Below are 144179 nucleotides of genomic sequence, written 5' to 3' on the forward strand. Positions count from 1 at the left end.
ATGTTACCCTTATGCAGAGAGAGGGGGGGGAGGGAGGAAGAGGAGGAGACTTGCTAAAGCCATGTGGTTCCTATTAGAATCCTAATAGTATTTTGCAAGGTCCTGCTCACTGCAGCAGACAAATTCATTTTAGATAATTTAATGGATGGCACTGGAAACCAAATTATCTCTCAAATCACATAGCTAGACATTACCTTTATCCATGACACAGCTTATCAGTCTAAGAAAAAAGCCAAAAGGAAAGTAAGACAGCAGAAGGGTAGGTTCAGCTCATAATTTAGATATAAAACAGAATCAAATTAAGAGGCAATGCAAATGTATGTACAAAGAAAATGAATTGTACATATAAAATATCTGCAATCATAAAAATTAAGAGCAGCCCCCTAAAAAGTTCAATGCTGATTTTTTAAAAAATAAATAAATAAAAGACTAAATGACACGGCATTAATAGATAACCTTTGAGATTATTATGCTAAACTTTTTAGCACCATCACTGAAATCATTTTAGCTTCCTTTGCTGATACTGCAGCTCAAGCTACTTGCTAAATGACATCCCTCTCATTCTTCACATTATTTACTGATGACTGAATCAGGCTGAGATGGAGCTACTCTTACTCCCTTGTATTATAAATGTATGATAAAATACATTTCAGGTGAACTAAATAACATGTGCTCCTTTGCATTTTCCCAGTGTAGAACTGACTTTGGGTGCTTCTTCCATTTTCATACAAAATCACAATTCTGAAATACTCAAACTGCAGCACTATTCTGCTCTATACAGTGGAACTGCATTCTGTATCACTCAGTAACACACCATAGAATGTATCTCTGTATTATCACACAGAGCTTATGACAATTAAATGCTATATTTTCCTTCCTTCCTTCCTTCCTTCCTTCCTTCCTTCCTTCCTTCCTTCCTTCCTTCCCAGGGTTATTTATTGAAACTGTACCCTCTGGCAAAACTGTGTCACCTTCAAAATAAGGCTTTTATACCTCAATAATATTTAAATATTATGTAACATCACATTTGACATACATGCTATCAATATTTTGTTGCTGGGAAAAATGTACTAGAATGTTGTCTCTTTGCTTACTAGGGGAAAGCAGTAGTAATATCAATTATTTGTGTTTTCTGATGAGATAAATGGAACTTTTCATATGTCATCACTGAATGTGATATGGTCTAGGACTAGGTAGTATGACAATATATATATATGGATCCTCTTCTGTATTTTGCATAATCTCTGAGCTAGGCAGCAAATGTGCATGAATGTTATATAGATAAATGATGTCATTTAGACAGAAGATGCAGCAATTGCTGTGTGGTATGCTGTATGAAATTCTGTACCTACATATAGTAAGTACATCAGTCTCTGCAGAAAAATAAGTAATACTAAATAACCAGGCAACATGTTGTCTAGAGATCTTGCATACTGTTTAAATGATGACGTGTTCTGTATTGTAATAATGCAGATATGCTTGTATGATAGGGTGTTCCTGTGCACATGACATGTATAGGTTTTACTAGGGTAAAACTTCTCTATACTATCCATCGGTAGCAAACAACACGGAATTTTGTCTCTCCTTAGTATAGGGTAGAATGAAGGCTAGAAAGCTCATTTGATGTGACTGAAAGGCAGGGCATTAATCATTATGACATTTGGTACAAGATGATGCTGAGAGGAATCTTAAGGAATTTTACATAAGCAGGGAGCTGAAACAGAAGATGATCGTTTGACAGTTGGTCTGTTGCAGAGTGCAACAGCACAAGGGAATAAGTGGCGTCAACAAGCTTATCTGATGACAACCTTGCGCGGTGGAGCATTCAGTTCCTTTGCACTTGCGCGCACAAACCTGAATTGGTCATTCCCATTCCCCAGTGCAGCTGAAGAAAATGGACCTTTTTTTAAATTAGCATTGGAGTTGCCACCCGACATGGCCTCGTCCCAACCGCGCCTCCTGGCAACCCATTCCCCACCGATCGCAAGATAAGCTTCTTCCAAGATGTAAATAAAAGCGGAACCCCGGAATGGGAAAGCGCGCGTTATTTACGCGGGTTTGTGTATGCGTGTGAGCAAAGGGTGGGGTGGGTGTAGTACCGGCCACCCCTCTACCTCCGCGGGTTCTACAGAGCGCACCCACCTGCCGAAGGCGTGTCTGGCTGGAATGGGGCGATGTCCCGCCTCCAGGAGGGCCAGGGGAGGAGGGGGAAGCCATCTTCCGTCCCTCGGCTGAGTCTCCGGTCCGTCAGTCCGCTTGTCTCTCCAGTCCGACGGAAGGGTCGCCTGGTGGCAAGTGCCGCCAACCGCCGTCTAGTCCCTAAAGCAGCGCTGAGCTCCTTTTGCCGGGCTTCTCAGTCTCTCTCACCTTCCTCAGTGACCCGTCGCCCTTCTTCCTTCCAGCCTCGGGCAAAAAAGACTTGGCACAGCCGGTCAGAAAGAACGCCCGAATTTCCCCACAGCCGCTCGCCTCCGCCTGCGAGGAAGTGGGCGGGGGTGCAAGCGGGGGCCGGGAAGCGCGGGAAGGGCACGCGACTGGTCAGGGAATGACCTTCCCCGGGAAAGTCTGAGGCGCAGCTGCCGCCGCCGCCGCCGCAGCAGCTGCTGCTGCTGCTTCCTCGCGCTCTGGCGGCGGACGCCGTGGCGCTCCTTCAGCGCCTGTGCTCAATCTGTTCCTCCGGGTCTTGGTGCAGCAGCAGCAGCGGCGGCGGCGGCAGCAGCAACAGCTTCATCTGCGCGCGTGCGCGTCGCTGACTGGGGAGGGGGGAGAAGGAGAGGAGAAGGTACCAGCGCTGGGAGTACCGTAGCGCTCTTTCCTCCTTTTCTCTCCCTCCCTCACGACACGCGCGCGCGCGCTCACACATACGCGGAGCGCGAGGGAAAAGTTGGATCGGGAAAAAAAAGGGGAGGCTGCATTCGCGATGAGGTCATGGACAGCGCCTTGAAATACGGCCGGTGGCTGCCGCTGCTGCCGTGCCTTACCGGCTGGTGAAAAGCGAGGAGAGGGTGAGGGCGTGGAAAAACGGATATTAAGAATCCACCTACCTCACCCCCTAAACATAGCACCAGACGGCCGTATGGTCCGTCCCGGCGTTTCTGCTGAACGAATTGCAGGATTGTAGCCAGTCGGCACTCGCCACAAAGGCGGCAGAGGTGTGGTCGCGCAGGCTTAAGGTTTTGCTTCTGTTCTCGGCAGGACGGTCGCAGGAAAGCAAAAGAAAGGGGGATTGGCAGAGCAAGCCTATTCAGGCCACCTTAGTAATTCCCAATTCCTAGATTCTAGGCTAAAGCAGCCGGATTCCCCCCAGTTGTCACTGTGGCCGAAGCTGAATGCGAAGCATGGTTCAAACTCTGCTAGGGAGCCTCCTTTGGCTCTGGGATTGCAGCCTAAAGCTAAGCAGGTTTTACATCACCCCAGTTTATTTGGGGCTAAGCCCCATTAACTCCATAACCATCAGCAGGCAGGACAGGGTTGGGTGTTGTAATTTTTAAGCGTACTAGCAAAGTGGAACTTTCCTGATCCAGGGTAATATATCTGTCTTTAAACAGGGTTTTAAGTGCCATGAAAAATGATAAGATGCTTGTTTTTATTTTGACAGCCTTTTACCTTTATTTTGATGCAATGTTTTGTTGCCATGTTTATTTTATAATCTGTCTTGTATTCTAGATCAAAATAAAATAATGGATCACTGAAGTCTCCCGTTAGCACAGTGGTCATCAATGGAAGCATTAAATAAATGCAGTATTTGTTCTTTTGAAGCAACAGGCAGGAATCTGTAATCTTAGAGTAGTATATCTGATGGTTGGATGTTTTTCTATATTGGAAAAGCGCAGGATCTTTTACATAGCCTCTGGAAACCACCAGAATATGGGGTTTTAAAAAATGGAAACTAGCATCCTGAAAGAATAGCAAGATTCTTCTGGCTGGCTACCAACTTTTTCCTATGAGCTTTGATTTTCAGATTCTTAGAAAAGTTTTTTCTCCATCCTGTCCTCTGTGGCAAAGCTGATGAAAACACAAAAAACAAACCTTTTAATGGCTGTTCCTGCCAAAAGATAGAAATCTGGCTCCATATTTCAGGGCTTTCTGCCAGCAAGCAAGGACGTCCAGACAAATAGATGTAAAAAAAAAAAAGATCATCCATTAATTGATACAAGGTTGTTGACTGCTCTTTCCTCAAAATGTATTGATACTGAACATTAAAATCAAAATTTTAATATATTTGTTTTAATATAGGAAAATTGTTTTATAAATAGACAACTACTGCCTCAAATGTCTCTCATTTTTCTGATTTAAATAAAAAGTACCTCCAGTTAAATCTGTTTAAAATTGAAACCTTAAAAATGTAAAAAGAAGGCAGGCAACAGGAAAGTGTTGGCTCTGCTTGGTTCAGCAAAAAAAGAGTTCCCAGAATCACTTGGATCAAGATATTTTTAAAGATCACATCTTGTTTCTAAAAAATCAATAGTCATTACAGTACTTTTGGTTATGTTGGGATGTAAATGGCTTCAGTTCCACAGACAGCTCTCTTGATTCTTTTCTCTCTCTTATATTTCTCATTCAGAGCATATGTATATATTAATAATATACCTATCACCCATCTATTAATCTGTATATCTGTCAGTTTTCCTTATATTTCGACAAACAATTTGACCACTAATATACATATACTTTTTGAAATAGTTTAAAATACACCTCGGTTTGAACAACAGATCTTCTCAGGATCACATGATTCAAAGTCCAAATGTTTGTCATCTAGTTATTTGTGTTTCCATAGGAATTAAATGCTATTATCCATTTATAATTTCCTGTCTGCATTGCCGCTTAGTACTCCATGTCATTTTTCTGGCTCCATCAATCCAGGTAGAGGTTTGCATGAAAAATTAACTTCCCTGACTTTAAAAATAGCAAGGTGCCAGTTCAGAATCAAGTTTAGCAGAAAAAAACTGATCTGTTTTTATCATAACCCAGGGATCTGGAATCTAGAGTTCTCTTGATTCTTCCAAGTAAAACCTCCTGATTGTGCATGCAGTCACCTTCAAGACTTTCATATTATAGGTAGTCCTTGCTTGGGTAATTAGGACTGGAATTTCCATCACTAAGCAATGCAATCATAAAGAGCAATGTCACATGACCATACTATTTAATAAAAACAGTTCTTGCAGCACCCAGTTACTGTCATTAAGAAAATCACCATGGGTCATTAAGAAAGACAACTTTCTGCTGGCTTCCTCATTTACTTTGCTTGTGGGCAACTGGCAGGAGAAGTTGCAAATTGCAATCATGTGACCATAGGATACTGCAACAGATGAAAATGTAGGCTGGCTGCCCGAATCACATCTGTGTGATCCTGTGGGTGCTGCAGATGCTGGAATTTTGACATCCAGTTGTAAATACATTTCAGTTACAAGTTCATGTGGTCACTGAACTAGTGGTCATTAAATGAGGAACATCTGTACATCCAAAAATGGTTACAGAAAAATATAGCAGGAGAAACAATCTATGTGTGGTATACTGTGTGTTTTTTAATGGCCTGAAATGGCTGCTGTTGTGCTGCTGTAAGTTAGCAAAAGGAGAAAAAGAAGAAAGGAAGCTCAATTTTGTGACCACTGGCTGAAGGACAGGAGGTCCTTTGGGGGGGAGGGGCTAAAAGATATTCTATTTTAGAGTCCATTTCGGGAAAGAAATGTTTAAGGTCAAACTCTTCAATCTATATCTACCCAAGGAAAGACAAATAGTCTAATGAGATCCTTGTAAACTGGTGATCAACAATGAAGAAACGTGGTTGACCCATTCTTGAAGCTGTTCTGGTTGCTTGCACCTGACAATTCTAACCTTGAAGTACAGTTGTATTTGAAATACTTGAAATACAGGTGCAGTCTGATAAGTGGAACTGACTGCTATCCAGGACTATTGTGGGGCAGATGTAGACCATGCTACCAGTCTAACCCAAAATTAGAAACAGAGAGGAGAGAAAAATAAGGCCTATAAAAACTATTCTAGAAGGGAGTGGCAAAAGTTGTAGAGTAAAGTTGACATGCATGTGTGGAGCATTTGTTGGTTCCCAGATTATAGAGGGAGAAGAAAAGTCAGCACATGGCTTCCCTAAAGGAAGAGATGCAAAATCCCAGAGATGGAATTTTCATCCAAGACCCAAGACGGAAACCCTAGTTTCTGGGAAAGGATGGAGCAGAAGACTCCTGAGAGAAATTTGTCTCCCAACAGAAAAATAGCAGATAATGATCAGCTGAGAGGATTGATGGATAGGAGATGAGTAGTACTGAGCACATGTAGGCTTAAATCCAGCATATTCCTTGCTTTTTACTCTGTTGGTAATTCCAGAAACTGGGAGAGAAAAATGAAGGAGGAAGGAGGAAGTTAAGCATTTGGAGAGTAAAAGGGGAATAATCTTCAAATACCCTATCAACTGGAGATGGAAAATTTCATAGGCACTGAATAAAATTTTGCTGGATACATTGGCACCATAAGTACTGGGTGAATTAACCCTCTGTTAGGCATGTGCAGTAATTTTGCCATTAACAGTCTAACCATTTAGTCCTTCATTGCCAAATCAAATAGTCTATTTTCCAAAGCATTTTAAATTTGTCTTATTTTTCCCAATAAGTTATAATTTTGTTGCTTTTTAATCTTGTTTCCAGTAAAGGTTAATTGTTATAATGGTTTATTTTATTGTGCTTTTATTGCACATTGCACCGTATCCATCAAGATGAAAAACAGGCTAGTAAATTGTAAACAAATGAATAATACCCAGGTGTGCATTGCTTTGTCAAATTTCTGATTATTAGGAATGTTTACCAATACTTTGATGTAAATGTTATTCCAGATGTAGTATGTTTTAGCCTACTTTGGATTACTCGTCTTTTTTTTCTATAAGAGCTATAATTTCACACTCCAGTTCTTTCTGCAGAAATGGCCTTTAGGTTTTATGTAACATATTTACTGTGAAATGTTACAACTATCAGTCCATAGAAACACTTGCATCATTACCATCTACTGCCAAGTTATTTCATGCATAAAAAGTATTTACATAACACAGTTAATGTTTTCCTGATATTAACCATTTTTATTCCTTCATTTGCCTTTTCATCTCATAAAAAAGGCTTGTTCAATACCAATATACAGTACAATTCCCTTTGTGCCCTTTGCTTTAACTGTATGTGGCAAAAATTTCTTGGGTGACTCTAGGTAATTGCTATAGCTCTGCTCAATTTACTTCACAAAGATGAACTTATTGGAGGAATGGTGAGATATAAATATAATAAATGCAAATATCCTGTATAATAACATTTAGGATAAAATTCTATCTGAATGAAGAGGGACTTAAGTCTGAATCTCTATGCATAGAATTATGCTGATAATATTGATATTTTGTTTTAAAAAAAAGTCTTTTAGCAAGGCTTCCCCATTACATCTAACAAGAGAACTTAGCTATAGATCTGGGGCAATGGTTTAAAAAATCAAAACACTAAAAGGAGAGAGATTCCTGTTATTTTGAAAAATAAAGATCTATATAAAGATTAATAGCATGATCCTGAGAAGCCCTAATTAGGAAGGAGTCCAACTGAGTTAGCCTCTGTAGAAAGTGAGCCAAGAAATACAGGTTTAGTAATGGATACTTTCTGGGCTTCTATTCTTTAAAGCAATGTTTCTCAATCTTGGCAACTTTAAGATGTGTGGACTTCAGCTCCCAAATTTCCCAGCCAGAATTCTGGGGAATTCTGAGAGTTGAACTGCCTGGGTGTTTTGGGGTCAGTTATTCTCTCTGAGCCCAATACACCTCATGGGGAAAACAGATGGAGGAAGAAGTATTAGATATGTTTGCCACCCTATTTCTACTTATAAAAATAATTTTGTGTGTGTTGCCAGGTTGGTGAAGGGTGGTATATAGGAATGCAATTTCAGCCATGTCAAGAACAAAAGCCAACCATAAGCAGAACATCACAGTAACTACAATTTATAGATACCTATTTCCATCTACATATATTAATTTAATTCTGAACTTATATTGAGGATTTAACAAGGCAGAAAATAAATCAAATTTTGAAGGTAGCATAAACACTATTGGGAATAAGTTGCCTCTGCTTCTATTTTTGTGTGAATAATGAAGTAATTTACTTTTTTTGATAAAATTTGTACCTTGCTGTTTTGAAATGTTTCTGAGTCTAGGAATCTGCTCTTTTAACTAAATCACTGCATTATATGCAGTCATTGATTAGAAAGTCAGGACAACTGATATATTATCATTCCTGATTAAAAACAGCAAGTATCAAACATAATCTCTGTTTGTGAATGTATAATTCCATCTTCAGACATGATGAAAATAACTAATGGGTGGAATCCTTTGTGTTTTGAATGTCAGCTACTTAAGACTCTTCTCTAGTTTCTGATTCTGTGCTTATCCATCATACAAGGAACACAATGAATTTGACATTAAATGCTCTATTAAAAAGTGGATACTAATTCTAAATGGGTATCTAGAATTAGTATAGTACAAAAATGTAAGGAAACTCTTATTATTTTCTATTTATTTCTTTTTGTATGCTATCTGTCATGAATATAAATGTCAAATGGGCTATCCATATCTTTAAAAGCATATAATATTGCCTTATATCAAAATTATCTTTTGTAATTATCTTTCTCAAATATACCTTCTCAAATATACTTTTTTGACTACTGGAGTAAAAAGCTATCCAACCATTTTATTTCTTACACCTGAAATTATGTTAAATTTACATTAAAGCAAAATAGCCATTCCCAAATAAATTAGTGAGAGAGAGTTCCCCTGTCATCTCCTTTATTGGAAGCTTAAGAAAAACTGATTTCAAAAACAAAGATAATGAGATGATAGATATAAAATAAGCTCAGGAAAAAATACGTTCATGGGCAAGTCAAAGATTATGAAAAAAAAAGATATGTATCAAACCCCTAGTAAGAGAAAACAAGATTTTTACAAAGATTTTTGAAATCAGATTTATTGAAAGAGAAGAGATAAGATTACAAAAATGCCAATGACTAGGTATTTTTCATTTTTAGAACCCAGTTAATTCTTGTTGCTAGGCCAAAGCTTTAATTCTCTTGTTCTTGCTCTTGCTAACTATTCTTAAAATGTATAGAAGAGTTGTCTATTTTCCTGATAAAGGAAGAATTTACAGATGTCTAGTTTTTTTTTCAACCCACAATCCTTTTTTTAAGTTCTGAGAAATCCATATCATGCTTGCATCTCTTCATGTTCCCATAAAACACCTTCAATCTCACTCAAACAGGTTAGCTGATTGATTTTAAAGTTAATGGATAACATAACCTAACAGATTTTATAATTTAAATTGGATGGCGTTGGAATAAAGTGGGAAAATATTCTAATACATGTGCAACTATTGACAATTTAAGATTGAATCGTAGATTGGAGATAACATGAGAACAAGAAAGGATGTCTATGTCAAAGCATGTTGAAGCATGATTTGTCTGTGGAGAAATGGAAGTACACACTTTCTAAAATTACTTTTTAGAAGCAATTCAGATGAGTCTGGCACAATTAAATATCATATTCTAAAAAAAAAGCTCAGCATTCCAGTCATATATACATCCCACTTTGTGACTCTAAAAAGTTGACATGATAGATTGAAAGGTCAACAAAGCCCAAATCTTACTCTGTGGAAGTAGATTTTAAGCTAAGACTGGATTGATATCTATTAGGATAACATAAAAGTTCCTTGGAAGGGAACTAATAATAGTTAAAGACTGTGGTAAATGTCACAAGATACAGGAGATTTACTTCTGAGTACCTCTTAGGCTGCTTGGTTGAAATCCTGGTCCCCTAAGGTTCTGAAACGTAGATCTGAATTAACACCTAAGTAAATTATTAATGTCAAAGCAATTTGCCGCACCTAACTGGTCTTGGCGGACACTGAAAAATTTAAGTGAAGTACTGGGATAGGGGATCACTAGGGAATTCTGCTGCTGTAAGCCAGACAGGGAATTTGAAAGAAGACAATGACAAACCATTTCCATATTATTGTTACACAATATGACATAATCAGATGTTGAGCTCAATTTAAAAAAACTACATTTTAATTAAGTAGAATAATGGAATTGGACACAACAGGAAGAAAACACATTATTTTCCACATACCATAACCAGTTGCCATTATATTAAAAATTGGCCATAAGAAATGTTTTACTGAATTAGATAAAAACCAATTAATCTTTCATTCTCTCTTCAGGTATGCCAGCTCTAGACCCAAGAAAGGTAGTATATGTTAACAGAAGATGGAGAAGCAGGGCCTTTTTGGTCATAGAACGCCCAGAACGGAGTTCCGGCACCTTTTTTGGATGGAACCTTGTAGGGTAGGCAAGGCGGGTTGTATGTCATGCGTGAGTTCCGGCACCTTTTTTTTTTTTTTTTTTACAAAAAAAGCACTGTGGAGAAGTATGTTGAAATAAACACTTAATGCAGTTTAGTAATAGAAAGTCATTGCTACCATTCCTTATGTGCAATAATCTAACCCCTCTATTAGATTCTGGCTATACTGCTGAGAATTAGAAGAACTGAAGCTGTATATCGGGAAAGTTCAGGAAAGCTGGTAAAATCTATTGACTATTTCATCTAGTGCTAAATAATTCTATATCGTAGCATTCTTTGAAATGCTGTTGCTCTGGAACTATTTTTAACTATTGTTATTTCATTAATGAATGTAAATCAGGAAAAGGTTATGATTGCTTAACATAATAACAAAGTACTATAACTATATAATTATGGCTGGAAGTAGAGGGCTTTTTAAATTATTTTCATCATTGTTAGGATTAGGATAACTGGGAGGATAAGGTCCCAAAATTAGAAAGTTTTGTTGCTTTTATTGTGTTGTTAAATAGAAAGGGCTATTCAGAACCATATTTCAACACAAAGATCATCAAGTGACACAAGAAGTGTTGCTAGGACTAATTATTGTGAGACTAAGAGCTAGAAAGAGTTTTAGTATCCACTGCAAGCATTAAAAAGCCAATTAATTTTTGCATATACAGAAAGCTGCTGATAATCCAAATCAACGAAATTATAAAATTATTTCACTCATGTGGTTTTAATGATAAAAATATTATAAAGTACTTGTAAGTTTTGGTAACAGACAATTCTGTATCAAGGAGTAGCCTGTCAATAGTGGTTTCTGGGCAGTATAGATCAGAGGATGGCAGACCGGAGGGAAAGGGAGGGGGAAGCATTTTACGTATGCACACATAAAATGTACACACGAGGCCATGAGCACGCACATGACGCAAACGGGACAGGGCTAGCGTTTGCATGATAATCACTAGCCATGCCCCATTCTTGCGCGGCACAGCGTTGTCTGTTTTTGCACCCGCAACACAGCACTGTCGTCCTGTTTTCCCCGAGGCGCGGTGGCAGCGTTTTCACGTGCCACAGCTGCAGCACGTGAGGTGTATGTGCGTGCACACATGCACGCACTGGCCAGCCTGTCCCGCGGCTCATTACCAGGCCACGGCCCATAGGTTGGGGACCCGATATAGATGACATTCTCCACTGCAATTAGTTTTTAGGTGTCAAGCCCCATGGGCTCGACATTCACGGGAGGGGGGAGAAGGCACCAACGCCAGCCGCAGCACACCCCATAGCGCGACTCCAGTGACGCCGCCAGATAGGGAGGTCTGTGGGAACCAGGGACTGGTAAGGACGCTGATAGAAAGCGATCCTTGCCAGCGTTCCTAGGGCCAAGCTGATAGGGCCCCAAAAGCCTTTTCGGGTGGGTCACCTGGTGTAGCTCTCAACGAAGTACCTACGCCTGAGGGTGCCCTGTAAGAAGCTGGGTCCAAAATACCTAGGGGCATTTTGGGTTACACAGATTATCAATCCAGTAGCCGTACAGTTACAGCTATCCCGGTTCCTGGGGAAGTTACACCTGGTCTTTCACTGTAGCCTACTGAAACCAGTAGAGGGTTCCTCCTGCAGGTCCATGAAAGGGGTACCAGAGCCTGTCACCAGAGACCAGTACGAAATACAGGAGGTCCTGGACTCCCAGATCTGACAGGGACAGCTACAGTACCTGGTGCGGTGGACGGGGTACCCTATTAGAGGCGTCCTGGGTGGGGGAAGCGAATGTCCATGCCCCTCGCTTGTTGCAAAAGTTCCATTGACAGTGTCCCAGTAAGCCGGGAGGGGGATCGGCTGAACCGTCCGCCACAGCAGGTGAACGCTTACATGTTTCTCCTTGCCTTCCAGGTGGACTCCTGGTAAAGGGAGCTGCCTGTCAAGCCCCGTGGGCTCGACATTCATGGGAGTGGGAGGGAGAAGGCACCAATGCCAGCCGCAGTGCACCCCGCAGCGCGACTCCAGCAACGCCGCCAGACGGAGGCCTCGCAGCCCAGGACCAGCGCCCAGGACCGGTACCATCGAACAGCTGGGCAGCCGCACAGCTTGGCCCTAGGAATGCCGGCAAGGACCGCTTCCCGACGGCTGGGCGACCTCATGGCCTGGGTCCGGCAACGCTGACAAAGAATGCCGCCAAACTGCTGGGCGGCCTCACAGCTCGCAACCGGCACCGCTAATAAGCTGAGCGGCCTTGTGCGGCATCAGCATGGCAGCTGGTCAGTGCTCAGGAGGGGAATGGGGATCCTACTTCTGCTGCGGAGAGGCTCTGGCAACCAGCTGCGCGGCACGGAAACTGGCGCCAACCAGCAGGGATTAGACGGCGGCCCAGAAGGGAGAGAGGGCCTTGCGGTGCTGTCTTTAGGAACAGGCACCGGATGCTGGCCTGCTGACGGGGGGTGGAGTTGTGGGAAGGGAATGTATGTAAAGCGCTGGGAGATCAATCCCAGCGCTGACTTTGCTTGTCGGAATAAACTGCTTGTCAGACCGTTCCTGTTTGCCAGTCACCTTGTCATCCTCTTTTTGCGTCTGTGGGAACCAGGGACTAGTAAGGACGCGGATATTAGGGCCTGTTTCTTTTAATCTGCAGAAAGAATTATTTTTTCCTGCCATTAGTTTAGCACCAAAATTAGTATTTGCATTGTCTGCACCAAATCCAAAACTTGTTTCTTAACTTATTCCTGACAAAGGACTTAAACGTTTTTCCACATATTGTGTAGCAGCTTTATGTCCAGATATAAAGTAAAAATGGTTACCTTCACATTCTTACAATATTTTACTGTAAGAAATACCTTCATACATAAAATACTGTGTGAAGTAACAAAATGAATAGAAAATAAATATCATACATTTTCTTTGCTATAACAATTTCCACAGTCTCAGTGCATATATAATTTTTGTTCAAAAATTAGGAATCTCTTTTTAATCAAGAGTATGTCAATTGCGCCTTCCTTGGAAAGAATGGATATACAATATATTCTAGTATCAGACCAGTCAATAAAAGTAAATGGAGGAAGAAGCTGTCTATTGATAGCTTTGGAATGTGCACAATTTAACAGCTAAATTTTCCATAATGAGCTAGTCCTGTTAGTGAGCTACTTTTAACTTTTAAAACACATGGAGCTACTTGTTGCTTATGTTGCTGATAAATATCAGAATGTCAATAGTTGAGAAACTAAATTAGTTTCTAAATTGTTTTGCATACATTTTCCTTGGATCAATAGTGGATTATTAGAACATGTCTTCTTTTCTTATTGTTCTGATAGAAAATACATACAAAATTTAAAGCAAGAAAAAGCATTTGGGGGGGTTTGGTTGAAGCATCACAAGAACTTACAGAAAAAAGACTTATGAAGTTAAAATGAAAACACCGTACAGGTAGTCCTCGACTTACAGTTTGATCGTTTGAAGTTACAACGGCACTGAAAAAAGTGACATGATTGTTTTTCACACTTATGACCACTGCAGCATCCCCATAGTCATGTGATCAAAACTCAGATGCATGACAAATGACTCATATTTATGACAGTTGCAATGTCCTGGGGGTCATGGGATTACCTTTTGCGAACTTGTGACAAGCAAAGTCAATGGGGAACCAAATTCACTTAACAGTGTTACTAACTTAACTGCAGTGATTCACTTAACAACTGTAGCAAGAAAGGTCATAAAATGGGGCAAAGCTCACTTAACAATTGTCTTGCTTAGCAACAGAAATTTTCGGCTCACTTGGGGTCATAGGTTGAGGACTATCTGTATCTGGTGTGCAAAAATAGAGAATTCTCAGCTACTAAGGGAAGCAATGAAATATCGTAAATCCTTTAATGGGAGCATGACATAATGGAACATCTGTATATTCCTTTCTGAGAGCTTAAATGAAACTGGACTGTATGTACATCATTCTGATAGATTCTTAAGAAGTTAATGTCATACCAGATAAAAAATAACAGATAAGAAAGGTAAGATCCAAGCCATCTGGACTGAGTCCAGCAAGATGGGGCTATGCAATATGGCAAAATACCAGTCTTAGTGTGTTTGAAAATATTTCTCAAAGGTCATGAGAAATAATGGTGATTATATCATTCATATCTACAAACTATCCTGTCATAGTTAGTATATGAGTAGATGGGTATGCCACTGGAAAAGTAAAAGTATATATCTTTGGATTGGAGCCAGAAAAAAAGATTTTCTTCCTTGTTCACAAGAAAGAGGATAGAATGCTCTTTTATGCAAATTCTCTTTTGTGTATTTCTTGTGATTGAACGAAACTGCTCCAGAGGACTGGTGGAAAATTTGTGAGAGATGACTAACAGGGGCCATAATAATTACTAAATATTCTTTGCTTATTATGAAATAGAGCTTCACAGGCTCCTTTATTATATACCAATACTGAAGAATTATTTTGGGTTACAAACAGAAAATATGGTGCTAAACCCATACTTCTTAATCTAGTGCAGGGGTAGGCAACCTTGGCTCTTTTATGACTCGTGGACTTCAACTCCCAGAATTCCTGAGCCAGCCATGCTGGCTCAGGAATTCTGGGAGTTGAAGTCCACGAGTCATAAAAGACCCAAGGTTGCCTACCCCTGATCTAGTGCAAGTAATTTTGATACTGCAAGTGTAATAAGACTGATGATATAAAACTTAATTTTGATTCTATAATTTAGGTTTTCTTTAATAGAGTACACGGCAATACCTGCGTCACTAATTTCTCCTCTTCCCCCTCATCAGAAAGCAAGAAAAATTTCTACTTTTAGCAGTCGTTTAGAATGAATTTTAGGATCTCTCATTCCCATTTATTTTAAGAAACAATGTTTCAGTTTTTTATTTCATTCTTACAACAGCTTATACAAATTCAGAGTACTAAATATTTGTGCAAAAATACATACAAGAGCTTGTTCAATGTATTTCTTCCATAACAGGCTCAAGTAGTATTCCATTTTATCAAATTCAGCACAATTTTATTTGTCTGATTGCATTATGAAACAATGAGATACTTTGTCATAAGTTTATTTCCTCTCTTCATAAGCATTTCATGTAAGTCATAATTTACTCATCCTCAGAGAAACGGATATGCTTGCTTATCTCTTGAGTCTTTGCCAGTCTCATTTTTTCCGCTTTTGCTATCAGCTATTAAAGAAAAAAATACATACTGTATTACCATTTTCAGAAAATATGAAAGTTATCAATAAAACTATCATTTGTGACAAAAAATCTTTAAAAATTATATTTTATTTTGGACAAGAACAGCCCTATTACCTGCAGAAAATTTTAATTTCCTTGATATTAATGAGTTATAAACTAACTTTTGGCAATTTTATGCATTTGACTGTATTGCTCTTCAGATGTACCTCCAACTTAACAAAATCCTTTAAAAGGTTGAGCTACTTAATCATTAATTTTATCCTCAAATATTTTTTAAAAGATTTGCAGAAACTTAGTGGGCCATATGGATTTACTAAATGAGAAAACCTTATGAGCAATATGATGGAATGGGGATTCAAACCTCATTTATTTAGTCCCAATTAGTTCACTACAGTTTAGAATACCCTATTTGGCCAAGTGTGATCAGACACACAAGGAATTTGTCTCCAGTGCAGAGGCTCTTAGCAATTTCCATAAGGACTGAGGAGTTCTGGATGGTGCAGTCTCAAATATTTTTTTCTTAACAGAACAGTCTATACTTTGAAATTTAATCAATGATGGGATTGTGATTTAGATACTATACTATGAAAATAAAGACTTTTTTTTTTTAAGATAAAGTTTTAATTTCTCTTTTTACATATCCCCCAAATCTACATTTGGTAATTGGGCAAGCATTAAAAAAACTGAAACTGAAGAGTGCTAATAATCTCCAATAAAATGCTAGTTTATTGATAAGTCTTGGTTTCCACAAGCACTTAAGTCTATTCCCAATAGAGTGAAAAGGAAAAGGCAATTCAGCTACCAGCAGCAATATAACAATTTTATTTAATATAAGGGTATTAAGAACCTTAATGGGTTTTGTTACTTTAATAATGATAGGTTAGAAGGCAGGAAATTGAGGTCATGCATGTTAAAAATTGAATAAAACTTCTGATATTCAATAGAAACTTTATAAAGCAAAGAAAATTATACAGATAGTTATATAATTATACATATATATTTATAGAGGTATTTATCTGTATTTATATAAAATTATACAGATAATTTTTCTGTATAAAAATATACAAAAAATATACAGATAAATATACAGATGAATTATAAACCTTTCCAAATTACTCCTCTGAAATCAAACAAAGAGTCAAATAATATTATTAATATTAAATAGTTTATTTCAAATGAATATTTTGAGATTATTTTTTATCACTGAAAGAGGGCACTGGCAATTAATCATTCACATTAATTTATTAGAATTGCTTAATTTTAGGCAAAATTGTTTACACCATTTCCCATAAATTCAGAAGTATTGCCTTTAAATTAGTTATGTAATTTCATGGAAAACAATGCTGAATATATTTGAATAATGGCAACTTATTTCCAATGGACATAAATGAATTTCACTGAATAGCAACAGAAGATAAAAACATTTCTTTCATTTCATATCGAGGTAGAAAATAGAAACAAAAGTCTAATTTTCCTGAGTAGATTCCATACTGAAGTCATTGTAAATCCACCTACCTACTGCATTTAAGAATTCAATTTTAGCCAATTAAAGTGGTCCATGTTTATGCAAAATTTACAAGAATTAACAGCACAAAACACAGTATCAAAAAGACCCCGATATCTAAATGATAGTAGTTGCATATATTCAAAATGTAATTTGAATAGCAAGTAGGGTGCAGGCTTCTTCGTATCTTTGAGTTTCATGATTATACATAGCTTTGAAAATATATTTTAAAATGTACTAATTCTAACGTAGTACTTATAGCATTTTTAACAGAAAATTAACAGTTAGGCTTTACTTTTAGATCCAAATCATCCATAAGTTTCTGGCTAACATTAGAATTCTCTATAATTCTATTGCTAAGCGATGCGGCCGCAAAACATGATACCAGGTGCCCACAACATTTCATGATGGCAATCCCTGCAGTCCCCAATGCTATCGTTGGGGTCACGTTGGGGTCATTAATAAGGGCCTATTTGTAACTTTCTAAGGACCGGTTTGTAACTTTCTGCCAGCTTCCAACAACTAAAGACAGTGGGGAAGGCAGCTTGCAAGCAGGCTATCCAGCAAGTAAGTAGCTGCTATCACATAGGAGATGGTATGTGGTTGGCCAACAAAATATAACACGAGTGCAGTGACAGTTGGGAAGGAGGAAAGTCAGGTAGGCACAATGTGAACATGAGGTTCAGAGAGCGTGTACAAGAAAGGCTAGATATGTGTGGCTACCACACAGTGAAGGTACAGGGAGGGTATGCAAATGGTTGTTGAGATGCAGGGATGCACAGTGTGTGTGGTGTGTGTGGCTTTTGTATGGAGGATACCAGGGCAATTTGTGATCTTCTCTGCCATTTTATACATTGACTTTGCTTCTGGAAACCAGCAGGGGAGGTTGCAAATGATGACCATGTGACTGTGGAACATTGTAACTGTTGTAATTGCAAGCTGGTTACCGGGTACCCAGATTGCTATCATATGATTGTAAGGGTGCTAGGATGCCACAACCTGGAGGACTGGTTTTACAAAGTAATTGTTAACCAAGGAATACCTATATTAATATTAGACTAGTTAATACTGCTTTTTAGCCAAAATTCTTTTACCTTGATATAATCAATTTAGTTTGGATATTTGAATACCAATTCCCTTGTCCTGTTTAATGACCTCAATAAAGTTTTTTTGTTTCAGTTATTGGACTGGTGTTAGTATAGTTTGTCCTATATTCCTCAACAAAAAGAAGTCGAGATATATTAAAGACTAACAAATGTATTACTACAATACTACATTTTACAGCAGAATGTGATGATGGAAAATCTGTGCTGTAGCAAATTTGTTTGCCTTTGAGATGGCACATAATTTTACTATAGAACCATTGAAGTATCTTAAAAAATTTAAGCTGCTTTATATTGATCAGTAGTTCTAATAGTGATAGATGGATCATTTATGTCTAGCTCACAAGGGTTTATTCTGACTGGCATTAGGTCTCAAAAGTCTCAGTGCAACTGAATTTGTGCATCTCCCATTGAAAGAATGAAACCTGGGATTTTATTAACATCTGTGTATGAATTAGAAGTTCCAGATTATTTATCTTACTTTTTCTGTGCCCCGCTTCTTTTCTCTAGGTTGATTCAGTTTAGCTTGTCGGTCCACCAAGATCTTCTGCCAGTATCTTTGTTCATGATCACCTTAATACAAAAGTATTGATCCAAAGTACACAATTTTACTTAACGTGCCATGTCAATACATTATTATTCTTAAATTAGAAAGATGTTCTTATCACATCTAGAACAATACAGAAATCCGCACACATGAATAACAGGACTAAACTATGGTGGGAGACATGAGCAGAAAACATGTTAATCCAAAAGCACATAAAGTCCTATGCATAAGCGGTACTCCTGATAAACCCATTTTTAAATCTCTACCTTACGCACATATAATAAAAATCATTAGACATGAGACTTCGGAAGTAAAACTGTGATGTACAGCCATTTTCCCTATTTATTCCTACTTGGGTGAAAATGACTGACATCTATAGTTTAATTCTTAAAAAGAAAACATTTTATGCAAAAAAAGACTGCAATTCTTTTCAAATTATACAACATGCATCTTCTTTCTTTTTATTTGTTTTGTGCTGACTCTGTACTGCATGAATAAATAAAAATATTTTATTTTTAGTAAGAACTCTTAGTATAAATACTGTCTTAAAATCCTACCAAAAAGAGTGGAGGAAGAAGCGAAGATCAAATATAAGAACTCAAAACCTGTTCCTGATTTTACACTTGTGGAAATATGACTAAGAGGGAGATAAAATACAATACATACTGTATATAAATTTGAAAAGTCACAATTATAAAAGATAAATGAAATCTCTAATTATTTTAGTCCCTTCCATCAGAAATCATTTATTGAACAACTCCACTTTTGCACATGTGTTACTAACATATGCATGGATATTAGCATTTTGAAACCAAGAGCTAAAAATTAAAGGAAAGCAGGGGAAAGAATTTTTACTTGTTATGTAATACTTTGAAGGGTCAGAGAAAAAACTATAATGAGGGAATAAGGAACACAGCATTCTTAATCAGCTCATTTTTTTATATACTACTGGACTGCTCTCCATCATCCTAATTTAAAAGTGTGCACAGTTAGTCTTCGACTTATGACCACAATTGAGCCCAAAATTTCTATTGCTGAGACATTTGTTAAGTGAATTTTGCCCCATTTTATGATCTTTTTTGACTCAGTTGTTAAGTGAATCACTGTGATTAAGTTAGTAACCCACTTGTTAAGTGAATCTGGCTTCCCCATTAACTTTGCTTGTCAGAAGGTCACAAAAGGTGATTACATGACCTTGAGGCAAGCAATGGTCATAAATATGACTCAGTTGCCAAGCAACTGAATTTTGATCATGTGAACCGTGGGGATGCTGGAAAGGTCGTAACTATGAAAAATGGTCATAAGTCACTTTTTTCAATGGTGTTGTAATTTTGAACGGTCACTAAACGAACTGTTATAAGTCGAGGACTACCTGTATTTAGCAACTAGCATTCTAGACAAATTGTAATCCCTATTAACAGTGATTCTCTTTTTAACAAATAGAAATACATGGTTTAAGTTCCAGACCCAAACATAGAAGTGATATCAGTTAGATTTGGGGAAAAAATTATGGGGAAAAAATACCAGAATACAGTCATAATACTGAACGAGTGTTAAAATATTCCCAAAATTGATATAACATGTGCACACCACATAAATGTAAAATGTATAAACCTCACCTGTAAGAATCTCAAGTTTCCAGTTGTTCTTTGCTTGTAGATCTTTATGTGAGTTTATTAAAATTTGTGCCTCTCCAGGTGTTTTAAGCCGTACATGACATTCTGTATCTCCTTCCAGCAGATCAACATAAGCAACATCAGCTAGTGTTATCAGCATGTCCTATGATGAAATGGATGCACCATAGAAAATACATTATATTACAATCTCTTCTTAACCTATGTACTTTTTAAGAAGAGAGAGGCAGGAAAATAAAAATATTTTTAATCACACAGTGGAGACAAAAAACGTAGAAAGAGAAAAATAAGCAAATGCTGCAAATTTAGAAAAATATAATTAAATGCAATATGATAATGCTCAAGAAATGAGTAAGAATTCTGTTTATGTCTTTATCTTTGTGAAATATATCTTTACCTCCTTTACTCCCCATCTCTACCTCTGTCTTACAGTGTTGTAGCTCTCTAAAATCCAATTGATTAGGACACAGATTTTCAAGTTACGCAGTTCTAATCAATGTCCAGCATGAAAGACCAGGGCTACATGTTAACTTCCAGTTAAACTGATTTGTTGGTCACGCCTATGGACAGGAATCTAGTCAACTAATGGTTAGCACTATTTTGGTGCTGGATAAGGGCTAATAGAATTCAAGAAGGGTTGGACTTAGTCCACTTGTGGAAATATGGAGATTCTAGGCTGATTCCTCTTTTGACTCCACCCCCCCCCAGACTCTGCCACTACTTCTCCTACAGCCAGTAAACTTTTCATTTTTATGCTTTTTGCCAATTCAACTTGCCACTGTAACATCACAATAAAACAATTCAATAAATAATTTGATTACAAAATGTGAAGCAAGTCTAAGTGCTATTGATATTGCTATTTAAATCATGTGCATCACTACAGTAGCTTACAATCAGACTTTATTCAAAGTCATAATCACAGTCCTCTCTCCAGGAGAAAGGCAGGTCAGAAATATGAAAAATAAATAAATAAATAAATAAAATAAATAGATAGATAGATATTCCAAGAAAATGATAATTGCTTCTCTAAGAGCACCAAAGCATCACCTTGATGTGCTTCCTGCCTGGCAGTGGATCAGTGCTAAGGATTTTCACAATCACTCCACTTTCAAACTGAGGTCCCATTGGATGAATCTTCTCAACAGGAGCTAAATCATTATTGCCGATACCTGTTAATTTGAAAAAGAACATCAATGGAAATTCTTAATTTGATCTCGCAATAAATAAACGTATGATTTCATATATGAAATGGAATAGTATTGCTAGACTTAATTATGTTTCTTGTTACGGTTTGGCATACACAGATCACCTAATACTTAATACTTAAAAGAATTCTAAATTCTATTATACTAAATACATACTTTAATCAAATATTTTGAATTCGATAACATGTATGTAATCATAATCTTATTTTTAAGAGACTCCACATGCATTATTACCAAAAAATATCTTGACAAAAAAGTTTACTAACATTATTAATTTAGCAAATTTTAACTTTTAAAATTTAATTGATTCTGGAAAGATATCTGTGAGAGACCTTCAGCCTTTTCTGAATGATAAATAACTACAGATAAATTTGATTCTTCTCAATTAAATTGCCAGAGAATCAAGTTAAAAAAGTATCTGTGTAATCAATATATAAAGAGACCACTAAGAATACAACACAAATTTCAGATTTTAATTACTTGAAAGTGGACTGGAAAGTGGAAAGTCTCATAAAGTGTCATTTTCCCCTTCTAGAACTGCAAACTCTATCAACTGCATCCAAATGAAAAAATAGTTATACCAGGGGCAGGCAACCTTGGCTCTTTTATGACTTGTGGACTTCAACTCCCAGAATTCCTGAGCCAGCATGGCTGGCTCAAGAATTCTGGGAATTGAAGTCCACGAGTTATAAAAGAGCCAAGGTTGCCTACCCCTGAGTTATACATTGTGAAATATATATAGAAAGAGAGAGAGAAATGGAGGATTTATGAGTATATGCTCAATCTAAGAATTTGTTTTCATTATCATAACAGAGCTCCAAGTTCTTTCATCTACAACACATTGTAATAAAAGGAGACAATCAAACCAACTTAACCAATAGGGGAATCTTTTAATTTAAATGATTACTAGGGTTCAACAAGCAAAAGACAAGTTGTAAATAATAAACTATCCACGCTACTTAAAGGAAAATACAGACAAAACTGTATACTTTCTAGATGTCTTCTATAGTGCTTAAAATAGTCACTTTCTAATGATTTCTAATTTCTAATGATTTCTACTGAGGCATAGGTAACACCTTGCTAATTGATTTCAAAACATATATAAGATTGCAGACAAATATTGCCAACTGTAGTTTAGCAATATTTGTGTGAATAGAAAGAAACTCATGTAAAACATCAGTATCTCCCTCTACTGTCTTCCCGAACATTTACAAATGCATTAGATTAGAATGTTGGTTTATGTTATCTTTCTAGCCTGTTCACCAGGAATTTTGGTTTAAAAAAATACAAAAACCATGTGATAACTAAAGCAAGATTTATAGTTGGTGAAGCAAATCAGAGAAATGTATTTATAAAGACAATTAGTATTTCCTGAAAATCCTGGAAGTACAGAAAGCGAAACTCACCAAATAATTTATCCTTTGGGGAAGGGGAGAATGGACAATTCCAAGCCATAAAGTAGTCAACAGTGATTGACACCCAGCAGTTGTGGTAGATTACAATGGATTCCACTCCTCACTAGTAGAACCACTGGAAACCCCCCTTTTGCAATTACATGAAATCTTTCCTGTTCTATCAGGAAATACATATTTTTCTGTTTTATTTATTTAATTCATACGCTTATGTGGCTTATATCACAAAAACCCAAATATAAAAAGATTAAAATATTACAAACATCAAAACCTTAAAATTAACAAAAAATGAGTAAACTAGGAACCAGTATTTGAGCAGAATGGAAGTGGGATTCCTCTCCCCTTCCTTCAGCATGAAATTCCTCCACAGGGACCTCAGAGCCAGGTTCTGAGTCCCTTTTGGACGGCCAAGAGGGTGGGAGCGATTCTCACCTCCAGCGAAGGTAGAGATTGCACTGGTTGATTTTCTATGCAATGTGAACATCATTTGTCAGAAGGTCCTAAGATGAATAAGTACTCCATATCCAAAAATCTATCTTCACTCGATGGAAGTCGGTGTTATTTTATTAAAATAAAACAATTTTGTAATATAATTTTAAGATTAAATTCACATGTTTCTCATCCTCTTAAACCATAAGCTCTTGACCTTAAAAAGAAACACAAGAAATTCACAATTATATTTACATTTGCCATTTCTTGTTGCAGAATCATCTGCCATACAGACATCTCTTTTCATTGTTCCAACAGTCACTGTGTTTGCTTTGGTCATTGCTTTTTTCAGAGATGACATGCTGGCTTTCTGCAGGGACAAATACTCTTGCTTCAGCTGCATCCATTCATTCCTACAGAATGGAGATTGAAAAATGGTAACACAAAGGTTGGAAATGATGGGAAACAAAACGATAAATGTAAAAAGAATGGAATTTCCTTTGTATACAGGGATGAAAGGTTCCTATTTTTTAATATGATAGAACATTTCGTTTATTTGAAGAAACCTGAATTTACTGAAAGCTTATATAGTTGAGAAAACTGGTCTATTTATCAGAATTCTGTGTCACCTATTACATAATTCTTTTCAATTTGTTTCTAAAATACTAAAAAATACATTGTTCAGTTTCTAGAGAGTCGCCTAATATCCATTAGTTGCTAGGAGTCTTTCTAGGAATGCCAGGCTAGATAGATTTTGGATTGACCTTGAAAACACAAGCAACTGTACATATTTTAATGCCTCTACACAAAGATTAGTTATGCATTAACTGTTTAAGAAAACTTAAATACTGTATAAAAGTTCTAGAGATCAGGAGATCAAAGCTTGAATACAGGTAGTCCTCATTCAGTGACTGTTAAAAATTGCTATAGTGCTAAACAAGTAGTACAGGTCCTTGAAGCTCTGGCCATCTCAGCATCCCCATAGTCACCTGATCACGATCTGGGCACTTGGCAACTGGCTCATACTTATGAGGGCTGCCGTGTCCCACAGTCACATAATTGCAATTTGTAACCTTCTCTGCTGGCTTCCCATGACCAAAATAAATGGGGAAGCCAGCAAGGAAGGTTGCAAATCACTCTGGTAAGTCACTTGCACCTTCCCCCACTTGCACCATCTTTCATCTTGTTTACTCATTCCCACCTGGCAGCAGTCTCCAGCCCTCTGTGCTTTACCTGCCTACCAGCCTGTTTGTGAGACACTTGGGACATGCTTAGCAACCCACAATCCTCCTTAACAATGGCAAGGGGAAGTGTTAGGATTGCCGTCACTAAGTGATCCCAATTACCATCCCTAATCAGTAGTCCATTTTTTATTTACTATTATTGATTAAAGAACAAATAAGTGATTTCTGAATTGCAGGTATTTTCTAGATTGAAAAAAATACCATTCAAGGAGGGGTTCCTGAACTATATTTTATTTATTATAATCAATTTTCTTTTCTTGTAACACAATGAACTATATTGCACATGACACAATTTGCAGTAGAGGAAAGAGAAATTTATATTTACGTTATCAAGTTCTCCTTAGCTACCAAAATACTTTCTTAATATACATTTAAAAATCAAATGAGCATTTACAGTAGTTAAAAAGAAAAATGTTCAATAAAAATAGATTACTGACAAGTATATGAGAAATTTTATGGGAGAAGAACTACAGGAAGTTAAACAGATTAAATGTTTACGGTTGCTTGGCTATCTATGACACTAACATTTTACAAATCATTAATTCAATCAGGAAAAAAATAACATTATTAATTAATTAACAAGTCTTTAACACTTGTTATCCCACCTTCCTGTCAACAATGTAGGCAAACATACCATCATTTCATCAGAAGCAGTAAAAATACAAGCTACTGTTCTGTAATATGGCAAACAAATTGAATATATTTTAACATACTTTGAGAGAACTCTCAGTGGAATAACTTCTTCTCCCATCTTATGCCTCTCTTTATGTTTCTTCTTGTGTTTTCTTTTAGACTTTGAAAGAGAGGTTTCTTTCTTATCACCAATCTCTCTCTCTTCTTCAGTAGAAATTTCTAAATAAAAATGGATTAAAGTTACTATAAATAGCTTGCAAGGAGTTCAGGTCAGTTTGTTTCTCTCATATGCAATATAATTCTATATTGTAGTGTATTCATGATTAGGAAATCAATAGGAAAAATTAGTAATATAAAACTACCTTTGGAATCCTCCAGCCCTGCTGATAGCTCCTTTGCAGAGTGAACATTATCTTTCTGAGAAATTTTCTTCACTTTTACAATTGACATCTCTCCATCATCAGAGCGATTCCGTTTCCTCTTTCCTGATCTAGTTTCTCCTAGGCCTGAGCTTTGTGTTTTATCAAGCTTCTTCTTTTCTTTCTTTGAAGAGTGTCGTTGGATTTCTGACAATTCTGTTTCAGAACTCTCTGATATCGTCCTATGACTTTTGGTGCATTCTGTAAAACTGGCCATGTATACATCTTTTGCTCCAGTATTTGACTGCTGGCTGTTTTCCTTCTTTGTTTTAGATTTTTTCTTTTTCTTCTTCTTTTTTTCTTCTACGCAAAATAAGAACATTTATCTCAATAGTCTGAATAAATTACCTTTTTGCCCTCTTTGCTTCCATAAACATCTCTTCCACAGAGATGTTTATGGCTATTTATTTATTAAATTTATTTGCCACCCATCAGAAGTTCAACAGTATAATAAACATTAAAATCATCAAATATAAAATAACAGAACAGACAAAATAAAATCATTAATACAAGATGGAAAAAGAGGGAGCTGGTTATATGGGAGGGGGGATTAGCTTTTAATTAGTCAACCACCTCCAGTGTGAAACTCCCCCATTGAGACCCCGAACCATCTGGCAGAACCAGATTTTAAGGCTCTTACAAAAAGATAGGAGGGTGGGAGCCAATATCACCTCAGGAGGCTAAGATATTCCAAATGTCATCTTTTCCTCCCATGATTTTTCACAGCTCCCTTACTTGATGAAGATTAAGGAGTATAACAAAATCTACAGACAAAACTAAACGTATCAAGTTAATACTCACCAATTATGGCAGAATCACTTGTAGGTAATGTGAGAACAACTTTGTTTTTTACTGTTTTGGGAAACATACCAGGTTTTCTTGGAGCGTCTTCTGGTGGATTATTCAAGAACTAAAAATGCAAAAGTCAGTTATTATCTATTTAAACACATAATCTATGATGCAATATACATAGTCCTCGCTTAACGATCATTTGTTCAGTAACCATTTCAGATTATGATGGCACTGAAGGGAGCTACAACCTATGCCTGAAATTATGAAAGTTGCAGTGCCACCATGGTCACAATCAAAATTCAGGCATTCGGCAATGTGCCATCCCTTGCAACCACAGGGGTGCTGGAACTCCCCCCTGCACCTAAGCTATTTGGCACAGCAGCACTCAACCACAGTACCAGACCTGGCCCTGAAATAGAAGCTCAGGAGTGTCAGCAGAGTCAGCCAGCTGCGACCACTCCAGGCCATGACATCAGTCCTAGCAACCCCACTATCCCTCAAAAATACCAGTTGCACCTTTTCATAAGGCTCACCAGCCTTGGAGAATGGCAAGACTGCCCCCCACCCCCGTCACTTCCAAGGATCTGCCACATGTCACTTACCTTCAGACATTTTTTTCCTACTGTTGAGAGGTCTGCAGAGCTTATCTTACACAGCTCCCAGTTGTACCAGGCCTTTTTTTCCTGAAGCCACCTTGAAACCAGTCCTGGTGGGGCTTCAGAAGCTTTCTGAAGCATCAGATAAGATATGCAGGCCTCTTAACAGCAAGGATTGCTGAAGGATTGACAGTTCTATAGTGCCAGTGCCAGGAACAGGAAACTGTTTAACATTCATAAGGTATTTTTTAGAGTTCTAAATGTTTAATTGATACTATTAAGACATTTTCAGTAGAGAACGGTATCTTCCCTCAGATAACAAATTCTGTATTTTCAAGGTCAACTGCAGTGTGAGTCAGTGACTGAAAAAATCACACTGAAAGACTGAAAAGATTGACATTGCAGCTACAAAAATTTTAACCAGTGAAAGACGAGAAGCAACAGATGGAAACTGATCAAGGAGAGAAGCAACTTAGAACTAAGGAGAAACTTCCTGACAGAACAATTAACCAATGGAACAACCTGCCTCCAGAAGCGGTGAATGCTCCAACACTGGAAGTTTTTAAGAAGAGACTGGACAGCCATTTGTCTGAAATCGTGTAGGGTTCCTGCCTGAGCAGGGGGTTGGACTCGATGACCTCCAAGGTCCCTTCCAACTTTATTACTACTACTACTACTACTACTATTATTATTATTACACTACAAAAGGTTTTATAAAAACAGTAGTTTTATAAAAGCTAGAATTGTATAAACAAATTAAGAACAAAACAATGTTTTCAATTGTTTATAAGTCACCTCTATAGCTTTTTCAGCTTGTTCTTTTGTTTCAAATTCCACAAATGCAAATCCTTTAGGGTCTTTGGAGGTCTTATAGCGAGGAATGCTGACATAAACTACGTTGCCACATTTTCCAAATACTCGTTCAATCCAACTGTGATTGACATTTTTAGGAAGCAATTCCTACATCAAAAGAGTTACAACAGAAATAAAACTACATTTTTATATACATATGCACACAAAAAACACCAACTTTGTTTGCACATTTATGCACGAATCATTATACTAATATTTTATAATTAAAACTAGCAATTAAGTGATGTGGAAACCCAGAAGTATCACAAATAAATATGATATCTATTGTTTATAACCAATTTTGGCAGAAAAATACCTTCACACACGTATAGGAATGCTCAGTAGTAGGGTGGCAGCAATGCCTTATGATTCTGTATTTGACAATATAAGTAATCTTTTGCCCTATGTACAAAAAATCCCAAGTAAAACGTTGGGAATTACCTTTATTAATATAACCATATGCCATAAAATATGCATGCTAAATGTTTCTACCAAAACTATAATATTTCTTGATGCAGAAGAAATTGTCCTACTTCCGACACTGTCCCATAATAGTGTACCCATAAACTATTAGAGTGCCTGAATATATATAAATCTATAATTGGCTTTAGATGGTTGCAACTGAAAGTCTTCTAGAATGAGTTGCAGTTTCTCATTCAGGTATAAAACTGTAAATAGAAAAGTTAGACTTTGCGATCTTTCACGAGAAGTTGGAATTGATTGATTGACCTTTTTCCCCCTCCAAAAAAATCTTTGTTTCCTTGCACACGGCAGCAGTGGATTGTGAAGAAGAAATGGCACAGGGCTGGAAGTCAGGTAAGGAAAGAAAGGCAATTTCTGGGGGGAGCGAGGATTTCTTTCCTTACCTGCCCCACTTGTTCCAAGACCACTTTCCGTTCAGACGCGTTGCTCTTACCAATGGCCCAACTGCCCACTTCAGCGCCTTCCTTCCCTGAGCCTCCGGCGCTCCACCTGCTGCTTTGGTCAGCCTGCTGGCCCCCACCTCAAAACCCTGCCCACCGCCGCCCAGCACGGCCGCCCGGAGGCTGACCTGGCATGGGAAGGGCATGCGTCCCACTCTCCCACCACCATGCAGGACAAGGTTGTGCACTTGCCCCCGCCCAAATGCCCTCGCCTCCCCTAAGCGTTTTTTTTTTACTCTTTCAGCTGCATTCCATTTCTCCGTTCGCTTCTCAGCCTTCGCCGCATGTTTGTGGGACTATCGGTAAAAAAAAAAGTTCCATCAGACTTTCTAACTTCTTGAGATCTCGTGAGAAGTTAGAAAGTCTGATAGAACTTTTTTTTTTACCGATAGTCCCACAAACACGTGGTGAAGGCTGAGAAGCAAACGGAGAAACGGAATGCAGCTGAAAGGCAGGTTAGTAAAAAACGCTTGGGGAGGCGGGGGTGGGCGTGGCAACCTTACCCTACGCGGGTATTGATGCAGGTTGCTCATGGACGGGACTGAAGGCCTAGGACTGGGGCGGGCTCTGCATGCTGCCTGTGGCACGCGTGCCATAGGTTCGCCACCACGGCTCTAACCCAACTGATGAGTTGTAAGTGGAAAAAGTGATAGTACTAAAAAAAAAGTGGTAACAGAAGATAATAGGATAAAAGTGATAAAAATACACACATAGTATAAAGCTGATATTTCCACAGTTAATACTAACTATAGCTTAAGTTTACGTAACCTAATTAAAATGAAATTATTGCACAGTTGTGCTAGTGGAAGAAGTACCAGTTTTGGCTTCATTCAATGGATTGACTGCTCCCTACCCCATTCTCACAGGATTAAGAGAAGGGATTAAGGAAAGAGAAATCTTTCTCCATGAATCCTGTTTGTTCTCTCAGACAAACTCTTATCCAATTGCCACTTATCTACAGAAAAATATAGTTTCCACAGCACTCAGAAACTGAGGATTTTGCTTAAAAGGAAACAGAAGGAGCTGGCAAACCAAGGCTCTCCTGACTTATACTGGACAATGTTTATTGTTGTGTTAAAGAGATCCAAAAATATTGTGCCAACTGGCTGAAGTTCTAAACAAGGGCACTTGGCTAGCTAAAGGTGTTTTAAAATTCTACTTATACAAAAACTATTGGAATATTTAATGTTTAATGTTTAATGTTTCTAAGGAAATATTAAAAGTAAAAAGTGAAAGGAAATAGGCGCTATCTTACCACATATACAGTACGATTATCCACATCTTTTGGCTGATCACCCAAAGGTTGCTGCCTTCTGATCCTGGTTCCTTCTAAATCCAACTATAAGGTATAAAATTAAATTAAAAATCTATTCCAAATATTTCCTCCTTTTGGCCTTACAGAATAAAAACCAGTTTTCATACTCACTTCTACAACAGATGAACTTTTAACTGCTCGTGCTATCAATTTTCTGTCAGTGGTTAATTTTTTCATTTTGTTAAAAGAAATCAGAAGTGATATGTCAACATCTAAAATTAAAAGAATTAAATTTAGTGCAAGAGATTGTAACAAGAATTGGGGAAAACTTGGTATACTGATCTTGGGAACTGTTTGATAAAATAAATGCTCCATTTTTCTGGTTGAGAGAAAAGGGAAAAGAATAGTTTGTTTTAATGAAAGATGAACTGTCGAAATGAGATGTTTATGGGCAACTCATCACTCATAAACATGAGGTCACTATTGGCACTTTAAATAGCTTACTGAAACAAAGAAGATATATAGTACAAAAGTACAAAAATGTATACAATATACTTCTTTTTGGGCCCTGTATATTTAAGTTCTACAATAAAGCCTGGGCTTGAATTAATTCATAAATTACTCCATAATTGATTTTAAAGCTTCATTATAATATTCATTACCTTTCAAATAACTATACATAGTCATAAAGCAATGTAACTATTAGATGAGTTTCCAGGAAGGAATCAGATAAAAAGAATTCTACGACCATAAATACTTTGTTTTTGTATTGCAAAACTGACAAAGCCTAACATATGGTGTTCTATTATGTGGATGAACTATTATTTTCAAGTACAAACATTTAAATTAGTCAGAAAAGCAGCAGAGGGCCAGTTGTTTTTAAATAAATTAAATCTGTAGTTGATACAGATATCTATAATAATGTATATGTATGTATGTGTATATAACCAATAGAAACTATTTTTCAAGAACGCTCTAAGCCACCAGGGAGTTAACCATGTTTGAATTGGGTGGCTATATAAATTTAATATATAAATGAATTTCAGTAATATTGTATTGTTATTGCTAGTTTAAAACAAGCAGACTTACATCCATCTCTAGATTTTTCTATTTGTTCTCTCAGAAATTTGTCTTTGTGAAGATTAACATCACCAAACCAGAAGTCAACTTGTTTTGCTATATCTGAAAGCACTTGCTTTACTCTAGATCTTTTCTTTTTTTCTCGTTCCTTTCTTTGTTCAGTAGTTTCTTTCTCCATAATTTTGCTTCTTATATTTTCTGTCTCCATTCTAGCCCACCGTCATCTGAAAATAAAGCATAATTGTAATATTCAACATAAATCCATCTACTTTACACTTACATTACATAACATGTTAATTAGCAAAGTAATTTTAAGAATTGATATTTTTCTTAGAAAATATATGTAGAAGGGAGCAAAATTGGAGATGGCTGCTCAGTGGGAAACAACAAAGGACTAAATTTGCAAATATGAAGCTATTAAAAGAATAACAGCCTGGAAATTTTCAGTAGTAGTTTGCTATTCCATATTCCTGCATTTTATTTTTTTTTTCTAAAATATAGCATTCTGACAAAACAATAGGGCAATACTCAGCAGATAATGCATTTATTATAAAACACAAAGAAAGCAGTTCTTGTTATATTTGCAAGACAGACAAGTATATGAGCAAATATATTATTAACTCCAAAGGAAAACCACAGTTTCCCAAGTGGGCAAACACATACAACGCTGATGCAACATTTCTTATTAAGATCTTTTACTTTTCAATATATGAATGTGCAGCTCGCTCCATAAATTAATGTATAAAATTCACCATCAAAAAGCTAAGTCTCTGCTTCCACAAATGCTAAAGTTAACTATACGAATTCTGGAAAAGGGAGAAGAGGAGAAGCGGCTGTTGCCTCCTCCTGAGCAAAGACAGGGCCGAGCATTGAAGATCCCAAAGAAGTTGCAGAGCCCTTGCCTCCCCTTGGGGCTCCCCAGAACTAACCGGACTCTGCAGCCGGCAAAGGCTTCTAGTCTGCGAGTGACGGGAGCGACAGCACAACGTTTCCGGAGGACACTAAGCGAGGAGTGCCAAGTCTAAACCTAAGAATCTCACCAACTCTTCGGGTTGCGGGTAAAGCCCTCTACGGCACCCCGAGCTACTCCGCCGGAAAGCAGATCACAGCAGCAGCAGCAGCAGCGGCAGCAACCCTCACACACTGGAGCCACCGTTCCCCACAGCCCGTTGCAAGCGCGCCTCCAGATAACGTCAGCAGCGTAACCATCTAGACCAGGGGTAGGCAACCGCGGCTCTTTTATGACTCATGGACTTCAACTCCCAGAATTCCTGAGTCAGCTATGCTGACTCAGGAACTCTGGGAGTTGAAGTCCATGAGTCATAAAAGAGCCGAGGTTGCCTACCCCTGATCTAGACGGTTAAAAGGGCTCATTCACGGGCCCGCCCCGCCCCCGCCCCCCCGCTCAGCACGCGCCTTGCCGATCTGGCTCCTGGATTCAGGTTCTCGTGCGCGAGGGAAGCGAAGGCGTTAAGTAACCCCCCCCTCCACGCACACCCCCTTCGTACCCACGTGCTCTCGAAAGGACCTGTACCAGGATGAGGGGTTCAGAGTAACGTCATAGTCTTAAACCGCTGGAAGACCCGATCCTCCGCCCCGTCACCAACGCAAGATTAAACGCTTGCTCTTCCAGGATTTCATTGGCTGACGAAGATTTGTACCCAATTCCCGTTACGGATCCACAGAGATACAAAAAGTTTAAACGTGCCGCTCATACGCGTCTCTGTTTTAGAAGAGCGATTTTTTCAAACTTGGCTGAGGAATTCTGGGAATTGAAGTCACACCTTTTAAAGTGGGCAAGTTTGAAAACCGCTACTAAAAATCAGTCGGTAACAAGAAGATGGCTTTTAGCGTCAATAATGCAAGCGCGTTGACTGTATATCACTGGAAATTGGGATAGAATTCCAGTCAGAAAGATCAGAGAATTGGGTGACTTTGGGCTAGTCCAGGGCTAGTCGCTCCCTCAAGCAGACTCACTTTACAGGGAGTGAGGGTAAAATAGAGAAATATTAAGACATGTTTGCTTTGAAAAACTTATAATACACGCATGATAAAATAAACAGTATTTTCATCTATCTACCACGTGGTTTAAAAAAGGCATGAACTGATTGATCCTGGAAACTAAACAAAGCTGACCCAAGTAAGATTTGGATGGGGATTTCATGCTTTCACTAGACTGAGAATAAAAATCAGGAAAAGGCTGTGGCAAAGACATGCACAGTGGCTACTGCCACCAGGACTCGACCTTGATTTCAGGTTAAATTCATCAGAGCTCCTTCCTAATATATAAGAATAAAACGGCAGTCCTCGCCTCCTTCCGTCTCTAAGCTCACACTACCACCGCTCTACCCTTATCAACTTTATGGTTTAAAGCTCCCCAATGCTGTACTTTAAGGTCCATATGGGAGTCGGAGATCATGACAGTGCAGCATTTTTGTCTCTATGGTATTTGTCGCATCGTAGAGACGTCATCGAGCTTGTGGAGCGGGAACTTTCGTAAGGAACTTTCTGCTGAGAGGTTGGGGGGGGCGGTTGCCTGTGCCATCCCCGGGGCTTGTGAACAAGCTGAGGGTTTTCAAGCTTCTAGGCGCCCTTTTGTCAACCTGGCTGAGGAGTGTGGTATATAGATCCGTCAGTAGGTATGATTCGTTTTATACTCTTCTAAAATGGTGTAACTTCAGATCTGGGTGCCGTTTCTTTCTGTTAGCCTCTAATGCAGTGTTTCTCAACCTTGACAATTTGAAGGCATGTGGACTTCAACTCCCAGAATTCCACAGCCAGCATTGCTGGCTGTGGAATTCTGGGAGTTGAAGTCCACATGCCTTAAAATTGTCAAGGTTGAGAAACACTGCTCTAATGAAAAAGAGACAAGGGATTCACCCAGTTCTCATATCTTCTTACCTCTGCAGGGTTCAAAGCTATGTTAACTTGGGATGGCAATTTTTTAAGGCAGGGGTGAGCAATAAATGGTCCCCAGAGCCCCTCTCAGCATGGCTGAATTTAACTCCAGTAATTACTGAAAATCAACGGCGCAGTTTCTTGTTATGGTGTGATAGGAAGCCCCTAAACCAGGGGTAGGCAACCTTGGCTCTTTTATGACTCGTGGACTTCAACTCCCAGAATTCCTGAGCCAGGAATTCTGGGAGTTGAAGTCCACGAGTCATAAAAGAGCCAAGGTTGCCTACCCCTGCCCTAAACACTGTAGCATAGGTCATAAATAGGTTTAAGACGACTTTGTTTGAAAAGCCTTCCATTACCTCAAAAAAAAGATGAAATTCTGCTGCAGTATGTAATAGCTATGCCCACAGTTCAGTGGTGGGATTCAGCCAGTTTGCATCAGTTCAGCAAAACTGATAACTAATTTTTTGTTGCCCAGGCCCAGAATGGACTTCCGGAAGTTGCATCCACACAGAGAACTGGTTGTTCACATATTTGAATCCCACCACTGCCCATGTTGCATTTGAGTCTCATTCCCACTCAACCTAAAGAAATTCAGTGCACGAAGGGTTGCTGCCAGAAACTTGCCTGTTTCTCAGGGATTTAATCCATATAACCATTGTTCCATAGAAGCATTTTGCAGTAGAGGAGACTTTTATTTATTTATATCTAGCCTTTATTATTTTCACAAATAACTCAAGATGGTGAACATATCCAGTATGTTCTCCTCCTATTTTCCCCACAACAACAACCCTGTGAGATGAGTTGGGCTGAGAAAGAAGGACTGGCTCAAGGTTACCCAACTGGTTTTCGTGGCTGAGGCGTGACTTGAATTCACAGTCTTTTGCTTTCTAGCCTGGTGCCTTAACCATGACTAGACCAAACTGCCTCTCATGACATAAACGGATGACATAAAAAAGAATGACATAAAAGTCATCCATAACTCCATGGGAAAAAAGCATGATAGAAATGTAATGAATAAGTGTCAGAACTGTAGTTTAATGTCATAATTTGTTGATAAGGGCAGGATGAAAATGAGATTAGCAAATTAAAACAGGGAGCAACAATGTCAGGCATGTTTAGAGTTCAGGGTAAAATAAAAAATAGGTTGCAATAATGACTAGAAGTATAGATATATACTGTTTATATTAGATTTAGCAAGTCTAATCTCTAGTAATTATATGCTACTGGTATCAAGTTAGTAATGACCCTTAGTGATCACATAGGCAGGCCTTCTCCAGGATAATGTCTTCCCAAACTGGACCTTCAGGCCTTCAGTGGTCACCCATTGCTGCTGTATCAGGCCTATTCTCTTTTCTTTCACCTTTTCCAGCATCAAAGGAATGTGTCTGATATATAATTTAAGCCTGGTCATGAAAACTCTGGATGTATTTGTTCTGTGATTTTTTAAATAATCAATTAGCTTGATTATTAATCTCATTACATAATTACAAAGTTTTTCTGAGAAACATTTAAGTGAGACATCTTGTGGTCATTACATGGAATTGAACATATTGAGGGAATGTATTAGATTACACTTGTTAAAAACAACAAAATTTAAAAAAATCTTTTCTAAAAAACTCAGAATAAATTGCAGTTTAAGAGACATCATGTAGCTGAAGCTATATTCCTATATAAATTTAAATATCTTCATTTAAAACAAGATTTATTTCTGAAGAAGTGCTTATGGTAATGCACTGCTTGGTTGCAATTTTAAAAATATTTGCTCCATAATAATTTTCATTGAAACTGGGATTTCTAGATGAACACATGCAAATCACCTTCTGAACCAGAGAATTCATATTCCTCCTATATTGTTAAGCAAACAGTATAAAAGGAAATGTATAAACTGTAATAAATGTTTAGAGATGTTATTTTAACAGGATGTTTCCTTTTGCAGATGATGTGATGTTTGGAAGTGAAAGCAGGTGGTATGATCTTAGAATGCCAGAATAATGGCTTATCAGGAATTTATTGTGAGTTTATAATCTTTATTTATTTCAATAATATTTCATACATTAAATATATCATGAAATAAAAATATAAATACTGAAATAGTAATCAAGAACATATTTTCACATATCAATATAGGTTTTATACACACATCAGAAAACTAAAAAATCTAAAGTGTGGCAAGATGGAATTTTGAAGGTCGCATTTGGAGGAAATAAGGTAAATATGTAGGTTCAGTTTGGTGGTATAGTGTCAGCAGTTTTATATCTGTTAATCCATTTATATCTGTACCTAATGAAATATCCACCATCTGTTTACAGGCAAACTTATTTGATGATAAAGGACAGCTTTTGGATAGTATTTTCATAAAATTTCAGGTATTTGTGCTTTATTTTTATTTGTTTAGTGCAGATTGTTCTGAACTTATGACCAAAATGGAGTCCAGAATTTTGCTTACAAGTTGTTGTGATGGTAAGCCACCACATTATCAGATTTGATTTTATGACCCTTTTTATGTTGGTTGTAAAGTGAGTCAGGATTTTTGTAAAACAAATATTTTGAATGGGTGTGGGGATTTTTGCTGGAAACCCAGCAAAAAACATTGCAAATTGACTGCAAGTGATAATAAGCCAGTTGTCAAAATCATGTGACCATTGCTGACCTGACACCAATCTGTTTCACCCTGTTCCATCCAAACTGACTTTCTGTAAAAGTTTTCCATTAGCCCAGTGAGATATTTTGGTATTTTAATTTTCTTATGGTGATTGCACACTTTGATCAAGTCTACACCTTAATTTTTAACTTACTTCAGTCAAAATGCATGATTAGCGTTGCCTGTCACATCCTTGTTTCTTTGGATCCTGTCAGCTCATCCATGACATTTTTGACTATCATCTTGGCTGATGTCATAGCTATAATGCAAAGCCTTTGATTCCTTTCTCCTTTGATTCAGAAATTCCTATCTTCTATGTACTTCCCAGTAAGAAGATTGGGTTAAATTGATGTCACTTGAGGCGTTCAACTTTGAGGAACTGATCTAAGTTCAGTGGAGACAAGTATTAAATCTTGCCAACTCTTGGGAATATTGGAGTCGTGACTCTCATACCTCTGCAGACACAATGCAGATGGCATTCACTCAATAGGACACTCAAAAAAGTAATCTTATTTTTCCTAAAAGACAGTTGAAACAGTGGCAGTTAGGCTTTTTCTAAACCAATGCATAGTAAACTGTCTTTTTCCCATTCATACATTTTGCAGTGACCTAACTGAACAGCAAAAGTCTGTCTTTCAAACAAGTATATTTTCAGTAGTTATATATTTTCAGTAATTATCACTAAAATTCAGGGAAAACGATAATGCATTAAATAATCTAAAAGATATAAATGCTTAAAATATTCAGCGAATATTATGTGGAATCAAGTTTACCTAGATATGCTTAAAGAATGCAATAGAGAAGCAGCATTAACATACTGCAAAGTTATATAAATGTGCTGAAATTAAAAATATTTTGTATCCATTTCTTTAGATAAAACCTGGTGATGACTTTGAATCTGAACGATATTTAATCACTATAGAAAGTGAAAATGTTTCTAAAACTGATTATAATCAGTCAAAGAACACAGGACAGCGAAAATTAACAAGCAATCCCTTGAAATCCCTTGCTACTTCATCCCTATGCCATCCAAAGCGAAAATATTCTGTATGTTGTCTTTTCTCTTTCTTTGATACTTTTAACACTTGATAAGATCGTACAGTGATCTGGGTTTGAAAGAAAAAAGGTGATATGGGTTATTCAGGAATTCTCAAATAGTACTTATCAGATCTTTAAGGAATCATTACAGGTGGTCCTCAACAACAATTTGAAGTTGTAACAATGCTGTAAAAAGTGATGTATGATCTGTCTTCACACTTATGACTGTCGCAGCACTCTTGTATCACATGATTAAAATTTGGGCTCTTGGCAACCAGTATGTATTTCCAATAGTTGCAGTGTCCTGAAGTCATGTGATGAACATTTAGGACCTTCACAGGGACATACCAATAAGCCAAGTCAATGGGACACCTTAGATTTACTGAACAACTGTGATTCACTTAATGAACATGACAAAAAAAAGTAATAAAATCAGGTGCAACTCAATGACCAGATTGCTTAGCGATGGAAGTTCTAGTTCCAATTGTGGACATAAGGTGAGGACTGTCTATATCTTTTCCTCTGTTTGTGCATTGCCTCCCACAAGATACATTTGCTATAAGCAGGTGCTAATAGGTGCCACATAGGTACCCATGCTCACTTTAAATCACCTTTTTCCCCTTTGGAACTTGATCACTTAAGTAAATTCTAATTCAGTAGCAAATTTTGTGTTTGTCATTATTGGTATTGGCAGTTGAGCTGGAATTTCCATTACTAAGTGATGCATTTGTAAAGTGTAACTGCATCACTTAGCAACAGTAATCCTTGCATTCCCAGTTGCCATTCTTAATGAATTGCATAGTTATTAGGAGAGGCAAGTTCTGCCAGCATTCCCCAATCAAGTCAATGGAGAAGCTAGCAGGAAGTGCAAGTCTCAGGTGGTTTGCAAGCAGACTGGCAAGCTGGTGTAATTGGCTGTGGGAGAGATGAGCTTTGGGAAGGCCGGGATGCAGGAGTGGTGGGGAGAGTGTGCAGAGCTGCACATGGCCAGTGTGGCAGAAGCACAAAGGAGCCAATCGGGGTCTCTGGATGGCGGTCACTTACCCCAGCAACTTGTCACCTTCCCTGCTGTCTTCCCCATTGACTTTCTGAGAAAGCGGGCAGGGAAAGTTGCCAATGGTGGTCATATGATCGCAGGGTGCTGTGACAGCCAAAACTCTGAAGACAAGTTGTAACCACTGTTTGTTCAGCGCCATCATAATGATTGCTGAATGAATGATCATAAGTTGAAGACTACCTATAATCAGCCATGTCTGCACACCCTACACTTAGTGACTGTTTAAGGTTACAGCAGACCCTGAAAAAGGGACTCATGACCCAGTCTCACAGTTCCAAAGTCGTTGAGGGGTGGATTGCAGTCATGTGACTGCATTTTGGATGCTGGGTAACTAGCCTGCATTTACTGCCACTTCTGATGCCTTGTGGTCACATGGCCAAAAGTACAATGTTTTTGCGAGAAACCAGCATTTATTTTTGGTTTACAGCAAAAAAAATGCCCCATTGCAAACAGTGGGTTTGCTTAACAACCAGTACCAAAAGGTCATAAAGTGGGTCTGCTTTACAAACCTCACACGTTATGGCTGTAATTGCAGGGCTCAAGTATGGTTTTAACTTGAGAACTATCTGTACTGCCAGTGATTTTTGTTCCCTACCATCTGCAGTATTATTTATATTAGATGTGAAATAATTCAAATAATCCACTGCATTTCATACTGGCAATAACCCTGATTATGAGTGTTCATAGCAGGAGGTATAATACATGCTGTTAGATCAGCAAAAGAAAATGAATAAAAGCGAACTGTAGTATGGTGTACGAGCTGTATGGATGCTACCATATGTGAATATTAATCAGTTGTCTGAACTACTTTGCCGACAGTTAAATATGAAAAATTTATATTAGATTGATTGATTGATGCAATATCATTGCTGCTATTGTATTAGTAATATTATTTCCAGTCACCTTAATTTGGCTTCACAGCTGAAACATACTTCTAACTTTCATGAATTGCACTTTATAGAAATATAAGAGTGAATTGCACTTGGTTTTTAAAAGAAAATAAACCCCCATTTAAGTTCTGTTATTCAGTTATAAATACTGAAAAGAATTGAAGTTCTTTTGTAAAATACATTGGCATGACCAAAGTAGTGCCTGTTAAAGCACTGAGAAAAGATTTCCTCTGTAAAATTCATTGCTGCCACTATAAAGGTTTTTCTAATCTAGATGGTCTTTGAATATTCAGACAAAATCTTTCCAGTAGCTATGTTGGACCTTCTAGCGGACTCTGTTGCCTCAGTGCTTTGTGGAAGGTTCTTTTTTTGAAAAATGCTTTTTTAAATACTTTGTACAGTTTTATTGTATAGTAAGCATGTTATAAGTGATATGTTCATGATTGATATTTATTAAACTTGCCATGCATACAAAATATTCTTCCAGGGTTTCCAAGTACCACGTCAGGTGGAAAAGAAAAAGTTAGTGGAAGAACCTGCATTGCCATCTACATCTGACAGTCCTCTTTCATCCTTCCCCCACCAATTTTATGCCTCTTCTCCTTTATTTTCTGTTCCTTGCCAAAATAGGGAAGATGTGGAGCCTGTTAGTTTTCTGGCTTCTACTTCTTTAGATGATGAACATGAGCTAGTACAGAATAAAAAATGTAATAGCAATAGTTTAGCTATTGAATATTTGAAGCCAAAATTTCAGTTAGAAAATGCACTGGTCAATTCAGGATATCATGCATTTTCACAGAACATTCGAAGCAGAGATAAAATTATAGCACTTTTGAGTCATGACCAACGTGTTTCCACGAGACTAGAAAGTGAGACTACTGCCTCACTGAAAAACCTACAGTTTACAATGTTACAATCAGAATCCAACCCAGAAGTTTTATTGCAAAGAAAAAGCCGATGGGATGCTTACATGCCATCATGTTTATCTGATGCACACAATGCAGAAAACAACGAAGAAAATACTAGCAATTTGCAATCAATTGAAAAGGGCTTAAATGAGAGTGACTGTGTAAACAGAAGCCAATACAACGACCATAAAGGAATTCCACAAATGCCTTCTTCTTGGAAACTTGATATTTTTCCTGTTAGTAAAGGTTCTATTGGAAGTCGGCCATCTGACTTTTTCCCAAGTGAAACCTTCATGAATGAAAGCAATAACTCTGAATTAAGTTCACTTCATAATGTCAATTTGAGCTGTGGAAATGCACCTAAAACATTTGAAGACTCATCAGAATCAAGCAGACATGGAATCATTGGTAATTTGGAAAGGAGTTGCCCAGGTGCTGACTTTGCAAATCCAGGAAAACAGTTAACAGAGGTTAACTTTAATCTTTTAAATATGCTGGATTTTAGTGACACAGAAGATAATAACCCTAATGAGAACAACATTGTTTCACAAGGTTCTGTATGCCTAAGGCAAGAAATTAAAAATCAAGTTGAGGTCAGTGCTGAAAAAAACTGTGATGTAACACCATGCTGTAGTGAAAGGAAAGACAATGTACAATTAGAATTTCTACAAGATCAAGAGTTCGGGAGCTCAGGATTGCAGCCAGTACTCCTTTGTGATGAAATTTCTGCAAAGCCTGTCAACATTAAAGAAAAGAGTACAACTCTTTGGGACAAAAAATGGCAAAATTCAGAGGTTTTGATTAATGAGAAGATAGACACAAATACATTATACGCTCAGAATATGGATGTTCACCAGCAATTGCCTTGTGCTAGCAGAAACTTTGTAATGGAAAATGATGTGGACTGTGAAATACATGATAGTGAGTATTACACTTAATTAACTTAGAATAGAAAAAGTAACATTCCATATATTTTTGCTGCTTCATATATTTGCAAATAAAAATAATGTTTATAAAATACAGGTATTGAAACATAGTTATGGTAACAAAATAATTCTTTTCAATAAAATGTAACAAAAGTTCTGATGTTTTTCCCCAGTGCACTTCAAACAAACATTAAAAAATGTTTTTTAAGTTAGTTACTCCTTAAAAATAGCATATGAGTAAACTTTATAATTAGAAGATGCACAATGTATTTTCATTTTTTTAAAAAAACAAATCCAATGAAGAAAAAGATTTCAGTTTATATTACCCCTCAGCTATTGATTCTTATCCTTCCTCAGTTGGTAAGTGGTTTCAGATTTATTAGTCTGTTTTTGAACATATTATGACCTTAGGAAGCCAATGCACCCAGAGTGAGATTAATAGAAAAAGGCTGTTGCTTTTAATTCTGTAATATGATATAGTTTGAAGTATTTTTTCACTAATGTACCTACCTTTTTCCCTACCTGAATTTTAGAAATGTTGCAAAATATCTTTACTGTGAAAGTATTTTGTAGAGAGAGGCTATAGTTACTTTAATTTTCAGAAAACTAGATATGATTTGTGTAATATTTTTGCAATTTTGCACTGTTGATTAATAACATTTAAAATTAAAATCTTTCACTAATCAGTTAACAATTTTACTTTTACTAATTCATTTTGGGAAAAGAAAATTATTTCTTGTTTTATTATATTTTTCATGAAATTACTCTTAAAGCGGCGTACATCTGCTTAAAACGTCAAAATATCTAATACTGGAATAAATTAAAAGTGTAAACTTTTGCCTACAACTGAATTTTTTTATAGGTGCTGTTATTGGACAAGCTTCTGTGTTTCTTCTCCATCCTTTTATTTGTGACATGGTCATAATAATGACTGCAAAAGTATTGTAAAAACTATTAAATTTCAAAACAGAAATGTTGCATTATTTATCAAAACATTTGCTGTAAGAAGCAAATGAAACATTCTCAGACTAAGTTCTATTTTTAGTTTCTGTCATTTATTTATTAAATTACTATGCCACCCATCTCCCCAAAGAGGTGATATAAAACCATTTTTCCCTGTCTCATCTGAAAAGCAGAGCACACGAAACAAATTTCTCATTTTTTTCTCAGGTTTCTCTGAAAGTGGTGATCACTAAAAAGATGATATAACTCTGATTCTTAACATGAATTCAGTATATGAAAAGCATTCTTATAATTTGTCATAAGATCTAAATCTCAATTTATGGGGGTTATTTTAGATCAGGGGTCCCCAACCTGTGGGCCACGGCCCATTACTGGTCTGTAGCCTGCTGGCCACCAAGCCACGGAACAGGCTGGCCAGTGCACGCACATGTGTGTGTGCACTCACCTCCACTCACACTAGCGCCACCGCTGCTACGCAAACGAGGCATTATGCAGTGAAAATGGAGCGCCGTGCAGCAAAAATGGGGCGGTGTTAGCGCTACGCAGCAAAAATGAAGCAGTGCTAGCGAGTCCCCATTTGCATCGTGTGTGCTTGCGGTCCCATTTGTGCACATGCATACGTAGAATGGTTCCCTTTCCCTCTGGTCCGCCAACCGAGAAAGGTTGGAGACCTCTGTTTTAGATATTCTCAAAGGCTCGTCTCATATCAAAAATACCAATAGATGTTGACAATAAGCTTTACTTTGTTATGTGGCAGAACTGAGCTGACCTAAATTTAGATGTTTATCATTGGACTGGTGGACATGAACTTCCTGGCTTCTGCTTCTTTATAGCAGGCCTTCCAATCTCTACTCACGGAAGATGAATATTTTTAAAGGAGGAGAGGAATTGTCCTATATCATAATCTTAATCTGAGGATCCCCAGAACATGAGACTCCAAGCTGGGAAAGCAAAAGGGGAGTCCTTAGTTTTTTCAGACCTACAAAGCCAAATTTATATCCAAGCTAGAGCTTTTTTTAAAAAAAAATACATACTTAAAAAGAGTTGCTCTTGGCATAATGTGATTGGTAATACCATTTGTAAGTGATTTTTACATTTTTGTTTTTCTTAATTAAGTTAATAACTGATGTTAGATTTTTTTCAAATATATTATTGTTGAAAAGTTTTTTTATTTCTTCTGTTTCTAATAATTTTTAGCTCTAGCAATTCTTCTATAACTGTGAATTTAACAATTTAACCTGTTGTTATTCTGACTAATTCTACCAAAATGAATACATGTCTGACATATTCATATATGCAAAAACATTAATCCACAACAGACATACACATATTGATTTAGCCTGATGACTGAAGTTCATTGTTTCTTCCCCCCTCCTCTTTGGTAGTTAAACAAAGTTTTGCTGAAGCATTTTGTTCTGAAGATGAGCAGATACCTTGCCTGCATTCTGACTCAACAAATTTGGTAATCTTCTTTTGATGTTGTATCATAATAAAAATTCAAAACCCAGTTTAAATATCTGGCTGACTGTGCAACCATCATCACCAATTATAATGGCTTTAATCTGTGTGCTACATAGCGCACTTTAAGGAGACTTTTCTATCTGCATTTTCCTTACTAACTAGTTATGGTCCTGCCTGCAGGCCTTTAGAGTCCTAAAATTCACTTCATTGTCTGGGGATTCTCCCCAGAGCAAGGTTTTGTTGATGAAAAAAATCTTCAATCTCCTATATGAGAAGAAGTGTTGGCTTGAGCGGTAGGTAGGTAGGTAGGTAGGTAGGTAGGTAGGTAGGTAGGTAGGTAGATAGATAGATAGATAGATAGATAGATAGATAGATAGATAGATAGATAGATAGATAGATAGATAGATAGATAGATAGATATTATGTCATTAGTGTTGCTTACTAAATGTGACACTGCCAGATACTCTGGGTGAATCATAAAGTTAAAAGCATGAAAAAAAAAAACCAATAAAGGCAAAGAGCAAAAAGGTAGCAAAACTGAGCAACATTACTCAAAAGGAGCTTCAAACTCCCTAGCCAAAAGCCTGGACCCTCTGAAACACCAGTAGGATAGGAGCCATCGGGAGTGGGAAGGTGGTGGGGGGGACTTCACTGTGATAGAGAAGCTTCACTTCCTGGGTATGATAGATATTAGATGAAATTGAGTAAGGTTATTGTTGCTCAGGGCTCACCAATGAATGTAAGAATTAACAAACATCAAATGACAATTTTTGCAATTGAACAAATTAATAATTCATTGTCTCATTCTTTAAAAGTTATAAGAATTAGTAACGATAAGCAAAATATACCCACATTCTGAAGTTTTAATTGTGCTTACAGCTATATATTTTTCAAAATTTAAAAGACACTGAAATATTGCTGTTGGTGCAGAGAAAAGAGATATAGGATTAAAGCAAGATAAAACTCCAATTTATATACAAAAGTGCTTGGATATACATTAGATTGCTCTGTAGTCTGATTCTAGCAATTACAAATAGTAAGTTCATTTTGGGATGACTAGGTAATTGTTTAACTTCTGGAAAGCCTAAAAACTAAATTTGTTTCACTTTTTTGTCTATAAATTTACACATGAGTTTCCATTAAATAATTATTGCCTGAGCATTAACTTTATATTGCTGTGATTTTTCTATTAACTAGATATCATATTATTACAAAGGAGATGGGGACAAGATCCCACATACCAAAAATGAATAAATGGAATGTACTAATTTTAACATTTTATTTTTTTAAATGCCATAATTGCCACCTAAAACAAAATAAAAGCCAGCCAGTTAAACTTGTTTTTTTAAATCCATATTGTGTATTATAAGATATTGTATTGGAAATAAAACATTCTCATGTTAAAAGTGATTTTGAGGTAATGATTTAAAAGTAGTAGTTTATTAATTAATTTGTCTTATAACCAGATCAAGGGATTTAAAAGGTATAGGATTCATTAATCATAGGTAAAATTATGCATTTTAAAAAATTTCCTATGACACCTTTTTAGGGTAGAAATTCTCTCAAAAACATATTTTATTAAAGTTTACTGTAACAACAACAACAACAACAACAACAACAACAACAATAATAATAATAATAATAATAATAATAATAAAGTTGGAAGGGACCTTGGAGGTCATCTAGTCCAATCCTCTGCTCAGGCAGGAAACCCTATATCATTTCAGACAAATGGCTGTCCAGTCTCTTCTTAAAAACTTCCAGTGTTGCAGCATTCACAGCTTCTAAAGGCAGGTTGTTCCACTGATTAATTGTTCTGTCAGGAAATTTCACCTTAGTTCTAGGTTGCTTCTTTCTTTGGTTAGTTTCCATCCATTGCTTCTTGTCTTGCCTTCAGGTACTTTGGAGAATTGCTTGACTCCCTCTTCTTTGTGGCAACCCCTGAGATATTGGAACACTGCTATCATGTCACCCCTCGTCCTTCTCTTCATTAAACTAGACATACCCAATTCCAGCAACCATTCCTTATATGTTTTAGCCTCCAGTCCCCTAATCATCTTTGATACTCTTCACTGTACTCTTTCTAGATCTCAACATCTTTTTTATATTGTGGTGACCAAAACTGGATGCAGCATTCCAAGTGTGGCCTTACTTACAGCATTGTAAAGTGGTATTAACACTTCACATGATCTTGATTCTATCCCTCTGTTAATGCAGCCTAGCACTGTGTTAGTTTCTTTGGCAGCTGCAGCATACTGCTGGCTCATATTTAAGTGATTGTCCACTAGGACTCCAAGATCCCTCTCACAGTTATTACTATTGAGCAAGCTACCACCTATACTATACCTGTGCATTTGGTTTTTCTTGCCTAAATGTAGAACCTTACTTTTTTCACCATTGAATTTCATTTTGTTAGTTAGCACCCAGTGTTTAAGTCTGTCAAGATCCTTCTGTATCTTAAGCCTATCTTCTGGAGTGTTGGCTATTCCTGCCAGCTTGGTGTCGTCTGCAAATTTGATGAGTTCCCCATCTATCCCCTCATCCAAATCATTGATGAAGATGTTGAAGAGCACTGGGCCCAGAACAGAGCCCTGGGGCATCCCACTACACACTTCCTTCCATGTAGATGCAATTCCATTGAAGACCACATGCTAGAGTACAGCCTGTCAGCCAGCTACGAATCCATCTGGTGGTGATACTGTCTAACTCACATTTTTCTTTCTACTCTATCAAATGCCTTACTGAAGTCCAGGTAAATTATATTCACAGCATTTCTCAGGTCCATTAATTTTGTCACTTGGTCAAAGAATGCAATAAGATTTGTCTGGCATGATTTGTTTTTGACAAACCCATGTTGGCTTTTGGTAATGACTTTGTTTGCCTTTAGGTGTTTGCTGATTCGTTGCTTGATTATCTTTTCCAGAATCTTCCCAGGTATTGAGGTCAGGCTGATAGGTCTGTAGTTTCCTGGATCCATTTTTTTTTCTTTTTTTGAAGATGGGAACTACATCAGCTCTTTTCCAATCTTCTGGTAGTTTCCCAGTGCTCCAGGGTCTTTGAAAGATATAGTGGTTCTGAGATCACATCTGCCAGTTGCTTCAGAACCTTGGGGTGTAATCCATCTGGTCCTGGTGATTTGAACTCATCTAGGGTGGACAGGTGCTCACTTACCATTTTCTTACCTATCTTAATTTGTGTTTCTAATCTATTTCTTATGGTACTATGTTTGATAGATTGGCCTGTTTTTTCCCTTTGTGTAAAGACGGATGCAAAAAAAGAATTAAAGAGTTCTGCTTTCTCCCTGTTGCTTGTCACCTTCTTGCCACTTTCTCCTGCTAATGGACCAATCATTTCCTTAACTTTTGTCTTATTTTTTACATGTTGAAAGAAGCTTTTTTTATTTTTGACTTTTGTCGCAAGCCTTAGTTCGTTTTGAGCCTTAGCTTTCCTCACTTCATCTTTGCAGGCTCGGGCTATTTGCTGATATTCTGCCTTAGTTATGTGCCCCTCTTTCCACTTTAATACTTGTCCTTTTTGTCTTTCAATTTATCAGAGAGTTCTTTATTCAGCCATGCTGATTTCTTTTGAGAGCTGTTATTTTTCTTCTTTGTTGATATTGTGCTAGACTGGGCTTTTATAATCTCACTTTTCAAAATTTCCCAAGCTTCTTGAGTTGTTTTCCCCTTGAGGATTCTCATCCGTGGAATCCTTCCCAAGCTCTCTAAGTTTATTGAAATTAGCTCTCTTACAGTCCAAGACTCTAGTTTGACTTTTTCTATTGCTTTTGCTTACATAATGTTGAATTCCAATATTGCATGATCACTCCCCCCCCAAGGTTCCTGTGGCTTCAACACCTATCATTTCATCTCTGTTAATGAGAATTAGGTCCAATATGGCTGATCCCTTAGTTCCCTTCTCTACTTTTTGGCAGACAAAGTTGTCTGCTAGGTTTATCAGGAATCTGTTTGATCCTCCACTTGGTACAGAGTTTGTTTCCCAGTTGATGTCAGGGTAATTAAAGTCCCCCATTACTATTGTGATGTGCTTCCTACATATCTTAGATAGCTGACTAGCAAAAAGTTCATCTATTTCCTCTGTTTGGTTGGGTGGCCTATAATATACACCTATGGCCATGTCATTTTTTACCCTTTTATATTGACCCAAATGCATTCGAGACAGTTTTCATCGTTGTGCTCTATTTCTGTAGATATGTAGTTATTTCTTATATAGAGAGCAATTCCACCTCCTCTTTTATTTGGTCTGTTTCTTTTAAATAATTTAAATCCCTCTAGCTGTGTGTTTCATTTGTGGGTTTCATCCTGCCAAGTTTCCGTAATGGCAACAATATCATATCTGCCCTCATTTACCTGAATTTCTAGTTCACCCTGTTTATTGCTCATACTCCGTGTGTTGGTGTATAGATATTTGAGCCCTTTATGATTGACCCCATGTTTACTTTCTACATAACCTGTGTGGTGCCTGAGTTCCCTTATTTTCTTATCACCTGTTTGATTAGTGCACTTGGTATGGCACTCATTATTAAAAGCTTGATTTTGCTTGACAGCTAGATTTATATACTTGTCCACACACACCCCTGTTACATGCACTGATAACCCTATAATTTGCCGGGGACAGGAATGTTCTGTATCAATTAACTCACTGTCCCCATTGTTCAGTTTAAATATTTCTCCAGAAAATCTGTGAATTTATTGCCGAGTAACTCAGTCCCTTTCTTTGATGGATGCAAGCCATCTGTTTTGTACACTTTTTCATTGGACCAGCTGCAGACGTCATGACTAATATAACCAAAGCCTTCCCCTTTACACCACGTATTGAATTTTGCTATATGCTGGCATTTTCCATCTTGTTCCTTATGCACTGGTAAAAAGATAAAATACAATTAGAAACAAAATTTAGGGAAGTTAAAGAAGGAAGAGGGATGCAGAAAAAAGGAAGAGGGGAAAAATGGTGACTTTTGACTTTTTGTAGTGCAATAGAAGACAAAAAAGTTACTTCAGCCTTTTGCTGTACATTTCTAAATATTTCAAGTTATTTCTGTAACATCAAAGTCACTCTAGTCATCAAATGAGGTTAGGAGTTCTCAATTGAAATCTAAAGACGCTTATGTTTTGATGAATTTCATCATACATCAAATTAAATAATGAACTAAAACACTTTGCAGATGTGATGTAACAACGTGTTTCGATAGAATTCTATTTCTGAATCAAGTTTCAGTATAAAGTAAAAACTGCAACTTTGGAAATTTAAAATTAAAAACACTCAAATGCTTAAACCATAAGGCCAGTTTGGTGTTATGCTTAACAAAATGAACAAATATGACATATCCTTGCAAATATTTTTTTTTTGGGTGCTTATTTTTTGGTCAATAAATAGCATTGCTTTACAATATCTGTTCCATTAAATGCATAAAGGTAGTTGAATTTCACGGACACCAGGTGAAAGGCTCAGCAGCTAGTGAGATGATGACAAGAGAACGCTGTTCATATCACAAAAAGGATCCACAAAGTGATATGACCATATCTGAAAGTGCTTCAAAGGATGCATTTTTTTTCTCAGCTCAAGAACTGAGCTGTCCTGGGGTGCCTGAGTTTGTTAAGGTAAGATTTTTAAATGTATACGTTTTTTAATCTATGAACACTTTGAAAAAGTCAAGAGTTATAAGGGCTTAAATACCGTTGTATATAAAAGGAATAATCAATATCACTATCAGCAAATTCATAAGATAGGATATTGCTTGTAAGGATCAGATAGTTTAATTCTCATGGGGGGGGGAGATCTTTATAAATATTTTATGCTACCAAATTTTTAAAAGGAATTACTGAGGCTCCTGTTTAGTGCCCTTGTTTTCTTTGTTAATTATTTGCCACGCTGGCATACAGCGATTAATGCCCAGAATTAATCCAAAAACCAATGTTATCCTGGAATGCATTAAATGTGTTTATGGGGGGGGGGGTGTTATTTATCCTTAGTCTCTAGGTTCAAGGAAACTTTCAGAAGATGATCTCAGTAACAGTGGAACCAAAACATTTAGAAAGGAATTCAATGTTTTTGAAGAAAAAGGCAATAATAAATATTGTAAGTATCTATCAATATGAACAATTAATGACCAAAATGTAACATTCGTCTTCAATATTTTGTATGTTTCTTCCTCTTAATAGTAACAAAGACTGCATCTTTTAAATCTCCAAGTCAGATTGTGACAAAATCTTCCTCAAATCTAGACTTTACTGAGTCTGCTTCGAAGGAATTTAATAAGGTAATGACTGGGTGGCTCATTTTGTTTTATTAACAAAAAAATTACTACCACAAAGCTGCCTTAATTCTAGATACTGCCAAGACATTATCTCATTAGGATCATATACTGTCCAAGAATTTTGAAATGTTTTTTCTCTCATTTTTTTGAAGAATATAATATTCTTCAAAAATATCTTTTTGTCCCTTTTCTTTCTTAAAATATATTTCTCTTTCTCTAGAAAGAAGGGATATGTATGTATGTATGTATGTATCTAAACACACACACACATATACATACATACATACATACATACACACACACACACATATATATACACAGAGTAGCAATCAAGAACACCGTTATGTATATCTGTTACTAATTTTGAGTTAGAATTTATTTAGGTACTAAGTGAATATTAAAATTCAGTTCATTGTTTTCTGTAAAATATAGAAATAAATGCTTAGAAATGTAGACATTCGTATCTATTTGTAACTATGCTTTTTACATTCCTTCTGTTCAGCTGTTATCAAAACAATGGGTTTCTTCACAGACTACTGGCTATCATTTTTTCCCAACTCCAAGTAGTAAAGAAACAATACAAGAGCAGGAATTGCTGATGTCCAAAACTCATCCAGACTTGTATATGGATAATAAAAAACCCTTTTTCAGTAAGAAAGGTTTGATTGTTAATGATATAAATAACAGTTGTGCCAGCTTTTTCTGAATGCTCCAGTTAGTGTTTGAGCATTCTTAATCTAGTTTGATCACTAACAAAATGTAAGTAATTCATATTTTAAAAAATGTTGCTGAAATTTCCTCCATCCCTGCCTATTTCCCTGGGGCAGGGGTAGGCAACCTTGGCTCTTTTATGACTCGTGAACTTCAACTCCCAGAATTCCTGAGCCAGCCATGCTAGGAGTTGAAGTCCACGAGTCATAAAATTCTGGGAGTTGAAGTCCACGAGTCATAAAAGAGCCAAGGTTGCCTACCCCTGCCCTGGGGTCATGATTTTTCTGCTCATGAAAAGGACCTTCTGTGTCTCCTGATCTGTGTGACTGCAGCTTTTCATTTATGAGTTATTTTGTATCCATGAACAAAATAAATGTATTCAGTCTCTACCTATCACATCCCAGTTATTTTCTATTTATGAAATAGGTATAAAAAATTCAGTATTAAGGAATGGAGACATTACAAAATGCTTTGATGTCTTCTCAATTTATAATCTAATTGATTTTGTTTAGAGGTATAGCCAATGGTGGGATTCAGCCGGTTCACACCACTTCGGCAGAACCGGTAGCTATTTTTTTGTTGCCCAGACCCAGAATGGACTTCCAGAAGCAGCATCCACACAAAGAACTGGTTGTTCACATATTTGAATCCCACCACTGTGTATAGCTATTTTAATAAAAGTAACTAGGAACTCAGTTTGACTCTCAAATAACAGAAAGACACACTTTTATTCTTTACTCTTATGAAACTTTCTCCTGCACTTTAAAACTTTAACTGTATTAGTTTTTGAAAAATATAGCAATTCCAAATTTTCAAGAGTGTGTAAACAAAGTTTTAAGATCCTTTTCTTTAACAAAATTATTAGTGTAGTTTTATTATAACCTTCCAGTAAGAAATATATTGTGCTGTATTAGTAATGATTGCAGTTGAAGTTTTTGCTACTGAAAATATTTAGAGAAAGGCAGTCCATTCCAAAAAATAATACTAATATTAATGTTTCACTATATTATCAATAGAATTTTGTTTTCAAGTGTCCGCATACTGTACCCTGTTTTATAGGAATGGGAGAGTCCACATATCCAGAAAAAGATATGTCTATCCTTTTACCTGCTCTTGGTACACAAACTCCAATTGTTCCTGGACTTGTAGATAATCTACTTCCTGATTCCCAACTTTATTCCAGTGCAAAAATCTGTAAACAGATTCACCATCATTGTGATTTCTCAGTAGTCAATACATATGACATGTCAGAAATGCTAGAGCCTAAGGACAGGATGTGTAAAATTTTTGTGGGTGAAAAGTACATAGGAGTACGAGACAAGATAGCCATACAGAGTGCATTGCCTAATGTGTCTGAACAAAAGGAACAAAGCAAATGGCAGAAATACCACAATACAACTGGTTGTGATTTGAGATCTCAAAATAGCAACGAAGTTGCCATGGCTTCTGATATCAAAGCTGAGAGTTTTTTAGGAATGTCATTAGCATACAGAAGAGAGAATCAGAGTAATGTCATCTATAAAAGCCCTCTGGACTCTGAGCATCTGGAGACAATAAAAAGCATGCTTTGTAAACAGCAGCAAAACTTTATCAGTCAAGATTCTGTTTCAGAAAGAAAGAAACTTTTCCTGCACTTAAATCAACACTTTTCCACTGAGGAAGTTCTAAGTGAGTTAGGTCACCTGAATTTCCCCAATATAACCAGAGATAGCAAGGTATGTAATTGTTCCCAATGTTAAGAAATGCAGTTAAATATTGTCCACCATGTGTAAATGCAGATTAGTTTTGTATGTGCCTAATGTTTTCTCTTACAGGTTTTTTTAACGTTTTCAAGAATACTGTGTTAACAGGTTTCAAAATATTTAAATTTGATAATCTCACAATCATAGCTTATAAAATGAAGATATGTACGGTTTTTACTCATTCGTGAAACCATGACTCCTTTTGCTGCAAACTGCTAAAATGAGGAATCTAATTAACCATAATCTCTTAATTAGACTAAACTGGGGCCCTGTAGTTGCAAACAGCACAACAAGCCGGCATCTTCAGTCATTGTTTTAAGTCCTTAAGGTGATTTTTATGAAACTCAACAAAGTCAGGTTCCAAAATTATACATTACAGTATACATTCTGGAGACAGGATATTTCCACATTATTTAAGATTACAATTTAGTACTCAAATATATCTATGATATATTTGTTCATAAGACCCAGGTAAGATATTTGTTCATAAAAACTGGAAGAATAGTCATAGTCTTAATAAATATATATTCAGTGGTCTTAAATATACAGTAGGTAACTTATATGTATATGAGATTAGAAAAAAGGAAATAGGAATTTGCTTATTTTGTTTTACAGGACACTTCTGAGCTGTATTTCCCTAGGGCAGATATGGTAAAGAACACTAATGTACCTAAAAGACAACAATGCATACCAGTTGAATTTCAGTCTCCAGCACATTATAAGAAAGTTTTTACTACTGCATTGATAGGTATGGTCCAACTTTTCATTTTAATACAGGTACTCAGAATTAATAAATGGTTCTAAAAATGCTTTGCAGTCAAGATTTTTGATTAGACTTCTCAAGAAGTCAAATTTTACAGGACCAGTAGGATTTCTAGCCATTTGACTTTCTGCCTTATACAAGATTATTATAGTTATTATCGTTTGCAAAAGAAAAATTACATACTAATTCTCTCCTTGGCTCTTACTTTCAAAGTCTATTAGTACCTTTCATTTCCTTTCATTGGCATCGTAGGTCAATGAAGGAAAACTAGCAGTTGTATATGGTAGCCCATATTTAGCACTAAAATACTTGACAGAGTTATTGATTATTTCCCCAAGATTTACCTCATCTTTTTTTTCTGAATGACAGTGAAATTAAGAAATCCTTAGTTTTAAAGTTTTTAATTTAATTTTTCCCTTACCTAGAGACATTATTAAACTGGAAAAGTTGGCTAAGTGACTCAAGCAATTTAATATTACTTGATATGAAATGAGCTATATTAAAATGCATGTTTTTTCCACTTTCTAATTGTAAAACATCTCATATTCCCTATTTGTGTTTAAAGAACATTTAAACATATTATTATTTGAACTATCAAAAAATCTACATAAAGCTCTTGGGAAGGTGGATATATCTTTCTATACATCAGTGAAAGAAGGGCAACAAGAGAATTCTGCGCCTCTCTGCAGCCACAAAATAGCAACAAAGCTTGTTATGGTTAGAAAAGAAGGTCGAAATAAGGTATGTTGTTAAAGGCTGGTTAAAACACATTATCGGATTTTTTTTAACCATGGTTTACTAGGATAGATATTAATGGCACAAGGATATGAATTGCATAGATGTACACATTTTTTTGAAATTGCAAATTTGGCTTGTATTTGGGGAATAAAATAATTATACACTTTTATCAGAATATTTATAGTAGCTGAAAAATATGGAAATTAGTAAATATTTTGAGTATTTTAACAGTAAGCTGCTGAAACAGCTCAGTTCTGTGCATACTGAGGGAAAGGGGAATGGCTTTCCTTTCATCAGAACGTATTTCTGAAATTGAGTAGCCAGGGATATGATTCCTATCTTTGTTTTCGTAAGTGTAATAATGACTGTTGAGAAGTTTTGTCCCTGTGCAATTTTTTCAGTGAATATCATTTTTTAACCTGCATTTGCTAGTACCAGTATGAAGGGAAGGGAGTCACTAAACAAATTTAGTAGCGGGGAAAATAAGTTTGTTTTAATAAATACCATATATTGGCTCAATAATCTGATATTATACAGGTAATCATCGACATACGACCACAATTGAGCCCAACATTTCTGTTGTTAAGTGAGACATTTTTAAGTGAGTTTTGCCCTATTTTATGACTTTTCTTGTCACAATTGTTAAATGAATCACTGCAGTTCTTAAGTTAGTAACATAGTTGTTAAGTGAATCTGGCTTTCCCATTGACTTTGCTTGTCGAAAAGCCATAAAAGTTGATCACATGACCCCGGGACACACAGTTGATCACAGCAACCCTCATAAATATGAACCAGTTGCCAAGCATCTGAATTTTGATCACATGACCATGAGGATGCTGCAAAAGTTGTAACTGTGAAAAATGGTCACAAGTCACTTTTTTCAGTGCTGTCGTAACTTTGAATAGTCACTAAATGAACTGTTGTAAGTCAAGGACTATCTTCACTTAGTTACAACTTTGTACTGCAGCCAAAAAGCCATATAACTCAAAACCAAGTTAATTGAATCAGTATCTTTTGAGAGATTTGTTATACTATCCCAAAAGTCACTTGACCAATAAAGTTAAGCTTTTTTTGTTCTCTATCCCTTTCTTTCTCTCTCTCTCTCCCTCCCTTTCTCTCTCTCTCTCTTGAAAACTAGTCAGGTTGTCTGTTCGATGGATTAATATGGCTTGCATTTTGTTTCAGGGACGTCTTTTCTATGCTTGTGATGCTGCTAAAGCAGATCGATGTGATTTTTTTAAGTGGGTTGAAGATGTAAAACCTATACAGATGGAGAGTAAACCTTGTATTAAACTTAATGATATAAAGAGTATTGGAACTTATCTTAGATGTCAAAGAATTTCTATCTATGAAGAATGCCAACTTTTAATAAGGTATGTTGAAATGTTAGATACACTTGAATAGTAGTTTATAACTGAAAAGAAGTGATGCTAATGAATAATGAAGATAGTGTCTACATTACTTAAGTTTCCTTTAGGAAGAGTTAATAAAAAGTATTTAAAGTAAAAAATAGTAGTAATGATCCCAATATTATAAATTAATTTCAAACAGACTAAGCAGTTCTTTGGTCATGTTATTCCCCCCCCCCCCGCCGCCAGATTTAGCACTTTCAATCAATATCTGTTACTGATATTAATATTGCTACTAATGAAGAGTTTATTCATTATTTTGATTAATATTAAACTTTGTGTCCCCAGTTTTATGTTTTTCATTTCATGAGAAATTATTTTAGTATTTGTTCCTAAAAGCAATATATAAATTACAGGGTTCTTATATTTCATTTTTGCAGGAAAATGTTTGATACTCAAAGAAAACAATTTAGTAAGATGAAGAAATGTAATATTGCAAAGGCTAGCTTTAACTGTGATTCTAAGAGCAAATTATTTCTTAAACTGAACCGGAAGGAGCATTCATCTACATACAGCAAAGGTTGGTAACTTTGAAAATCTCTGAGACAAAAGAAAATTTATGTTACATTTTGTTATATTACATTATGTTACAACATAATTTTATATTACATGCTGGCTCATAAAAGAGCCAAGGTTGCCTACCCCTGCCCTAACTGATCAAATGATATTGTTGAGGTTTTGTCCCAGTGCCTGATTCTGTTGGGGTCTGGATGGGGAGGAATAGGATTAAGCCAGACATTAGCAATGGGTCCATGAACTATCTGACTGAGGATTTTCTAATTTTAGTTCTGGATGGATTGCGCTTTCATAGACAGAACTGGTATATAGTTTGGAATTTTTCCTAGACTTGTAGCTCAAAAAGCAGATGGCAGCTGTGGCCAGGAAAGTTTTTGCATGGATTTATCATATGCATCATTTGCACCTTTCCCAGACTAGGAAATCTTTCTTACAGTCATTCTGCCTTAATCACCTCGTGTATGGACTATTGAATATGTTCTCTATGGGGCTACTTTTGAAGATCACTTGGAAGCTCTGGCTGGTTCAGTGTACAGCATGAATAGTGTTGCACACATCTTTCCAAATTGTTTAAAATCCTCAAAAAGGTGACCTTAGAAATTTAAATTATAGTTATGCAAATAAATATTCTTATATTTTATTTAATTTTTAGCTTATATAGTAAAACAGTTATGAATGACTTTTTTTCTGTTCATAAACAATTAAATGATGTAGATGATAAAATTTAAAATGCCTCTCAGAATAGTTTTTCAAATAGTGCCCTTAAGAATATGAAATTATTTAATGTGAAAATAGATATTTACTCAATGCATTCCTGATTAAGAGAAGGAAAAATCTCAGTGTTTTTGTTTTTTCAGCAAGAAGACATAGGAAATAAAAAAGGAAAAAAACTTTTTTTTTCAAAGTTTCAATTGTAGCTTTACTTAATTGCAAAATTGATTGCTTGGTGTAACTTATGCAAATGTATGTACTATATTGACAGATGATCTTTGGGTTGTTTCCAAGACTTTGACCTTTGAACCCTTGGACACTTTCATTGCATATAGTGTTTTCTTTGGACCATCCTCTAATAATGAAGTGGAGTTGGAACCTCTCAATGGTTATAGCCCATCAAATTGGTGCTCAAATAGTAAGTTTCTGCTAAAGGTTTTTTTCCCTGTAAGGTTTTAGAACAGATTATTCAAAATATGACTGTTTAATATGCCATAAAACGGAATTCCAACAGCTTTTACTGGAAAAATTATCATTGAATCAGATCAGCTTTTAAAGGACAGTGGGAAACCCAGTTCAGGGCATTTGATAAGTAGGAAAATCTAAATAGTCAAAATATTTTACTTATCCACAGGATATTTTCCTGCAACTGAAATATGTTTGCTTGAAATTTATCTTAATTCATGGTCAGTTTGAGAAAGTTAAATATTTGCACAACTTTGATTAAATCCAAGACATAATAGGTACACTTTGAAAGAATTAGTGGGAAAGCAGAGCTAGAGTACAGGGAATGCATTGAACTGAAACACAACTACCTGCTCTTCTTATAGAAAAATGTACGTGGTATGTGAAGAGATGGGGGGGAAAAATCCAAATATATCCTTGTTAAACAGAAAAAAATTAGATAATCATAATAATAATTTAAAAAAACCTCTTCAGTTGCAGGGAACACAGAAATGGGAATTTTTTAGAGACATGTCATTTCTGGAAAATGTTGCTTTGAGACCAAGGAAATACAATACTCCCTAACTCAGGGGTAGGCAACCTTGGCTCTTTTATGACTCGTGGACTCCAACTCTCAGAATTCCTGAGCCAGAATGGCTGGCTCAGGAATTCTGGGAGTTGAAGTCCACGAGTCATAAAAGAGCCAAGGTTGCCTACCCCTGCCCTAACTAATCCACAAGTCTTGATACAAATTAGAATGTATCTCCCCATGCCTATTATTTTACCTTAAAAATTATTGTTACAATTGATATTGGCATGTATAGTGTCTTGTATTTTTGGACAAGATTCAAATGGTTTTTTTTAGTCAAGTTCATCTCTAAATATCTATTTCTTATTATATTTTCTTTCTTAGTGATTGTTCATGCCTTGTTCGTGTGTAATGCTAGCACTGAACTTACAAATTTGAGAAATATACAGGAAAATGTCAATTTGATCACTTTGCCAATCATGCAGCATCTACTTACAAAGTAAGTAGTGATACTGTCTTTTAAAAACAGAAACAGATTTGTACATTCATTAATACAAATACATTTGAATTACTTGACTGGAAATATATTTTCATTCTAGTGCTAAGTTCTAAATAGGTTAAATCTTCTCTTTTCTTATATTTTAGGGGTTTCAAAGAATTCTTTCCAAAAACCAAAGAAAGGAAACAAAAGTTTAAACCACCAGCACTAAATACAAATGCAATAAAATCTGAAGTGTTCAGCCCAGAAATAGTTATAAATCTTGCTGATAAAATTATTCAAGCTTTTCAGCTAAATAAAGATCAGGCCACAGCAATGATGCAGATCGGTGCCATGATGACATCTCAAGAAATTAACACAGAAACAGGGAAGCATCCGACTTTTCCAATAACAATAATACATGGTAAATTATTTTACAAAGGCTTCATTTTTTGGCTTCTCCAGTCCTATATTCAGTCCATATTTTAATGAACTATCTTCAATTTTGTCTTCCTTCTCTAAACATTTTTTTCAGGATTTTAATTTAGATTTTTTTTTTTACTACTATCAACCATTTATATTCAAACTTTTGAACTATGTACAATACTAGATTTATATTCCACATTGCAGCTTCCCATGTACCCCACCAAATCTACTCTGGAAGGTTAGGATTTTGCCATGACCATATTTAGGATATGTAGAAGTGTGCAATGAGGAGGAAAGTAGGAATTACTTAGGTTTATTTAGGAGGTCTTATACTGAATAGGTTTTTTGTGCAAACTACTTTAATATCCACTGACATGCAGGTTAAATGGAAAGGTAAGTTCTACATATACCAAATTAGGAGAGAATATTATCTGATTCTTCTCACTATTCTAGCATAAATTCCAGGCTTAATTACAGCCATAAGTCAAGGACTACCTATATTGCAATCATAGCATTAGTGGGCTTTCCACTCTAATTCCAATATTACATTTCAGCTGATTTGATGCAATCACTGTATGCACAGCTAAGAATGTTTCTCATGATGAATGTCTGATTTCTTTAACCTCCTTACTGCTCAGCCCAATTTCGAAGAAAATACCTGTTCAAAAGAACAATACACAATATGTTTATTCTAATGTACTTAATTTATTAAACTCAACATGTAGGTGTATTTGGATCTGGAAAAAGCTTATTGCTGGCTATTGTTATTTTATTCCTGGTACAAATATTTGAAATCAATGAAGCAGTTAATGGCAAACAGTCAGTGCCATGGAAAGTATTGGTTTCTTCTTCCACCAATGTTGCTGTAGACAGAATACTGTTGAGGTAAGTAATTTAGAAATCATTTATGCTCAAATTGTTTCCATAAAAGATGTTTTTTACAATAATACTGTATGTGCATATAATTAATCTTGATGTATTCTTTATTTTTGAAAACTAATCAAATGCAGCTTTTTGTTATTCTTTTGGGTAGGAACCCTAAAATGCTATTTTGGTGAACTCTAAAAGCACTTTCTAATCAAACTTTCACACTCGTAAATACTAGTTTAATCTAAGATTAGAAAACATTTTAAAAGCTTATAGCTGATAAGAATCAATTTAGAAAACTGAAAAATGAAAAGAATGTTACTGGAGTTTCTTTGGAAACTTGCAATTCTATGAAGATCTATTGAAACTTGAACCAAACTCTGCCTCAAGACCGTTTTTTCTTAGTCTCCTCTCCTAACTATTTAACCCTGCCACAGAGTGTCAAAATGATTAATGTAGCAAGTTTCTACCCAAATTCCTCCAATTCATAGTCCTTTTGCAGACTAAAAGGAGCATTAATATCTCTTTGTCCCTGAAGCATTCAGTGGAAAGACTCACTACTCAAATGGAGAAAAACTGTTTAGATATGTCCCTTCGCTCTCTTGACACATTTGGTGTAGTGGTTAAGGCATCAGGCTAGAAACTGGGAGACCATGAGTCCTGCCTCAGGCACAAAGCCAGCTGGGAGACCTTGGCAGGTCATTCTCTCTCAGGAAGGAGGCAATGGTAAACTACTTCCAAAATCTTGCCAAGAAAACAGCAGGGACTAGTTCAGGTAATTGCCAGTAATTAACACTTCAGATTTGCACATGAATATTTCAATTTGTAAAGCGATGCAATTTAATGACCATGACAAAATATAAATGAAAGAATCAAAATTTCTTTTTTAAGAGATTTAAAATAATGAATTATTGTTTATTTCAGCCTACTAGACATTGGATTTGAAGACTTCATTAGAGTGGGAAGCATTAAAAAAATTGCAAAGCCAATACTTCCTTACAGGTAACTTGCTTAAAATCTTTAACCAGGTCCAAGAGTTGCATTTGGATCTACTAGAACAGGGATTCTCAACCTCCGGTCTGTGGACAAGCACTGGACCGCGGTATACCAAAAACAAGGCTGCGCAAACAAGCAAAGCCCCATCCGCAGGATGCAGGCAGTATATGAAACCACACCCCTCCGATCCGTGGAAAAATCTCCACGGAACCGGTCCCTGGTGCCCAAAAGGTTGGGAGCCACTGTACTAGAAGCCTTTGATCAAGCTGGAGTTTGTATAGAGGTACAAGCATAGAGAACCATATAAACAGCTGTCATAGTTGTTTTCAAACTACAGGAAGCTAGGTGGAAATTCAAAATAATTTTTAGCAACTTATACAATTAGAATAATTATTTTATTGATTTCATCATAAACATCTTTTTCTAGATTCATTTACCATTACTCCCTATCCTCCAAAGGCAGCACGGGATAAGTGAGCACTGGGCATTCTGACAGTAGCTTTTATTAAAGGATGTAAGCCATTTTAAGTATTAGAAAGTATGGGACATAAATTATAGAATAAGTACTTGAAATGGATTCTTAATGAGGTTGAGGTTTTGAGTACTTCTATATCAGTGGTGGCGAACCTATGGCACAGGTGCCAGAGGCGGCACTCAGAGCCTTCTCTGTGGGCATGCGCGTCGTCGCCCCGGTCCTAGGACTTCAGCTGGGTTTTATAAAACCTTTTCGCTTTAGGCCTCCGCTGCCATGTGCAAAAAAAAAAAAAAAGGTTCAATCAATTTCAACTTCTTGCGGGAAACAAAAATTCTTGCAAAGTTGGAATTGATTGATTGAACTTTTTAGTTCCATCCAGTCTGCCGTTACCACTGCAGTCATGCCCACCGAATGGGCCACGCCCACCCAATTGGCCACGCCCAGCCAATGGGCCACACTTACCCGGCACTCAACGATGAATAAGTGCGTTTTGGGTTGCAGTTTGGGCACTTAGTCTCTAAAAGGTTTGCCATCACTGTTCTATATCATTGTATTGCATTTTATTTTTTCAGATCTTTTAAAGTCATATGAATTTTTTTATGGTTTTATTGTTAACTGCATTCTGCTGTTCGATCATTTTAAAATTATTTTTTAAAATTGGTTTTGATTTCTATAAGTTACTCTGGAAGAAACTGGTGTAAAATGTTCATTTTAAAACAAATATATGAGTTGCTTAGAATCGTATTTGAGATAGCCCAATAAATCTAATAAGTAAAAAAATTCTTGCTGGCTACCATCTGTACAAAATGTTTGAATGCACTCATATATAAACAAGTAAGTTCTAATGTAGGTTACTGCTTATAATTTATTATTTGGATGTAAATATAATTTTTTACACAAGGCTCATTCAGACAGATAATCCCTTCTTTATTCCATAAACAATATGCTAATGCTACCTTTTGTGGCATGGTAACTGGGATCTTCTCTTAGATTTCAGCTTCTACCTAAAGTAGAAGCAGCAGTCTTTTGTGCAGAGGCATCTTTTCATAAACAAACTGTTCCATTCAGTATTATTCCCTACAATTATGCAATATGTTAAAGCTTGCATGCTGGCTCAGGATCTGAAAATGAACAGCTGAAAGAATTACTTGCCTTGATGAAGGAGGATTTAAACCCAGTGGAAAAAATGTATGTGAAGAAGACTATTGAACAACATAAACTGGGCACCAATAAAGCTTCCCTGAGAAAGGTAATGATGAAGTGTATTTGCATGTGCCAATAGGTAGCATAGATTTTTTAAAATTATCTTTAGAGGCTCTGGTTAAGTAATAGAATGTGGCATACAAAAATAATTTAAAAAATCAATAGCAAAGTCATCTAGCCTAAAGCCAATGGAACAGTAAGAATACAATTAAATCTTATTTAAAAAGACAGGTTGGAACTGTAAATTCCTGAGTGAAAAAGCATATATTCAGTTATTAAGAAAGTGAGGGAGCTGTTAGCATTTCCTTTTTGGACTCTTGCCCCAGTTGTGCATTGATAGTGAAATGGAATATAATTATGGAGAAATCCTTCATTAGTAAATTTGTGGCGTAAACATCATTAGCAAATACTTGTAGGAATGTTAATGTTGGAACTATAGACTCAGTAGATCCAACTCAATGGTACTACAAATAAATAATCTGGAGAGGTATTATGATGAACTTCTTTGGGAATTATGAAAATTACAGGCAAAAAATAGAATTATTTGAATATAATATGTTTTATTATATTTTATTATATACATTATAATGTTTTATTATTTTATTATGACAAGCCAATTTTCTTTCTGCCAGTATTAATAAGAAGCCGCTCTGGAAGTTAAATACATATAATGCTGTCTTATTTCAATTATATTATTAGGTAAAATAATGTTCATTTCAAGTAAACAGTTTTTCTTAACGCATATACTTCTTGATTTAAGGCCACAATTCACCTTGCTAAGCTATCTGGTTGTTAAGTGAGTCATGCCCAATTTTTACAACTTTTTTGTCACAGTCATTAAGCGAGTCACATAGTGAATAAACAAATCTGGCTGACCCCATTGATTTTGCTTGTTGACAGTTGACTAGGGGGGTTCCAAATGGGGATCACATAACACCGGGATACTGCAGCCATCATAAATACATGCTAGTTGTCAAACACACAAAGTATGCTCACGTGACCGCAGGGATACTGTGATGGTCATAAATGCAAATTCTAATAAACCACTTTTTTTCAACACTGTCATAACTTCAAATAGTCACTAAACGAATGGTTGGAAGTCGAGGACCATCTGTGCTGAATTTGGAAACTGCATTTAGTGTTCTTTTTTTTTTTAATGTGAAGCAAATTACTGTAAAAGTGAATGTTTAAGAAATACAGTAGCTGTTCAGGTTAACAGACTAATGAGGCAAAGGCAGGGGTAGACAACCTTGGCTCTTTTATGACTCGTGGACTTCAACTCCCAGAATTCCTGAGTCAACTGTGCTGAATCAGGAATTCTGGGAGTTGAAGTCCACGAGTCATAAAAGAGCCAAGGTTGCCTACCCCTGGGCAAGGATCTCCACTAAAACTGAATGTCTTTTAATTCAGGGTTCCCCAACCTTTCTGGTTTTCAGACTGACGGGGGGGAGAGGGGATGGTTCTGCGGGAGCAGTGGGCAAGCGTGCGCGTGCTCACCTGCTGCTCACACAAGTGGGGGTACACGCATGCTTGCCCACCACTTCCACGGCCTGGTTCCGAATGGCTCAAGGCCCGGCAGTGGGCAACAGTCTGGGAGTTGGGAATCCCTGTTTTAACCTATGAGTTGGATGTTGGGGAGGGGGCTCCTCAGATATTCTTTTTACAGTCAAAGATAGGTCAGTGTTATAGCCTCTGATGTACACATGAACATGTCAGTTTGTAAAGTCATACAGTATAACGACTATGATAATTTAAAAATAAAGGGATCAACATTTATTTAAATATATTTCAAATACATTTGCAATGAGTTTGTCAAATGACAAATTCTTTGTGTAGTTATTATTGCCTGAAATCTGAACAAACTCATATCCAGCAGAATGACTGAACTACTGCCCCTTAAGTTGAGCATTTATTATAACTATGAAAGAGACTGGGCTATAAAGTAATCAGTTGTCAAGAGACTCACCTGACACACTCACACCTGAAAAGCCCTTATAAATAGAAGAGCACTGACACCGATATCCCTAAACGCTGCTGAAGATGTTACCCAGTCTGGTAACAAAATGTTCGGAAACCAACCCACAAGCTCGGAGAACAAACCTTCACCCTTGTAATCAATTGTTTTTATTGAAATCAGTTAGCAAACATGGCGTCACATGAATAAACTGAAATGAACTGACTTGCATTTTTAATCTTTGCATGTTTTATTATTTTTTTAAAGTAAACTTCAGGCATAGGGGTAATAGAACCAGCATCATGGAGTCATATTTGTTCATTATAAATTTGATTTTTTTTATTGGTAGTACCATTTCTGAGTATAAATGCATTCAAATGCCAAATAAAGAAATTGAATTTTGATTGTACAATTTGTGGTTCCTTATTTATATGGGTATACAGATTGCTTTATTTTTCCTCTGTTGATACAGGTGAGGGTAGTGGGATCTACTTGTGCTGCCTGCTCATTTCCTTGCATGAAAAGTCTTAAGTTTCCTATAGTGATTCTAGATGAGTGTAGTCAAATGACAGAACCATCCTCTCTGTTCCCTATTGCAAGGTATGGCATCATTTTACTTTGTTATTAGACTCCTTGACTTTTAACCAGTCATTTAACGATCATTCAAACTTACAACAGACTTCCCCAGGACTACATATAATCCAGATTCAACATTTCAATGGACAGCCCCCCCCCCATAGTCACATGATCATATTTTGGGCACTCGGCAACCACTCTGAATTTAGGGCTGTTTGCAGTATCCCATGGTCACATGACCACAATGTACAATTGTTCTGCAGGAACCTAGCAAAATCCAGACAATGGATTTCACTTAAGAACCATCACATTCACTTAATGACCTCCATATTTGCTTAATGACCATGGTGATTCACTTAATGACTGTAGAAAAGGTCTCAAAATTGGGTGCGGTCCCATAATGATAACAATCACCATGATTTAGGGATGTAATTGCAGGCTTAGTTATGATCAGAAGTGGAGGACTACCAGTAATTAAATTCAGTGTACTGATTGTTTTAACTTATGATGTATGTAAGTTGCTTTAAAATGTAAGCAAGAAAACATTTTATAACCAACTAATATAATTCTGATTATTGCAACAACTCAATGACCACCTTCTAACTAAATTCTCAAAATGGAGTGTGAAATTGTGATGGCTTAGCTGACAGCAAGAATAGCTGTGTGAAGCTGATCTCCATTATTTACAAAGTTTTAAATGCAATATATTATTTAGAAAACTAAAGCTGAAATAGCAAAATAAATCTTCCAAGTATGGTGAAAACAGCCAATATAGGGGAAGGTGAGAAACTCTTATAATTCCAGAATTGGGTCTCAGCAAGATAGCATTTATCTTCAAGAAACTGGAAGCATTTTTTTCATAAGATTCTTGTTGAATCAGTTTGCTTTTAGCTGCTAGGTCAGGCAAATCCAGAAACATCTGATTAAGGTAGATTAGCCCTTTATGCATCCCAAAGTTCAGTATGTAGTTGTTAAAAGTGTAATATAACATAGACACTTTGCATTGGGTCAGTTTCAAGAAACATTTTTTTTTCTACAACTTAATTTTATCCAACGAATTAAGAGAGAATAAATGCTGGCCAGGCATTAGAGCTAAGCTCATAATGAAAGCCAATTTAAAGAGGGAAATGCTATAAATAATACAAAAGTTACAGTATGTATTTGCTTTGCCAGGCTTATTGAGAACAAGTAAACAATTAGTGACGATTATACATTCTGTTGAAAGACCAGTAATATTTTAATATATTTTTATTTGGGCTTCTGTATTAACAGTTTCATACCATGCTCCAAGTTTTCTTGAACTTGGTGTTGTGAAAGAAATTTAAAGATAATTGTTTTTAGCACAAAAGTCTGAAGCCTAATACAAGTTTAAACTGTATAGCAAATGAACAGACATAAAGCATAGTTTCAGCTCTGTATTATCAGTTACGGTTTACTAGGAAGCTGGTCAGGCAGCTGGAGCTATCTGTCTATTTTGTCTTTAGACTTTTTTTGTCCAACGCTATGGTTTATATCAGTGGTTCTCAACCTGTGGGTCAGGACCCCATTTGGGGTCGATCGACCATTTCATGGGGGTCGCCAAGCAAGGCTGTCCACCATTTTTTTGTCCGCCATTTTTTTTGTCCGCCATTTTTTCCCCTTTTCCAGCGGGTGCCTTACCTCCCTTGGGCTGGGCCAGCTGGTGGTCGGCCTGCTCTGTCTCTGCCGCTTGCCAGCTACGCCTCGGCCGGCACAGGGGGCGGAACCACGCATGTGCGGCGCTCCCGGGAAGGGAAAGTCCTCGACTTACGACCAGTTGGGTAGTCCTCGACTTACGACCTGTTTAGTCCTCGACTTACAACCTGTTTAGTCCTCGACTTGCGACCGGTTTAGTCCTCAACTTACGACCGGTTGGGGTCGCGGCATTAAAAAGGTTGAGAACCACTGGTTTATATGATATATGATTGGCTTTTACTGAAAGAAAGTTTTCCAATTTTTAAATATAATATGTGGTGTCCAAAAATATATTTCTATTTATAGTTTTGAATGTGAAAAGCTGATTCTGGTTGGAGATCCTAAGCAGCTGCCACCTACCATTCAAGGGTCTGAAAGTGCACATGACAGTGGATTGGAACAAACTCTGTTTGATCGGCTCTGTTTGATGGTGTGTACTTCTAATATCTAGAGAGATATACTTGATTTTTTTTAATTTTAAAAATATTTAGAGCCTAGAAAGTGAGTCAAAATCTTATCCAACAAAATGTTGCTTTCTTAATGTTATATGTTCTGTTTTATGAAAATATTTAGTACATACTCAGTAGATATTTCAGTATGGAATACATGTGAGTGACAGATCAGATGTCCATCATGAACAGGCATTCATAAGGAAGATTATCATAAGGACTGGATAACTATCTTCTCTAAAAGTTCTTCCACGAAGAATTAGTGACAACAGTTAAAATAAACGCTCCTATTAGAATGTTTCTAAAAATCACAGAATATATCATATTTTGAAGATTTCTGAATCTGGCAAGATCAACTTCAGTATCTGCGTTGAATAAAAAATGCCAGTGTACCATTTTCACAAATACTTGTGCTTCTTTAATTTTTGAAAATGTTTTTATCAAATAACATTCCTTTTTTAGATCTGTAATGTAAGATATTCTGTAGACTTGGCATATTTGGTCACATCTGTAGATAAGATGAAACTATTATGTTTCTTTTCTCAAAGAGTGGGTTTTGCAATTTATTAAAATAGAAAAAATACAAATACATTCTAAATGTTGCTAATTAATAATCTGATAAGATAGTTGCTTCAAGGAAAATATTCACAAATTATAAATAAAAAGATAGTATGTAAATATATTTAGAAAAACAACATAAAGATATGTGACCAAATTATCTTGCTTCTTTGTTGAAAAAAAGAACAGTTTAAACATCATAAAGAACAACAATCCACATTTCAAGTTTGCAGGTAGATTTAGCATTCTGAGTGCACAAAACAATTATCTCAGTTCTCCATAGCTATGGATAAAAGGTTTATAATTCTTTGTATACTGAAACATTTTATAAACCAGAAGATAAGTATATTTTTCACCAGTATCAGTTATATAGAGTTAGGCTAATAATCTTATTTATTTCATACAAAGTGTGATAATAGCATGGCAGCCCCAAAACTATGAATTAATATTCAGTTTGTGGCAGCAAGGATTTTATAACGAATTTACATATTTTCTGAAATAATCAGTGTAAAATAAAAGGACTGTTTCTTACAACCACTTCTGTGAATTCTTTTCTGTAATGACACAATTGTCTGAAATCTGTCTTTGCTAAATTCCTAAGCATTTTGAATGATTGGATTTACATTTTTTTTAAAAAATTACATTACTTGTCCCATAGCACAAAAAGGCTTAAATATTTTCCCAGTGTATATGTTAATAACTATCTTGTCCTATTATCCTTATATTGTTGCACATATTACTTACAACAAAAAGCCTGGCATAAAAAGAAATCTCAATATTGTATTATTATACAATAAGAGATTATATGTCAGGCACAAGGCATAATCTTTTATTGTATTCTTATACAATAAGAGATTATATGTCATTCTTCAAGTTGCAACATAGATTTATTCAAGCCTATACACAAAACTGGTCAACAGCACTAATTTGTACTAGATAAGGGTCAAAAGAATTCAAGGGAGGGAGCAATGCAAGGACTCTAAAGTGGTGATGTGTTTAACTCCACCCCCTCCCAGCTCTGCCTGTTATTTTCCTACATTATATAATTTATAACATTAGTTATTTAACAGTGCTTTCAGTTATTTTTGCTCTCTTTCTTTTTCTGCTTGCTATAATCACAGGGATATGCACCTATATTACTTAGAACACAGTATCGTTGTCACCCTGTTATTGCTGCTATAACCAATGAGCTATTTTATGAAGGAATTATGTTGAATGGAATTTCTGAAACAGATCGAAGTCCTCTCTTGGACTGGCTACCAACACTGTGTTTTTATAAAGTTAATGGATCAGAACAGGTAAGTATTGCATTAATTGACGATAATGGTTTAGATTTAAGAACTTGTAGTTTTCGTGTTCTTTTGTAAACCAAATTGTTTAGGACAGAAATGATAGAAGAGATATCCATGAAGTAATTGTATCCTAGGCATAACATACCCGCGGCTCTTCTCCATTTCATACATTCATGGCTAAAATAGTTAATTCGTGCAAATGAACTTCCTTGAGCGTGTACTTCTCTCAGTCTCATTTGACTGAGCACTCCAGCGGCAGCCATATGATAAATGTAACTTGATAAACAGTCTTAAATTAATAGTACTACATTTCATTATTCTACCAAACAAATTAATTATCATATCACTGACTTTTTTCATTATATAACTCAAAATCTGTTTTCTAGATCGAGGCAGACAACAGTTTCTACAATATGGCAGAATCATTTTTCATTGTCAAATTAATACAATCTCTGATTGCCAGCGGAGTAGATGGCTCTATGATTGGGGTAATAACTCTCTACAAATCCCAAATGAGCAAGGTATGTTTTAGTCACCAAAACAATTCCAATGCAGTATTATTTGGGGGGGGGGGGGAATATCATTAATTTGATCTTGTTCAAACCAAGACCCTCAGCTTCATTATGCTTTAAACTAATTAGGAATTTATCAGAGATGATTCTGTTTAAAATACACTATAAATTAAAAACCAAAAGTTTATGGGATGGCTTGCCTCAATTTTGAATATACTGTTTCTCGCATAACCATAAAAAATTTCCATTGATATTGTGTTTTATGAATCCTTTTTTTATTCAACCTGCTCCAATGGTAGATATTTTAAGAACATATATCATTACCCATTATTTTATTTTATTTTATTCAATCTTTTACAAAGAACGTCAGGGATTTCCTCTGTTTCTCTTTGCAGATCCGTAACTTGTTTGGTGCTATACACATGGACACTGCCCAAATAAAGACTGTCCAGGTGTCTACAGTAGATGCTTTTCAGGGAGCAGAGAAAGAAATAATTGTTTTATCTTGTGTAAGGACGAGACAAGTTGGCTTCATAGATTCAGAAAAGAGAGTGAATGTGGCTCTGACTAGAGGAAAGAGACATTTATTGATAGTAGGAAATCTAAACTGTTTGAGAAAGAACAAATTATGGGGAAGTGTTATTCAGCATTGCACAGGTAAAGTAAAATATTTTAAAATATAAATCACTCACCTATTCATTCATTGTACTTAGAGTCTGCCTGTTCTTTGAAATGCAAGAAAGGGGGGGAACACCCCAATATTACTTTTACAATAGTAATTTGTGGGCGTAGTCTGATGAGAGAATGGCTGGGCTAAAATCTCCTTCAAGTTTTTTTATCCACCAGAGATTTGACCAAAGCTCTCTCTGTTCAAGGTGACACCTTCACAACAGCGGTCTCCAACCTTTCTGGCTTGGTGGACTGGCGGGGGGGGATGGTTCTGTGCAAGCAGCAGGGGTGCATGCAACTCCATTTGTGCGATCAGTGGGCACACACACCCTTTACTTGCACGAATGGAGCTATGCATGTGCACACTCGCCCACCACTTGCACAGCCCGGGGGTTGGGGACCTCTGCTTTACAACTTTAAATTATCTCTCTTTAAAGTTGTACTATATCAAGCAGAATTATCATATGGCTCCTTGTACATAAGTCAATGTGATTAAAGTTTAATTATATATAATATATAAATATACTATTCTGCTATTTATAGGGAGAAAAAATGGATTACAACATGCTAACCAATGTGAGCAGCAACTGAATGATATTGTTAAATCTTATTTCAAGAGAAAGATGGAAGAAGAAGCCATCATGAAAAAGAAAAAATCTAAAAATGAATCACTTTCCCAAAAAACAAACGCATAAATATACTGGATTATATCAATGATTTCATCTTGAAAATCAAAATTAAATTACAGTTTTGGTATATTTAAGTGCCACCAGTAATACTGTTACATGAATTAAAGGGTTTTTTTAAAAAAAAAGTTTAAATATAATGAATAACTTTATAACAAGTAATTTCTAATGAAAGCTAACTTACTAGGAACTGTACATTTCATGACCACAAACTTTTTCCTCATACACAGTTGTTTTAATTCTTGAACTGCTCTATAAATACTATGGCATTAAATAAACTCGTATTTAAAATATTTCTCATGGATTTTTGAATAGGATACAAATGTATTCATAAATAATGGATTACAGTTTTTGCTATTGCAATAGATACCTACTTTCTGCAATCAGTTGTGTAAGATCATTGTGAAGAAAAGCCATACTTGGCTTTTTCTCTCTCTTACAATTATATCATTTAGTATCACTGTGCCAGAAGTGACTCTTTAATCTATCCATTCTAGCTCCCTGTTTCAAGCAGGAATTCAAACTAAGCTCTTACAAATAGCTATAGCTAAATTAGAATACATGCAAAGGATGGGTATTATATCTACCTAATTCTACAGGTAATTGGTTTCACTGTTAAACCTCATTTTCTTTTAGTAAATATTTTCAGTAATCTGTCTTCTTGTAACTTAAATTCGCTATTTCATGGCTTCACCTTTTATATAATACCCTGTCATATATTTCGGTGCCATCCTATCTCCTCTTTTCTTTTCTGAACACTTAATATAATATGTCCTTTACATTTCTGTACTTCTGGCTTAATTTATACATCTCTGTTCATGTTTATTCCATCTTTCAAGAGTCCTGCCAGAACAAGACATGGTATTCAAGGTGTGTGTCTGAGCAACACAGAAGAAGACCCCAATAAAGTGTCACTATTAAAATAAACTATAATTTATTAAGCTTCTATAATTGTTTTGAAACATTAAATATTTTTTAAAAAAATAATAAATGTATCACAGCATACGTTTTTGAATACCAATATTCACTTTGATCCTGCAATATCCACTTTATCAAACCTGCCATCTTTGGGATTTTTAAGAGGCAATAAAATTAAAGTGTTATTTTAATAAGCATTCTGAAACTAATATTAACCTATCTCACGCTCCTAAAAAATCATGATATTATACAACCCCCATGACTTTGTAATAACATTTTTTGATAATAATGGTACATAAAATACAGTTTTATTCATTTTACAAAAACTAGCAGCACAGAAGCTGTAGTTGCATGATCAGTTGAACATATATTCTCATTTTTTGTTTGTTTGAATTATATTTTAGAAACTGAATATCAAAATGTATTGAAGTTAAAAGTCCTATCACATTAAGTACACATTTCAAAGCATCTAATGTATATGTGATAAGATGTAGCAGCTTTGGATAGAAAAGTTATTTTAATTAATAGTTTTGAATAGAAAGAATTTAATCTTCTAAAAGAAATTAACCCTCCATTGTTTAGCCAGATATTACTGTTACCATATCACAATGCTATTCCAGTTATTGTATGGAAAATATTTAGGAATTTAAAATATTGCATTTTAGAAATATAAATTTTGTTTTTTGCAGAGTTAAGATTCTAGCTAAAATAAAAATTGTCCGTTAGGTGGTGCCAGTGTTCTCTCTGCTTTTCATTTCACAGCATGAAGATAGCAAGCAAAGGTCAGCTATTTTTTTCTTTGAAATAACGACAATTTGCATAATCTCACATGAATTAAGATAATTATTCAAATGTGATGCAAAACTCTTACCAATAGACTTTGAAGTTCTCTTCAGCCAAACGAAAATTGCACTCTAAACTTTGAAGGCTATCTACATTTCAAAAGTGAAAGCAAGTTTCACTATCATATTTTGGTTATTTCTTAAAAAGGTTTTCTTTTAGCTCAAGCTGTCACTAAACCCATTAATACACAAAGTGTGGAAGAAATAGTCAAGAGCTGAATAGCATCTTTTAAATTACTGGTGACACCCCTGTTCCAGCTCCCTAAAATCTCAATCAACAATCCATTAGAACGCAACAGGAGTAAAACTAAATCCTCGTTTAAGTGTATTTATCCGATCTCTTTTCTCTCTTTCAAATGCTAAATCCATTTCAGCATATGCCCCTTCTTTCTCTCGCCTTTCTCTAAAGGCTGGCAGCCTATACTTCTCTTGTAAATATGAAAGATGCTAATCATATGACATATCACGTCTCAGTCGGAGCTTGGAATAAAGCCTTGAGATTTGGGATCATTGCCTCCAGACAACAGCTTCATCAGCCGGAAAGTTGGGTTTTTTTTTTCTCCTTTCCTTCAACTCTCAATCCCTTCTTTGTCTAAGAAAAAACACAGCCAACTCAAGCTACCCTGGCCATATGGTTCACTCTGTATTTTCTTATTTGAATTCTGAATTGTTTCTGTGGCTTGCTAAGAGATTTTTTTTCTCCACTGAAAGTGCATATAAAGACATAGTCCTGCTATTTTATGTTAGGATGTCTTTCAATGCTACTGCCACATGAACTTCCTATGTTGATTAAAATCAATGCACTCTTCATCGGTTTTATTTAAACTACTTCCCACTCCTGAATGAATTCCCTCCTACTGAACTCTAAGTATTCTTGGAAATAGAATCCCTTGCCTTCCAACATTTGGAAATTGAATAAATAAATAACAAAATAAAAGTTAATAATTTTGTACCGTACTTTGAAGCACAGAGTTTATTTTAATAGAGATCTGTCAGATTTCTTTCCCCCCATCTTTTCTACAGATATGTGTTTGTCTATATCTTCTCTTCTCTTGCTCCCTCCTTCCTCAAGACCCTTTCAACGAATCATTAAATTCTACAGAGGTGGTCAAGCCAGGCCCGCTTTTCATGCATTTGGGAAAAGAAAGGAGTTCTTGAAGTTTAGAAGATACCCAAGAAAAACTCCTTGAATGACATCAAAAGAATGAGTTTCCATAGCTGTTGAAGCACGAGAGCCATGTAAGCTGCACAAAGGCAGGTTGGGGCAGTGGGACTGTCCCGCTGCTCTATCCCAGCACAATTGGGTCACTGAAATAGGGAATTAATTACCATTGGAGAGTGGGCAACCCATTCACCACTGCCTGAGTTTTATTAAACGCCAATATAAATAACAAAACAACTCTTGTGGCTGCACTATTCCGACACGCCAAAGGAAGGATTAGCTTGGGGATTAACATCTTAAAGTCTATGAGACTTTCTGACTCAAGGCTCAGAGCTGGTAATCGTATTTGTCTCCTGGTTCAGCGATTAGTGCTCCCTTACTCCAACCTTCGCCTGCTACCCAGTATCCCTTTTTGCAGGCTTCTCTTTTTGGGTATCCATTCCATCTCTGCTCACAATCGGCTGTTCTTTTAGCCAGGGACAGTGGGGGGAGAAAAAAAAGAACGAAAGAAAGAATTGCATCTCAACCATGCAATCTTCAAGCTTCTGGGAAAATGGAGGAGAAGAGCTTATAGGCTCCTGAGGCTGGGGTGGAGAGAGTCCACCGCCCTAAAAGAAGAAGGGAGGGAGAGAGAGAGGGAGGGAGGGAGGGGGGAGGAACAGCCTGAAGTTTAAAAATCACTGTTGAAGCCTGCACCTGCCATGCAAATGGGGCAGACAAAACAATCAGAGCACCATCACAAAGAGGGAGAGTTGGAGAGAAAGAATAATTGCAAGCAAGGGATGCCTCCAGGCTACATGGGTATAGGCATCTTCTGATGAGACCCCTAAAGGGCACCCATCTGTCAAACTAAAGGAAGTACAGGGAAATTGTTGTGCCCTTTGGAGCTTTATTTAAACAAGATCAATTTCTTCACCCAGTGTTCTTGCACTACTTTCTTCAGAGTTTCTGAGTGCCAAGTCTTAACAATAACAATAAATAATATACCATTACAAACTCAAGTTTATAATTAAAGTGATATCCAAGAAAAGTTATGGTGGTAGGTATCTTATAAATATCTTTATGGATACTTCTTTCTGGCCTATTTGACTAAGCCTGACAGGATGAAGAAGGGGGGGAGAGAGACTGATCATTCTGATCATTAAAAATCCTACACTAAGCTTTCATTGCATCAGGTACAATGCCATGCAAGACAGAATCACTTGATGCAATGAAAACAGCAAAAGCATATCTGTACACTTCTTAAGGGTCCCAAGTGCATAGTCTACAGTTTTTGTGACAGTAATTCACACTTTTGAATCATTTTTATTAGCACCAAGGAAATTAACCTTATATTGCATTTCATTTGAAGAAAGACATTTTTCCTCTATGTATTTTTTTTAGGAATTATCACTATGGAGTTCTTACAAGTTGTAGTAAGGGGGTGCTCAAGGGATAGTGTGAACATCTTATTTTTCATTGTATAGTACTCTCTCCAGTGTCTTGCAGTTATGCTAACTCCCCACATTTCAATCCCATTCAAAGGAAAAACTTAGAGGGAACTGCCATGGGCTCTTTTACGTGGCAGTTCAATTTTCTGCAGGGCAGTTCATGAATCAGAACTTTGTGAAATTGTTGCAACATTTTATCTTCCACTGGAGAAGTTTTAACTATTTTACATTAATTCCAGAACAGGTTGGAATTCACACCGTAAACCACAAATCTAAGAAACTACATCATGGTATAACATGACCTGTGAATAATCAACTATGCAGTAAAGTAAAATTTAATTTCTTTGCTTGGCAAATAGGAATTTGTCAGAGATTGCTAGTTGTGACAAACGCCTTGGAGAGTGGAGTAGACCGGAAAGCAGATGCTACACTGAAGACTACAAAGAATAAAGAGTTAATTGTTTATTTTTCTGAACTTGAGGGCTAAGCAAGATTGAGAAATTAAAAAAATCACCTGATGGGAATAAAATAAACTACTACAATATTGTTGCTCAGGAAACTGCAGTGACTAGTCCATGGATTTACCAAATCTCAAGTCTGACCTGAATGCATCTTTACCTTTGTGGAGATCAGTTAGCTAATTCTGGGTTTACAGTTCTAACGTGCTGGCGGGTTTAGGCGACCCTGAGTTCGTACATCGCATTATTGTAAACCAAAATATGATTAGATTGGATGCTTACTTAGCACGTGATGTAAGTACCGTCCCTATTGTTTGCGTCCACGCTTAGTGACCTAGCGCGAGTCGTGGACGGAGCCTCAGGTCGTTCAACAGACGACCGCCTCTTCCTCGCCCAGGCCAGTCCCGCTGTGTAAATGGCGGGAGGGAGAGAAGACGGGCGCCCTTGCGCCTTCCGACGAGATAAGCCCTCGCCCTGACCCCAGGACTTAACCTGAGCGTCCCACCGCGCAGCAAGCTTTCTCCTCGCCACGTCCCTTGCTGGAAACCTGGCGGCGTCCTGCCGGCTGGCGCGTCTTGGGCGGTCGGCTTGAGCCAGCTCAGTCGCCTTCCCTTGGGCCCGGTTCCCCTGCAACTTTTGGCCTCCGAGAGGTCGCCCCAGCGTTCAGGCGTCTTAAGCATCACAAAGGCTTCTCGCCAAGTCCCCCGGCCCATCCTGCCCGCTCCCTGCCCTTTCCCTTAAATTACGGACGTTTTCCTCGTTTCTTGATCCGTGCCTGCTTTGGCCTTTCATTGTTCTCCTAAAGCTGCGCGAAAAGAGCTGCGGTTGAACAGTTTGACCCCTTGCTGGACCGATCGGATCCCGGGCCGGACAAGGATCTCCGGCCTTCTGCCCCCACCCAAGCGGTGCCACCCCTTTGCATAACAGTTCAGCCTCATTTCATCGGCACGCACTTAGCGGACCACACAAGTGCTCCCAGTGCCCGCCGTCCCGGTTTGTCGTCACTCCCGCTGGGCTTCAAAATGAGAAGGGACGAAAACTAAGATATTTCCCCTCCCCTCCATTTTCCTGATCAGAATGGTGGACAAATTAGGTGAGGCACCTAAACAGTTCCTGGGAATAAGAAAAGTAAACTTAACTGTTGCTTGGTGCCTAAAATTTCAGGTCTATAAGGGTTCCCAAGGAAGGAGGATGTAACTTATAGAATCATTCATTCATTCATTCATAATACTTTTTGCCGCCCATCTCGTATCAAATGACTCTGGGAGGCTTACAACATAAAAAATACTGAAAAATATTAAAATCATCCTTTGTAAAAAAAAACAGCAGATAAAAACATTAAGAGATAAAATCACGGACACAAGGTGGCAAAAAAGGGAGCTGAACACATGGGAGTGGGTGTTGAATTTTAATTAGTCAAATACCTCCGGTATGAAGCTCCCACATTGGTTCCCCCAAGCCATCTGGCAGAGCCAGGTCTTAAAAGCTGTTACGGGAGGATGGGAGCCAATCTCACCTCAGGGAGTAAGATGTTCCAGAGGACAGGAGCCAAAGCAAAGAAGGCTCTTCTCCTGGATCCCACCAACTGGCTGACGGGATCCACAGTACGCCTCCTCTGCTGGCACGGGTGAGGCAGGCCAGTCCTCATCAGGGTGAGACAGTTCTTCAAGTAGACTGGACGCATGCCATGCAAGGCGTTAAAGGTGATGACCAACACCTTGAATTGCACCTGGAAGTAGACCCCCCACCAATGCAGCTCGTGAAGCAGTGGTGTAACATGGGCCTCTCTAAGAGCCCTAAGAACTGCTCCTGCTGCCACACTTTGTGCCAGCTATAGCTTCCAAATGGTTTTCAAGGGTAGCTCCATGTACAAGGCGTTACAATAGTCCAGATGTGAGATGATTCAGTCTTGAGTGACTGAGCACAGGGACTCCTGATCCAGGAAAGGCCGCAACTGGCACACAAAATGAAGTTGTGCAAAGGCTCTCCTTAAGTGCAACTGCCACCTACTTTTCGAGCAGGAGTTGTGAGTCCATGAGAATCTCCAAGTTGCGGACTGGCTTTGTCTGGGTTAGTGCCACTCCATCCAGGACTAAAGATGATAAAAGTCTCAGATCTTGAAGCTCCATGCATCCAAAGCCACTCAGTCTTGTCAGGTTCAGCCAAAGTCTGTTGTCCCCCCCCCCCCAGCCTCCAGGCACCATGAAAGGGCAGCCACAGCATCACTTGGGTCACCAGGGATGGAGATATGAGTAGCATCAGTGTACTGATGATACCTAAATCCATGGTGATGGATGATCTCACCTAGTGGCTTCATGTAGATGTAAAGAAGAGTGGAGAAAGTACCAAGCCCTGGTCAGAATCTCTAACTCTCTATTAACACTGAATGGAACCAGCCTTGGAGAAAGGAGCTGAACCAGCACAAGACTGTGCCATCTAGCACTAGCCCTTCCCCCCATAGCCGGCCCAAAAGGATACCCTAGCCAATGGTCTCGAAGGCCATTGAAAGGTCATGGAGAGCGAGGATGGTTGCACTATCTTTTCCCACTTTAGGGAGATTTCATGCAACATGCTAAAGCAACACGTGCTTTGTTTAGTTTGGATTAGTGTTGTGTGAAGCCAGTCACAGTTGCTTCACACAACTAGTCTCCAGAGCTAGTCTTATGTGAAATAGACCTTTTGTTTTCAAAAGATTCTGGGTCTAAACTGTAAAATTTTCTGCATTGTGCCAAAGCCAGAAAAATTACCTCCCTGGTACATAACCTTCTGTAATCACATACTTTTCCATTTTAAGCATTTTTAAGCATTGATAATGAAGTTAATGAAAAGGCAGTACCAGTTCTGGTCATTTTAGACAACCTGTAGAAAAAGTTGTGTACTTCTATGTGCCTGCAAGTAAATCTGTCTGAAGGAAGTTGAAATAATGCTATTTGATGCAACGAAGAATCAAAACAGTCAAGGAAGTCTACGTGTGCTTTGTCTTGAATGAATCATGTGCAAAGATAATTTCTGTGTGCTTTATCAAATTAATTTCATAGAATCAATTTCAATTGTAAACTGCAGGTAGAATTATTTAATTCAATCCTGGTCACACAAAAGATAAATGAATAAACGAATCTCTGGAATGGATGTGATGGAAAGAATAACTGGATATTATAGAGATAAACAAACAGGAGCAAACTGAGTGCAGTCTTACTGAAATAAATGTAGTGATACAATTTATTTGGAATATAACTTTCATTGTCTGGGTTGCACACATATACATTCATTTAATTAATGGAAGAGAGGCTGATTGCATCCTGCTAAATCATCTTTAAGTAGTTGAGTTCCTCACTGAAACTAAAATGTGATTTACAAATTTAAGTGGCTAAATTCATGGAGCTTTGGAGCCTGAAACCAAACAAATGGTGGGTGGGCATGAGGCTGATACCTTGCAGTCTTTCAGAGGAAGAAAAGTAAGTCCCTTCTTTTCTTCTTTCCTGTTGTTGCTATTACTCTCTAAAGTGATGTGCTTGGTTAAGTTGTGATTTTAAATAAATGTGCTCCAGAAGCCAGAACATTTCTCAGAACTTTTATTACAATTCAGGCTTTACAGAACAAGCACTCTCCACTGAAAGCCAAAACAACCTCTCAAACCAAGGCAAAGAAGAATCTCTCCGCACTCTGGCATTAATGTGTGGCTTATTCCCTTGCCAGGGATTCCATTCTTCTGTCATGCTAACTAACGAATCCAGCCCCCTTTGCTTTCAGCTGTCCAAGGCAGACCCTTTGGTGGGTCCCCCTAACCCTGGATCAGAGAGACCTTTAGGACTGGTCACCAGGGCCAGCTACTTGGAGCACTGTAGAGGAGAGGAAAATCTGATGGGGAAAGGTAAATAGGATGCTTGCCTGTTTGGCCCAAGATCATTGTTACGCCTCCAAATGGCTTTGACCTGGAGTCTGTGGGGTCTGTAATCCTCCATTGCCTGTTCTCTCCCTTTTCCTTTTGTCATTGCTTTAAAAATAACAATGTGAGCCAACAAAGAGTGATGACAAGGACAACTAATAGCCATTTCCTTGTATCTGCCTCAGAATGCCCTAGCAATACTAACGTTCCCTTTAAAACACACAGCTTGATCCTACCAGGATTTAAATATATTTTTCCTGCATAAAATGGTACAAAGACATTATAGTAAAAAGGGAAATTCCATAATTTGGGGGCTGCAAAAGAGGAGATACAAATGTTGGGGGAGGTTAATAGATTAGTATCAGATCCCACCTCCCCACCCCACCCCGCTCATCTTACTTCTCTCTACCCATCTTTTAGCTATTGTATCTTGTATTTTTATATGTTTATAGTATTTTATAGTATTTTATACAGTTTTATATTTTTAATATTGTAAGCTGCACAGTTACCCTATGGTAAGATGGGCAACCAATAAATTAAAACAAATAAACAAACAAATAAATAATCTTCACCATCTCTTCTGGGAGGCCACATTAATGATCTGTGGCCAGAGGAATGCTTGGGAATGTGTGAATGTACAGTTTTACTAGGGGCATACAATCACTGATATAATATATGGTGGCATTCAAACAGTAGTGCACTATAAGTACAGTGAGGGCTAAATAATATGCTGAACTGTTAGTTAGAAAATCTTTTTCGAGGGCAGGACATCATAGACTTTGGTGCATCTCAGAGACAAGACTAAATTGAACTAACTAGAAGAAGAGAGTGGAGAAAGGGGGGAAAATATTTTGCCCTCTCTCAAAGTAAGGGACTTAACTTATACAAGGCACTTCAGCAGAAGGATTCCAAGAAAGATTCCTGAATATCAAGGTTAATCATCAGGAGTGGCTGACTTCCACAAGATCTTGGATTGTTTCCCAGTCAGAGATCCAAGCCAAAATGCCAGAATAAAATAAGTAGTTTATTTGAGCTGAAATCATTCTGTTGGTGTGAGTCTCCGAGTGTGACAGTAATCAATAGCAGAACAAAATAATAAAATAATTACAGAAAGGATATTTGAGGCTCATCAGGGAGAGTGACATCTTACTTGCTTATGGAATCATGCAATCATAAACTTAGAAAGGGCTGGTTAAGCTGTTGAGTCCTCCCCACATACAACCACAGAGCTCACTAACAGAATCCAATTTAAAGCACCCTTATCAACTGTCTCTTAACATCACCAGCAAAGTGGGCCTACTAGCTCACAGATAAATGCTTACATTCCACTGATCACAACATTAGAAAGTTTTTCCCCTTAACATTCATTAATTTTCCTAGTACAGGTAATCTTCAACTTAGAACAGTTCGTTTAGTGACTGAAGTTACAACAGCACTGAAAAAAGTGACATGACCGTTTGTTCACACTTTACATCTTTATGGTCACACGATCAAAATTCAGATGCTTGTCATATTTATGACAGTTGCAGTGTCCTGCGGTCATGTGATCACCTTTTGCGATCTTCTGACAAGCAAAGTCAATGGGGAAGCCAGATTCACTTAACAACCATGTTACTAACGTAACAAAAGTGATTCACTTAACAACTTTGGTAAGAAAGATGGTAAAATAGGGCAAAACTCACTTAACAACTGTCCTGCTTAGTAACAGACATTTTGGGCTCAACTGTGGTCGTAAGTTGAGAATTACTTGTATTTCAGGAAATCACAGAACATCTAACATTTATACTAAGTTTCTGATCAGAGCATTCTGTGGCACATTAAAGACCGACAGCCTTTCATCACTAAGGATTCTTAGTGTAACTAAACACTTGCTATCCCAAAATAAGAATGGAAGAATATTTTGGGTGCTGACTGGGTCCTGACTTTCTAAAATTTAGGATTTTCCTAGGGATTGTACCAATGACTAATCAAGTTTGGTCTGTTCATCTGTTTCACAGCTTCTTGAAAAGGAAAAGAGGAAGAGGGATAGGTGCAGCATTTACTAATGTTATGGATCTGTGGTGGCTTTAGTAGAAAAACTATTTAAACAAATGACAATTAGATTGTTTAGGCCAACATTCTCTGACTAAGGAGCCCAACAGTAGTTCTTTGTACCATGTCCTAGTGATGGTCAAATAATTATAATGTGAAACAATAATTCTTTAAAATATAAGATGAGAGGAGAATCCATTGTTTACAAAAGTTAGTGTTCTAGAATTTGTTAGTCTTTAAAGGGCTAAAAATTCTAGATTTGCCGCAATGGACAAAATAAAGGCCTCTGTAGATCCTGAATATGTATGGCCTAAATATTTTGGTTTTATTTTCATTTCCAGATGTTCATTAAATTGAGAAATTCCACTTAAAGGGCTAAAATTCCCTGATTCTAATGTGGGCTATTAAACAACTAGTATTAAAAGTCAAATTATACAAACAAATGAAGATTTTTTCCCCCCACACATTTCTATATGCATCTAAGGAATTAGGAAAGTCCATCTCAAGTGATGCCCTGTGACATGTCTTAAATGCACTTCTTCGACCAATCGTGTACAGTATTCAGAAGAAAGTCCTATTCAAATATCTTCTGTATTATATGTTTACTTCTAAGAAGGGCTACAGATTGATTAAAGGATTTGTTTGTTTGTTTGTTTGTTTTAGAGTGAAATTGTAGCAGGCTTGCACTGAACAAGTAAATTACCCATAGAATAAGGCTTCAGCAGCCTTTTTCTGAAATGCAATTAGCCTTATATCCATACCAGAAGCCCATAGTTTAATGAAAAAAGATTTAGCAATCCTGATACAAGTAGTCCTTTACTTACAATCATTTATTTAGTGACCATTCAAAGTTGCAGTACCACTGAAAAAAGCATCTCATGACTGCTCCTCGCATTTAAAACCTATAAAGTCAAGTGATCAAAATTCATTTGCTTGACAACCTGCATGTATTTATGAGGATTGCAGTGTCTTCATTGGCTTCCGAAAGCAATGTCAATTGAGGAAGCTGGATTTGGTTAATGACCAAGTGATTCATTTAACAACCTCAGTGATTCGCTTAACAACCATGGCAAAAAAAATCACAAAATTGGGTGTTACTTAACAACTGCTTTGCTTAGCAACACAAACTGCGTTCCCAATTGTGACCACAAGTGAAACCAGCCACCGATAAACTGAAGTTTAAACAAGAGGAACAGCAATGGGTGGAGGTCACAAGGCATCTACCCAGGGGTAGGCAACCTTGGGTCTTTTATGACTCGTGGACTTCAACTCCCAGAATTCCTGAGCCAGCCATGCTGGTTCAGGAATTCTGGGAGTTGAAGTCTACGAGTCATAAAAGACCCAAGGTTGCCTACCCCTGGACTAGTCTGTGGCGCAGCCTATTCCCTTTTGCTGAGAAAAGCTCCTTTTCTGAAGTGTGGCATTAGGGAAACTTTGAACAATATGAGATGGAAGAGACCAGTGCCTTTCATTATGCAAAAATACAACACACCCATGCTCTGCTCTTAAAGTACAAACACATATTGTGTCTCTGGGTCTGTTTTTTTCTGCTTTGAGCAGCCTCCTCTTTTCCAACCACTGGTTCCATTTTTGGCACACTCTTCTTTCTCCCAGTTTGAAAAGGAAAGCAGAATGGAGAGGTGCCCCTTCTGCTTGGTCTTGAAGAGCCGCGCTTGGCATGGTGGAGGAGGGCGAAGGCTGTGGGACAGACCCGCTTCCTCTCTCTCTCAGCGCAGCCCTGGGGCCTAATGAGTTGTCCGAAGGAAGCAGGTTCCAGCGCGCGTGGCTAAGGGGACGCTCTGATTGGCCAGCTGCGCCTCGCGACCCCCATTCATTAATAAATTAGCGGCACGCTCCAGCCGAGCGCAAGGCACCAATCACACCCCAGAACGGTCCCGGTTGCCAACACACTTTTCGGAGGGTCAGATAAAGGGAAAGGAGGAGGGAGGAGAAAGAGGAGCACGCACACACGCAAACCCTAAAAAAAAGAAAGAAAAGAGATGAGCGATGATAATGAAATGAAAAGGAAAGCTAAACCTGGGGAGGGGGGGGAGCCGAGGAGGCCCTGGGGGTACATTTGATTGTTTTCCATGGGGTATATAAGGGGTTTTAAGTAGAGTCGTGTGCCAGACACGCAGCCCCAGAAACACAAGCAGCTTCGCTTTAACTGGAGGGTCCAGGCGCGTGCCAGCCGCTTTCCCCCACTGAGCTGCCCTGTTTCTTTACACACACGCAGGCCGGCGGCGACGGGCCATAGAACCAGCCCTTTAGAGACATTTCCCCCCCCCCCCCAATACACACACACACACACCGAACAAGGCGCCTTGGACCCACACCAACACCCGGCCACGGTGGGACCTTCTCCAGCAACCGAGAGGGAACGGCGCGGGGCCAAGCTGAACCCTGAAGGTCGCCCCAAGGGGCGGTGCGGAACGAGACAGGAGCAGCCAGCCACGTCTTCGGGCCAAAAAAAGGGGGCCGAGCGACAAACAATTCGGTTCCTTCCAAAAGAGCCAAGTAAGTTTCCGATTTTCCCTCTCTTTCCCCCCTTTTTTTTTTTTTGAGGCGAACTTGGGTTGGCTGAAAGCTGTTGTCGGAGCGGCAGCCGAAACTCCCGCTTAGCGCTTAGGCGCAACCGCAGTGGCGGCTCTCTCTGCCTCCCCTCCCGGCCGCGGAGGGTTGGTAGGAAGGCCAAGGCGCGGCTCGCTCCAAAGGCGACGCAGCGGGTTTCTGCCATGCCTTGCCGAGCGGAGGGCTGGAAGCGCCCCTTCGGTTAGTCCAGGGGTAGGCAACCTCGGCTCTTTTATGACTCGTGGACTTCAACTCCCAGAATTCCTGAGCCAGCCATGCTGGCTCAGGAATTCTGGGAGTTGAAGTCCACGAGTCATAAAAGAGCCGAGGTTGCCTATCCCTGGGTTAGTCCATACTCAAGTACATGAAACCTTCCAAGCAAACCCGAGGCAGCGAAGCGTAGACTACAAAGCTCTTAGGAGCTAGCGGAGTCTAGCCCTTAGCTTCGCGTGGACCTGAGCGTCGATGCGCATCGCCGTTACATTGGTTGTCTACCGGTGTTCCTCACGTGCACTAAAGACGAGGCCAGGCCTCTCAGGCAGCTTTCCCTCTTTTGTAAGAACGGGCCCATCCACGCCTGGGTGCCTCTTACACGCGACGGGTTTGTCGGAGCGTTCTGAGTGGGGCCGGAGGGGGTTGTCCCGGCAGGAGCTCCAACCGCCTTTCCTCAACATGACGGCTTGTCTGCTTTTGTGTTCTTCTTGCAGGATGTTCGGGCAGCCAGAGACGCTGGGAGTGAAGGAGGAAGAGGGGCTCCTTGACACCCGGTCCTTGCCTTCTTCCTCGTCGTCTTCCTCCCCCTCCTCATCCTCATCCTCCTCTCTCGCCCCTTTCTCGTCAGGCTCCGAGGGGGAGGACGACGTGGAAGAAGAGCCGTCCCGCGTCCTGTCCCCCCCGGGGTCGGCGCCCGAGGTGGCCGTAAAAGCGGCGGAGCACGCGCGCCTGCCCCTCCTCGGCTTGAGGCGGCACGACTGCAAGAGGCGCTCCGGCCGGGCGCGAAACGCCTCCCGCCTCGCCAAGACGACCGAGACGGTCCAACGGCTCAAGAAGAGCCGCCGCCTGAAGGCCAACAACCGCGAGCGGAACCGGATGCACAACCTGAACGCGGCGCTGGATTCCCTGCGGGAGGTGCTGCCCACCTTCCCGGAGGACGCCAAACTGACCAAGATCGAGACGCTTCGCTTCGCTCACAACTACATTTGGGCGCTCACCGAGACCCTCCGCTTGGCCGACCATTGCGGAGGCGGCGGAGCGGCTGCTGCCGCCGCTGCTGCCGCCGCCGCTGCCGCCTTCTCCGAGGCAGTGCTGGGAAGTATTAGCGGAGGCGGCGGCAGCAGCAGCATTTCTCCAGCCGCCTCCTCGGGTTCCTGGAGCTGCACCACGAGCCCCGCTCCTTCGGCCGCCTCCTCCGCTTACAGCTGTACTTTGTCGCCCTCCAGCCCCGGCAGCTCCGTCTCAGAGTTGGACTTTTGGCAATCGGAAAATCCCGGCTATGTGCTGTCCAGGGATTTAATCTGACGCCCGTTTGCTTCCCACTCGTCCCTTCCCGCGTGGGCCGGAGGGTGGATAGACGGACGTAGCCCACCGGTAGCGGAGGTCCCATGAGTCGATTCCCAGGGAAGATTAGCCGTTCGCCGGAGCGGGCCGGGGCGCCCAGCAAGCAGCGCTTGAGGCTAAAGTATTAAGGTGGAGCGCCTGATCCCCTGGGACGCTGACTGCGGTCCTCCGCCGGCCCTTTGTAGGGCCCTGAACGCTTTGAGTGTCTTCCTGTCCCCCGCACGATCCCTTCGACGTTAGCGGTCTGGCCCTGGTGGCATCTGCTTGTTTCCCACTGCCTGCCTGGCGGCTGTGGGAATTACACCTGTCAAACCAAACTTTCTGTCACTGTGATGTGCACTTTCCCACAATGTCTTTTGTTCTTTCTCTCTCTCTGCCTCCCCCGCTCACGGCGACATAGATACCTCTTATTCCTAGCGCTCCCTCTGCTTTTACCCAGTCGTCTCCTATGATTTATGCGGAGTGAAAAGGAGAGAAAACGAAAAGCAGGAGGCTGGTTTTGTTTATCTGTTGATTTTGCTTGTTTAGACAGAGCTGCCGTAAAAGGCACCCCATAATTTGTAGGCATTATCCTGATTAAACGCAAGCGTGGAAATTATTTTTTTTTTTGGGGGGGGGTGAGAATGTAGAAGTGCAGTGGGGTGAAGAAGGATGGGATGAATGGAGCCCTTATGCAATAAGAGTCTCTTATGCATTATTTATCTCCACCTTTGATTGATGGAAAACGCCATTATTCTTTCAACAGACTGAAAATACAGACAGAAAAACATCGAAGAGATTATAAATTGTAATTAGCAACATACTTTTGCTTTTATTTATTGCAAAGGAAATAAAAAAAAACTTTTTTGTAAGACGTGGGGGAAGGGAGAAGAGACACAGATATATTTTTGTATATTTTACAGAGTTTATTCTAGTATGTATTTACAGTTGCAGAGCAAGGAGGTGGTTCTTAAACATAAAACATATATAAATAAAGTATATAATTTTTCATGAGAGACAATGGTGGTGATCTATGGCTTTGCTAATAGACTGAAGATTATTTCTGAGTTGTGACTGATTTAGTAGATGTCCTTTAGGTACAGTCTTGGATGTAAATCCTAAGGAACATAGATTTTTTCTTTTATTTATGTGCTTTGCTAGTAATGCATCATAGATCAGTTCTGAGGTATGCCTTTTTTAGAATCAATGAAATTAATTCCATTATGAATATAACTGCATCCACAAGGGTCTAAAGAAAGTTATGGTTCTTTTGTTTTAAATAAATAGTAATTTTTTTGCTTCTTTATTTAAGTAAAGTATACACCTTACAGTGTAGGCAGGGATAAATATAATGACTGATAGAGGTTTTCACCTCCTGATTCAGAAGGAAAAAAACTTTTTAATTTAAAAAACATTCCTTTAATACAGAAGGAACAATACCATGCTGTTTGCAAGAAAATTAGTAGAGTAATTCTTAAACAAATAGTTAAACCATGTCTGCATGAAATAATCTTCAATACTTCCCTTATATTGATGAAGCATCTATTTGTAAACAAAAAATGAAACTTCTGTATAATCCAAGACTGCAGATGAGAGGTTACACTTGTCTTCCCAACATTGCAAACTGATCTTCTATGCTGTCTGCCATGCTTGATAAAACGATAATTCTTTATATAGTGATCAGTTCTAAGTTTGTGACATATAATTAAGAGCCTTAGCCACAATCGGTTAATATGGGATATTCCAATTCCTTATTCCAGAGTTCTTGTACATAAGTAATATCCAATTTACTAATGCTCCTGGTTTATAAAATACCTATAGACTTAGAAGCAATCAAAACTAAGCCCCATGCTAATAGTAATTCAGGAGCTGTGACAGTGCAAATGCACCTGTAAGAATAGCCTGAACCCCAATCCATGACAGATATTTGGTTATGTTTCACGAGAAAGAGGATATTTGGAATAAATCAGTTCTACACCAAAGGAAATACTATAAATGGATTCAGACAAATTCTTCCTTGTTTATTTCAGTGCTGATGCAACACTTTGCTCCAAAGAAAGTTCTAGTAATGTATTAAGACCTACTCCATAATTTAAGAATTGTGTCTTAAGATAACATTGAAATGGATCCTTTAGATAAGGATCAGGTGGTTACTCTTAGTGAGCTACAATGATACCTGAAAGCAGCTTAAGATTATTCAAAACGTGTTCAAAAGGATATCACTTTGAATTAGTTTCACTGCACTTTTGTAAAGATGCAACGGTATCTGAAGAGTAAAACACACACACACACCCTGTAAAAATACAAGACTGTGGGGTAGGAGTGTGTCATGCAAATATTTTATTATTCATTTGATTTGGAAAGTTGTGACATGCTAAAAATGTAGGTTTCCTTCTTTTTGGATTTGTGGATATACACAAAATCTAAGTTTTTGTCCAGAATTGTTCAGCACTTGATTCTATAAATACAGAGAAATCCACAAAGACACAATCTTTATCATCCTTGAAACACAATCCTATCTATGGCTATTTGGATTCAAGTTTTATTAATGTTCACTTCCAAATAAATGGGTATAGAAACATAAGTTCATAAGAAGCACTAAGTTCCCACAGCAGAGAAATAATGATTTTAACCCTTTTGTTGAACAAAAGTTGCTTTGTTCACATATAGCATTGTGCCATAAATCATGGCTCATAAACCACAATAATTAGCTTCACATATCACACTATGCTCAAACAACATTATGATTTAATATATGATCCAAGTAACTGCATGTGTAAAACAATAGGGATTAAAGCATAATAATACATTCTAGGCACACTTACCTGAGACTAAAACCCACAATAATCAATGGAATTTATTTACACATGCTCAATAAACCTCAACATGTTAAATAAGTTTATATCCAAGTAAGAATGCAGATTTTGTAACATGTTGGCGCAATTTTAAAAAGAGGTGGAAAAATCCATTCCATGTTGTTATTGGCTAAAAACAATGATCAAGCCATTTGGTCTTGTGGTGAAGGCATCAGACTAGAAGCCAGGAGACTGTGATAGCTGGATGGGTGACTTTTGGCCAGTCACTCTCTCCAACCCACTTCCCAGGATTGTTGTTGTGAGGAACATTGGAGGAAGAAGGAGTGTTAAGTATGTTTTCCACCTTCAGTTTGTTTATAAAAATAATAAAGGTGGGATATCAATAAATAAATTTTGAGTACAGTGCTTATTTCTTTCCTGGATTTATATCCCATTGGTCAACTAGCCAAGATCATTTCAAAAAATAAAATCTTCAATTTAATTTCAAATACAGTTTAAAACAAAACACTTTCCAAATATAAAAGACAATAATTGCTCAGATCAACCAGATCAGCCCTTCAGACACAGCCTGCATTTTTAATATCCATTAAACAGTAATAAAAAACCCAAGGGGCAAAATTTAAAGTTGGGTTGGCATTAAATTGCAAAGTCTGGAGTCCAGTCCAGTTGAGAACAGAAATGTGGTATTTTGCTTGCTTGTAGTTTAGCATCTTGTGTAAACCAATATAGCAAGCAATGTGGTTTAGTGTTTAGTGAGTTTGGAGACTTGTGAGGCTAGCAAACCATGATAAGATACTGTAAAGCATCAGCATGATACACAAGACAAGGGCTGGCTGGATGCTTCACAGACAGGTAATTCTCCAGCTGTCTAGTGGGAGCCAGCCAAAATGAAAAAGCAGTATGGATGGGGCAGGGCAGAGGAAGAGGCTTTTCGCCTGCCTATTTTCACTCAACTTTATCCATTTGTAATGGGCTGAGTGACAGTCGGCAGACGCGCATCATGGGAGCCTTGTCTCAGCACGTGTAATGTGCCTGGGGGGGGGAGCCCACCCCTTGCAGGAGACAGCCAGGGCTATCGCCCAGCAGCCATAACTGAGGGGGACCCAAAGGGCAGAAAGAATAAACTCCTTTACTATGAGGAAGTGAGAGTGAGAGTCTTGGAGGCAGTGTACTTGCCTCAGCCAGCCCAGGGTTCCATATATACATGGTTGTGATATTAAATGGGCATGTTGAGTTAAATGCGCATTTTTCTCTTATTTTTCCCTCCTTCTGGTCTACTGAAGCAGAAAACACTGCATATGCATCTCACATCTGAGCAAAGTTTAGAATTATATATTAAATGGAGGTTCTTATCCAGCAATTGTCTATGGAGACTTTCAATCATCCACATCATGGTTGTCCCAAAAGTGTTTTTCAGTTCGAAGAACTGAAGAAGCTTCTTGGATGAGAAGCAAAACACTTTCAAGGAAAAAAAATCAAGAAAGTCCAGCTGCCTTTTGGAAAAGCACCTTTGGGTTTTCCAGCAATTCTGTGTTCATGCACTGCATTAAGCAATGTATGGTATTTTAATCCAAACTGACTGGGATGGCAGAAGAGAGGAAATCACAAGTTAGAAATCAGAATAGCTGAATTTACCCATCACATTTTCTTCACTAGTGGTTTGCAGAGTCCTCCAGAATGATCCATCCATTATTGTTCAGATGTAACAATAAAGAAGATTGGCTTTATATTGCCCCATTAATAGTAAAGTCATTGTTTCTTAATCCCACCCTTAATTGATTCCTTTGAGTCACCACTGGGGATGGGCCCCAAAACTAATCTTAGGTTGAGATGTGCTCTAGTTCTGCATATACTTGGCAATGAAGACTTTTTTCTTGGTATTTTAATATTTGTATTAACTAAAATAATAAATAAATAAATAAAAATCTACCTTAGAAAGATTCCAGGTAACTTTATCACATCACAATACAATAAATGCAAAGTATCTCTAGTCTAGAGAAATTTGATTCCTATTGACTAGGAATCAACTGTTTCCTTCATCGATAAAATGAGAGCCGTTTGTTGTAACCTTCTTCTGGGATGTTTTTTTCCATTTCACATTTTGGGCAAGACAAGAGTAGCCCAGCAATTTGTATCTGTGTTATCATTTCATGGGTAACTAGTAGGGAATCCCACAGCTATAGACCAAACAGGAAAGCTGAAATGGCAAAACATGTCTCCATGGCACAACTTCTACATGGCACAACTTCTTACATGTTTAGAAAATTACATACCCCATTAAAATATGCAACAGTCAAACAAAACAGCAATTAAAAAAAACTTGTAGAAAAGCAGCAGACTCAATTTTGTAAATGGAACTTTCACAAGATTAGAGGTGCTTAAAAATAAAGCTTTTATCTAATTTCAGAACTATGATAAAAAGTTGTTAAAAGATTCTCTTTAACATTCTATACTGAGGTACTACCACCTGTTTATTTTAGAAAGCATTATTTCTGTCCCAAATTAATCCAAATGATACTAATTTATCCACATGTCACTTCATAGACTGACTGAAGTTTAAAATCCAATACTTAATTTGGCACACTTGAATTTATTCTGCTATTCCTATCAAGGGCTGGATCCAAACTTTTCTATTTCTTTTCTCAGTCTTCTGATAAAACTGCGGCTGCTTATGCATTATAGACAAGACCAAGAACATAAAAAAAATATTATGGGGAAATAAAAAGGTATCATCCTGTTGAAAGAAGGGGGATGGGAGCTTCAAACTAAAGAAATCCAGAATCAGGAGAGAAAGGAGAGAGAAAAAAGTTAACATACTAGGTTTCTGCTGGAAAATGCAATATTTATTCAAAATCAATATTCTAATTGTTATTTTGATCATAAGTATTGAACAGAAAGTTTTGTGGTATAATTGTGACTTCATTTATTAAAAAGTGTGGTAGCTCTTCCAACATTTAAGCATATGCAGTTTGTGATCTATCTCTGTCTCCATTTATTTTTAATTCTTTGAAAGTAGTTAGGTAATTTCTGTCTAGAATTATAATTAGCTACACTTCTTCCACAAAGGCAGTCCTCCTTTCTTATGAAAACCTGAGAGTAAGCTTACCCACTCTTTTGTTCTCTCATTATTAAACCTAATGCAAGTAGTTCTCAACATACGATTACAATCAGGACCAGAATTTCCATTGCTAACCAAGCCGGTTGTTAAGTGAATTGCACCTGATTTTATGACTTTTGCCATGATTGTTAAAAGAATCACCCAGTTATTAAGTGAATCACATGTTTGTTAAACAAATCTGGCTTCTTCCATTGACATTGCTTGTTGGAAACCAGCTGAAGAGGTCGCAAATGGCAATCACATCACCCTGGGATGCTGCAGCCATTATAAATATGTGCTGGCTGTCAAGTGCCCAAATTTTGATCACATGAGGGATGCTGCAATGGTTATAAGTGTGAGCATCAGTCATATGTCATTTTTTTTCAATGCTGTTGTAATTTCAAATGGTTGTAAGTCGAGGACTAACAATAATGACATTAACCAGCTATCGATTTTCATTTCTCTTTCCTCATGAGTCAGAAGAGGGATGAATTCTACAAGGATGAATTATTGCCATATTTGTCCTAGAAACAGCACAAAAATTAGCATAAATTTTGAATTAATTCAACTTAATTGTTTTGAGGAGGTCTTAAATAGAAACTTTATTATATATGTTACTTAATAGTGGAGTATGGCAGTAAAACCTTGGAACTTGGGCCAAGGGGCATAAAACTAACACATAGTATACAAACTTAGAGCAAGCAAACAACAGTGAAAAGTTACAACAATATGATTTGTTCCCTTTGCTGATTTTCATTTAGATTATTCATCACCAGGACCACAATTATTGTCTCTTTCATTTTTATTCTAGCCCTTTTTCTTTTCCACATTGCACACATAGAATACACTTTTTTTTGCCATCTCTGGAAATCAACACCTGGAAATAATTAGTTGGCAGCCAATTCTCAAATATCCATTGAATAGGATGTGCAGCTCACGAATCTATCTATTGGATTGGATCGTGAAAGGCAGGTGGGGAGGGGGTGAAGGGGTGAGAGAGATGCCTGCAAAAAAAGAATTAATGAAATTAGGTTAGCTCCATAAACCCCCCCACCTTTTCAGCCTTGGGCTAGAAGTGATCAGCTCTATTGTTTCCTAGCCAAGTAGGGGGTTTATTGTGTGATAAATAATTCTCCCCTCTCCCACCCTTTTAAAAGTGCATATTTACATAATCACCTCTTTGATGTAAGCAGCAATCTGAGGCTGAGAGGTCCAAATCTTGCAATTGGCTAGAAGGGACAAAACAAGAGCCAATCTTTTACTACCGTGACAGTGTGTGGTGCTGTGTCAGGACCAACTTTACACTTTGTAGGAGACAAAAAAAAGGAGGAAAAAGAGAAGAGTATCCCTTTTAATGATCAAACTTTGGGCATGCCAAAGCGGGAGGATGTTCTCTCTTTTTAGCTAAGAATCAAGTGAACATATGACTTTCCTTCCCATTTTCCCTTAAAAGGTGCTTACAAGGAACTTAATATGAGTTTTGGTTTATCCTGTATTAAGAGCAGAAACATTTATTAATAAGTCTGTTAATTAAGGTTTTTGGTACAACCCATGGTAAATTATATCTAAACTGTGTGAAATCACCGAGAGTTAAGAATTTTGCAATGTTCCAATTCTGCTCATGCATTTGACACTGAGCTATAAAACAAATTACTTGTTAAATATTCTGAATGTCACCTTTTTTAAAATTGGGGTAGACTTATGTTAGAAATCAGGGAAATGAAATAATTAAAATGAGTGGAGCAATCCAGTAACCAGGCTTATAATATTTGGATGAATAGACTTAATATCTTTTATTTCAGTAATTTGAGTTCTATAAAGGAAGAATTATTTTGCCATAAAGAAACTTGCTCCAGTTCCACATTTTCAGTGAAGTTCTCTTCTGAGTCCCATCCTTTTTCTTGCATTGTCAATATTGTTTCTTGGCTTTCTTTCTTCTCAGAGGCCTAATTGCTCAAATGTTGAGAGAAAGATTGTAAGATCTTGTATCCCTAAAAGAGTTCAGTTTTCCATATGTAGTATTACTTTAGGAAGCCTGGGAGGTCACCAATAGGCCTTTTGCAGAAGGGTAAACTCCAGCAGATGCTCAACAATGCAACTACTTTGACAATGGTTAACTGAGATGCTGAGAAGTAGTGACTTATCAAAAGCCAATTGGAAAATTTATGGATCGAATAATGTTTGAACAGGGGCTTAGTAGTTTACAAGCCACTGAATTATACCAGAGGGATGAGTAAAATGTTTGTTTGTTATTCCAAATATAATGGCACTAATACCAGGCTGTTGAGTGTGCTTAAACCAGAAGGAAGATAGCATGGTTTCAATGGGGTTATCTTGATTGGGTTGGGAAAATTGGAACTTTGACTCATAATGATTGAGAGTGAGATCTGTTTGCACATATTATTTCTCACTTTTACCATTTCCAAAATAGATTTTCTTGGCTTTATTCAGCTTTTAAAAAATAGAAAATTTATCTCTTTTTGAAAATGCAGCCATAATTTTATACTACCTTCCAGTTACAGCATAAGCCAATCTTTATAGAGTTAACGAAGAACAAATTTAAGAACAAATACTTCTACTGGTACTAATGGAACTAGAAGGCCTCATTTATTACTCATTTAAAATAATTGTATACAGCCTTTCATATATATTCTTTAAACATGATATAGCTTATTTGGCTTTGATTTGTGCATCAAACCAAAACCACACATTGATAAATTAATCACTGTGGCTTATAAGCAATGTAAGGGTCTATGGGGATTCTCAGTCATCCAGTTCATAGTTGTCCCAAAGAAAAGCAATGTGAGTGTTGAGAATCCCACAAACATTAGGATGCTTTATATGCTGAAACCAGTGGGATATATATAGCACAATTATCCATGACATTATTTTAATCTGGTTTAATTTGGTTTACCAACAAAATGAGAAAGAATCCAACAGCATCTAACAAAGTTTATTCTGGCATAGCTTTTCATTTCATCAAATGAAGATTTGCAAAAGTCGTCTTTTTCTGATTTCATGGCCAGCATAGTAATAAAAAATTATGCTTAATTAATAATTTCTTAATTAGAGTTATTTGTTGAGATGGGCAGCTATAGAAATCAAATAAATTTCCTTAAATGTAGTAAGTCTAGATTTATCAAGTTGGAGCAGTTGGGTTCCACAAGAATGTTAATGTGGGTTATGTGGTGTGCTATGTAAACAAGACAACAAATGGACAACTGTCCATCCAAAAAAAGTCTGGCAAAGTAAAAGCTGCTTGTTTCCATAGCAGCTCTTTGCCATAAAGGCTTAATTTCTCCTGACAAAAAGGTCATCTTCCTTGAAAACATCTTTATGATCCCTGTGTGTATTGTGCTTTTAGTATAAAAGCATCGCTATAGTATCAATGCTCAACTGGCAGTTCTATGTCTCTCAAGGGGGTTTATTGCCCTCTTTGGCATAAGAATAGCATTGAGAAGCCAAACCTAGTGCCAGTGTGACAAAGACTAACCCCAAGAGCCTGTGTTTGCTTTCTTTGGGATAATGCATACTTCTCAGAGCATAGCACCATAATTAAAAAAGAGTGTTCCTGACACACAACCATAATTTGGCTGTGTAATCTTAAACAAAGATGTTTTCCCTGCTTCTTCTGGATGAATGTCTTACAACAAAGGGAGAAGCTACATGGATTATTATGGTGGTTGATCAGCTGTTCCTCCCTTAATTTTCTGTCATTGACCACAACATAAAATTCAAGAAGCCAAACATCAAAACCTCTGGGGGATCGAAATTCTTTGCTTTTTTTTAAAGTTGTGTGACCACTGAAAAGAAAATCAATGAAGCTTCAAAAATAGGAGAGAATGTAATCTCTGTAAAAAACTTCTATTTATACGTATGAACATTTAAAAGCAATGTAGGTGGTTTCCAGTTATTGTTCTTTAAAGTGTGACATTGTCATTTAGCAAATAATTCTATAGTTTGCAGGACAGAGGCTAAAGAGTTAGAGGATATATTGATTTTGGGGATTGGGAATTCCCTTATGTTGGAAAGAGCTGGTATGGCTGTGGTAAAGGTAAGCAAGATGACTTTGGATTTTAGCCTTCTGCAGGTTGAAATGGAAGAAATATATATTTTTCTTGACAGACTTCCTTACAGTTGTTATTTTCACAGACTTGAACACTGGACCCTATCCAGCAAAATGCAATTCAGTGTTGAAAAAAAATATGGTCCTTCATTTAGGCAAGAAATATGCACAGATGTAGAATAGGTAGTGCCTGGCTCAACAGTANTGCTGTTTTTTCCAAAAACAATTCAGAAAAACCTTATACAGCTTGATGATCTGATCATTTTTATTCTGACCCCATCCAATTTTGAAGTGTGTTTCCCCCAACATGGCAACCAGAAAGCTAATGTGATCTTATCTTGAAAACATTTGCACATCTTTCGTTTGTAGGATTGAACCCTCAGGCTGCAACCTAAACACATACTTAGTAGAGAGTCAATCCTATTTAGCATAGAGAGACTTAATTCCAAGTAAACATACTTTGGACTAAACTATGGAAATCTTTAGAAAGACATTGCGTGCACAATTCAGCTTAACAGGGGCTAGTGCACATCAACACTTACTCTGCATTTGTTTGCATGACAGAAATGTGTATGGCACCAGCTCTATTCAGACCATCTTGGTGTTCCTCAGAAGCTTATTTCTGCCTGTTCATGAAATACTTGATGATCGTCTGCCACACATTTGACTGAAGCTTCACTTGACAATGTCAACCGGCCTTCTGTTTCACTTGACTGAAGTAATCAGATAAACTCAGCGTGAAGGAATAAAACGGAGCCAGGAGCAAGGCTGACAGTTAAATGGAAGCTAAGCCTGTTTTCTAGGCAAGCGTCATCAGAGTCTTATTGGGGAGATTTTGATTTGGTGGCAAGCAGCTCAGAACAGCTGCGCTCAGCAACACAATCACACTGTTGAAGGGCAGAACAGAACTGTGTCCCCTAATCGTATTTTCTTAGATATGGACAATAACATATAGTATTTTGCCCAATCAAGAAATTCAGAGCCAAAGAATGCTCTTAAGCTTTGCCCTTTAAAACACATAAGCAGATCCAAACATTATTCTTATTCTCCAATTTCTCAATATCTTTCACAAGCAAAAACTGATTTAACTGCCTCTCAGATTGGCAGGAACTGTCTGAATAAAAATATGTCTGAAATTCCATTTTGCACTGACAATTAATCCGATGTGGCTTTTATTTTCCCTTTCTGGTTTGTTTGTTTGTTTTTTAAAAAACAGTCATTCAGTTTGGATATTATCTCACAGACTGGACTGAAAGAGTAGCTGAAGAGAAAGATTTCAAGATTTGCCATATTACTCTAGGCGACTTTAGGAATTTAAATTATTTTTCAACCCTTTACCAATTTTTATCTTGTAAGCACCAAAAGTTGTTGGATACGAGATGGACAGCAAACAAATTTAATAATAAATAAAATAAAGAAATTTAAAAAGAAATCACTCTTGTCCACTCAACATATTTGGATGCATTGCTGCAATTTTTTTAATGATCCAGAAATATTGCAGGAGCATTTATAGGGTAATTTGTGCATATTGTAACCACTGTAAATAATATAACCCTAAATTGAGACTATCTCCATGGTATAGACATGAAAGCTGATGCTGAAATGAGGACTTATTTCATGGGTTACCCTTCCAAACATGTGTAAGGAAGTAATAAAAAGACCTTTGGAGGTGATGGTGATGAGTGTTATCTGAACTGTTACTTGACACAATCTCCAGAATCAAGATAGCTAGAGATTTATTAGGCAGCAGCCAGAGGAAACTAAAGCACAGCAGATAAAAAGATATACAAAGATATAACTTGTCAAAAAAGCTCTGATGAGGGAAAATGCTTTTTCAAACATTGCTCGCTCCTTCCTTCCTTCCTTCCTTCCTTCCTTCCTTCCTTCCTTCCTTCCTTCCTTCCTTCCTTCCTTCCTTCCTTCCTTCCTTCCTTCCTNTAAAGGCAACTAGCCAGATGCCCAGATATCTGGAGCTAGACTAATAGTTAGTCCTGTTGTACCGCCCCCCCCTTTCATATAGTGAGCTTTATATATCACATCAAGCCTTAATTTCAATTAGTATGTTTATTCAATACGTGGCTTGAATAACTCATAAAAGTTAATGTCCTAGTTTATAAACTAGCTGGATTAATATTCTGAGCTAAAGTCAGTCCAAATTAACCACACATGCAAGTGTAAGCATAGTCAGTTAATTCAGTATGACTGCCCCATATTCCCACATCATATTAAGCCAGGGTTTGTTGAGTAAGCAACTGTGACTGATTCCTACATTATGTCAAGTTACAAAAATCATAGTTTTCAGCTAACTAGAAATTACCCACTGAATGATATTCTAGCAAAGAAAGATCTAACTGACTATTAAGCATAATCTATTAGGAATGTTTGCCATTTTGCTCAATAAGAAACCAATTATTTTTGAGTGGCTGATCAGAGGGTCTGATTATGGTGAATCTACATTCTACAACTTAGAGCAATGGCCTCCAACCTTTCTGGATCTGTGAACAGGCTGCCAGTGGTGGCAGCGGGGGGGGGGACAGGTAATGGTTCTGTGCAAGTGGCAGGTGTATGCATGCGTGCACAATTCCATTTGTGCAAGTGGCAGGCACTCACATGTAAAGCTCCATTTGCACAAGTGGAGTTTTGCATGCTCACAACCGCTTGCATGGCCTGGTTCCCAATGGGCTATGATCCAGTACCAGCTCACGGCCTATGGATTGGGGACTCCTGACTTAGAGATCACACATAAAGAGAAATGAAAAACTGTAACTATTGGTATGAGTCATCCAATTCATATTCTTAAGAAAGAATAAACAAATAAGCCTTTTGTGTCTGTTGAAATCTAACATGGATGAGACTGAATTGAGTTTGGTCAAAATGTAGCACTAGCACTATGACTTATCATCATAGGGCTTTACAGCACTCTCTGAGCAGTTTACAAATGTCAAATATTTCCCCTAACAATCTGGGTCCTCAGTTTACCAACCTCCGAAGGATGGAAGGTTGAGTCAATCTTGAGTGGGTCAGGATCGAATTCTTGTTTGTGGACAGAAATAGCCTGCAATACTGCATTCTAACACTGTGTCACCACCAGTTTTGTATCCTCTACATGCAGGAAACAAATATATAACGGAGAAAATTTCAGTTCCACCCACTCTGACGACATGACACCCACTGTATGTCCCCCAAACACAGAGGCCAAGTGAGTGCAAATGGTTGCCCATCTTTGCTGTAACAAAAGATGTGTGTTCTGAGTCCTGGGAAAATTGTAGGACTCTGGGTGAGTGTTGGACAGTGCTATCATCCCCTGCAGTCTTCTTACAACCATTTGTCTGTAGTAGGGTATGACATAGGGTTTCCTGCTTGAGCAAAAAGATTTCCAAAGTCCTGTCCAACTCTGTTATTCTGTAATTCACTTTTTTATGCAGCACTTTCCCAATTTCCTTACTGTTTTCTTTTAAAGACTTAATTTCCTGTTTATCATCCTTCTTATATTTCTTTATCAATTTGTCTGAATCCTTCTGTTATCCAGAACTACATTTGGACTAAGTTGTAACTGAAATCAGTAGTGTATTTTTTTTTGAAGAAACTGACTTTTAAGCCAAATAAAATTATTCAAATTCTTTTTTTACAGCAAAGGTTCAGCAATAAACATAACCAGATAAAACCAGTTAAGAGAAAATAAAAATGATTGTCAAGTTATATTTGTGAGTTTTTCCTTATTTTTATTACTTCAGCAATTAATTTGGCTACTGTATAAGTGGTGTAGGTGTAGTATAGGCTAAGTAGTTTTTCTGGGTTGAGCCTGAGAACATATGTATATGTATATGTATATACATAAACACTCTGATTTCTCTTCAAATTATATAAATCTTTTGCTTTCTAAAACTATCATAGCTTAATAGCTACAGAGTTAATTAAATAGTATTTTTAAGAGTCAATTATAAGGACTGTGCAGCCATAACAACACAATAAAGAATATGAGCCTGAAGAATATAAAAAAATGGGGTACAACTAATTAAGAAGGACTATCTAATATTGATGCTTACAGCTCATTCCAATACTTTTTCAGAGCAGTACCTCATTTTTAAAATGCAAAGAAAACAATTACTAGGTTCATGCACTGCAGTTAGACCTAAGGCACAGTAAGGAATGACATACTTTGATTTTGGCTTGGTGGGATATGCAAACTAAGTTAATTGTTAACAATAAAACATATTAAAAAACATGGCTTATAGCGATGTGTAGTCTATCCCATGTATTATCCTGTTGACTACATATAGACCGGTATAGTGATACTTAGGAACGCCAATTGGGCCAAGTTCCATAGATGCATGAACATTTTTTCACAATTATTGTAAACCCTTAATATTGTACTTTATAAAACTCTTTTGGGATACACTGCTGTAAAATAATGATATCTACTAAACTATGTCTGCTGCAAAAACATGGATTTATTTGAAATTGTTAAGCAAACATATAAACATGCAAGCATATAAAATGAAAGAAACCACTATATTTTAGCTTAGCAGAATGGCTTGAAAAGAGTATGAGTATCTTCTTTCTGTAGACAGACCCCTGATGCCTTGGTTAAATTTTGAGAGTAGATAGGTGTCTGTCTTTCTTAGCTGTAAACAAGAACTGGGATAATCTTCCCAGGAACACGTGAGCTGTCATGTATCGTTCTAATCTGCAAAACTCTGCAAGCAAATGTACTGTCACATGCTGATTTTCCTTTTCTTTGAGAAAAGTAGCCCTGGGATCACTGATGGATTGTTTGCTCTCTTTTTAACACAGTCAAGATGCTGAATGCCCTCGAGTGATAGTGTGCAATGCGAAGCAAAGCAGGACTGATGACCCAGTTCCAGTTCACCTTACAAAGCCTGTGCAGTCTTTGAGCAAGACTCCAGAAAAGGATTATTCACACTTGCATTATATTTTTGAATGCATTTTCTTCTTGTGCAGCTGCAAAAGTCCCAACACTGAAGATTTTGCACAGAGATTTAAAAGAGATTTAATTTTCTCCTCCAGCTTTTTACTCTTGCTACCTAATTTCTTCTACAGCTCTGGACTATAGCAGAACATTTATGTTCTCAAACAATGCAGCACAAACATCATATTGGTGACAAAAAGAGGATAAAGAAACTGCTGTACAAAATCTGAACTCTCTCTTCTTTGACAAAGAAAGCCATTTCCTCTTCCTTAAGCTAAACTTTGTGTGAATATCATGCATTATTTTATGAAATATTCCTCATCTATCTCAAAATAACACAGATATTCATACATCTTTTAAAAAGGCAGCATCACTTAATTAACTGACCATACTTTCATAAAAAATAGCTCAAGGAACTTTGTTAAAAGCTGCTGTGTTCAGAAAATATTCCTGTTTTCTATTTTAAATAGCAAGAGAATTATATATTATCTCTACCACAAAATACATCATTTATAACAAATAGATGGGTATAATCTGCATATAAAACACTATGTAAGGGAATGACAGGTTTGGTGCATAATACTGAGTTATAATGCATAATGCACAAAGCCTAGAATTAAGCAAATATATCTGAAATTTGACAAGTACCAGAACTCAGATTCAAAGAAAGATGAGTGAGATAGTTATTGAATTGTGCTCTATAAGGAGTTCATTTGCAACAACACAGATTGATTTGTTTCATTTTAGAACAGGACATCTCATCTTATCAAGCCTGAGCACTGGGAGATATCTCAGACTTCTTTATGAAAAACAAATTGCAAATACTCTCTTCACTCTGTAAATATTTACAAATACTGTAGTCTGTTAACTCTGATCCTCTCTTTGAACAAATTAATCAAAAGGGGTCCAAAGAATAATCTGACCATGACAACAGATTGATGTAAATATCTTGATTACTCTAACATAAACACTGCATTTAATGTTTCCGACTATATGTGTTAGGTCCAATATAACTGGGACATCATTTGGTTGTGAATTCCTGGGCTGCTATCATAATCAGGATGGTAAGTTGAAGTTCCCCAGCACCCAAGAGCCAGAAACTCCAGTAAATATACTTCTGTGCAACAGAGAGGACAATAGATCAACAACAAACTTAGCTTGTTCTTGTCTGTGGATATGTCTAGTCAATGAAGCCACAGTTATCTTTTTTTCTGAAACTTCTTACCCCAAATTGCAGATGCTATCTCTATTGCAGAAGATGTTCTGCTGCAGAGCACCACCATAGGAACCAGTGCCTTTCTTTTCCATCCACTTACTAAAAATATCAATATTCTTCCACTCTCTATCATCAGTTCCATTTTAAGTCTACATCTTGTCTTATTTTTTGTTTAGTCCTATGGTAACCTACTACTGTATTGGAGTATGTGGAAATTTTCCTGTTTAATTGGGCCTTAGACCTCTGCCCCCAAATTCTGCCTTGTGAGCATCACTATTTTAATGTACATCCATATCAAATCAGGTATCACCCATCTAACATGAGATTCTAAATATTTTTTTAAAAAATAAATGGGTTTGTGATGAAACAACCAGCCAATCGCTGATCCAAATTTGTTGTCTGAAAATTATCAACTAACATTTTATTAGGAATTTCAAGGTCATGTGAAATGGCACACTGAAAGAAATCCATATCAGAGGGTGGTACAAAACAGATGTCTGCTCTATAGCTGAGATCCCACCATTGTTTAACATTGGGAAAGCTGCAGAGGTAATCACTACTTTTAAAGGAGAAAAAGGGTTGAGAACCACAGCAGATTTAGAAATTCTTCTCCACCAACCTTAAAAAATGAAGGGGAATCATGTAACAGCTTCATTTACAACAATGGATTTGGTGCAGGAAAACGTATAGTACTTTTATCTGGCAGTAAAAATATTCCCATATGAATATTTAGGAAATGAAACAATGTAATTCCTCTATTGCTTCTTTTTTAAGTTCTCCAGCTGACAAAAGTCCAGGAAGGTCACATCCATGAATTATAAGCTTTGATCAAAAAACACAAAAGATTGCTTTATAAACAGAAAGAAAGAAAGAAAGAAAGAGAAAGAAAGAAAGAAAGAAAGAAAGAAAGAAAGAAAGAAAGAAAAAGAAAAGGCAACAGCTGCTTTTACCCAGTGCAAGAACAGCATACATATCACAAAACATTCAAAGAGGATGTGTGTCAAATCAGAAGCAGCCTGAATATGTTAGATAACTTTGAGCAACACCCTCTGTTCCAGGATCTGTGACAATATTATTGGTCAATGTAATAGAATGAGAGACCACTTGATTCAGGAATAGCTCTGGGAAAGGAGCTCTGAACTTTAAAATTAAGATTTGGAAACTAGCATAGAAAGTTAAGACCCAATGGTTGTGAAGAATGTGTCAACGCTGCTAACATCGGATGTTCTTGCTTTAACAACATATGGAGATGCAGCCATTTTCCTTCTTATGTTTTACTCTTAGAATTAGAGTTAGAATTAGATGATACTGGGGGGGGGGAAGGAGGAATGTGCATGGGAGTTTAGTTAGACATAACAATACTGTAACTAGTGTGAGAACCAAGGTTTTTTGAAATAAGAGATGATAAGAAATGGCGGGTTGAAGAACTGGAGGGAAAGCCTGCATTATCTAATATCACTTTGGTTTCTCTATAGAAGGTCTTGTCAATGAAAGACGAGAACAGATTTCATTGCATTCTGTATGCTGATTATTGAAGAAATAGTAGATTCCTTTCTTTCCAAAGTTTGTGAGGCCTGATGTTTCTTTCTTAGAGACAGAATGGATCTGGGGATCAGTAAGATAAATGAGGCCTTTTCCATTATCAGTCACCCAGCCTGTCCAAAAGAAAAAACAAAATGCCATTTTCTTAATGTAAGCGTTATATAAACTAGCATGCAATTTTCTAAAATCAAATCAACAAGGTCAGAAAAATTATGTTTCTCTTATATATTTGGACAAATTGACTAAAGGAAGCATGAACTAAGATTCAACAAAAGGGTCAATCCGAAATTTTGTTCATAGGTGCCTATGCATATCTTGGAATGGGGATCTGCATATTTTGCAGGTTTCGGGACTTTCGGCTTTTTCCACCAATAATTTTTTAAGTCTTCCTTGAGTTGAACTTACATTCAAACAGGGGTTGTTGTTTTTTGCAGCATGATGATGGGATTCGTTTGCCATTATCTATTTCCAGGATTTTAAAAAACCTTTTAGTGTAGCCTTAGTAGCCAAGTATACCTTGATAGCTTCCCATTCATGTACTAACCCAGCCCTGATTTGGCTTAGCTTCCAAGCCCATACTAAAAGCCCATCCTATCCTAGCCCATCCTATCCTAAGCAAACGTAATAGTGGAAATGGAGAAAAAGTATTTATTTATTTATTAAACAAATTTATATGGCCACTCAACTCACACATGTTGACTAGTGATTGTGCAACTTTGAAAATGTTTCCATTGATTAAAAGTTGTAATATTTTTAATTAGATTTATATTCCATTTTGATAGTATACATAGCACTTCCTTATCCAATTTTCTGTGGCAACCACCTTGTGTAGTGGGATGGACCAAAAAAGAGTAACTGGCCTAATCACCAAGCAACTTTCCATGGCTAAAGATGGACTGGAATCTAGATCTATTTAGTCTCTTAGTATTAAGGACGTATTTATTGGCAATGTAACAATTAAAAATCAAATTACAAAGTAAAGCGGAAGTAGAATTATATGCTCTTTTGATTCTATGTTCCTAAAATATTTTAGCAGTAAATACTGTTTCTGCAACTGGATCAAAGGACAGAGGACCACAAGGCTAGAAACTGGGATTTTACGAGTTTTAATTCTTCTTCTTCTTTTTTTTACAAAGGCAAAGGTGACTTTGGGTCAGTCACTCTTTCTCAGAATAAGAAGAAGGCAAGAGCAAGCACTTCAAACATTTTGCCAAGAAAACTGGAGGTATAAGTGTCAGAAATCAACAGTGATTTGAACATACCAAATAAATATTCGGTGTCCCTTTGCTTGAGCAGCCATGACACCATAACAACTTTAGTAGAAAAATGTCTTCAGAGTTATTTCACAAATGAGGACAAATGGGATCTAAATTATTTATGGAATCTATTTATGAGAAATTACTTATAGCTTATGTGAAGTGGACCTTAATCACTTGCACCTTCTAATCAATCAGTTAAAACTTGAACTGTTTTGCTGCTGTTGATATACACTAATTCCATTTCATTCTCCCTTCTGCCTGCCAAAATTTTTCTTCTTCCTCTCATCCTCTTCCCATGTAATTATTTAGCATTCTATGGCCATTGAAATTAAAACTCTAAATAGTCACACAATGAAGAAGGTATGCCTGTTCAAAACAAACATCAGCGTTTAATAACCCATTGGTCTAATAAAATGTTAGATTTTTACCACATAATGACTGAATGTTTACAAACCTTGTAAATCGACCACCACATCTGTGCCTTGGGAAAATTCGTAGCAGAAATGACCATATGCAAGACCATATTCTGTGGCTTTGTACTCCATTTTTACTACATTGGTGTTGTTGGATAACTTCACAAATTCTCCTAGAATGTAGGGTTCCACGGTCACACATCCTTGGATAGACTTGCCTTCTAGTATCTGACAAAGAAATAAGAGGGCTGCATATGAATAGTATTTCCATATAGATACTGTCCACTATGTTCATAAGGTTATTTCTCCCTTGTCTGCTGCTAAATTCCCGATAGGCTTTTGTTTTCTCCTTACCAAGAGTACCACCGATGGAATGTAAAAGATTTGTGTAGGGATGTTTTGCTCATACAGTCTTTTGTTGAATTCTGTCACATAGTACTGAGCTGTCATTTGCCGCTCCACGTCATTGAAATGATACGTAATCTCTTTTTCTTCTTTGTATTCTTTGCCAACATATCTAGGGATAATGTACACACGGCACAAATAATATTTTCCATTTATTGGGACTAATATAACACATGCCACAGTAATATCTCATGTTTATCTAGGAAATGTGTTCATTGCTCTTCTCCAATAGCAGCTCAGATATGACATGAATATATATATATTTAATATAAACACATTAAATATGATCTAGGCAGAATGACCATATGAATTTTCCATAGCTGACGAATCACCATCTTATAAGTCAGTCTGGGTTCATAGTAGAAAAGGGAGCCATGGGTCTGAACCTCCTTCTGTTTTCCTTTATTTTCCCCTCCAACTTTTATTTTTTTTTTCCCCCAAAGGAAGGAAAAATACTGTATGGCTGACTTAACTTTTCCTCATGTTTGGAAAGTGTCTAAGGAAATAGGAAAGGATATAACCATATGCAATTGATGGGCTATTAAAATACTCTAGCAGTGGGAAGAGGGCTTGAAAAACATTGATAATATTGAAGGAAGACTTCTCCAGGAAAAATTCTGGTTTTCCTGTAGAGGAAGAGATTCATGATAACATGGATCACTGAAAGTTCCCCACCCTCAGGATTCAGGTTGACCCAGGATATCTGCTATCTTAATGTTGCCCTCTCCTGTTTCAACTTCAGAAGTAACCTGGTCTGGCAATTGAAACCTCTACACTACAGTCATCCTTTGATAATATGGGTGCTCAGTACATGTGAGTACTTCAAGTCAGCAATACCTCTATTGCTGGGGAATTCTGGGAATTGAAAACGAAGTCCATAATCTAGAGGGCACTCAGATTGGGAAAGGTTATCTCAGGAAGCAGATGTGGGAATCAAGTAGTGGAAGACTTCTTGAGTTTGCGTTGTATTTGCCACTTATCCTAGGCTGCTAAAACAACATGTGGCCTCAGCAATGGTGGAACACTTTACAAAGGCCAAAGAAAGATTCTGCTACCAGGAGCCCTATATTTAATCAAAATTCAACATAATCTGGAGCTTGTGTGAACTTTTCCAGATCATATGTTAACTTGAGTCATACCTTCCCAGGGTTTCTTCTTGGTGCAGAAAGTGTATCCAAAAAGCATTCCTCTGCTTGCCTTTCTTTGCCACACTCAAGTTGTCTCCAATATATGCAGCTGTCTCCTGAGCTGTCCACAGCCCAGATATCTTAGAGTATTTCAAAAGAAGAGCATCTAGAGACAAAAATGGATGAACTGGCAGAGCTACAGTTTGTCACATGTGCTTTCTGTAAAACTGCAGCATAGTGCTATCAGTCTCATATTTGCAGAGAAAAGCAAAACAAGATGAATTGCTTTGGACTGAGAAGACATTTCTCAATAATATCTTGCCAATGACTACAGATTTAAAAAACCCCATGGTTATGCCCCCAAAGGAAATATATTGTATTGTATATGATAACTACAAAAACACTAACATCAAAATAAAGTCCTCTGCAGCAGATATAGGACTTTATTTGAAATATCTGGATATCAGTATTTAGATTCTGCTTCTTATTAAATCTCATTAAAACTCATTAAAGTTTCTTTACATCTTACATTTTTAAGAGTATAAATATGATACAAAATCCACCAAAAAAAACAATTGTATCAAGGATAATAGCGAGATCTGAATTCAGAAGTCTTGATCTTTTCTTAACTTCTGCACCCTCATTTCTTTTCTTTTATTTTTGAATGAAAAATACATTTTATTAAATTTTATATCAACATTTTGTTAAAGTTCACATTGGCAGGGTATGAAGCTGGTGTGTTTAATTAGCCTCAACATAGCCATAGGGTGAGTATCATGTCCTTCACTGTACTACCCTCTTTCCAGCAACGAACTACAAGTTTCCATACTTGTCTGACATCAGCAGTCATAGAACTTCTGTATGTGTGATCAACTACATCTTAACTTTAAAGAAGGGGACCCAGCAAAAAGAAGGGAGAGGCCCTTGGAACTACTGGCATTCTATCTGATGTCATGGTAGCATGGAAGGGATAGCATTAATTGCATCATTACCCCAAAAATGATTATGTGATTGGTTTTACATAATATGTAAAACTATCTGTACAATGTACAACTGTACCATACAAGATAGAGCCTGGATTTTGATGTTCATACATTAAAATAGAAATTGGGCAAGGAAAAAAAAATACAAATTCAGAATAAGGCTAGACAATATTAACTGATATTTATTCCTCAATGTTTGGTGGTAAATATGTAAGAAAATAAGCATAGTGCTATCTGCTGGCCATAGCAGTAGGACCCACTGAGCTCCTGATCCCCAACAGGGTGGATGAACAGGTAACCCTACCATGAGCCAAATGGTCCAAATTTATAAATCAGTATGAAAGTGCCAAGATGCAATCAACTTCTATCTCTGCAAATAGTATAGTTTTACTGGGATCAAAATTCCTGGAACAAAGATAATGGTTTAGAAAATGGTTTACACTTACAGTGTGTTTTATGCAGGAGGTTTGGTTTAAAGAATCCTGTATTCTTCATTCTGTCAACTAGCCAAGCTTGTTCAACACCTGAAAGTAGCTTGTTGTAATCATCGTTGCTCAGAATACGAGCTTGTTGCATTTGTTCTTTGACCATGCTAATAAAGGAAAAAGAGCTTCCACTAGAATTCATTAAGGAGGGACTTCCCAGTTCAGAAAAACTACTGGAAAAACTTGGTCCTTTGTACCATGATTTCAGAGAGCTTGAGCTGGGGGAGCTGTTCAAAATGCCTATTCTATTTTCACCTTCATCTTCTTCAGTTGTAGTACAATCACTGGAATGATTTGCAACTGGCTTGTTGACCAATCCTGATGAACAACCTGGGGCCTCAGTCGTGTAATTTTGTGGATCTTTTATTATACCTTCACTGGCAAATGGTTGACTTAGAAGGTCTGTTAACTCTCTTCTATCATCAGAAACCAGTTCCCAGTCATCTTCTGCTTGTGTTTTAACTTCAGATATTTTAGAGGAGCATCCAGTTAACATCATATTGGCAGATTGGTTAATCCAATTTTGTACAAAATGGTCACATTCAGGTTTTAGTACATTGTTTCTTATAGAAGCAGGTACTGACTTTTCACTGGGTAGATCTGGGTTCATTAGTGAATCTTCTGTTCCATCTTCAGTTTCTCCTTCTAAGTCAACCATTTGCCAATGATTTCTATTCATTGGGCCTAATTCTTGTGTACGGTTTGCATTGTCTTCAATGCTTCCTTTTCTAATACTAGAAATAGTAGCATTGCTGCTGTCCTTGGTTCTGGAAATCTTCCCTGAAGAAATTATTCCAAAAGGATCTTTTTCAGATGTAATTGCTTTATCTTGTTTGGAGTTGCTGCTACTAGCTCCTCTGAGTGACTGCTTTGAAGCATCCACTCCTGCCTCCATATGCTTCTTTCTTAAGTCTGGGTCCAATTCTTTTGGTGCATTAGTGAAAGGTATACTTTTTGGAAAGGGATGCTTTAAAAAACCCGTGTCATTTTGAGAGTGTTGAAGTGTGATTTTGTGTAATTTGTTAGTTAATAAACAAAGATCACTCTCTTGAATTTTATTTTTAATATCTTCAATCAACTCTGTAGTGTTCTTTGTTTTCTGCACCTTACCTTGGGGTAGATCAATTTTATTATTGACAATTTCTTCCCAACTAGTACTGGAGCTTGATCTGGACAATTTGCTCCAAGTTCCCAGTTCACTAAAGACTTTATTCCCACTTTGAGAATCAACTGAAATCTCACCAGCTTTGCTTTGATCATCAGAAGTTTCACTTTCCGTCTCTTCATCAAGAGAAACCTGCCTTGTAACAATGTGAGACATTTTCTTTCCCATTTGGTCTTTAAGACCATCATGTCTTTTCCTTGCTTTCTGTGAAATTGGGATTGCTACACTGTGATTTTCATAATGAGAATTTGCTTCAGTAGCACCTATGGTATCCATATTTCTGGTTTCGGTCTTCAGCGTTGTTATACAGGTTCTTGCCTTCCCTTTCCCTGGTCTAATTTTATGGTTTCTGCAAGTACTTTCAAAAACATCACAGACTGATTCATGATGCTGAAAATACATTCTGAGAACCTCCTCAAAGTTCAAATCACAATTCAGAACCTGTTTTTTGACATCTGTTTTGTAGCTATCTGGAATGTAGGATTTGGCATCTGAATTAGGGAAATTTTGCACTTGCAATTGTTCTTTAACTGACATGACCAGGGACATAATGTCATTAGCAAGCAGTTCTTTTTCCTGCTCTTCATTTTGAAGTGAATAACTGTAAACATAAAGCTTCTCCAAAGCTTCCTGGCACAGCTGATTCACCTGATTAAGGCTCTTGCTTTCCCCATACAGTCCCTGATGTACTTTGGTGAGGGAAAAAGCTGCTTTGATAAAACTGTGGAGCTCCTGTTTGCTGGTGACTGGTTCTTTGTCCTTCTTGCTCAATAAACCAATTTCAAAGGACTCCTTTGCTTGTGATAAATAAAATGCTCTCTTTTCTGGAGGACATGCACTTGAACAGCTGTAAGTTAGCAAACATATTCCCCGGATATTCTGAAAAATAATTACAGTGGGAATGAATAGGATTTTGTCAAATTCATGTGTTAATATATATGTTTCAAATCCCTTAAAATCTATTTCAACATGTAATCTGAATTGTTTTCATTAATTTTCAGTTGATTATTTTTTCTACATTTAGTGAAATATATTTGTTTTATTTATTTAACATAAATTTATTTAGCATAACATTTTAAATCACTATTGATCTTTGTAGAAAATGGGGGAGCTTAGTGGAATGCAGTAAAAACACCTTCAAAAATATGAAAAGAACATAATCAGACTCAAATAAGAATTGATATAGTTACAACAGAAACAGAAAAAAAACATACAAATGAAAGATACAAAACATCCAAATTAACAACGAATTTTGTAAGCTGCTCAGAGTCATTTAGGTATGATGGGTGGTATAAACATGTAATGAATAAATTACATATGGGAATTATAGCCTTGAAATGCAAAATAAACCACATTTTCTACTCTAGCATTAAGTAAAGCAAGATTAATAATGTCTTGTTAATTTCAACTTACTGGTAACTAAATATGAATTCTAATAGAAACTGCATTTATAACTATACTTATTCTATGGTAAATGTCAGTGAAATAAATGGAACATGCTTTTATCTATCTTTCTGAACTGCAATATTAATTCAGGCAATAGCAAATAATTGTTTAGAATAACTCATAACTGTTTAGAGTAAAAAACCTCAATCCCTAATGTATGGAGTGCAGTTTAATTTTTTGCTTTATATTTCATCTGCACTACACTAGAAATTTAGATTATAATTTGAATCCCAAATATTAGCTAGGCAGGAGCATATTATATCAGTAGTTGACAAAGACCGCTGTAAAGAATTTTCAGAGTTGAAGAAAACAGTAACACTGATCACGGTACTTACAACTGCAGTGAGCACAAACAATGGTGTGAACTGACTCAAGGCTGCAGCCAGCTTGCAAGCTTCGGCAGCTGAAAGTAAACGATGATCAAATTCTTTAAGAAGGTTCTAATAAAATAATAATAAGAAAATGTACATTGGAAGATACTCTTCTCATAGTTTTAAATGCATACTATATATGACATAGACTTAGTTGCATCTCTTGATTCAGAGACAGTGTATGATAAAAAGAATAGGCTTGAATTACAAACTATTTTGTATGAATAAAAAGCTAAAAATTGCTAAATGTGCCAAAAACAATATATGATAGCAATAAAACATGTGGAATAATGGAATTCTTACAGAATGATTCAATATTGAACTGGAGTAATACATGGGCATATAACATCATCTTATTTGCATAATGTATTTCTAGTCAAATAAATAAGGAATGCTGGTATTATATTAGATGGGATGAGAATTTAATATATGTGTATTTTAGTAAATAAAACATGCCATCTAGGTTCCTGACAGCCTGAATAATTTGTAGTGAATGTAATATAAGTGTGCCTGATGCAATCAGAAATATGGATTTCAAAATTAATTAATGGTACTTGCATTTGAATTAGAAAATGGAGTATATAATGGAATGAATTAGAAAATGGCGTATATGTAACTGGCAATAACTGGAGCAAGTATTTGTCTTTTTATATAACATCTACTATAAATGAAAAAATGAATGGATTTTGAGTGATGAAAATGTGTGTAGAAAGGGAGTGGATACAATGCGGCTGGTTGTAAGGAAAGAATGTTGGTTGAAATAAGTGAAAAATAGCTATAGTAACGGCCTGACTACTTTGTTATAAAGAAGGGAGAGTTGGGTGCATGCAGATAAACATAAAAGGAAGTTGGACAGAGGGAGAAATGGGGAACTTAAAAAGTGTGTATGGTGAAACAAGTAATATAACAAATGGTCATGAATGGATAGATGATGCACAAATGTGGTTTGAATAAAAACATCAATGATGTAAAAAAAGATGTGTCATACAATGAAAATGATGAGCTTCAAATACAAAACAAATATATGAAACAAAGGTGAATGGTTTGAGAGGAAGGTTGGATGGAGCTAATGAAAGTCTTGAAAAGAAAGGTGAAAAAGAATAAAAGGCCAAATATGTGAACTGTATGGATGTGGTAGAAACAAGAATGGTTAGCAAGGAAAGACAGCTATAAAGCAATATGATGAATGATGTTGGTACAAATAAGTTTTAGCTAAGTTTATTTTTCTTTTTTCTTGTTTAATTCCTTTGGTTTATATTCTTTACTCCTTTTCTGTACTCTGCACAATGCTTGCTCCAAAAAATATGTATATATGAAAATTAGTTAAATCAGGTTCATCTCTGCTGTGAAAATAGTTACCAGGCCAAGCTGAGAATTGTTTTTAAATCTGATGTAATCATCTTCACTCATGGATATAAAGATGTCTGCCAAAATACCCAGTGAGGTAGCTATTCCCTAAAAAAGAACACATATGAACAACTATATATATATATTTGTTTGTTTCTATTTTAGGCTACTTCAAACATGTCAAAAGAAAGTAAAAATACCATCTAAGGCTCTTTATCTACCTAATTCCTAGTGGGACAAGGAAAATCAGTTTTTCACTAATCAGGAAATATTAAAAGAATATTTGCTTTTTTTAAAGAAAATTTGCTTTTTCATTGCAACCAATTTGCAACAATCTATATTCTTCCATTTGTGACCAGATCTGATCATGAAGGTTACAATAAATCTGGACAATATGAGGTAGTTGAACAAGATGAACTTGTAGACACTGGTAAATAATAGAGAACAGTGATATCAGGTACTTAAAGGTTTTATGCCTGCTGAAGCAACTCAAGATTAATTAGACATATCAATATTTTTTCCAGATTAATAGAGAGCTGAAGAATACTAATAAACTAACTCACATCGCAGATGCAAATATAGAAATAAGGAAATATATTTAAATTTCACAATTAATTCCCCATCCATATCACCTGCCATTCTTCAATTATTCCAAATCAGTAACTTCTCTTCAGTTAATTTATCTCTAATTAATTTTCCACACTGATCCTGTTTAAAATTAAATTTGCCTTCAATTAATCACCCCCTTTCATCTTAAACTAAATTACTTTAAGGTATAAACTGCAGAGTCATACTTTTGCTGTGATGTTGTGGTGACAGATATGCCTGCCTGGACGCATGAATCCATGAGAGAAAGAACAAAGTGTCCACATTCTTCTAGGAACTCTATTTCTTTCTTAGATGCATTCATCTGTATAAACCAGAGTCTCAAAACTTCAACAGCTATTTTACTTTTTAAACCAGAAAAGAGAGAACAAAACTGTTCCTTAGATGACAATGGCTCAAGCACCAAGGGCTTCAGAAAACATGGAATCTTGCCTCTTCAAAATATTTTTATGAAGCTGTCTGTTTCTTTGTAATCATTTGAATGTATACAATCAGTGTATAACATGTCCATTTTTAATATGAGCTTTTAATAAGCATACAAAATGCTCCAACATAGGCCATTACTGGGTAGAAAATATTCAAGGTTTTAAAAAAGTACATTTATTACCTTCTTATCTGGCTGGGGAAGCGTAAAATAACCCAAAATTGAGGCCCAAATCAGCTCTGCTGCTTCATACCACATCCCTGAAATACAACACCCATAAACAAATGTTCATTTTTAAAAAGTTTGTTTTATTTTTCAAAAAGAGTTTTACTAGTGATGAATATTGGAGTTTACAAATTCTGATAATGACAGGGATTGAGCATTTCATGATAGGAACTAATACTCTTAATGAGTATTCATAATTTATTTGTTACCATTGTCAAGAAAACGTATTTTATATGAATATCTACATCTATTTTTTTCTCCATATTAAAAGACAGTAATTACATTTCAACATAATGCAAAACAGACTGTGTATTAGAAATTATATCAAATCTTCATATTTTTGTTAAGAAATATTTTTCAGCATGAAAAATCTTTTCTCATACTAGAAGATCCTTTTGTTTGTGAATGAATATCCATATTAGTGCCTTCAAATCGGTCCTGAGGCCTGGCAATGACATGGAATCCATGAAGTTTTATTGGCAGCTATAGATGGTTTGCAACTGCCTACTTCCTAATACCACTTTACAATGCCTTGGTAAGGCCACACTTGGAATACTGCATCCAGTTTTGGTCACCACGATGTAAAAAAGATGTTGAGACTCTAGAAAGAGTACAGAGAAGAGCAACAAAGATGATTAGGGGACTGGAGGCTAAAACATATAAGGAACGGTTGCTGGAATTGGGTATGTCTAGTTTAATGAAGAGAAGGACNCCTAGAACTAAGGAGAAACTTCCTGACAGTTAGAACAATTAACCAGTGGAACAACCTGCCTCCAGAAGCGGTGAATGCGCCAACACTGGACGTTTTTAAGAAGAAACTGGACAGCCATTTGTCCGAAATGGTATAGGGTTTCCTGCCTGAGCAGGAGGTTGGACTAGATGACCTCCGAGGTCCCTTCCAACTTTATCATCATCATCATCATCATCATCATCATCATCATCATCATCATCATCATCATTACACTTGATAGGGAATGACTGACCCAAACTCATCCAGTTAACTTTGGTGCCTAAGGCAAGATAAGAAATCCAGTCTCCCAGCTACTAATCCAATGTCTTTAATCACTATACTAATTGGCTCTCAAGAGATAATTGCTGTTTTGTTATTAGTGTTATTATGTGCAACTTCTTATCTCCTTAAGTATTTATTTTTATAGGGTTTTCCACCAAGTTCGTCCATATGAAACAGTTATTATGCAATCTGTTCCAAAGTTATAGCTCATAACATCAAAGAAAGTGAGATTCTTGGATTTATCTAACAAACCTACCCAGTTTCTGTAGAATCTGTCCTCTGATCTGTATACAGACAGATTGAACAAGAATACGATCACTTTCTTTACAGTACTTCCATACTCCTAAAAAGCAAAAGGAAAAGGTCAGTAAAATATCATTCAGAGCTTTAAAGATGAGGAATAATAATAGTAAGACCAAAGTTTAATACTTGTTTGAAATTAATAGTTCTTGTTTTACAGCTAGTTGTTTTGTAACTTTAGCTCTGGGAGATATTCAAATACGTAAATATATGATTATTTTATATTTTATTTAATTACCTATATTTATCATTGGATTGTAATTACAATGGTATCTGCTTATATTATATATTTCTACAAAGATTCATTAATTAACACACATACATACACACACACAAATATATATTACAGTTCTTCAGTGAGCCAAAATACGGCTATTAAAAAATAAAGATATATTAAAATTGGTTCCCAATAAACTTAAGATGCAAGATGAAACATGAAAAATTGAAGAAAACCAAAATGAAGTTTTCTCCCAACAAATTTCTTTATAACTTAAAGAAAATACATCCAAAATTATTTGCATATCCCAATGTAGGCCATAATTATCAACAACTGGAATTTATCAATTAAAATGGAAAGAAATATAAAAACCATAATTTATTTACCTGTTGCCCCATTGTCAATAATAAGACTGCTAAGAATATATTCAGCCTTCAATAATTTACCTAGAAATATTAAATATTTTTGTTATAATCAACATAACAGGGCAATGCCACTTCATGAGTAAGGTTCCTTGAGTTGAAATGATCACCAGGGTGAATACAGACAGCTGCATTAGTTCACATGCAACTGCACACACGCATCAACTTTGTGATAATAATTTGTCACCATGCTTGACATAATCACAGGTTTTCTTTTAAATAAATGTAGCTTTCCTTTAGTGAAAAATGGCATATGAGGATCTATTTGTTAACTTGGGCTGTAGTGTCTTGTAATCATATTGTAATGATCAAGACCCACCTTAAATTAGGCTGAGACCAAGCAGCAGCCTTGGTTCGAGACTGGCGATATATTGTAGATCAGGAGTGTCCAACCTTGGCAACTTTAAGACTTGTGAACTTCAACTCTCAGAATTCCTCAGCCAGCTTTGCTGGCTGAGGAATTCTGAGAGTTGAAGTCCAGAAGTCTTAAAGTTGCCAAGGTTAAGGACCCCTGTTGTAGATGGTCTCAGTCTCACCCTGTTAGCTAAAGCTGTGATTTATTTATTTGGAATTGAGCCCTGCTGAACACAGTGTATTAAACAATGAGACAATATACAACCTTGAAATGCTTAGTCGTGTATATATAGGCTCAGATTCATCCAAACAAATACTTTGTTGTTTGTTCTCTTTGAGGTCTTATGCTTTTGATATGCTACTTTGACTGACACTGAATTAAAAAAATGAACAGAGACCCCTCTCTCTATTTTGTTGACATATCTATTTTTCAGACTTGCCATGAGAATGCTAGAAAACCTAATATTTCTGCTTGTATTGTGTTGGAATGAAATTATTTTTAAAAGATTATAATTTCATTACAGTTTACCAAACTGCTGAACAAAAACAGATTTTATTTTCTTCTTACAATAATCCTTCTTCCAAAAATAAAGAGCCAGTCTGATGTAGTGGTTGAGGTGCTGGTCTAGAAAACAGAAGACTTGAGTTCTAGTCCTGCCTCAGGCATGAAATATGGTTGAGTGACTCTGTTTCAGTTACTCTCTCTCATCCAAACTCACAGGGTTCTTGTTGTAGAGGAAAAAAGAGGACGAGGAAGGAGTATTATGTATGTTTTCTGCCTTCGGTTACTTATGAAGTAATGAAGGCAGGATAAAAATCAAATAAATCAAATAAATAAATCAGTAATATATTTGACATCTGAAAAACATCACAATACCATTTATGTTCTTTGCTGAGAGTGAAAGAAATTCCTCAGGTTAATTGTACAATAGTATTTGTAACCTTAAGTATCTGCAGATTTTTTTTAACCCCTTATATGCAGCTTGAACTGTACCCAGAAAATATTAGAAATGTGTAATCTATTTTAAGGCACTCTTGTTCCAAAATACAGCAATTTACCCCTCGGTGTTCAAAACAGCAGGGAGCAGCCTTTAGGTGACAAAAGCTCTAATTAATGTTTTCCAGATTATTTCACAATTTTCTCCTGTTTTTCTTCTCCATCAGAAACTTTGTGTTGGCAAAGTGCGTGGCATAAAGAAATGTCACCTTTAGAATGGGACAAAGTATCCTCTTGAAAGTCAAGCATCTTCTAATTGGAACTAGGCCAAGAAAATGGAGAAAGGGTCAAGGGGCTCGCAGACAGCATTTCTTTACCTGAATTCACAGAGATGCGAGCCTGACGGATAACCAGCTGAGGAGCAATCGGTACCGTAGGCTCAAGCTGATGCAGCCGTTTGACAATTTGAAGAAGCTGGCTGGAACCATCAACCCAGTATAGAAATCGGTCAACCAGGAACGCAATAGCTGTTGCTGTCAGATAGTCTCTGTTGGCAATGGAGATTTTTAAGCAAACCTGAAAAGAGGACCAAAAACATGTGAATAGGAAGAAGCTGCCCTAGGCCTAGGGCAGTGGTGGCGAACCTATGGCACGGGTGCCAGAGGCGGCACTCAGAGCCCTCTCTGTGGGCACGCGCACTGTCGCCCCAGTCCTAGGCCTTCAGCTGGGTTTTATAAAACCTTTTCGCTTTAGGCCTCCACCGCTGTGTGCAAAAAAAAGAAGAAGGTTCAATCAATCAGTCAATTTCAACTTCTCTCAGGAAAAAAAAAGATCTTGCAAAGTTGGAATTGATTGATTGAACTTTTTAGTCCCACCCAGTCTGCCGTTACTACTGCAACCATGCCCACCCCATGGGACACGCCCACCCGGCACCCGACAATGCATAAGTGGGTTTTGGGTTGCAGTTTGGGCCCTCGGTCTCTAAAAGGTTCGCCATCACTGGCCTAGGGAACTCTTTGCAGGGGACGATCCATAAAATACATCATTCACCAGGAGATAGAGAAGGTACCAAGCTGCAATATTTGTTCACTTATTCCTCTGAAAGATGTTTACACTTCCCTTGAACTGCAGAAACTCCCAAGGCAAAGTTGGGAACTATTGCATCCAATGCAGAAAACGAGTAGAAAAGGTAGAAACAGATTTAAATAAGACCTTTACAAAGTATGGTATACCTTTTCAATATAGCAGCCTGATATTTTACCTTTGTGTGCAGTGACATTTATTTCTGTAATTTTTCTGATTCACTCAGCTTGTTAACCAAAGTTAGATTATTCTGAGAAACATAATCATGTAAACAAACATACATTGTACTAAGCCATCATTGGTTTAGTTTTTTTAATATAATATTTTATCAATTTTCCAATTTTACATTTAAGTATTTAAAAAAGCAATGTGGTGGCTGGGATAATCAATAGTTCAATAACGAAATCTTTAGTACAAATCTCAAGTTACAACCTCAAATATTTCCTCTTTTTTCCCCTTAACAATTACTGTCTCGTATTTAAGCTAATACAGTTTTTATTATATCAACTCAGTAAAAACATCATTATTACATTTATTTTAGCTTATACGTATCTTAATTAGTTTTTACATTCAATCTTCATAAACAATCCATATCCTATTATTAATTTTTTCCCAATTTTTAGTTTCCCATCAATATTCCAATTTAACCTTTGATATTTATAATTTTCAGGCTTTAGGTAACCAAGATTTCCCTTATCTCAATTCATAACAGAATCTAATATCCAAAATACACATTTTATCTATTTAAATATAATCTTGTTTTATTTCCTAAAAGTTATCTATTTCCCACCATATTAAATCATCTACTTAATAATACAATATCCCCTTTAATAAACCAAAACCATTATATATATTACCTGGGTTATTTAATAAATCAAATATATTCATAATAATATTTTTAAGTCTAATTTTTAAATATTAAACAGATAAAATCTTTATTTTCAACTAATTTCCAAATATTTTAAATCTAATGATCAGAATTCCCCTTATCTCAACTTCTCCCTTTAACCCTCTAATTAATAATATGAAATCCCCTCTAATAAATCAAAACCCCAATTTTCTTCAGCCTTATTCTGGCTTTCTTCTTTTGCCAACTAGGCTTCCATATCAGTTTTAGATCGTCAAATAGATCTCCCTCTATTATTATATGTGTTATTTGAAATAAAGGAGACCATTTAATTGCCATTTTTTTGGAAGGACTAGCCCATTTATATTCATTAAATTGTCTCCCTATTATTCCAATTCCCCATGATTGCCCTGATATGTTTATCTTCAATTCAATCTGTTCTTCTTCTTTCTCAAATTTCTTCTGATTTATATAGAAAATCTTTTTCATTTTCAGTGTTGTCACTCCCTTTTCTGGATTTTCTATTAACTGTATTTGTTGGTCAATTGAGTCCTCTGTCTTAATATTTTATTGTTCCACTTCTTCTGTTATCTTCTGCGTTGTTAGTTCTTTGGTTGTAGTCAAAGTTTGGGTTTGTGTATCTAAGCTGGCATCTTGATCTTTTATGTTAGGTCTTATTTTATCACAAGCTGAAAGAATGGTTTCATGTATTGCTTCCAACATGGAAAGGATCTTTTCCTGGTCTTCATTCATCTCTTTCACGTGTTTATAAATAGTCTTTACAGTAGAAATCGTTTATCAAGCAAGATTTTATAGTCCAAGTTATTTCATCATATAGTAACCAATATGCCTCAAATAAAGAGATAGGAAGGCAATTCCCCACATATAACTCTGAAAATCAGTAAAGATTTACATTCACAGTTCAAGTAGGCCAGTTATGCCACCCAACTGTTCTCTTACAGCTGAGTTTCTCACAGGTGGTACCAAGGTCAGAAGAGTCTTATCTGAGGTCTGGGCTTTAAGCCAAGTCTCTTTTAGGAAATAACAAGTTGTAATACCAAATGTTGCCACAAGATGTCACCAATGCCGTTAAAGGTTTTTTAAGTCCAAAATTTTTATAATCCTTTTTCCAATTTTATTTCTTTTTTGTAGATAAAAGCAAAAATCTCTAATAAAAATAGGAAAATTTTTGGTCCCCAAGTTTCAGGAACATATAAATCCAATTAGATTAAAGTTGTTCTTTTAGTGCTTTAATTCCCCTGGGTAGTCAGTCACTGCTATTCTTAGAGGGTGGGATAGAAATTCCCTTCCCTCTCTCCTCACAGGGGGAAAGATACTTCAGGCAGCTTTTACAGGAAAAGAAAGTACTTAGGGTAAAGAGAAGATCGGATCTCACCCAGTTTCATCCGCATTGCTTTCGAAGTGCTTGGTGGTAAGTTTGACTTCGGGTGTCTACAGCCTAGTGACTATTACTATGGCCGGTATTTCCTCCGCCAGTTTGGAGGGCTGCCCTGGATCGAGAGGAAGGGCTGCCACCCTCCCACAATCAAATGGAGGTTCCCTCCTTGCTTGTCGCCCCTACAGGGTGACTTTTGATCCTTTCCAGGCCCCCCAACGGAGCGAAATCGAACACGGAAGATAGAGCTTGCTTTCCAGCAGCTGCGGCAGCCGCGATGGCAAACCGGAAGTCATTGGTTTAGTTTGTTCATTAATCCACTGTTGCTGGGTTCACAAATAATGCAAAAATATAAAATATAGTTTATAAACTATAGAGACTGAATTCACACCATAGGCTAAACTAAGCCATAGTATAGTTTAAGCTTAATGTGAACCTAGGTTTTAAGTTAGTTTACAGCTAAAAAAGTTAAGTTTGGTTCTCACTAAAATCAATGGGGCTTAAATTGTGGAGAATGTATTGTACAGACTTTAATCAGAACTAAAAAGCAAAAGCAGCACATATTCAGATAAATCAATCTATCTGTTATGTTAAATAATAGAAACAAAATGAAGTTTAATAGAGAGATAGATATACGTCCTGTTCCTGATGTATTTTGGGATGAACCCAGGTCCATTTTATATTATAGAATAATTTATTCAGGTTTGTAGCCATGCATAATATATCTGCATGGAGCACCAATGTTGGGGGCTTCAAGAGAGAAGGCATCTTCAGTGCCTAAAGGAACACAAATTCAGGGCACTTCTGAGATTACACATAGTCCTCGCTTGATGACTGGTTGCTTAGAGACTGTGTGTAATTCCCAAGGACCTTCCCAGAGATACTTTTGACTGGATTTTAAAATTGACAGCCACATTCCCCCACCCCCACCATGTGATTGCATTTTGGATGCTTGGCAACCACCTTGCATTTATGACTATTAGCAGCATCTTATAGGCATGTGACTGACATTTTTGGCATTTTTTGCTGGTTTCCAGCATTTACTTTTGGTTTTCAGCATAAATATACCCATATGGGAAAATGGGTTTGCACTGTCATGCTCCCTTAATGATGGTACTGTTTTCTTAACAATTAATTCTGTGCTCAATTACAGTTGTAAGTCAAAGACTCCCTTATATTGGGCAATCCCTTGTCATGAAGGAGTTCTGGATAAAGCTTTCATACCTAGTTCAAACATTTTATCTGTAGGAAGAACCTCAATGGTTTCAGTGACTATTGGTTGAGTTAGTGGACCTTCAGACAAAAATTTAGTTAGGAAAGTTAAAAGGAATTGATCTCAGCAGGCAGCCTCTCCTATCCAAATTTGGGCTTGGAAGCTAAACTGGGTGAGGCATAGTTATAACTAAATAAAGTTTAGCTGTCTGAAAACTTTACAACAAAAGGTCCAAGAAAGAAAAAAACCTCACAAGGACAGATTTAATTTAAGCCTTTAATTTGCTTTAGAAATTTATAACTTTTGCTTAAGCGTGTTTTTGCTTAATTTAATAAAACAAAATAAGGAGAAACTGAATAAAACAATTAAAAAGAAACAAAAGAAATACGACAGAAGCAGCAGATATATGCTGTTAATTCACCCAAGGACTCAGCTCCAAAACACAATTCAGAAATTTGAAAGCATCTTGACAATAATGTGGAAAAACGGAAGCTTCTTTCATAGAGGAAGAAAGATTCTGTCATCAATTATTGGTCAATGACTGAAATAAAAATTTCTGTTTGTCTATCCTGTCATTAATACTTGGATACTTTCCTGGCTGCCCTCTGCTTCTGTTGTATTGTCTTCTCTTAGGATGTAATTGATCACCAGAAGAAATGATAGAACAGTATCAGGGGGTATCCAGTGGTCAGTCTAAAGAGAGTAGCATCATTCTGCAGACCCTACCTCTTTTGCATGTGCATTGTTATATTGCAACAAAAATGGTGGATCTTACAACATGACAATGTCACACTTGCTTTTATCCTTTTAACAAAAGGACCCAGAATTGTGCACAGCCATCTCTTCACACAAGTGCAAGAACACTCTTTCAGTCATGAGAATTTCACCACATGTCTCTTCTCCTGGTAAAGAAATGTTGAAAGCAGACTCCCTTTCATTATAGTGAGGAAAATTTTCCTGCATATTAGCAGGAATGCAGAATATATGTTTACTCACAAGATCAGGGTGTCAATTACTTTGAAGTGCCCTTAAGATGATTTAGGCAATAAAAACATTCTTTTTGAGGTTTTTTTTTTTTATAAAATAAAAGGTGGCAATTGAAAAGGATTCCCCTTTTACTGGAACATATACTTTCCACCATGGGAGGAATTTCCCATCTAGAAGCACCTGTAAATTGATACTGCCTAGATATAAATTCTTCACAGTGCTCCAGCATCTACCATATGTATAAGCATTGCCTTCATTGCCTAATATATTTTTCCCCTTTGCCTTTGCCTTCCTTTAAGAAACTAAAACACAAAAGCATGGGAGAGGGTGACCTGCCAGACAAAAGAGTCTTTGAGTCCCTAGGAAAAGGAGATGTGAAGAAGGGTAGGAGGAATCCAAGTGGCCCTATTATTTCCACTTGCACTAATTAGACATTTTTCTGTCAGCTATTGAGCTCTGCTGAGAGGCCAAACTCACTGAATTCATTTCTAAAGTGTTTACAGAAGTTTGCATCTGTTTGTGTCTCTTCAGGAGGAAAATAAGCACTTCAATAGCATTGTGAAAAAAAATCTATACCAAGTTTCCCTATTCTGGAAGGCTGGGCAGCTGCATAATTTAACTCTCTGCTTTAATGCCGAAACCTCTTGTAACCCTCTTCAAAATCAAGTTGACATAAAACAGGGCAAAGTCAAGACAGGGAAGAATATTGCCTATTTTTTTTTCTTTTCCTTCAAGGTAAGGTTGCACTTCACTCTGATATATTTAGCTTGATGTCAGTTGTTGATATTATAAAAAAAATTCTGGTGTCTCTCAACAATGTGCTAAGAAAATATGTGATTACTTCTTTGCCCATCAAATCATACAACAACATTTAGTCCACAAGAAAACTGTAAAACAGACGTAAGACCTCTTCTCCCTAAAAAACATTTAAACATTATAAAAAAAAGTTAGACAAATCTGAAACAATTAAAAAGTGTAACAATTATTTCATACTTGAAGCCTAATAAAGGAACTCATTTCTTCCTCTCAAAATCATTTGTAGAGATCTAATAAAATTATTTCTCACAGGGCAAGACACTAAATTCTGTCCAGTTCAATTCTGTTGGTCTCAAAGACTATAACAAATGCTTGGTCTGCCATCATTTCTTTAAAAAAATCTATGTGCTTTTGGAATCATCTTCTTTTGACAGATTAATGCTGAATTTTAGCAAAGCTACCTTCTCTTTTTGATAGCATGATGTAGCTGGAAAAATGGTACCCTAGTTCAAATGTTCCTATTCACCCAGATCAAGAAACTCTAAGAAGAGTTCATCTTGATGAGGCTAATGAAGAGATTGAAGACTTCCCTTTTAGATAATCTGGTCAATAAACTAGGATTGGATTTAACAGTGTTTAGGAAAAACAACCCATCTTTGCAAACTTATTTTTTCACTTTCTGTAGCTATAGTTAAAACTAGCTATAATCTAAGAGTTTTGAAAGCAAACCAGTAATCATAACTGAAAGAAAAGTAATTTGTTGTGTTACAATCCAATAATGCCTATATACAAAGATACTGATAGAAAAAAGGGAGAAATATGCTGATCAATTGGAAATGCATGGTATATATGCTTATACATTACATCAGTATAACCAAATAAATGATTTACATTATTCCTTCCATATATGCATAATATGTAAGCTAAGAATAGCTGGTTTCTATATGACTTTCACATGGAATTACTATAACTTTTAAAATCCATCATGCAATGATCTATTACAGGTTTTTCAAAACCCTTTAAGATAATGTCTTACAAGTTATGCTCAACTCCTGGAATCTATGTGCAAACTTTCATACAATTTTCTTTGTAGTAGTAAAGAAGTGGCTTCTTATTGGCATCTTCCATGTTCCCAGTCTAGTTTACAGGCTTAATATTTCTTGTAGTCTCTGATCTAAATATAAATCAGATCTGACTCTGTTCAGATTTGCCAAGTTAAGGCAGGTGCTGCCACCTGCTGTGACAAAATAAGTTTGTACTGTTAATGATACCAAACTCATGTCTTTTACAATAGTATCGTCCAGAGCACATAGTTGTCCTAGCGCTTGTATTTGAATGCTTCCATTCACTATATAAGCTGAACGATTTTTTTTGCTAGTTTTGAAGCTAGTTTTGATCTTGCTGATGGTTTTGTTTCCAATTCCACACATATGTCCCACCTCCCCATAAAAAAGTGACTGGTACATATAGATGCATATAGTGCACCTCCACAAAATTAGTATCATTTCAAATAAACCAAATTTATAATTGTAATTCTAGTTTTTCTGTCAAATGTAGCGTAGAAATCATTGATTCAGTAAATGCAAGCAGCCCGACCTTTAAAAAAATGTAAAGATGATGGATGGGAAAAAGAAGTTTTTGTATTCATCATGGCCACAGATGAATCAACATATAGATGACCATATGCACAGGTCTGCATAAAACCAATAATTTGCATGAAGATGCTATTCTTACATGAAGTCAGAATATTTCTCACAATGAGAATAATGAAGCCAGTTGGGCAGCTAGGGAAAGCTCAAGCTGTTTTATTTAATGTAACAAAGAGATACAGCTGTGAACTATGGAATGGACCCAAGTCCTATAGCCTAATTTTCTTCCCCTCTTTTGTTTGAACCATTTCTTCTCTTAAATTTACTTCTTATCCTGTTTATGTTACACTTTTGTAATTACTGCCTTCTTCTTTTTCGTTTCTCTCTTTTCTTAGGAGCTCTTCTCTGTTTTAGCTACTTCCAGAAACTAAGCAACAGAACCAATGGCTCCTAAAGTCCTTTTTTGTATTCATCATGGCTACAGAGAGGAATAAGTATACATTTGCCTTGATCGTCTGTTCAATGTGTGTATGTAATTGAATTTAGGGCACAAAAGAAACTTCATGGCTAGAGAACTGAAGAAGGTGCAAATGGAATTAGATTTGCAGAATTCTATATGTTTGCATCTGGATACGTGTGCAGATTGGGGAAGGAAAAAATGTTTTCCCAAAGAGCGTTTTCTAAAAAGCTCAGAGAGGAGGAATGTCCTGTATTCCAGTTCCTTATTTTAGTGATTTAAATCTTCCCAGTTTTACAGGATTCATAATTTCATTTCTAGCCTCAAGACCAATGCTATAAAATCAAGCATTTGCCAGAAAAACTCCTACTTTTTCAGAAACACCTGCTCCAGCAATTGTTATCAATATTACAAATACAAAAGTATTTTGTACTAGGCTTCTGCATAGTACTTTAATAGAACAAAAGATAGTAGAGGAAATTTCAATCAGCAAGAGTTAAATGTCTTCTAAAAAGCTATGCTTTTCTTTTGCCTTCCCCTCGTCTTAAATAGTGGTAATTGTGATTCCATTTTCTCTAGTTTTCCACTGAAGTTCCCACCTCTGTCATTACAAAAACACTGTAATGACAGGCCAGGCTGAGAAAGTAAATAAGTGACCCAGTCATCCATATATTTTAAATAAGGATTTCCATTTAACACAGGGGTGTCAAACTTCCGGCCCACGGGCCGGATGCATCACATAGAAGCTACGCCCACCCCATTGCCGGCAATGGCGAAACCGGCCCAATACGTTGTGTGACGTCACATGATGTCGCGAGTTTGACATGCCTGATTTAACATCTCAAAATCTAGCTATTTATGTTTCACTTAGGGCTACCAGATCCAGGCTGTAAAAATATAAATGAACACTAGATTACAGTAAGAAGTTAGAATTGTCTATATCTTTTTGCTGCCATCTAACTGTTGTCTAAATCAGTGTTTGTCAACCTGATCAACTTTAAGATGTGTGGACTTCAACTCCCAGCATTTCCCAGGTGCTGGCAAGGGAAAGCTGGGAGTTGAGCTCCACACATCTTAAAGTTGATCCAGTTGAGAAATACTGGTCTAGTTTGAATGTTGTGGCTCTAATCATGCATACCTTGTGGCTTTACCATCTACAATAAGAAGACTAACATTCTTATTCAATTATGTATGTCTTTAGCAGAATCTAGATTTCATACAATGCAATTGATAAAGTATTATCATAGATAGGAAATTAGCTGCACAATTTCCTAAAAAAATGACATAAAAAGAAAAAAGGAATGTAGCTTTGGCTGCTGAGTTATGCTAAAACATCTAACCAAGTTATCATGGTTAAATTAAATAAAACATGGACATGTGACCTTCAGGGGTTATTGAATTCCAACCGTCATCACTTGCAATCAAGTGGGAGATGATGGAATGGTTCCAATCAACATATAGATGACCATAGGCACAGGTCTGCATAAAACCAATAATTTGCATGAAGATGCTATTCTTACATGAAGTCAGAATATTTCTCACAATGAGAATAATGAAGCCAGTTGGGCAGCTAGGGAAAGCTCAAGCTGTTTTATTTAATGTAACAAAGAGATACAGCTGTGAACTATGGAATGGACCCAAGTCCTATAGCCTAATTTTCTTCCCCTCTTTTGTTTGAACCATTTCTTCTCTTAAATTTACTTCTTATCCTGTTTATGTTACACTTTTGTAATTACTGCCTTCTTTTTTTTCGTTTCTCTCTTTTCTTAGGAGCTCTTCTCTGTTTTAGCTACTTCCAGAAACTAAGCAACAGAACCAATGGCTCCTAAAGTCCTTTGCTGGTTCTGATTCTGTATGTCATAAGGGCAGCGCAGTCACTCTTCACTAAAGACTGAATCACCGCCACCAAGTCCTTTAGAATTTACAGCTGAAGTATTAAGAGTCAGCTGGTTTTTGCATTATAATTCTGCAAGTTATGCTTTCTCATTAAATTCAAATTTTCAAATAAATAAATTTGAATCTCAATTAATGACATTGCAAATCCCAAATATTTTTTAGAGTATCTAAGAAATCCTATTTTCAGAAGTGTGCAGATTTTATCACAGTACATGTAGCTTAACTGCATCAAGAATGAGGCTGACTTCAATGAGTTTGGGCAACTCTAGCTTGTGATCACAAAACACTCAACTAGAATCAACACCAGGCTATCAGATATCTGTATTCCCAAATAGGAGCATCAATGAACTCTCTTCTGGCCTATCCTTTGAAGGGAGCTGCCTTCATTTTGTAACCTATTTTTACCTTCTAATATGGAGACAGGGTATATAGCACAATGGTTGAGGCATTAGACTTAGTTCAGAAAGATCAGGTTCAAACTCTTCTCAAATAACAAAAGTTAATTGGGTGACATGGGGCAGCTACTAGCTTTCAACCTAGCTATACAACAGAACTGTTATAGGAAGATCTGGAAGAACTGGAAGAGGTAACCATATTTACATAACTTTGAGATCCTGGGATAAAGGCAGAATTACAAACCTAACAAATAAATAAAAACATGATTATGCTAGTCCTGGTGGATATTCCTGAAGTGGAAAAACAGGCAAAAAGTAGGGGGGGAAAGAGTTCAAAAATAACAATTGAAATAGCAAATATGAGTAAAAAGTGAATGTAGAAGTAATTCTAAGTTGGTACTTAAAATTCAAAATATTTGGGCTTTTTTGAAAAACCATTCAAATAACTTTAATAACTGTTAAAAGTGTTCCTAGTGTCCAAAGGGACCGTATTTTCTTCATTTCATTGAATCAATTAAACTTTTGTTATCGGATACATTAATCTGAATTTAAATTAATGAATGACGTCTGAACCACTTAAAGAATTCATGAACGATTGTGCTAAGAGTTACCATATCTTCTTTTCATTTCCAATTCCTAGCTAAAAGTTCTGCAGTGAAAATCATGATTAAGAGAAAAAAAAATATATTGCAGGGTACACATCTCACTCCCTCAATTTTTGAAGATTGGTAAAACCAACAATATGGGGATTCTCTCCACTCCCTGCCAGCTCCTCGGTGTCTTTTATGATCGTTCTCATTCTACTAGTTCTGTACAATAGGATTCCGCAGCCAATGCCAAGCTGAACTATTTAAAAGGCTGATGTAAGCAGCCCTGATTGCTCTGCATACTCAGCCAAGCAATGGTCCGCAAACAAAGCTTGGCTTGTAACAATGCAAAGCTAAGTCAAATTTTCAGACAGGAGACCCAAGTGCTCTCACAGAGATACTTTGAGATCAGGGAAGCTACTCAAGAAGTAAGATGCTACATGCTGTGAATAAGGACCACAAAATCTGGCCTTCCAGAATAATAAACACTTCATTCAAGGATCCCAGAGCATTTACAAACACTGGTTCATTCTGGTGGAGAGCTTATTCTAAACTCACCACTTTAGAATAAACCCAGACATAATGTGTTAACTGTTTTTCCCAACAATACCAACAAAGGGTTATTTGTGTTTTTTGGGAGAATTAAAATAATTCCTCAAATCATATGAAAACAGGAAAAATTTCAATTTTTGCTGTCAAGCTGTATTTTTTTTAAAAAAATAATATACATAGAATTCAACTGAAAATCTGATAATGCCTCAATTATTTAAAAGCAAAGGGGGAAAAAAATCAAAGCAGGAAAGGAAAAAGCCTTTCTTGACTAATACTAATAATATGGGTCAAAATGTCAGTCAACGTACGATTAAAAGGAAAACAAAAAGAAGTGTCTCTTTTCTCCTGCAGTACAATGGTACTGGAATATAAATTACCAACGAAACTGAAATAATACTTCAAAGCCCACAGGGAAAGGAGCACAGGATTTGGGAATAACTTCTTACGGTAGGATGAAACCACGAAAATGATGCTAACCCACAAACTTTGGGACACTTGAGTGAATAGTTTCAAACTAGCATGACCTGGGGCCAAGAGATCTATAGCCTGTAACCCCAAGATCTGCTTTGTTTTGCTGGGGCAGCTGCAGTTATCAACAGATGTTTCAACAATAAATAATTGGTATCATCCCAGAAATGGTTCATCTACCTGGGGTGAGAATATAATGTGTGCAAACATGGCTTTGCTATTACAGCCACATTAATCTCCCATCTATCCAGGTTTCTCAGGGAGTTTTACTGCAGGTGTTTTTCCTAGGAGGGAGCAGACAAATGCTTTTGAGTCTAGGGGCTTTGTGGGCATTGTCAAAGGGTCAGCCTCTACCATAAATTTCTGTCTAAGGCCACACACCAGAAAGGGAAAAAAAAGTTAAAAAGAAAGAAAAAGAAAAAGAAAAAAAGGAGCAGGGGGGTAGAGGAGAGAGGTAGAAAATAGCCAAAACAAATTCAGAATCACAATAAAACTCCACTTAGTGCCAGGAATTTGTAAAACAGCAACTGAGCCCTCCTCCTCTGTCAAGGCGTGTAAGTTACATCACACAAATTAAACCAACTTGCTTATGGTGGTGGAGAAGAATGACTTGGTACTGTTTCAATAGAACTTTAAATATTACAGCTCTCAGGCAAGCACTGCATGATGTCAACGTTCAGTATTCTATTTGAACCCACTTGGATTCTTACATTTAACACATTTTGTTTGGTTAATGGCTCACAATCCCTTGGATAAAGCTTGTAAATACATATCCATGCAAATACTTTAGCTCAGGGGTGTCAAATTGCCGGCCTGCGGGCCGGACGCATCATCCCAAAACCACACCCACCCCATTGCCGGCAATAGAGAAAAAACTCCGATACATCACGCGACGTCATGTGACGTCGCGAGTTTGACATGCCTGCTTTAGCTGAATACAGCAGGAAGTGGGCAACTTTTTTAGCAGAAGATGCTGCCAATAGGAAGTTGGGTCCCTTGGATGGGAAGGGTCCAAATAAAAGTTTTTGGAATCCAACAGGAGCATGCCAAATAGGAATATCTTATCTCTATGCATTTGTCTAAAATGTAGTAAAGGCACAAATGAGCAAAAAGTGGAATTGTTTCATTAGGGAATTGTCCCAGACGATTTGTGGTACCTGATGAATTTTGGATATTAGGAATGTTCAAGAGATTCAAATTCAAAGGAAAAGCATCATTTGGACCCTGAGTGGGTGTATATGAAACATTTTCTGGGACATAAAGGAAATGCTTCTTTGCTTGGGCTTGTGTGGCTGCTGTTGTTCTATTACAGGAAAAGATGTCTAGTTAAGGGTCCTAACAGGTGCTACATTGCACATGCACAGAACTTTAAGCCACATTTTTGCCCTTTGAATAGATTTGATTTCATTCTTCAGCATGAAATATTTCCTCTATAAGAGGAGGCTTAATTAATCTGTTGGAGCTAACAGTTTGGGTAAGGTGGAGGAAATAGGAGATAGCTACTTTCATGGGATATCTTAGTCTGCCTTCTTTTGTCGGCATCCTAAAATCTGATCCTCAAACCCAATGATAAAATAACCCAAAAGCATACTGGGATTAAAATAATAATAATAATAATAATAATAATAATAATAATAATAATAATAATAATAATAATAATAATAATAATAATAATAAAAAAACTAGGAAATAATATACAAATTTGCTTCCCCAATTACTCAGAATCAGCTACCCATCTCCTAGTAGCTTTGAGAAGAAAACCTCTAAAATGTTTTCAAATGGAAATACCCTTTTCAAAATTATAATCATAATGTAACAAATAAAACCAGTTTGCTGACCCTTATTCCAACAGAGATCTAGGCAAGCCCACTAATGTTAATCTTTATCTAATAGATAAAATTTAGAATGAATTTTTTCACCTCAAGGGAAAAAATAGCAGAAATGTTTTAATCACTGCCATAAGTAACTATCATGGAATTATTATTTCAGAAGAGATTTATCTACTTGCTACAGGTATTTGCTTTGATAACTAGAATCATAATGACACATATTTGATTTTTTAAATAATTTTATGCTCACCTTCATGGGGCCAAATAAGGCAATCTGTTCTTTATCAAACTAACAGATAAAATGTTAGATTTCTGTTTTTCATTTGCACACTCCAAAGTACATTTGATGCCCCTGAGTGAGTGGCTTCTTTCATCTCTTCACTGCAGGAAGTCCCCTTGTGCATGAACCCTGTGCTTACATGAAAATGCATACTAAACTACAGATCAGGTTACATATCTTGCAATATGTGAACAAAATCAAATCACTGACCCCATGTCTTCTGACGACAACAAGAATCAATTTAACCATTGACTTGAATAGAAGTAGGCTAGCAACTGTCATGGGGTAGAAGCAACAGTGAAAAATGGCGGTGTATGTGTGGGGGTCACCGGTGTAACAAGGAACCTATACCATCTGTTGGGTCACTGTAAATTTAAGAGCTAATGCAGGTTTCAAGGACAGGTGTCTTTGGTGTCATACCAGTAACTCATGCAGCCTTGCATTGATCATATCTTGCAAATTTGTTTTGTCTTCAAGGTCTATGGCTTGTTTGTATTGCCACCTTTCTGGCACAAAGGGCCACTTCATTTCCTTGGCCTCTTCGATGAGGGTCCTCAAATCAGCAGGGAGTGAAGCTGAAAGGGTCAAAGGGCAGGTAAGTGAGTCAGCCACAAAGGTTACAAGGTGATACCTTTCTGAAAGCATTCCCTTCCCCAGATTGCCTCTAAGGAACTACAAGCTGCCACTTCTTCCAGCAACAGACCAACAGGGAGAGGGGCTACCTGTCATCAGGTGACCTCTCATCCTTTGCCTGCAGCTAAACTGGAGCTGTCTGCCATTAAAGAAAGAAATTTAGCAGGAAGAGAAAGACCAGATTGTTTCATGGGTATCAGGACAGAGCATAAGTTGGAAAGATATAATATGTTCATAGAAAACTCATGAATTTGGATATAAAGGGTTAAATCAACAAATGCAAGGCTTGATTGTTCACTTTTTCAATATTACGCACACTAAATAAATATAGGCCATTTCATTATTATCTGATAGATTTATACCCTTCAGAAGTTCAAGGTAGCTTATATAGATCTCTATTCATTTTAACCTTGCAAAACAATTCTGTGAGGTATGTTGGGCTGATTCAAAGTCACCCAGTGTGTTTCTAAGGCTGAAAGTCTTTGTCCAACTTCTTGAACCATTATGCCACACTGATTCTCAACAAAACTGTTAACTATGTTTGACATTTTGCATCCCAAACTAAGAACTCAGACAAGTATCATAATGAATTGGATCCAGGTTTGAATACTCTTGTTCTATAAATGGGGTTAGTGCAATGATTTTATTTTCTATCCTGCTAAAAAGTTGTTTAGAAGAGAGTGGGAGATATTAGGAAAACTGAAAAATTACCATTTCAGCCCAATTATCTAATGAATCCAGGTTCTCTTGGTGAAAAGCAGCTTTTCATGAGACACTATTCTGATATTAAATTAGGGTAAGAGATAAATCTGCAACTATTATATGCGATTGTTAACTAGAATCTCAAAGAAAGCTAGTGATGTGTAGTAGTAAAGTAGAAAATCCAGCTTCAGGTCCATCCTCAACCATGATGTTACTTCTTAATCAATGAATCAGTTTTTTAAAACTTCACTAGAATTATTGATCAGCTTATGCATTGGGAATATTTGAAAAGTGTATGAAAATATTATAGAAAAGGAACTAACATGGGAGATAAGAAAGATAGTGCTGCTGCAAGGCAAGACAAAGCAAAAATATATTTATGAAAAATATTCATAATTTTATTTACCAGTAATGAGCATTTGCATTTTATTTCAACAATCAGTGCTCAAGGTGATTTGGATGTTAATAATTTCAAGAATTATTTAATGGCTTAGGGACTTACAAACTGGAAAGATTTCTTTCCAAATCATCTTTTTCTCTCTTCTCCCTTTCATCTCCCAAATTCTGCCTCCTCTGAGCATCATAAAATATAATGATAATGGCTACTTGTTTTGAATTCACGAACCACCATAATATGCTGCACCATTCCTGTTATAAGCATGATGCATGCTTTATGAATTAGCTGCCAAAAATGCATGTTATAGCTTTGTGATGTAAGCTTCGCTTCTTAACTACCTCTGTGTGAAGTTTGTAATGCAAGTACTAAATGGAAAGACTTGCATTGTGATGTCATAATGCATGTTTTATTACCAGGGATAGAAATGGACACCTACAAATTTTAAATTAATCATACAGAAAATCACATTAGGCCATGACCCAACTAATTGCATTTTAAGTCTAGTTTTTCTACAATTTCAACCACTGAAGAATCTAAAGCAATAATCTCTGTCACACATTGTGACATTTATCAATATGCCCTATCTCACTGGTTCAGACAGATTTTTACCCTTATCTCAGCTGAGGATAATCGATCCTAGGAACTCAAGAGTCTCAGATCCTTCACTTCCTGAAGCAGGTTTCACCTGGAGGGCCCTCTCTAATGAGGTGATTATAAGGCATTGATGTAGCATATCTGGAACTAAAGCGATTGTTCACCAAGCTTTGCAGCATTTCACAGGGGAGGAAGCAAAGAAGAAGCCACCTGATTAGAAGCTGCACAGCCCATCTGAAGAGAAGTAATAAAGCTGAGATGAAATAGTGACAAGGAAGCAAAAGTACCCCTTACGGAATCAAAAGACTTATGCCTGCTAAACTATATTCTTAAATGAATGTGCACCGTTAAGGAACTATTGTATAATCAAAGCTGAACATCAGCAATTCACAAACTGTAGTTCAAGAGGCTGTCTACACTCCCCAAGGGATGTAGTCCATAGCATTTCAATAAATAGTCACCAAAGGAAAAAAATATTAGATACAGGTAGTCCTCGACTTACAACTATCATTTAGTGACTGTTCAAAGTTACAATGGCATTGAAAAAAGGGGCTTACAACTGGTTCTTGCACTTATGACTGTTGAAGCATCCCTATGATCATGTGATTAAAAAGGATAGGCATTTATGACAGTACTGACATCCTGGGATTCTTTGATTGCCATTTGCAACCTTCCCAGCTGGTTTGCAATAAGCAAAGTCAATGGGCGAGACTACATTTGCTTAAGTGCAGCGATTCATTTAACAACCATGGTAAAAAAAGAGTGTAAAATTCTGCATGATTTGCTTAATGACTGCCTTGCTTAGCAATGGAGATTCTAGTTACAAGTCAAGGACTACCTGTAAGGAGGAGTCATCATATTAAAATAATGTATTGTGTAAATTAAATGATCATGGATGAGTTATTACAAAATAGCAAGCACTACTAATGCCTTAGACTAGGTGGAGAGAAATCTCTGATCTGTGTGCCAGAAAAGATTGTTACAAAACCTGTTACAAGCAGAAAAACTATGGTACCGATAGTGATTGTTTGGAGACTTTTAATGAATAAGAAAGCAAACATAATTCTGATTTCTTGTTTGATATTAAATAACTTAAACAAACAGTTATTCTTCTAAAGGGTATGATGGCAGGGAATATGGTAGAAAACTTGGATGACTACTTTGTAATTCAATACATTGTTAGTCATTTGAAATTATGCATAGACTTTGCAAAGCCTTGCAAGTATCAATCGTTTTCCTGCCTTAGTTTCATTGATTTCAAATAGACTTACATTTGATCATGAGTGCATAAATTTACACTGTAAAATAATTTAATGTTTCTTTTAACATATTGGATAGCTTTCTGGAATAATATATTCCAAAAGACTAAAAATGCTATCTTTCTTTAGAAAGGGAAGAGCAATAGAATTTTGTTGTATTTTTATGATTCATAAACTGACTGTATCATAACCTCTCCTAGGGAAGGTCTTGCTTCATCATATGGCACACTATATTAATTTTCTAATATAAACAGAAATTGTTTTATATATATAGATAGATATTAAAAATATATATTATATATATTTAGCATTCATGAGCCTTTGTTCAAAGTATCAAAATACCAGATAAGTTTCTTCCATAAAAGCATCTTGCTCTACTTTATTTTCAACAATGACCCATATAATGAAAAAGCAATTAAAGAATTCCAAAATAGGGAAATTTGTCAAATACGTTTGTAACAGAATGATTTTCAGCAAATGGAAAGAAAGTAACAGGCAGTATTCAAGAGTTTCATCATTATTATTTTCAATAATTTAAATGTATGTGTACTACCAATCTTTGGGAGTATTGTTTTTGTCAAGTGAAAACTGCTCCTGACAACCTATGTTTACTGAAGCTTGAAATGGAAACTGACAGCAATTCAATGGTATAATGTGGCCTTCTACTCTGCCTGCCTCTATACCCACATCCTGCTTGGGTTCTAGATGCTTTGACTGCTAGAATGAATGGAGCACATTGGTGATCATACAAGCATGGGTGGTCAGCCGTCTTGTATCTGATACTTAACATAATGATCTCACCTCCGAAGAGTTGCTTCTTGCTTTCCTTGGGCTGGTCTTCCATAATAAGTGAGGGCTGCTCCAGCATTTGCTTGCATTCTTGCAAAAGACAGCTCACCATTTTCTGATTATTCATGTTGCACACTCCTGCACTGTTGGAATCAAGAGGAGCGGGTGTTCTGGTTGCACAGTGATCAATTACCTAGGAGAAGACACACATTTTAAATGAAAAGAATCCCTTTCAGGCTGACATACCTGGTGAACAAAAGAAGTAGTGGGGGAGGTGATTAACTAAAACATCATCAATTATCTGCAAGGCTCAAATAGGGTAGGATAATAGGATATGTATATTATAGCCTCCAAGGGCTTTATTAGAGAAGGGTATGAAATTACTCCAGGGTCCCGCAAGACAAACTGAAGTACAACAAACATCTCCTTGCAGAGGGAGCACAAAGAAAGAATTTGCAATCCACAGTGTTTTAAAGCCCAAACAGTGAAATGGCCAGTGACCTGTGAATAAGAGAATCACTTTACATATATACAACTTCCTGGGCTCAAGTGCTTTAAACTGGAAAAAAAATTGCAAGAAAGCATTCTGGCTTTGAATTAGAGGAAAGAGACAGAATATTATATATACTAGCTGAGTTCTACCATATAATAAATCAATCAGAATAGAGCTGTAAGGGATCTTGCAGGTCTTCTAGTCCAACCCCCTGCTCAAGCAGAAGACTCTAAACCAGGGGTGTCAAACTGCCGGCCCGTGGGACAGTTTCATTATACTGAAGCCGCGCCCATCCCATTGCCGGCAATGCAAAAAGAGTTGTGATACGTCGTGACACGTCACGTGACATGACGAGTTTGACACCCGGGCTCTAAACCATTTCAGATAGGTGGCTGCCCAGTCTTTTCTTAAAAACCTCCAGTGATGAAGCACCTACAACTTCTAAAGGCAAGCTGTTCCACTGGTTAATTGTCCTCACTGTTAGAAAGTTTCTCCTTAATTTCAGGTCAATTCTCTCCTTGATTAGTTTCCATCCATTGTTTCTTGTCCTGCCTTCAGGTGCTTTGGAAAACAAGTTGACCCCCTCTTCTTTGTGGCAGCCCCTTAGATATTGAAACACTGCTATCATATCACCCCTAGTCCTTCTTTTCTCTAGACTGGCGATACCCAATTCCTGCAACTGTTCTTCATACGTTTTTGTCTCCAGGCCCTTAATCATCTTAGTTGTTCTTTGCACTTTTTCCAAAGTCTCATCTTTTTTGTAATGTGGTGACCAAAGCTGGATGCAGTATTCCAAGTGTGGTCTTACTAAGGATTTATAAAGTGGTACTAGTTTAAATATATGATAAGTTCACATACCACACAGGAGTTGGAAGATGGCAACCTCTACTTCTCCTCCAACCAATAAACAGCAATGGTTCAGCTTCCCTTGTAAATTATCACATTTATAGCCTTTTCTTAAAAAATAGAGAGCTACCAATGAACTTGGCATTCTTTTGTTGGCTGGAATTCTGCAAGATCCACGATTAATATATTATGATGGACTCCAGATGAGGAAAAACTCCCCCAATTTTTAATGCACAGTGCTCCCAATTTGGTTAACTCCTTATGTGCTGAACTTCATTTTCCATGATTCCCTAAACAAGTATGACCTAAAACTGCAGGGTGATAATGGGAAGAGAACCAGGTTGAGAAAGAGTAGTCTACAGATGCTCCCTTTGAGACTAGAATAACATCCTGTTGTGAGTTTTTCCACCCAAGAGTAAAACATAAGTGGGAGGGAGGAATGTCATAAATGTCATATGATTTTGGCAGAAACCTAAGTATTCTCCAGATGAGAATTTCCTTCAATACAGTTTCTAATTTGTCGCTATATGTTAATTTTTCATTTCTAAATTCAAGGTAGTTCATATAATCTAAACAGTTTAAATTTCTGCACTCAGTTTATGAAGCTGCTGCCCCACGCAACCAAGTTTTCTAAAGCAGTAAGTATGCGTACAATATCCAGGACACTATATTTAAAAAGAATATACTTTGAAGTAGATCATAAATAGTTCATAAATGCTTATGCCATAATTGATTTCTCTACAAGCAAATACAGCAAAACTACTGATTTTTTTTGCAATATATCAACACAGAAAAATTCTACATTTTATATTGCTAGAAACTGGGTTTCACATTCTGAAAAGCCAATTAGATTACTTAAGCCCCTTTATTCTTTTTTAAAAATTACCCTAATTTTGATCTCAGGCTACACTATTTAATTCCAGAGGCCAATAAATGGGGAACAAAGACCTCATGAGTTCTATGTGGAGGCTGCATTTATGGATTAATCCCAACAGGGAACAAGTAAAGCTCTTCACAGGCGCCTTCACTGGGACTTAGTACAGTCTACGAGAAAAAGCAATTGTTATTTATGGCTACTGGTGTTTTGACTTTCAAATAAATATTTTAATTATTTTAAATGCCACACCAAAAATTTCTTGTTCGTTGAATGGAGATCTGTGGTGGCCCTGAAATAGATGCAGCAGTAATTATACAAATCTTTTTGTTATGTTAGGATTCATTTGCAGAGCCAAACGGGGAATGAGTGATGCTTGAATTACTAGGGGATCTGGCAGCTGCAGGAAACACAAAGCTCATTATTACCATTAGGAGTTCCCTTATTTCCCTTTGGGGAAGGTAGGATTCTCTTCTTCTTCTTCTTTAAAGTATTCAACTAAAGGATCTGAAAAAAAAGGACTCTGGCTTTCAAGCATCAGAAAATTAATTATTCAAACATGGAGAGACACAGGCTTTCCCTACATCCAGTGAGTCCTTTCTTTGGCTGCTGTCTCCATCAGGAGACTTATCTTGAAGGATAATGCAGGCATGGAGTGAGAGCAGTATGGAACTGCTAACACTGTTCTGAAACCATTATGAAATAACATAGTTTGTTGTCCTGCTTTCTAAATTGGTTTCTTTATTGCTTCATATAGCTTTATTTTTTAAAACATTTGACAGATGGCATACCACACAAGGAATATCTGTTTTAGGGTGGTATAAAAGAATAATCAGCCTATCAGAGGTTTCGTTTCTCATCCAAGAAGCTTCTCATCCAAGAAGCAAAATGTTTCCAAGCAAAACAAAGAAAGTCCAGTTGCCTTTTGAAAAAGCACCGTTTGAGACAACCATGAGCTGGATGACTGAGAATCTCCATAGCCAATGATTCTATCAGTTTAGATCAGTGGTTTGGTGCAAGGCATTGCATTCCCCTGCAATGGGGATCACAAAGCTTGAGGCTAGTTTTCCTCAGCCCAACCTACCTTACAGGGTTGTTATTAGAATAACATTAGAAGAGTTCTTACAAAAAAAAAAAGCCTGTGTAAAGCATGGCTACTTGGTTCATGGGGATTGCCTGGCTTCTAATAGCTAGAACTGTGTTTTTCAAACTTGGCAACTTTTGGATGTATGGACTTCAACCCTGAGAATTCCACAGTCAGCATAGAGAACTTTGACTGGTGAATTCTGAGGACTGAAATTCACACATCTTAGTTGCCAAGTTTGAAAAACACTGAGCTATATAGTCTACTTTGAGCTATGATATAAAGAAACAAGTTATCAAGGAGAACCACTGTGCTTTAATCAGCAGAAGTGCCAGCAAAAGTGCCCATGTCAGAACAAAGAACGGAGCAGAACCAGCACAAAGATGAAGTATGACTTAATTTAATAAAATTAATTTCATAAAATTAAATTAGATAAAAATCACAGTGTTTTATCCAAAGCCAGGAACTTTTCCCTGCTCAGACATCTGTACTATAACCAGGTTTTTCCATTCCAGTCCTGGTAACTCAGGTCTATATTGATTGTATTATCCAGGCTTGCGTAAAGTAAATAAGCAATCTTTGTGACTGATATGCATCTATCCCAGTGATGACGAACCTTTTAGAGACCGAGTGCCCAAACTGCAACACAAAACCCACTTATGCATCATCGGGTGCCAGGTGGGTGTGGCCCACTGGGTGGGCGTGGCTGCGGTGGTAACAGCAGACTGGGTGGGACTAAAAAGTTCAATCAATCAATCAATTCCAACTTTGCAAGATCTTTTTTTTTCCCATGAGAAGTTGAAATTGACTGAATGATTCAACCTTTTTTTTTTTGTACACGGCGGCAGAGGCCTAAAGCGAAAAGGTTTTATAAAACCCAGCTGAAGGCCTGGGACTAGGGTGACGGTGCGCGTGCCTACAGAGAGGGCTCTGAGTGCCGCCTCTGGCACCCGTGCCATATTTTCGCCACCACTGATCTATCCTAATTTAAAATGGTTAAAGTTTCACAAATTTATCAGCTTTTTTTTTTAAAAAATAAATTTTTTATTAATTTTTCATTAAGAAACAAGAACATAAATAGCAATATCAACCATAAAGAAATCAACATCAAACAGTACATTCACGGACGTGTCCGGTGTCCCCCTCCTGCACCCCCCTCTCACCTACCTACACCTTCCTCCTCCTTATCTTACCACCACTCCTCCTTCCTCCCTCTTTCCTACTTCCCTTTCNTCCCCAAAGTTCATTCTGTCCACCAACCGTAGCAAAAATTGCCAATCCAATTTGTCAAAGGCCTTTTCAGCATCCAAAAAGATAAGAGCCGCCGGGACTTGATTATTTTTATCCAAATATTCCAACACATTCACAATTTGTCTAACATTATTCTTCATATATCGTCCATTTATAAATCCAGACTGGTCCATATGAATAAACAAATTTATCAGTTTTAATACTACACTTAGCCCCGAGTCTTTCAGCAAAAATGCTGAAATGTTGCATATTTTTTTTGATATTTTGAATCAACCATGCATGAGTGCCAGAATATTATGAAATAAACATATTGTTATTACTTTTTATTGTTTTATTCGGAGCTGGAAATGCTACATGGATACCATCCAGAGACTGTCAATACAATAGAATTATCCATGCATAGAAATTATGTCAGTATTGCATCAGATAACAATTTTACAGACAATCACATGAATAGCAAAGCCAGGGTTATTTCAGTTATACAGTAGTGGAATAGGTTGGAACAATATCATAAACGCTTGTAAACATTATAACTACAGGAGATGGAGTCTGTCATCAGGGACTGGCAGATAGTGTTTTAACAAACATAGAGCCTACTTTTTATTTGTTGTAGCAATACTGGAATGGAGGTTGCAATCATTTATCTCTCCTCTGATATTAGTTGAAAAAGCATTCTTAGAGAATTATAAACGAATGCATCCAATGTTCAGCCTGACTGCAAATTATCTTCCCTCTCCTACTGCACTTTGAACTGTGTGCTTATTAAAGCTACTTTGAACCCATGTCATTACGCTACAGTGCATTTTGTCTCTATTCTTTTAAAAGGGTGGGCTTTGCTCTCTTTGGAATTGAATAGCAAAAATCCTGTGGTCCTGTCAAGGGGAGAAGGACTGAGCCCCAAACACATGGCCTTTCCAAAGGTCAGATTTAATTTTTTTTATTTTCACGATAATGAGGCTTCTCCCCTTTTTGAAATCAGGAAAACCACTTTTATTTGCACTTTCTTCATTTTTTTTTATCTGAAATTACATTTAAAGCAGGGTGAAGGGTGTGTGGGGGGAAAGGAGCTACCAGCTGTTTATTTTTGAAAGAGTTATTCAGACAAATAAAAATTAGCATTGCTGGCCTCTCCCCATTTATTGCATTCTGTATTTTTGTTTTGGCTTACTTTGCAGGGTTTTGTGAAATAAATACCCAGCCATTCTTTGAGCTCACAGTTATAAGAGCAGAAGGTATGAAGCCTTCCTCTTTCTCCTTCTTTTCCTCCTGGCAATTTTTGTTGTTTTTCAATCATGTAATAGACATAATATTCCACGCAGCACGGAATCAGTGTAACACAATGATCTAATGTGTGATGAGCCAGCCAATTTGCTCATGGTCTTATTTCCATCTGATTTGGGGACTGCAAGGCTCAAGGCTTCCTTTTTTTCTGCATTGCTCAGTACACCAAATGACCCCAGCGGCATTAAAATAAGGAAAACCCTGACCAAGAAAAGCCTCTCCAAAGACAAGCTTACTTGTTAATATGCAGCTACATGAAAGGCTTTCTTTTCTCCTATACAACTATTGTAGTGTGTGTGTGTGTGTGTGTGTGTGTGTGTGTGTGTATGTCTGTGTGTGTAAATTGCAGGGGGCTCATTGGCATAAATCTTGGCTGCGACCTCTGAGGTAAACGGGATTTACATTACTTTCTGACAAGAATTAAATGAAGGCCTTGTGACTATATGAACAGCCTTCGAGACTGCAACAGATGGGCATGAATGCGCTCCCTAGGCAAACTATCAGTGACATCTGTGTCCCCCAAATTCTGGTGGTCTCGGCCAATTAACAGGCAAAATGAGGGAAAAGGGAGGGGGACCAAGAGAGGATAGTCCTACCCCACCCCCTTTCCTTAGCAAAAGCTGCAGCAGAAATACTTGTGTTTAGGAAGGAGATCAACAATAGTCTGGAGCAATGTAGAAATTGCAAAAAATAATAGAGATAATAGAGATAAACTTGACATTAGGAGAGGAATAGGTTTTATTAGATGTTAGTTCAGGACCAAGGTCCCTTTATAAAACAAATCTCTCTATCCTCAAGAGAACTATAAATTTATAGAAATGTGAAAAGATACAGAATTTAGCTTAGTAGGTTGAAATAGAGGTAAGTACACAGCAAATATCTTGATTCTTCAATTGCCCTAAAATTTGCAGATTTCCTGCACTTCTGTATTCATCTAGCATGTTTCCAGAAATTGGGTCCAGTTGTTGTTGGTCCTGATTTGACAGGAGTGTCCGGCCTATGGTCCCAGAGCTACATGTGGTCAATGAAAAGCTTAGTGGGTGGCCTCTACAAACCCCTGCAAAGTTTGCCATTAAAAGGCCTTTTCCAAAGGGACAGAAGGGGGAAATAATCAGACAGATGAATATATTTGAATAATTCAATTTTAATTTTGCTTCAATTACAGTAAGTTAAAGTTGGGTCCTTGTCATGGTCTCACAAACTTTTTTGGTATATAGCCTTTGCATAGCATTCAACAGCCAAGAATGAGTTGTTATGCCTGCAGCATTATAACATGATCCTTTCTCCTATTCATCCACAATTATTATTTATTAAGTCACCTACAGTGGGAGATAAGTAATCATTTAGTCATGTTCAGTTTTACTAAGTCATCTGAGATCCTATACATAAATCCAGATCCAAAACAAGAAAGCAGTCAATTTCAGAACACTTTTCATATGAGAGGGAATTACTATATCATGGCTCGATCTATCACTATTTATCTTTGGGTCAAAAAAATAACCCATACAGCTGGGATATAAAACTTTATTATTATATATACACAAGCAGGGCTTTTTTTTATCATAGAACGCTCAGAACGGAGTTCCGGCAACTTTTTTGGATGGAACCTTGTAGGGTAGGCAAGGCGGGTTTTTTGAAGTGTGTGAGTTCCGGCATCTTTTTTTTTCTTTTTTTTTTTACAAAAAAAGCACTGTACACAAGTATGGCCAACCATATATACATGGACATATTTGCTAGGCATTCTAAGAGGTGCAAAAAAGTATTTTTAATACTGTATTTTACTTTTGAATTATAGTGCAAATTTTCTTTAATAGAGACTACCTGAACTTGATGCTTTCCAAATCTGTCTCATTATAGGAATTATGCAAATTATAATATGACAGGGACAATGCTTAATATATATCACTCTGTAATATGAGTTTTGATGGAGATGGTGAAGTGGGATAGATAACATGCATTCCCAGATTCCAAGCTTTCATTTTTATTTTTTTTTTAAAAGGCAGTCTTAAGATGCAAGGTAAAAAGTGCAGGTATTATTCTCCTTCTTCCCTCTCCAAATATGTAACTGCTTATGATAAAAATATATTATACATTAAGTATTGTTTGCTCAAAGAGTTGAAAATCTTGTTTTCCTTGGGACGGATGGTACAGCAATCAGTAAGATGGACAGAATAGGCAGAATATGTTGCTATGTCATCATGCTATCTCAAAGTTGCATAATCTTTTGCCCTCCAAATGACAGGTGTCTAAGCTCCAAAATTTTCTTGCATGTTGCAGGATGCCATACGGGATAATTCTGATCTACATTATATGTATTATATTGCTCCTTAGCCCAGAGCAATATAAAGTGTCAAAGTACAGTTCTCAGTTTAAAATTATTTGTTTAGTGACCATTCAAAGTTACAACAGCACTGAAAAAAGTGTGACTTACAACTATTTCTTGCACTTATGATTGTCACAACATCCCCACAGTCTTGTACTTGGCAACTGGCATATATTTACAATGTTTGCAGTGTTCTATGGTCATGTGATCTTCATTTGAGACCTGGCTTCCAATGAGCAATGGGGGAAGTCAGATAAGCTTTATGACCGCATGGTTGCTTGACAACCATGGCAAAAAGGTCATAAAATTAGACATGACTCACTTAACAACTGCATTACTTAACAATGGAAACCTTGTCTGAATTGTGTCCATAAGTTAAAGACTATGTGTATTAAATACTTAGTTCTCATAATAGAAAAATGAGGAAGAATGGAATTTTGGAGCAGGCAGAAATTCTGCTGTGCTCAACAATAAGAACAATAGTAACTATAACAAACACAGTAGTAATTATTCAGAAATATTAAGAATACTCCACTTACTTCTTTTATTTCCAATTAATCAATTGGTTCTCCTCCAAGTGAATTACCCCAAGACAAGGTTGTGTGAGCTAGGATAGGACCACTTTTCTTGTAGATCAGACCTAGAGGCAGTGATTCCATCAGGGGGAAATAGAACAG

General features: G+C 37.0%; 4 protein-coding genes across 6 annotated transcripts; 2 read left to right on the forward strand and 2 right to left on the reverse strand.

Moving 5' to 3' along the window:
* Positions 1-15390: 15390 nt before the first annotated feature.
* LARP7 (La ribonucleoprotein domain family member 7) lies at positions 15391-32789 on the reverse strand. Of its 3 annotated transcripts, none has more exons than XM_015815083.1 (13): positions 32675-32789; positions 31176-31390; positions 30258-30358; positions 30087-30170; positions 27852-28016; positions 26470-26578; positions 25612-25971; positions 25330-25468; positions 23628-23785; positions 21374-21495; positions 20312-20471; positions 18627-18718; positions 15391-15523 (listed from the first exon to the last, which is right to left on the reverse strand). In XM_015815083.1, exons 2-13 carry the CDS (start codon positions 31372-31374, stop codon positions 15443-15445), a joined length of 1770 nt encoding a protein of 589 aa, XP_015670569.1. In that variant the 5' UTR covers positions 31375-31390; positions 32675-32789; the 3' UTR covers positions 15391-15442. The 3 variants fall into 3 exon arrangements, with proteins under 3 accessions (XP_015670569.1, XP_015670568.1, XP_015670570.1); XM_015815082.1 differs by lacking the exon at positions 32675-32789 and adding an exon at positions 32207-32288; XM_015815084.1 differs by lacking the exon at positions 32675-32789 and adding an exon at positions 32096-32279.
* Positions 32790-36025: 3236 nt separating this feature from the next.
* Positions 36026-70739, forward strand: ZGRF1 (zinc finger GRF-type containing 1). The gene is made up of 27 exons (XM_029283989.1): positions 36026-36079; positions 36195-36275; positions 36377-36433; positions 37582-37755; positions 40181-41522; positions 45322-45368; positions 49384-49569; positions 49942-50047; positions 50131-50228; positions 50728-50875; positions 51996-52651; positions 53294-53426; positions 54007-54182; positions 55365-55552; positions 55969-56108; positions 57087-57233; positions 58173-58287; positions 58434-58690; positions 59418-59577; positions 60484-60561; positions 62132-62279; positions 64660-64787; positions 66783-66906; positions 68605-68781; positions 69162-69296; positions 69683-69944; positions 70500-70739. The coding sequence occupies exons 1-27, from the start codon at positions 36059-36061 to the stop codon at positions 70649-70651; spliced, it is 5436 nt and encodes a 1811-aa protein (XP_029139822.1). The 5' UTR covers positions 36026-36058; the 3' UTR covers positions 70652-70739.
* Positions 70740-84648: 13909 nt separating this feature from the next.
* NEUROG2 (neurogenin 2) lies at positions 84649-85458 on the forward strand. The gene has a single exon (XM_015815093.2). The coding sequence runs from the start codon at positions 84649-84651 to the stop codon at positions 85456-85458; it is 810 nt and encodes a 269-aa protein (XP_015670579.2).
* A 17586-nt stretch (positions 85459-103044) lies between these two features.
* Positions 103045-135537, reverse strand: ALPK1 (alpha kinase 1). Its single transcript, XM_015815088.1, has 13 exons — positions 135363-135537; positions 131397-131551; positions 117019-117217; positions 115315-115374; positions 114668-114754; positions 113358-113434; positions 112157-112252; positions 110762-110866; positions 107777-109859; positions 106360-106513; positions 105170-105332; positions 104857-105043; positions 103045-103256 (listed from the first exon to the last, which is right to left on the reverse strand). The coding sequence occupies exons 1-13, from the start codon at positions 135475-135477 to the stop codon at positions 103057-103059; spliced, it is 3681 nt and encodes a 1226-aa protein (XP_015670574.1). The 5' UTR covers positions 135478-135537; the 3' UTR covers positions 103045-103056.
* Between the last annotated feature and the right edge of the window lie 8642 nt (positions 135538-144179).

Source organism: Protobothrops mucrosquamatus, unplaced genomic scaffold (genome assembly GCF_001527695.2).
Source record: "Protobothrops mucrosquamatus isolate PMUCROS unplaced genomic scaffold, P.Mucros_1.0 scaffold314, whole genome shotgun sequence".
NCBI lineage: Eukaryota > Metazoa > Chordata > Lepidosauria > Squamata > Viperidae > Protobothrops > Protobothrops mucrosquamatus.

Coding starts and splice junctions, on each gene's coding strand:
- ZGRF1 (XM_029283989.1), top strand. CDS start 36,059: ATGGCTTATCAGGAATTTATT. Junction 52,652..53,293: donor ATATAACCAGAGATAGCAAG/GTATGTAATTGT, acceptor TTTGTTTTACAG/GACACTTCTGAGCTGTATTT. Junction 56,109..57,086: donor TTCATCTACATACAGCAAAG/GTTGGTAACTTT, acceptor CTATATTGACAG/ATGATCTTTGGGTTGTTTCC.
- NEUROG2 (XM_015815093.2), top strand. CDS start 84,649: ATGTTCGGGCAGCCAGAGACGCTGGGAGTGAAGGAGGAAGAGGGGCTC.
- LARP7 (XM_015815083.1), bottom strand. CDS start 31,374: ATGGAGACAGAAAATATAAGAAGCAAAATTATGGAGAAAGAAACTACT. Junction 30,359..31,175: donor AGAAAAATCTAGAGATGGAT/GTAAGTCTGCTT, acceptor TTTTAATTTTAG/ATGTTGACATATCACTTCTG. Junction 25,972..26,469: donor AAGTGATTCTGCCATAATTG/GTGAGTATTAAC, acceptor TATTTTGCGTAG/AAGAAAAAAAGAAGAAGAAA.
- ALPK1 (XM_015815088.1), bottom strand. CDS start 135,477: ATGAATAATCAGAAAATGGTGAGCTGTCTTTTGCAAGAATGCAAGCAA. Junction 113,435..114,667: donor ACAGATTCTACAGAAACTGG/GTAGGTTTGTTA, acceptor GTTGTATTTCAG/GGATGTGGTATGAAGCAGCA. Junction 103,257..104,856: donor TGTGGTGGTCGATTTACAAG/GTTTGTAAACAT, acceptor TCTTTTGGACAG/GCTGGGTGACTGATAATGGA.